Source organism: Lygodium microphyllum, chromosome 2 (assembly GCF_053477565.2).
Source record: "Lygodium microphyllum isolate KBCC chromosome 2, Lygodium_microphyllum_v1.1.10, whole genome shotgun sequence".
In the NCBI taxonomy this organism is placed as follows: domain Eukaryota; kingdom Viridiplantae; phylum Streptophyta; class Polypodiopsida; order Schizaeales; family Lygodiaceae; genus Lygodium; species Lygodium microphyllum.
In genome coordinates, this window is record NC_141136.1 from 147,676,469 (window position 1) to 147,820,647 (window position 144,179).

A 144,179-nucleotide genomic window follows, 5' to 3' on the forward strand; every position below is an offset into this window, starting at 1 on the left:
TGCACGTGTTGTGAAAGATTGCAAAAGACTAGCTTGCTATGTTGTATCCTTGTTTGTGATAATGGCAGAGAAGAGTGGAAATCCCATTATTGAGAAGATCGACAAGAAAAACTACCCTTCATGGAAGTTTTGTGTGACGAACTTCCTCATTGGAAAGGGCCTTTATGAGTTTGTTTCAGGTGAAGAAAAGGAGCTAGAGCTAGGTATCCCTCAGATTGCAGATGAATTAAAAGCATGGAAAAAATGGAATGCGAAAGACAAAAAGATGATGTACTGGTTATCTATAGTCATTGATAATACAATGTTGGGACATATTAGGAATTCAGAAACTTCACATGCAGCTTGGACAATTTTTTAGAACATGTTTTTAGTAAATACAAAGGCACAAAAGATTCAACTCAAGCAAGAGTTGAATGCCTTGAAGAAAGGAAAAATGTCTGAATGAGTATGTGTTGAAGGTGAGGAGCATTGCAAATGCTTTAGCAGTGATTGATACAATGCCGGATGATGATGATTTGGTTTCATCCACTTTGAGTGGCCTTAACAATGAGAAGGCATGGAAATCATTTGTTACTTCAGTATATGTACGGAAGCCATTTCCAATTTTTGATGAGTTGATCTCTATCATGATTACTAAAGAGATCAATATGCAAGGTGACTCATCTGAAAAAAATGGTGAATAGGTTCAAGATTTTTACTCAAGTTCAGGAAGGGGACATGGTAGATCCTCTTTAAGAAGCCATGGTATGGGACACGCTGGTGATAACCAGCAAAATAAGTTTAATCAACAATTTGGTGAAATGCAGGTTTCAGGAGGCCGAGGAAACTTTAGAGGCAGGGGAAGCTCTAGAGGAAGAGGTGGATAGCAGAATAGAGGTTCTAGAAATTCTACTATTGTTTGCCATTATTGTGGAAAAACAGGCCATATTGCAGTCCATTGCTATGCAAAGAAGGATGATATTCGCAGTGGTAAATTGCAACAAGGAAACTATGCATCATCTTCATGACAAAATGAAGACAAAAATGAGTGTCTGTTTGTTATGCAGCATATGATAAATGCAGTTACAGGAAAGGGGACACATGATGATGTATGGTATGTTGATTCAAGTGCATCTCATCATATGACCAGTCATGTTGAATGGTTTGGAGAGATGCATGACTTACAAAATCTAGGTTATGTGCAGACGGGTGATGATTCATACCACCCAATCTCACACATTGGAAAGGTTCCCTTATCCTTGTATGATGGCTAGACAAAGAGTCTAACAGATGTATTACATGTGCCATTAATTACAAAGAATCTAGTGTCTGTTGGCCAAATGGTAGAGTAGGGGTTGTAGGTCCAATTCAATGCAAAATGTTGTTTTGTAGAAGACTTTAATGATAGGTGCAGGTTGGTCGCAAAAGGAAGTAGAGTTGGCCAAATGTTCACTTTAGATGCTGGAATTCCTGCAATGGATGCTACTATGTATGCTAAAGGAAAAGGAGTAGTTGCAGATATTGAAATATGGCATAAATGTATTGGACATGCAAATGTGCAAAGGTTGAAATTAATGCAGTCTAGAGGATTGGTTACAGGGTTGCCTTCTTTTAGAGTTGTAGAATTGCATAAAGTCTGTGAAGCATGCTAGTTTGGTAAGCAGGCAAGACAACCCTTCTCGCATGATAGAGAAGCGAGTAGAAATATACTTGATGTAGTACATATAGATGTTTGGGGGCCTACACGGAATATATATCTTGGTGGCAGCAAATACTTTGTCACATTTATTGATGACTGTTCAAGGAAGCTATGGGTATACTTCATGAAGGAAAAGAGTGATGTGTTTGAGCACTTCAAATATTTTAAGGTAGCTGTTGAAAAAGAAACAAGCTTAAAAGTGAAGTTCTTGAGATCATATGGAGGGGAAGAGTACCTCTCTAAAGAGTTCAGTGGATTCTTGAGGACTCATGGGATAAAGAGGCAATTTACTTACAGGTATACCCTACAGCAAAATGGTGTTGCAGAAAGAAAAAATAGGAATATTGCAGAAGTTGCACTGGCATTAATGGCTTAAAAGAATATGCCCAAACATTTTTGGTCTGAGGCTTTCCATACTACTATCTACATTATGAACATAACTCCCACAGCTGTAGTTCATGGGATGACTCCTGAAGAATGCTTTACTAGCAAGAAGCTCGATGTATCGCACTTGAAGGTATTTGGCTGTGTTGCATGTGTTCATGTGCTAGATGAGCTACGGAAGAAGCTTGATCCAAAAAATGTATTTTTATTGGGTACTCTTTAGAGCAGAAAGGGTATCGCTGTTATAACCCTGTCACAGGTGAGTTCAAAGTGAGTAAGAATGTTATCTTTGATGAGATGGGCAACTGATATACACTTGATGGTGATGTATTAGATGATAATAATGATTAGGACAGCTATGTACAGAAAGAAAAATAATAATCACGAAGTCTTAGTGGACCAGAAATATCATCTGATACTATACCTATAGTGAGCCCTTGGTCTGGGAGACTAAGGAGTAGCCCCACATCTTCAGGTGGATCTATAAGTGTTGCAGGGAAGGATAAAGGAAAGAAGAAAGTGTTGGATGGTAATGATGCATCTACTAGTAATTTGGGATTTGGATTTGATGGAGATTCTAGTGGTTCAAAGAGTTTGGATGATAAGCTTGGTATTCCTTTAGTCAAGACACCAAGTGTATAGAGAGCTTAAAGTAATATAAAAGCTCCATTGAGTGATCTAGTGGTACGTAGATCTAGCAAGGTCAGATACCATGTTAAAAGATTTGGATTTGAAGGTTATGTAGCTCACCATTATGCTTATATGGTGAAACTAGTTGAGGATGTTGAGCCCACTTATTTTGAGGATGTTGTTGGTCATGCTCATTGGGATGCAGCAATGAATGAGGAGATGGCTGCATTAGAAGCCAATAAGACTTGGGATTTGGTACCCTTACCTAAGGGTAAGAAAGCTATTGGTTGTAAGTGGGTTTACAAAGTCAAGCATAATGCAGATGGTTCAGTTAGCACGTATAAGGCTAGGCTTGTTGCAAAAGGCTATGCTCAAATATATGGCATAGCTTATGAAGAGACATTCAGTCCAATTGCTAGGATGGCAACTGTTAGGTGTGTGATTTCCTTGGCAGCAGCCAAAGGTTGGAGTTTGCAACAAATGGATGTTAAGAATGCCTTCTTGCATGGTGAATTACAAGAAGAAGTGTATATGGAGCAGCCAACTGGTTATGAGGATTTAGAGCATCCCACATATGTGTACAAGTTAAAGAAGGCACTCTATGGGCTGAAGCAAACACCTAGAACATGGTCTGACAAGATTAGAGAGTATCTTGTCAATATTGGATTTTGTATTTCTGATGCTAATCACTCACTTTATGTGAGAAAGGGAGATGCACGTTTGGTCATCATAGTCATCTATGTGGATGACTTGATTATTACAGGTGACAGTGGCAATGGGATTGCTAAAGTTAAGGACTTCTTGAGGAAGAAGTTTGAGATGAAAGATTTGGGTGAGCTGAGATACTTTCTTGGTATTGAGGTGATTAGATGTGATGATGGTATATGGCTATCTCAAAGGCAGTATGGCTTGGATATGTTATCCAAGTATGGTATGACACCATGTAAGCCTCTTTTAGTACCATTGGAGCAAAATGTGAAGTTGAGTGCCAACATTGGGGATGAGATAGAAGACCCTACTATGTTCAGGAGGATAGTAGGGAGTTTGATTTACATGACTATCACAAGGCCAGACTTGAGCTATGTTGTTGGCCTTGTTAGTCAGTTTATGCAGATGCCTAGAAAGCCTCATTTGGATGTAGTTAGAAATATTTTGAGGTATGTGAAGTCCACTTTACATTATGGACTTTTTTATCAGGTAAGTAAGGACGTACAGGTCTTTGGATACACAGATGAAGATTGGGCTAGTAGCATGTCAGATAGAAGATCTACTAGTGGATTCATGTTTTGTCTTGGTAGTGTAGGAATTACATGGAGCAGCAAAAAGCAACCTACAGTTGCTCTATTGAGTACAGAGGCTGAGTATAGAGGTGCTGCTATGGCAGCATGTGAGGTGGTATGACTGCAAAAGCTATTAGGTGATTTTGACATGCAGGGAGATGGTCCAGTTGTCATTCATTGTGACAACATAAGAAACATACAGCTAGCTAGGAATCCAGTGTTCCATGCTAGAACAAAACACAAATTGAGGTACACTACCACTTTGTGAGAGAGAAGGTACTAACACGAGAGATTGACTTGGTATATGTCAGCACATAGGATCAGATAGCTGACATTTTCACAAAGGCATTGGGCGCAGAGAAGCTTCGAAAGTTTCAAAGCTTACTTGGAGTTGCAGAGATAGAGTTGAGCTTGAGGGGGAGTGTTGAGATGGCAAGCTCAACACATGTGGACATTGATGATGGACCGCATGGCTAGATGAGTCTACACGTCTACACTTAGCACGTTGGTGGTCATTATGATACTCACATGGCCACTAACTTATCACTTATTATATTTAGGTTATTACACCCACCTACAACTGGCAAAGATATAACACCACTCGATTAGTGTAGTCGGTTATGCACTGTTTGACTTAGAAGGCCACTTTCCTTTACGTTGTATCTTATCTATACTTTGTGTGTATTGTATAGTGTGTGGAAGAAGAAGAAAAATCAACAAGAAAACGTTTTGGCCTTCATCTCTCTTCTTGTGTTCTTGAGTGAGCTTCCTCTTGTGTATACAGTGTGTGTTTGGCGCAACAACTCAAGCAAAATCCCCCACAACGTGATTCTTGACAGTACGGACAATACCTATATCGCTAGTGGGGATTCGGCTAATGTAGTGCCCTATCAAGGTATCCTTACCAAACATCCCTAGCCCTTCTAGCGACTTATAAAATCATCGATGTTGACCATGACCTACATTGACATAAAGATAGCTCGAAATAGTATACATGGTAACTCAAAGTGTCTAGAAAGACTATTCATATACTTACTTCTTGCTCAACATTAGCACCAATCTTCAAGGGTTTGGTCAAGTCCATACTTGATCGTTGATTGGAGGCCTTGCTACTCTCCCAAGGGCACTTATAGTGCTAGCAAGTTGTCCTACACTATCTCAAACTCTTGAGTGCCAACCATGGTGTGTTCTATGAAGTCTGGGACATCTCCAAGAGCTATGAGTACACCCTCTACATCTATGAGCTTTGAGTTGTTGTACTCTATAGGTAGATCATTAGACACAAGGGGAAAGTTGTTGGTGATTACTAGTGTTAATAATGCCTCATGCTCCTCCACTTGAAAAATTTTCTCCACATCATGGAGAAAATACAAATTCTTTATCATTGATGAAGACTTGGCTCATGCTATCTATGCAAATAGTTTACATTGATGGTAGAGAGTGGATCCTCTTGCTCACCTGAGCCACCGCCTAAGGTGCTATCCATAATAACTATAGCGCTATTGACTATAAGGTCTAGAGCTTTTGCCTCTTTTGCAACCTTTGCTTCCTCTCTGGCATTTTCCACTCCTGAAGGCTAAATTGGGTCAAGGACATTTTTCATCAACCCTCCCATATGCTCTTTAGCATCAATTGTGACTATAGGAGAGTCCTCACCTTCATTGAGTAAAAAAATGAAGATGACTCGAGTCTAGAAGAGATGGTTAGGATCAATGCCATATTCCCTAGCATGTTGAGGAGTGAGGTGCTTGACGTAGCCAGGGAGTGAGATTTGCACAGAAACAACCTAGTCATTTACAAAATACCTTTGTGCAATTGATGTACTTTAAGAGAGATTGTAGGGTACCCATTCCTCGACAGAATCCTTAAGGCCAACGTTATACTCTTAAAGGCATGTATTCATATACTCAATAAGGTATTGTAGGCTTGGACCACACAACAATATTATATTGTAATACTCAATAAGGTATTATAGGCTTGGACCACACAACAATATTATATTGTAATACTTGATATTGGGACAAAAGATCTAGTAGATATTTGATCACTTAGCAAATTCCATGCCCTAAAGAAATTTTATGAAGTTGGTAAAAGTATGATCCATTGTTAGAGGAGGGGTGTAAGAGGCAAGTGCAAGGTTACTTGGGAGAGAAGAAGTGGTTGCAGACTTAGAAAATGAAAATGAGGCTAAGTGAATGGTTTTCACAGGTCATGGACTTAAATTTTTAGTTTTAAAAATCCATTAAATTTGTTTAAATAGAGCTTTAAAAATATTAAGAAAATTATACATCATTTTTCACACAAAATTTGACATGTTGCAAAACACTCGATAGCATATAATTCTTCTCAATTATTTTTCCCATTTGAGAGGCAAAAAAATCAGTTGAGATTTGATATATTGTGTCCCAACCAAATCAAAAAATTTCTAGTATTAAACAAGCTTACCTTTCTACCATCGATACAAAAGTGAAAGTTCTCTATACGAATAGTTCCCATCAAGATAAGATACTCCTACAAATTTAGGAGACTTCAACAATCACTCACTTTACTAACTCAATCATTCCACCTAGTGTATGAATTTAAATATCAAAATCTTGTCCCATGTCTTCAATGTACTACAAAGCAATCCATTGGCTTGCTTTCCTCACCCAACATTGATAATAGAAGCACAATGTTTACAATGATGAACGTGCAATCAAGTAATGGAAGGTAACATTGGAGACCACCACTATACATGAAAAGATGTCACCTTTGTGTAGCCCACCTACTTCATTTCATCCTTCTTAAAAATTGCAATTAAAAAATGTCCTCACTTATATCCTTACAAATGAATATGGAATTACATTGATGCGTATTAGTGGTTTTGAGTATATAGAAAAAAACATGAATTGGTAAACCATGAAAGACCCACTCATCTTGAAGCCCTTTCAAATGTGTACAAGCTATAAATATCATGTATGATCTTTAATTTTAATTTATGAAGCATTCACTCATTCAAAATGGTCCATTCTAAAGAACTGAGAGATAGACTAGGAAGTAATTCAAGAGAACCATACAAATCAATTGTGATGTACACACTATATACATGAACTTATAGAAGAAAATATTGTGATGTATAATATATTGTGATGACTTTCCAATTATCATTGTCTCACCCACATCCACATTAGATCTTTATATGTCCCAAAAAAGCTTCTCAAATGTTGATCTCAACAAGTTTTGAAGAAAAAACTTCATTTCTATTAATAAGAGAGAAGAAATAAGAACCTCAAAAACATATAAAAAGTTAATAACATAAAAGCATTGACTTACAATTCGAGGAAAAGAATTGTTGAGTAGTCCCATGAGGTAGCTTCAAGTCCTTCACACCGTACACATGTTCAACTAATGCAACAAGACCACCATCTTGAGCCTCTTGAAACCCAAGCACTTTTTCCCTTCTAATGTTTTTGTAGTACACCATGACAATGAACTCAATGAGGCCCTATGTTGAAGGCTACATATAGACCCATGAATCCTTCTTTAACAATGCTCCTTTCGATTTGTAATACTCATCCCTTGTATTGTGTATGCATATAAGTAATGAGGGCTATGTGGCTATGGCTATGTGAGCATTGAAAGATGTGAAGTTTTCTGGAATGGAAATAAGAGAAAAAACGTTGTCAAGTGTTTTTTCAAAAACTGAAAAACCGTAGTCAATAGGTTTGATTTTTGCTAGCCTAGTTATTTGTGTGACAGTTTGTTTTGTTATTTTGTAATTGGATTTATTGTGTTTGACTAGCATAGGATTTGTTTATGTCATTTTGTTTGATTTGTTGAGTATGAAACTTGATAGCCTTGGTCGAGCTTGGTATTTTTTTGAATAGGATGAAGCTTGTGTTTGTCAATAGCTACTGAACATTGAGGAGCTACGTATGTTTTCTTGTCGAGACTCTTGCACATCACGGGGATAATGGATTCACGAGCACTTCACGTTGCACTTATTGATGCACTGCACTGGGGGGTCGTCTCCTGTTCTTATCAAATATTTCCATGCCATGGGTTGGGATTATACATGTTTTGCACCATCATTGAGCACTAGTACGGCATGAGGTCCGCTGCAACCATATGCAGTAAATCTTAGATGCACGCGCACATGAGAGAGCACCTGTCATTGAGCACGCACATTTCTTGCACGCACCATTTGGGATGTTCATCACAAAGTTAGGAACCTCTAGTTGAGTGTGTAAGGAGGTTGGGTGAGTTCGAGGGTCGTGAAGGACGCCATCAATCGTGAGAAGGGTTGTTCATATTTGGTCAACATCTTGAGGACCATCATTTTCTTGAGAGATTGTGAGATTATGGATGGGTAGAGCGGAATATATCATATCTTCTTATGAGAGTTGAGAGGTGAGGATAAGAATTTTAAATTAACAAGGAATTTTGTTTGCATTTTGCATGACGCACTAGCACATTTAGATAGGCTAGGTACAATTCTTCTAGTGCATCCATATTTTTTGTGCGACCATTGTTTGAATGGTAGCATGTCATGGATTTGATCAATTGCATATTATTCTAAATTATGAATGATTGGGCACGGAGTTTATTTCAAAAAATCATATTCCTACTAGGGCCCATTGCATAAAAAACAAGTTCATATCCAAGGAATATTCATTTTGAAGACTCAAGGATCAAAGGAAAAAGGCCGTGTGTTTTACATCGTTAGCGAGTATTTCTTGAAGAAAAAGAGAACATGTGTACTGAAAGTGTATGCAATCACAATAACAATAGGCCAAGGAAGGGAATAAGTCATCCAAGATAAAAGATGGAGGAAAAATGATGCAATTTACGAATATTGGTATTTTTGCCCATTTTTGATAGATTTTTGTAATTCTGCCCGCGCTCGCTTCTCGACCAGATGCATTCCGATCGTTTTGAGTATCCGAATGACTATATTCCGAGTTCAAATGACGAAGTTATGATCCAAACAATTTGCAAACAGACATAAAGCAGAAAAAACAAAAATAGTGAAAAGCAGTAGAAAAGAAAAAGCCAAAAGCTGAAAGGAAAAAGCCTAATGTGTGTGAGTGTGGATAGAAAACTATATAAGGAGATGAGAATTGAGAGTTAAGGGCCTTCCCCCTTGATTACAATTGTATTATGTGAGAGAGGAGAGCGGAAGGTCGCATGCTAGAGTGAGCTCTTGTCATGCTAATTTGAAAGTTGGTGCTTTTGGATGTCGAAGCGCCAAGTGTTGGCTTAAGGTTGTTAAGGTACGAGAATATATTCCTCTTGGTTTGTTTTCAAATTATTGGTATTTCGATTGTGTGGTTGTGTGATGCTCTATCCACATACGAGTTTTAAATTTTTGAGCTATAAGAGGCTTTGTTTTGTTTTTGTGTGGCTTGTGGTATATGATCGAATAATTGAATTTTTTTAAGTTATGTTGTGCATTCAACAAAGTCAATTACCCCAACCGGCACTCCTTAACGTCTCGTTATCGGGTTGTGAGTGAGGCTTGCTCTCGATCACTGCTCGCATAACACCTCTTTTTTGGTGCCCCCACTGAGGAGTGCCGAAATTGACATTGTTGTTATTTTAAATGTGAGTTTGTTTTGATTTCTTGTGATTGTTGAAAATGGCTAATGATTTTCCTGAGTTCCATGGTAATCATACTGAAGATCCCGAAAGATTTTTAGAAAAAATAGAGCTGTGTTGTTTGTTAGAGAGAGTGACTGACTCTAAGGATAAACTCTAGATTCTTAGGTATCAATTGCAGGGAGAAGTACGAAATTGGTTGCTTGACTTTGAGAGAAGCTTGAAATTTAGGAGACAGAAATTAGACTATGAGACTATTAAAAATACTTTTTTATCTAGGTTTAAAAAAAGAGAAAGTCAATGTGAGATATGGGCAAAAATAGAAACTTGTGTTCAAAAAGATGATCAGTGTGTTAAGGACTTTGCTAGGGAGTTTGAAAGATTGTGGAACCGATGGAGTTTAACATTATTAGAAGGTGAGATAGCCCCAGTTATGTTGAAGATAATGTGTTTTGTAAATGGGTTAAAATTAGAAGATTGGAGAGTGAAATTAGAGGTCAAAAACCCTAAGACTTTTGAGGAAGCGGTGAAGATAGCTGAATATCAAGAGAGGAAGACCAAAAGAAAAAAAGAGTTAGGGTTTGATGAACCAAGGAGTTCAAGGCGAGTTGAGAGAAAAGTTTTGAGGAGCAGAGAGTTAGTTATGTCTATCCTGAGAGAGGTATACTATATTCTTTGTTTAGGAGAGATGAGTTGACTTGTGAGAAATCAATTGAAGTCAGTGAGGAGAAACTCCCTAGGGTGATTGAGGAGAAAAATACTTGTTTGACTGATTGGAGTGAAGAGTCTAGGAGTGTGAATTCATACCCATTGACCACGGATACTTCTAATTCAGTGATTAGTGATTTAACTAAAGAAGAGGGATCGATTGATGATACTTTGGAGCATAAGGACTTTAGAGATGAGCTAGAGATGGATCTAAGTTGTAAAGAAGAAAATGAGAGACCATGTTGTTTTAAGGACCAAGAGTTCTCATGTTCCTTGGGAGAGGATGAGAGTCAAGAAAGTTTTGATATTTCTGATGAGGGAAGGCATGATGAAAATTCTAATAGTCATGGCAGTGTTGAAGAGAGTAAAGACAATTTAGAGAGTGAGCATGTTTTCCTTGGTGATAGTATAGATGGATCTAATTGCTTGAAAGATGAAGAGAGAATAGAGGATGATTTTTTGAGTCTTTTGGAAAACTATGAGGGGGAGAGCTTAAAAACTAAAAGGTTTCAAGATGAAGTTGAGAATTTGAATTTATTGCCTAATGAGTTTGTTGAGATTTTTTGTGAGTTTGATGATCAAGGGAGTATAGACGTTTTAGGTTCTGACTCATGTTGTGATTTTGGTGTTGGTATTGTTGACTCAATTGAGTCTTGTGAGTTATTTGGTGATGGTTTGAGTAGCCCTAGAGAGGCTTTTGTTTGTGGTGTTGATGATGTGGTTTTGAGTAGACCTAATCTCTTACTCCTTGATAGTTGTGTGGATGATTGTTTGATTGGTTTAGGCAACAACGTCGAAGAGAAAACTTTATCTGATAGTCTTTCAGTTTCTTTGAGTTCTCCTAGGATTTGTGATGATTCTGATTGGGGTTTAAGGATCCTGAGAGTGACATTGAAGAGGATGTGAGAGAAAATTTGAATAAGGCTTTGGATTGAAAATTTAAGGGAAGAGAGATTTAAAACCAAGAAAATAGAGTTGAAAGGTATTTGTGAGGAGGTAGTTAAGGATTTGGTAGTTAAGGAGTCTTTGGTTGAGGTTATTGATCCGAAGTTGTTGCATTGTGAAGATGTTGTTTGTGATGATTCTGATTGGGGTTTTAAGGATCCTGAGAGTGACATTAAAGAGGATGTGAGAGAGAATGCTTGAAAAAGGATTGAGAGTTTGAGGGAAGAGCGGTTTAAAATCAAAAAAATAGAATTGGAAGATGTTTCTGAGGAGATAGTTAAGGATTTGGTAGTTGAGGAGTCTTTAGTTGATGTTTTAGACCCAAAATTGTTGTATTGTGATGATGTAGAGGTGAAAGTTTCTTCAGTTTATTGTGAGGTTTCTTGTAAGGATACTATGGAAGGTGTTTACCACTCTTTGTGTGTGAAAGACTCGATGGAGTCTTGTATTGTTTGATGAGCTGAGTGATGTGGCTGGGTGTCCTAGAGTGACCCCATTTGTAGATGTTGTTGATTCTTGTGGCGTTATGAGTTCGGAGTTGACTCCTTTTGATGTTGTGTTTGATTTGGATATTGAGTTGGGAGATCCTTACATAGTATCTTTAGGAGAAGTTGTAGATGAATCAGTGGATGAATTTGATATTGGCAACAAAGAAAGGGTCAAAATTTTATTTAGAGACTCTAGAAGTCACATGGTTTTTCCTAGGGAGGATGCGTGGGATATGAAGAATTTGGATTATGGTTGGGATTTGAAGAATTTAGAGGATGATGTATTTTCCTTAGATGGAGAGGATTGTCTCAAGGATTTTGATGAGAATTTCATGGATGAGTTTTGTCTACATGTAAAGGAGTTGTTTGAGAGAAATATGCCATTTGTGTTTGTTGAGAAGATTGTGGATAGATCGTTGGATTTATTTTTTGATTGGCTCATAAATGTTGCATCGTTTTATGAAAGCAACTGCTGCACATGAATGTTTCCAGATTAGAGAGAGGGCTAAACATGTCAAGCGTTTTTTTAAAAACTGAAAAACCCTAGTCAAACTGTAGTTAGGTTTGATTTTTGCTAGCTTAGTTATTTGCATGACAGTTTATTTTGTTATTTTGTAATTGGATTTATTGTGTTTGACTCGCATAGGATTTGTTTATGTCATTTTGTTTGATTTGTTGAGTATGAAACTTGATAGCCTTGGTCGAGCTTGGTATTTTTTTGAACAGGATGAAGCTTGTCTTTGTCAATAGCTACTGAACATTGAGGAGCTAGGTATGTTTTCTTGTCGAGACTCTTGCACATCACGTGGATAATGGATTCACAAGCACTTCACGTTGCACTTATTGATGCACTGCACTGGGGGGTCGTCTCCTGTTCTTATCAAATATTTCCATGCCATGGGTTGGGATTATACACGTTTTGCACCATCATTGAGCACTAGCACGGCATGAGGTCCGCTGCAACTATATGCAGTAAATCTTAGATGCACGCGCACATGAGAGAGCACCTATCATTGAGCATGCACATTTCTTGCACGCACCATTTGGGATGTTCATCACAAAGTTAGGAACCTCTGGTTGAGTGTGTAAGGAGGTTGGGTGAGTTCGAGGGTCGTGAAGGACGCCATCAATCATGACAAGGGTTGTTCATATTTGGTCAACATCTTGAGGACCATCATTTTCTTGAGAGATTGTGAGATTATGGATGGGTAGAGCGGAGTATATCATATCTTCTTATGAGAGTTGAGAGGTGAGGATAAGGAATTTTAAATTAACAAGGAATTTTGTTTGCATTTTGTATGATACACTAGCACATTTAGATAGGCTAGGCACAATTCTTGCAGTGCATCCATATTTTTTGTGTGACCATTGTTTGAATGGTAGCATGTCATGGATTCGATCAATTGCATATTATTCTAAATCATGAATGATTGGGCACGAAGCTTATTTCAAAAAATCGTATTCCTACTAGGGCACATTGCATAAAAAACAGGTTCATATCCAAAGAATATTCATTTTGAAGACTCAAGGATCAAAGGAAAAAGGTCGTATGTTTTACATCGTCAGTGAGTATTTCTTGAAGAAAAAGAGGACATGTGTGCTGAAAGTGTATGCAATCACAATAAAAATAGACCAAGGAAGGGAATAAGTCATCCAAGATAAAAGTTGGAGGAAAAATGATGTAATTTATTAATATCGGTATTTTTATCCATTTTTGATAGATTTTTGTAATTTTGCCCATGCTAGCTTGTCGACCAGCTGCATTCCGATCATTTTGAGTACCCGAACGACTATATTCGGAGTTCAAATGACGAAGTTATGATCCAAACAATTTGCAAACATACATAAAGCAGAAAAAACAAAAATAGTGAAAAACAATAGAAAAGAAAAAGCCAAAAGCTGAAAGGAAAAAGCCTAATGTGTGTGAGTGTGGATAGAAAACTATATAAGGAGATGATAATTGAGAGTTAAGGGCCTTCCCCCTTGATTACAATTGTATTATGTGAGAGAGGAGAGTGGAGGGTCACATGCTAGAGTGAGCTCTTGTCATGCTAATTTGAAAGTTGGAGCTTTTGGATGTTGAAGCGCCAAGTGTCGGCTTAAGGTTGTTAAGGTACGAGAATATATTCCTCTTGGTTTGTTTTCAAATTATTGGTATTTCGATTGTGTGGTTGTGTGATGCTCTACCCACATGCGAGTTTTAAATTTTTGAGCTTTAAGAGGCTTTGTTTTGTTTTTGTGTGGCTTGTGGTATATGATCGAATAATTGAATTTTTAAAGTTATGTTGTGCATTCGACAAAGTCAATTACCCCAACCAGCACTCCTTAACGTCTCGTTATCGAGTTGTGAGTGAGGCTTGCTCTCGATCACCGCTCGCATAACAATGTGGAAGAAAGAGAAAAGTTGGATGCTATGTGGCTATGGTTGGGAGAAGCTAGGGGCTTTGTGACTATGTGTTGGGACCAAAAAAGGGCCCGCCAATTAGCTCTAGGACTCTAATCGATGGGCCTCCTAAACTCGCCTAAACAACCCCATGGCATCGTGACCATGAGTGTATAGACATTATGAACTAATTTATCAAAAGAACATGTTTTTAGATATAATCTCTAGATTATAGTCCAATGTGATGCCCTTTCTAACTCCAAGCAAAAGGAGTATCCAAACATATCAGTGCCTAGCACCTCATAACACAAACAAAGGGAGCACCCCTCGGCTTTATCACGGGGGGTCCACTACGGCTCTCCTAGAACCCAGGGAATTCGCCCCATGATTCATCATTTCAACATATAGCACATACACAACATAGTCTTCTCTTTTGATAAAACGTTCTAGGAGATAATATAATCCATAGAACATTAGTCCCCAAAGGAAACAATAACACCAGATCTACAACTCAAGGTGTTCTCACACTCAATGTGGGTCAATTGTTCAAAATCAAGTGCTATGTATCTAGGAGATAGTTCTATTATACTATGTATGAAAATAGGGATGCAAAGTGAATGATGTATAGTGCACAAATAGGTAAACTTATAAATCAATTAATGTGGATATGCACAAATAGCCCTTTCATGATTCCACTCTAGCGTATTGCTTTGTTGCTAAGGCCACACAGAACAACTTGTACTATTTCCCTTCTCAAGACTTAAATCAAATGAACCCTATATGCTATAATATGCATAAAATCAAAATTCATATGATACTTAACTCCTACAATTCTCTTCCCCCTACCGTTTAAGATTTGCATTTGATAGATAGGTTAAAAGGGTATCTCATGTAAATTTTCTTTATGTAGAAAGTGATAAACACACACTAAAATATACAAATAGGGGTAAACTAATACTAAACTTCAAGCTTTACCTCTATCATACTTTGAAGGGAGGTGAGCCCTGAAGTGGAAGCACGAGCAAGAGCAAGAGCTATGGTGGAAGGAGCAGGAACAAGAGAGAGAGAGAGAGAGAGAGAGAGAGAGAGAGAGAGAGAGAAACTCCAAATGTGGGAACTCCAACAGTCACAATGTGTGACCAGCCTTCCCTTTATTCAAATGTCACTAAAAGAATAAAGAATGAAGTCACAATGATGGGCGCCCACCACCACATGTAGTGTGCAAGTGCAATGCCAATAGAACTATCAATGTAATAATACATGGGGCGCTAGGTAGAGACCCCTTTACCCCCCAACAACCTCCTACTTAAAGGCAAAAAAAGAAAAAAGTACAAGTGTATATAGGTACAACAGGATGAAAAAGAAAGACATCATCTAATCATATGCCCATCATCTTCCTAAGGAAGGCAAAACACTCACTAAGGACCTTTCGTGAGCAAGTCTTCAGGATTCTAGTCCAGTCAAGATCTTGACAAGATCAACAATCTTGTCCTCAACAACCTCATGAATGAAGTGATACCTCACGTCAATGTGTTTTTTTCTTTGCATGGAAGACAAGATTCTTGGCTAACTGTGGATAGCACTCAAAGAATCCGAATGTAGTATAGGGATAGCATTTGTCATACCAATGTCAATCAACCAAACAACCTAACCAAATGGCCTCCTTGCAAGCCTCAGTGGTGGCTGCAACATACTCACATTTTTGCACCCTAGACATCCATGAAACAACACCTCCAGCAAAAGTGATCACATAGCTAGAAGTGGACTTCCTACTATGTGCGTGTCTTGTATGGTCAGAGCTAGTGTATCCCACGACTCCTCTATCTTGGCTACCATAACAAATGCACATATTAGAAGTGCCCTTCACCTATCTCATGATACCTTTCACGGAATCCCAATGCAACTTTCCAGGCGTAGCCATATAACGTGCCACAACACCAACTACAAAAGCAATATCTAGGCAGGTGGCTACTATCATGGTATACATAAGAGTGCCCGTTGTGGATGCATAGGGAATTGTGGCCATCTCGACCTTTCGCTCATGTTTTTGTAGACAATCGGCCTGTGATACCTTCACATGAGAAGGCAATGGACAGCCAATAGGCTTCACATCATCCTGCATATGGAAGCGCTCAAGGACTTTATGGATATGCTCCTGTGTGTGATAGATAGAGTAGTCCCTAAGACTTGTCACGTGTAATGCGCATACCAAGTATATTAGAGGCATGTCCCAAATCTTTCATCTCAAAGCTCTTGTTGAGCTGAGCCTTAAGAGCATCTAGCTCATCATGAGTTTTCTCTGCCAAAAGCATGTCATCCACATAGAGTACCAAAATCAATAATGAACCATCATGGGCCTTCTTTGTGTACAAGTACAAATACCATGTGGCTGCATAAAAGCATCAAACTTATGGTACCATTCCCTAGATTCCAAGCAAAGCCTTGTAAAGAAAAACCTCATGTACTCTCTAATATAATACAATTGTAATTTTCTTGCAATATATCTCTCAAATATTTTTTTAAAAATGTTTAACTATCATAAGATTGAAATCTTTTAAGAACCAATGTTACAGGTGTCAATATTTTGAAAAGATGAAAGATAACAATTAGTGGTGTAAATTTTGTTATTTAATAATCCATATAGCTTAGTTTTACCTCAAAATACCAAAATTTGGCAAAAATTAGTTAAATGGGTTGAGCAACAAAACCTAGATATTGTGGCATGTGGAGAATGGGTACAATAACAGGGCTTGTTGCTAAACTCATTTGAAATTTTTTTGCCTTGTTTTGGCATTTTGAGAAAAAACTAAGCTGTATGGTTAATCCAACCACATTTCTTTTAATTATAGATTTTTAAAATTTTCATTATAGTTTATTTCTTGTATAACATATACTAACTTGTCCTTCAACAAGCAAAGGCTAACTCACAACTAACTCGTCAAGGCTATCTCGATATAACCAACTGCTCATTCTACTTAATCATTAATTATTTATTTGATGTTACAAATTTTATTTATTACACCATCATACACAAATATGGTATGAGACATTCAAGGCATAATAAAAAGTAAAGTTTTTTTATTACATATCAAAGTTTACAAAGTACATTATTGCATTGCATTTTGTATTACAAAAACTTTAGGCCCTTGGTATTTCTAATTCCCCCTCTTATCCATCTAGCTAATTGTATATCTCTCTACATATGATGGTCACCCACTTGGTGTGAATTGCACAAAAATATGCTCCTTAAAAAGAGAGACTATGTATGCTTCTACACCTTCTTGGATAGCCTCCACTGCAATCCCTTGCATGTAGAATTGATATCCCTAAGAGTGAAGGATTTTCTTCACTAAGTGCGCAAAGGCCACTTTCCTGATTAGTAAGTCTGTGCATTTTTGGCCCTTACGGATCTCCTTGACAATTGCCAAATAATAGTTATTCATCCACTTTAGCCTTTGCCTTATGAATAGACCTCACATATGCTTCTTGGGTGTAATAAACCCCCCCGCCCTTTTTATCATGTCCCATAGGACCCCCCCTAAAATAACTAAAATCATTTATTTATTTTTTAACTTCCCCCCTATCGATGCCACCAATCAGTGGGAGGGAGGGGAAGTAGAAGTGGAAGACGATGATGTTGATGATGAGAAGGAGGGGCACACGTGTGCCACCTCCCTCCCCCCCCCCCCCCCCCCCCCCCCGCCCGCCCAACTATCTCTCCCCTCCAATTCGTAACAACTTGCAGCAGGCCGTTCTGGTCTACCCATGTGGCAGGTAGGGAGAAGGTCACCACCAGCCCTAGGCCACTCCTCCTCCTCCCTATAAAGAACCCCCCCTGGGATGAAACGATACAAAACCCCCTTGCTAAGATACGCAGAGAGAGAGAGAGAGAGAGAGAGAGAGAGAGAGAGAGAGAGAGAGAGAGAGAGAGAGAGAGAGAGAGAGAGAGAGAGAGAGAGAGAGAGAGAGAGAGAGAGAGAGAGAGAAAGAGAGAGAGAGGGAGAGGAAACTTTTAGAAGTTTCCAACCCCCCCTTTGAGAGGGGTTCCCATGCCCTGTCTCTTGTAGGGAGCAAGCTTCTCTAATAGTCCATGCGCACATCCGTCTGATAAAGGCCGAGCTAAAAAATGGCTCCAAAGTGAGGGAAGGTCCAAGCAAACACTAATCTCGCGTCAAATGATGGAGCTATGGTTCAAGGAACCAAACACTTCATAACTAGGTGCATTCAATAAATTTTACTCAAGTAAAAATCATCTAAAAAGAGCAATAAACACAGATCGATCACATTAAGTAGAAAAAAAAATTCATGCTAAAATTCATGATAGAAAGTCACCAATTATGTTGCATTGAAAATCATGTTGGAGATTGTATTTATATTCACCTTAGCAAAAAATTATGGATTTTATTGCACTAAAGGCATGTTATAGAATGTAAGAATTTGCATAATATACTTTGCATTGGTACACACAAAAATTAGGGGATTTTGTATTGGTTTCTATTCATGGAGCATTAAATTTTATGCACTAGCATTGGCATGCATGAGAGATAAAAGGAATTGATAGATGTTTGCACTTGAGTGCGTAGAAAAATGATACGGATTGTCAAGGATTGACATTTTACATCAAAAATATAATGTAGGAGACTTGCATCTAGAATGTTGCATCTTATGATTACAAGGCAGGATCCTAAGCATCTTAGTTAATAAATAAATATTTGCATCTATTTTTGCAAGAAATAAATGTATCCATGAAAAGCGGTACATTCTTGCTTCATTGCATGTGCAAAGAGTTAACTTCTTCTTCGCCTGCATAAGTAGTGTATTCAATTTCTGCTTCACTTGCAAATGGAAAGGAATTGAAGGAGATAAAAGGGTACTTTTTTTTCTTCACAAAATTGGATTTTACACCCCACGATTGCAATGTGCATGAATTAGGTTACTTATGTTCACTGAAGCATTAAAAAATGTATCTACAATAATGAATACTCGAAAGGCATACAAGCTCCGAATTGCTTGAGATAATGACGTGGATAATTAGACTATTTAAAATTTTCCAAGTAAGAAGGTCAACTCACTTAGGTTATCTCCAAGGATTCCTGATCAACAGGTAAACCTTAGAGCAATATTTACGACCCAACTATCAAGACGCGATGGAAACACTGTCTAAGGACTAGACCCATAAGACTACTGATTTCTCTTCCCACACTTATTGGTGAGAGCATAATTTTCCACAAACATGCAACTATTCATAGCAAACTAGGGTTTGCTATCGTGGAAAAATAAAGCCCCATGATAGTGGTGGTCATCCAAACTGCGGTAGAGGTATTCTTATCACACACAAGGTAGTTGATAGCAATTTCTACAAAAAAGTCAAAGAAGTTGGATAATGATAATAGGAGGGACTCTAAATAGATCCTAGAGTGACCTAGCGTGACTTAATTCAACTTACGTGAAAACTCTATTCCTAGAGGATTGGATAAGGTTTCGTGGGGATAAAATGGGGATGGTAGCACCTATGCCTCTGTCAAATGAGAGATACGGATGATAACATCGAGGATTTGATGCAAACACATCATGACTAATCTCACCAAGGCAAGAAAAATCCAATGATTGAATGCTAAATGTTCAAAAAGAAACTCCACCTTAAGAGGTGTTTTGAGCACTAGCCCACATTATTGTTTGTACTTGTAAATTTCAAGAGCACTATTTGTGAAAGGATTGTTAGACCAAAGCTCTCATAAGAATCTTGCATAAAGAATCAGGTTAAATTCTTGGAGGGCATGCCAAGCCACCCCCAGTTGACCGCCAACCCTGGTTTTGAATATCCTTGATGGGAATATGGACCGAACCTACCACAAGAGGTCTCTCTGTGGATTAGTTTGATCGTAGGAGGATGTTTAGATGCCAGGGGATTTTGGCTGTAAATTCCCTGCCTTCGGGTCCTATTCAAATGGTCTACATGAGTCAAGATGGATTCTCAAGGCTCTGTTACTAATGCAAGGGTGAAAACTTGTTGGATAATATGACACATCCTTACGGATTGTGGGAATCGTCCTATGGATAGGATTTGTATCTCATTTGAAGTTTTAATATAAAGATTACTTTTCAAGAATTTTTTCTCAGCTGTTTTCATGTCAATGCATAAAATTATGTAAAGGCACATCTAACTAATGGGTTAATTAATGAAGCTGCTTGAATGTGTTGCCACTAATGTGCCCATAGGTAAGTAGAAAACTAAAGCTATCAAGGGAAGCATGTGGACAAAACCCCTGACGGGTACTGTCCTATGATAGGGTGGTCCCAGAAAACTAGGATGCTTCTCAACATTCAAATTGCGATGATGTATTGACCTTAGATAATGTAAGGTAGAATCCTAGCTCATATCGTTTTAGGGAACCGGAATGGGACTTTACCCTACAGGTAGAGAGATTGAGTGATACATCCCTCTCATTTCCCATTCTCTTTGAACCAAGTGCAATATGATTCCACCTCAGTTTAGATGTTGTACGCAAAGTAGATCACTAGAATGCTATAGTATGACTTGACCATTAGAAACCTAGAAAGATTTAGGTCGATCCTAACGGGGTGGGCCGATACGCTTCATTGTAGAGTAGACTTGGGATTCACTATCTGACAAACCTTGTGACATTCTATGGGAGTGCTAGGTAGTGTCTTTTAGATCAGACTCCCGATGGACTACTAAAACGTGTCAAGGACCGAACACATTACAGTTGGTATCAGAGCAAACCAACGAATAAAACAATTAAGATAAGAATAAATCACGAAGAGTGAAGTGATGTTTTCACTAGAAAACATTTTTTTCTTTTACTCACTTTTGGATTGTTGCTGCTTCCAGACCTACAAGGCATGGAGCAAGTTCCTTATATTTCATATCATGTTTAGGACTGTTATAAACTCTTCAAGTTATCGCAGAAGAACCGATATGATGGGGATCCTGGATCGGCTCTACAACCCTTCATTGTTGTATGCGAGAAAGGCATTGGACTTGGAGTGCAGATTACTGCTACATAGATGCCAACCGGCTTGCCTATCTTCAAAACAATATAAAGAGGCTAAAATGGTTGGAGGACTTGAAGGTTATTAAGTTATTCATCTTCTATGAGACACATGTAAACTCATTCCTATACATCGAGTGTCGACAGGTAGAACAAACTCGTTACATCTATGAGGAGGTGGTCAAAGTCTTGACAGTAGATAGAATTGAAGTAATGGGGTGAAATCAACATCATGGCTATCAGAAAATGGGATTTCTTGAACTTCCCATGACTTACCGCTTCCTGAGAATTCATTTCCCAAACCCATATTACTATTATGTCCCTGTAGCTAAATCTAATAAGGAATTATTAACGTGGCGCTGATATATCTCTTGAAAGAAAAATCATCCCAGTCTATCTCTATCTATCCCCGAATAATTGTACTTAACGCTTATGCCACCTTATGGATAAATGAGAATTTTATGATTATCTGTCTTGTTGCACGGTATTGATAAAAAAATAATATGCGCATTGAGATAAGTTGTGAAGAGATATGTGAATGCAATCTTAACATGAAAGTTTAAATGGAAACCAAATACAACCCCAAACTTAGAATCAAAATCTTGTTCCCACACTAAGCCCGACGACAGAGGCACAAGAGAAGAAGTTTCTTCTAGAATAAATCAATTATAACATTCCTACTACCTATCGGCTATCTAGGCACGTCTATAGCGGTCCATCGAGAGACAAATCTAAGCGTTGCCGCCTGGCACTCCCATGGAATGTTGCAGGGTTTGTCATCTAGGGTTTCTCGAGTCTATCGCCTTGCAATGGAATGTTTGTGGCCGAACCCACTAGGATCAACCTGAAACTTGGGTCCCTAGTAGTCAAGGTTTCCTAATAGCATTCTAGCATTGGGTCTTGGATATCCTATTTTATGTAGAGATACCCAAGCCATGCCGCAGTTGGTTCAAAGAGAATGGGAAATAAGAGGGATGTGCTGCTCAACCTCTCTACCTGTAGGGTAGAGTCCCATTGTGGTCCCCTAAAAAGGCATGAATCAAGGCTCTAACCTAACAATTCCTAAGGATCAGACATTGGTAAAACCTTGGGAGAAGCCTCCCAATTCTCTGGGACCACCCTGCCCCCATAGGACAGACCCATCAAGGAATCCACCCACCCGCTTCCCTCAATAGGCATTTTTTAGTTATCTAATTAGGTCCTATCACATTGATGTGTGGCATTTAAAGTTAGTTTACTTTATTAATCCTTTTAGGAAACATGGTTTAATTACACAATTTATAGCATTGACACAAATACAATACAAACAGTCCTTTTGACAAACAAGTTCCTAACTTATCTTCAAGTTAATCTTTGTATGCCCATATAGGAGAAATTATATATTCCTTCTTCTCAGTAGAAGTAACTAGTCCAAATCACATGGCACCACAATTTCCATCCTTTATCTAGAATAGGATCTACCAATGCCACAAACGTTGGGGCCAGGGTAGTCTTCAACTCTATTCCAGGTGGGCAAGCAGTGTCCAGTGCTCCATCTGACCCACAAGTTGCCTAGGAGTAAAACACCATTTCCATGGTTGGCCTTTTCACCACTCCATCTTCGGCCCATGAATTGAGCAGTGCCCTTCTCGGGTTGATCCGTGGTGTGATCTTGGAGGTGATCCACCTGGGAAAATAACATTTTCTTAATTAATTCCTTTAACAATCAAGCACAACCAAGGCACTTAGCCCTAATATTCTCTTCCAAGAAAACATTCCTTGATTCTCATGGTAATTTGTCATCACTGACCCCTGCCATGAATTTACCATCAATCACAAGCACTTGGAATAATCATCCAAATGACAATCCAACAATCCATTGAATGTAAAAGCATTTAGGATGTTGTTTGATCAAGAAAAAAAACCAATTGTATTTCCAAACAATGCAAGAATAGTCATGATAACATTTCCATCTACATATTGTTGCTCCCCCTTAGGATCTAAGAGTGACACTTTGCAACTTTTACTTAACACTCCCTTCGGCTAAGGCATATATTAGAGTCTTATACAACTATGCAAGATGTAAGGTCTATTGATCTCTTACATTGATCGACAACCCTACCTTCTTTCCAAACATGTAAAAAAGTATCGATCTTTCCTTTGGCTTAGGGTTTCTTGATCGTTGAGCTCTCCACTTTCCTTTGAGGTCTAGAGTTTTTGTTTGCATCTAGCCTAACCCCGAATAGGATTGATAAACATAGTAGCTATCGGATGGTCGGATCTCAAGGTGTCTTAGTTTTAATCCTTATGATCATTGTTTGTACTAACTATGCATAACATCAAGATTCCAATCTATCAAACATGAGCTATCAGTTCATGTTGTTAGCAAGAGCTTGGGCAAAGCCTAGAGTTTCTAGGATGAATTTCCTTTAGGCTAGATTGCTTACCATGACATCCATCAAGCGTGCAAGCTACAACATATCTTAAGTGTGGTGAAAAACATATCCATTATTTACAAGAAAAAGGGGAGTCCACAATACCTTGGATTTACTTCTCTTGATACATGCGCTTTGCAAACTCCATCTTTCGAAAATGTGAGATGAAACATATTCCTTTCGATGACATATTCTCGTGCTGCATAGTATAGGGCCTAACGTATCTCATGCAAGAGTCAAAGAAAACATCCATTAATTTGGAAATACATTACTTAGGACAAGTATCATAGTTGGATTGGCAGTGATGCCCTCGCTCGAGGTTTCGTTGCGGGTTGTGGGATTGCCTTCCACACGACATTCTCCATTTGGGGGCCATTCTCGATCTTCCTCTCTTCTAGGAACAATCCCCTGCTAGAATTTCAGTAACATCTTGCTCGAGTGGATGGGGGAAAAGCTCATATGATAGGGTATAGGTTTGTGAGAAAATGAAAAAGAAAGAACACGTGTGGACACCCTCTACGGAGGGGAAGAGGAGAAGAATCTTCTTAGAAGGTTCTCTCTCTCTCTCTCTCTCTCTCTCTCTCTCTCTCTCTCTCTCTCTCTCTCTCTCTCTCTCTCTCTCTCTCTCTCCCTCTTAGTGTGCCATTTAGGCCTTCGATCTCTTTGCCATTGAGGGGGGGAGGGGGGGGGGGGGGGGGAGACTTATAGTGGGGAGGGAAGGTGGGAAAGTGGAGTGGTGGTGGTGGTGTCCACCACCACTTGTGGTGTGCATGGGGGCAGATGGTGGACTAGCCAAGGGCCTAAGGAGGGGTCGTAGGACCGTGGCCTCCCCCTCATTGACATCATCATTATCTACCTCTTCCTTACATCATCTGCTCCCTCTCCCTCATTGGTGTTATCCTCTTCCTCTTCTATGTCATCATCTTCCTTGCCCACGTTGTCTTCTCCCTCCTTCCCCCATGTTTGGTGATGGTAGGGGGGAGGATTAAAAAATTTTTGAACTACTTTTAAGGGGGAGGGGGTTCCAATGTGGGTGCATGTATATTACATCCTCTCCCCCTTAGAGAACTCAAGATGTCCTCATCTCGGAAGAACTGGGGAAGACAAGCATTAAAGGGGTCTAAGGCTTGTGGGTTAGGACCCACCATGCATCCATTGTGCTACTCTTAATGATTCAAGTAGTGCAACTCATATTATTGCAATTAACCATAGGTACAAGAATATGATTTATTCCCAATATAAGTTGTATTACATGTCAATAAAATTTCTAATATTTCTAATCATCTTAAAGAGGTGTAGTGGGTTCTAAGTCTTCATCTTCATCTGATCTCTCTATATATCCAAGGACTGCACTTGTGTAGCTTTGTTTCCTTGGAGACTCACTATCTTCTAGACTTAAGTTAGGGAAATATGCTCAAACGTGTCCTAGCTCATTATAGTGGAAGCATCAATGGTTGGGACATCTTCTATAGATGTGCCCTATCACACATGTGGCATCTTTTGTCACAATTTCTTGATCTGAGTTCTTGGATGATTGGTTTTGCTCAAAGTAATGCATCTTGCAAGTTTGTTGGATGCATTGCTTCAAGAGGGTGGTTCAGAGGAGTGTTCAAGCCATGGAAAAACTTGGATACTTGCTGTGCAATATCCATAGGTGGCGCATATTTTAGTAGGGTTACAAACTTTGAGTAGTAAACTTCCAAGGTTAATTCCAGTTGTTTTAGCTTGAAGAATTCATTCATCCTCAAAGTTTGGTAGATTGGCAGAAGGTATTATCCATGTAAAAAATCTTTCAGCTAAGTCCAAGTGATGCCAGCTTCAGAAATACCTTGATCTTTGCACCATTGCTTCCACCATATCCGAGCTTGACCAAGTAACTTTAGTTTGGCTATCATTGCTTGATTTTTGGAGGCAGTTCCTGCGGCAAAGAAATAATCATTCATCGACTCAATCCTTATCTCTGCCTTTGTTGCAACATCTATTCCTTTTCCACCAAACTCAAGTGCCTTAATTTGCTTAAGAAGTAATTTCTTCTCTTGCATGTCAGTATTCTTGGATGCAAAATGTCAAGAATCACGTGATGGGGGGATGTGCTTGAGCTGCTGTGCCAAACACACACTGTATACACAAGAGGAAGCTCACTCAACGACACAAGAAGAGAGATGGAGGCCAAAACGTTTTCTTGCTAGTTTCTTCTTCTTCTTCCACACACTATACAATGTACACAAAGTATAGATAAGATACAACATAAAAGAAAGTGGCCTTCTAAGTCAAATAGTGCATAGCTGATTACACTAATCGACTGGCATTATATCTTTGCCAATTGTAGGTAGGTGTAACAAACTAAATATAATAAGTGATAAGTCAGTGGCCATGTGAGTATCATAATGACCACCAACATGTTAAGTGTAGACATGCGAACTCATCTAGCCAGGTGGTCCATCATCAATGTCTGCACGTGTTGAGCTTGCCATCTCAACACTCCCCCTCAAGCTCAATTCTATCTCTGTGAAAATGTCAGCTATCTAATCCTGCATGTTGACATATACCAAGTCAATCTCTCCTGTATGTACCTTCTCTCTCACAAAGTGGTAGTGCATCTCAATGTGTTTTGTCCTACCATGGAACACTGGATTCCTAGCTAGTTGTATGCTGCTCATGTTGTCACAATGAATGACAACTGGACCATCTCCCTACACGTACAAATCACCTAATAACTTTTGCAGTCATACCACCTCACATGATGCCATAACAGCACCTCTATACTCAACCTCTGTACTCGATAAAGAAACTGTAGGTTGCTTTTTGTTGCTCCATGTAACTGCTTCACTACCAAGGAAAAACATGAATCCACTTGTAGATCTTCTGTCTGACATGCTACCAACCCAATCTGCATCTATGTATCCAAACACCTATATGTCCTTACCTGCCTCATAAAAAAGTCCATAATGTAAAGTGGACTTCACATACCTCAATATACATCTAGCTGCATCCAAATGAGGCTTTCTAGGCATCTGCATAAACTGACTAACAAAGCCAATAACATAGCTCAAGTATGGCCTTGTGATAGTCATGTAAATCAAACTCCCTACTATCCTCCTGAACATAGTAGGGTCTTCTATCTCGTCCCCAACATAAGCACTCAACTTCACATTTTGCTCCAATGGTACTGAAAGAGGCTTACATGCTGTCATGCTATACGTGGATAACATATCCAAGCCATACTGCCTTTGGAACAACCATATACCATCATCACATCTAATCACCTCAATACCAAGAAAGTATCTCAACTCACCCAAATCTTTCATCTTAAACTTCTTCTTCAAGAGGTTCTTAACTTCAGCAATCCTATTGTCATTGTCACCTGTAATAATCAAGTCATCCACATAGACGACTATGATGACAAACCTACATCTCCCTTTCTCACATAAAGTGAGTGATCAACATCAAAAATACAAAATCCAATATTGACAAGATACTCTTCAACCTTGTCAAACCATGCTCTAAGTGCTTGCTTCAGCCCATAGAGTGCCTTCTTTAACCTGCACACATATGTGGGATGCTCTAAATCCTCATAACCTGCTGGCTGCTCCATATACACTTCTTCTTGCAATTCACCGTGCAAGAAGGCATTCTTAACATCCATTTTCTACAAAATCCAACCTTTGGCTAGTACCAAGGCAATCACACACCTAATAGCTGCCATCCTTGCAACTAGACTGAATGTCTCTTCATAATCTATGCCATATGTTTGAGCATAGCCTTTTGCAACTAGCCTAGCCTTATACCTGCTAACTGAACCATCTGCATTATGCTTAACTTTGTAAACCCGCTTACAGCCAATAGCTTTCTTACCCTTAGGTAAGGGTACCAAATCCCAATTCTTATTGGCTTCTACTGCAGTCATCTCCTCATCATCCATTGTTGCATCCTAATGAGCATGACCAACAGCATCCGCAAAACAAGTGGGTTCAACATCCTCAACTAGTTTCACTATATAAGCATAATGGTGAGTTGCTTAACCTTCAAAACCAAATATTTTAATAGCATATCTGACCCTGCTAGATCTGCGTATCACCGGATCACTCAATGGAGCCTTTACATTACTATGAGCTCTCTGTACACCTGGTGTTGTGATTGAAGGAATGCCAAGCTCATCATCCAAACTCTCTGAACCACTAGAATCTCCATCAAATCCCAAATGACTGGTAGATACATCATTACCATCCAGCACTTTCTTCTTTCCTTTGTCCTTCCCTACAACACTTATAGATCCACCTAAAGATGTGGGGTTACTCCTTAGTCTCCCAGACCAAGGGCTCATTGTAGGTGTAGTACCAGATGATGTTTCTGGTCCACTAAGACTCCGTGATTCTTATTTATCTTTTTGCACATAAGTGTCTTGATCATTATCATCATCCAAAACATCACCAGGTGTATACCAACTTCCCATCTCATCAAAGATAACATCCCTGCTCCCTCTGAACTCACATGTGATAGGGTTATAACAGCGATACCCTTTCTGCTCTAAAGAGTATCCAATAAAAACACATTTTTTTGCCTTTTGATCAAGCTTCTTCCTTAGCTCATCTAGCACATGAACGCATGCAACACAGACAAATGCCTTCAAGTGCGATACATCGGGCTTCTTACTAGTAAAGCATTCTTCAGGAGTCATCCATGAACTGCAGAGCTGTGGGAGTTATGTTCATAATGTAGACAGTAGTATGGACAGCCTCAGACCAAAAATGTTTGGGCATATTCTTTTGAGCCATTAATGCCCGTGCAACTTCTACAATATTCCTATTTTTTCTTTCTATAACACCATTTTGCTGTGAGGTATACCTGCAAGTAAATTGCCTCTTTATCCTATGAGTCCTCAAGAAGCCACTGAACTCATTAGAGAGGTACTCTCCCCCTCCATCTGATCTCAAGCACTTCACTTTTAAGCTTGTTTCTTTTTCAACAGCTGCCTTAAAAGATTTGAAGTGCTCAAACACATCACTCTTTTCCTTCATGAAGTATACCCATAGCTTCCTTGAACAGTCATCAATAAATGTGACAAAGTATTTGCTGCCACCAAGAGATATATTCCGTGTAGGCTCCCAAACCTTTGTATGTACTATATCAAGTTATTTATGCTCACTTCTCTATCATGCGAGAAGGGTTGTCTTGCCTGCTTACCAAACTAGCATGCTTCACAAACTTTATGCAATTCTACAACTCTAAAAGAAGGCAACCCTGTAACCAATTCTCTAGACTGCATTAATTTCAACCTTTACACATTTGCATGTCTAATACATTTATGCCATATTTCAATATCTGTAACTACTCCTTTTCCTTTAGCATACATAGCAACATCCATTGCAGGAATTCTAGCATCTAAAGTGAACATTTGACCAACTCTACTTCCTTTTGCAACCAACCTGCACTTATCATTAAAGTCTTCTACAAAAAAACCTTTTGCATTGAATCGGACCTGCAACCCTTGCTCTACCATTTGGCCAACAGACACTAGATTCTTTGTAATTGATGGCACATGTAATACATCTGTCAAACTCTTTGTCTGGACATCATACAAGGACAAGGAAACCTTTCCAATGTGTGAAATTAGGTGGTATGAATCATCACCCGTTTGCACATAACCTAGGTTTTGTAAGTCTTACATCTCTCCAAACCATTCAACATGACTAGTCATATGATTAGATGCACCTGAAACAACATACCATACATCATCATGTGTCCCCTTTCCTATAACTGCATTAATCATATGCTACATAACAAACATACGCCCATTTTTGTCTTCATTCTATCGTGAAGATTATGCATAGTTTCCTTGCTGCAATTTACCACTACGAATATTATTCTTCTTAGCGTAACAATTGGCTGCAATGTGTCTTATTTTGCCACAATAATGGCAAACAATAGTAGAATTTCTAGAGCCTCTATTCTTCCATCCATCTCTTTCACTAGAGCTCCCCCTGCCTCTAAAGTTTCCTCTGCCTCAAGAAACCTGCATTTCACCAAACTGTTGATTGAACCTGTTTTGCTGGTTATCGCCAGCACATCCCATACCATGGCCTCTCGAAGAGGATCTACCATGTCCCCTTCTTCCTAAACTTGAGTAAAATGTTTGGACTTGTTCACCATTTCTTTCAGACGAATCACCCTGCATATTGATCTCTTCAGTAGAGAAGACATATACTGAAGTAACAAATGATTTCCATGTCTTCTCATTGTTAAGGCCACTCAAAGTTGATGAAACCAAATCATCATCATCCGGCATTGCATCAATTGCTACTAAAGCATCTACAATGCTCCTCACCTTCAACACATACTCATGGATAGACATTTTTCCTTTCTTCAAGGCATTCAACTCTTGCTTGAGTTGAATCTTTCGTGCCTTTGTATTTACTAAAAATATGCTCTCAAAAATTGTCCAAGATGCATGTGAAGTTTGTGTATTCGTGATATGTCCCAGCATAGTATTATCAATGACTGCAAATAGCCAGTACATCACCTTTTTGTCTTTTGCATTCAAAGGGATACCCAGCTCTAGCTCCTTTTCTTCACCCGAAACAAACTCATAATGGCCCTTTCCAATGAGAAAGTTTATCACACGAAACTTCCATGAAGGGTAGTTGTTCTTGTCGAGCTTCTCAACAATGGGATTTCCACTATTCTCTGCCATTATCACAAACAAGGATGCAACATAGCAAGCTAGTCTTCTGCAATCTTTCACAACACGTGCACAACAATACACCAAGCAACTGTTTTTACTGATTGCTGATTGCTCAATAGTACATGTAATGTGCAACCTATTTGCAGATAAACCTTATGTTTGCCTCTTGCAAACACCTCAAAAATTATAGATTTGTGATCTGTAACCTGTGCACCTACTTTTGGTTAATACAACCGAAATCACAATGTACCCTGAAACTGATGTCCGCAACCTTGTGGCTCTAAAGCTGGGCTTGAAATGGCCTCAGACGCCCAAAATAACTATGAGAATGACCTAAAGGATTCATTTGTAGAATATACATTGATTTTCTTGCACACCAAATCTCACAGCAATCTGAGATTTTTGCTCGATCTTGCTTTCGGTGCCTCCACATGCACTATCCAAGAGAGAGAGTGGAAGAATGGGAGAGCTTCTTACCCGTTGCTTGCTTGCTCAAACCTTGCTTATTCTCCTTCACTTCAGCCTTCAAAATCAGCATCTCTCAGTGGCGTGGCTCTAATACCATGTCAAGAATCACGTGATGGGGGGATGTGCTTGAGTTGCTGCGCCAAACACACACTCTGTACACAAGAGGAAGCTCACTCAACAACACAAGAAGAGAGATGGAGGCCAAAACGTTTTCTTGCTGGTTTCTTCTTCTTCTTCCACACACTATACAATGTACACAAAGTATAGATAAGATACAACATAAAGAAAAGTGGCCTTCCAAGTCAAACAATGCATAACCTACTACACTAATCGATTGGCGTTATATCTTTGCCAGTTGTAGGTAGGTGTAACAAACTAAATATAATAAGTGATAAGTCAGTGGCCATGTGAGTATCATAATGACCACCAACATGCTAAGTGTAGATTGCGAACTCATCTAGCCAGGCAGTCCATCATCAATATCCACACGTGTTGAGCTTGCCATCTCAATACAAAAGGTGCTTGACAATCAAGCCATACCACTTAGATTATTTTGTTTAGGACATGTCTACGAGCCATACATTAATCAATCATGTATCATTACAAAGTTTTTCTTTGATACCAACTATAATGTGCCCTGCCTATCAGCATGTTTTTAGCGGTCCAAATCTAAGCGTTGTCGCACAGTACTCCCATGGAATGTTACGGGGTTTGTCGCCTAGGGTTTCTTGAGTCCGCCTTGTAATAAAATGTTCGCGACCAAACCCACTACGATCAACCTAAAACTTAGGTTCCTAGTGGTCAATGTCTCCTGACAACATTCTAACATTCAGTATTGGATATCCTACTTTACGCAGAGATACCCAAGCCAAAGCAAACCCATGCTGTACTTGGTTCAAAGAGAATGGGAAACAAGAGGGATAAGCCACTTAACCTCTCTACTGGTAGGGCAGAGTCCCATTCCGATCCCCTAAAACAACATGAATCAGGGTTCTAACCAAACAATCTTTAAGGAACAAACATCGATAAAACCTTGGGAAAATCCTCCTAGTTCTCTAGGACCACCCTGTCATACCCGTCAGGGGTCTGTCCACCCGCTTCCCTCAAAAGGAATTCTTTAGTTATCTAATTAGGTCTTATCACATTTATATGTGACGCTTAAAATTAACTCCCTTAATTAATCCTTTTAGGGAACATGATTCATTTACACAATTTATAGCATTGACACAAATATAGCGCAAACAATCGTTTTGATAAACAAGTTCCTTAACTTATCTTCAAGTTAATATTTGCCTGCCCATACAGGAGAAATTATATATCCCTTCTTCCCTGCAGAAGTAATTGGTCCAAATCACATGGCACAACAATTTCCATCATTTATCTTGAATAGGATCTTCCAATGCCACATGCGTTGGGGCCATGGTAGTCTTCGACTCTATTCTAGACATGCAAGGGGTGTCCAATGCTCCACCTGACCCACAAGTTGCCTAGGAGTGAAACAACATTTTTGTGATTGGCCTTTTCACCACTCTACCTTCGGCCCGTAAATTGAGCAGTGCCCTTCTCGGGTTGATCCGTGGTGTGATCTTGGAGGTAATCCACCCGGGAAAATAACATTCTCTTAATTAATTTCTTCAACAATCAAGCACAACCAAGGCACTCAGCCCTAATATCCTCTTCCAAGAAAACATTCCTTTATTCCCATGGCAATTTTTCATCACTGACCCCTGCCATGAATTTACCATCAATCGCAAGCACTTGGAATAATCATCCAAATGACAATCCAACAATCCATTGAATGTAAAAGCATTTAGGATGTTGTTTGATCAACAAAAAAAAACCAATTGTATTTCCAAACAATGCAAGAATAGTAGCGATAACATTTCCATCTGCATATTTGCTCTCCCTCTTGGGATCTAAGAGCGATACTATGCAACTTTTACTTAACACTCCCTTCGGCTAAGGCATATATTAGGGTCTCATACAACTATGCAAGATGTAAGGTCTATTGATCTCTTACATTGATCGACAACCCTACCTTCTTCCCAAACATGTGAACAAGTATCGATCTTTCCCTTGGCTTAGGGTTTCTTGATCCTTGAGCTCTCCACTTGCCTTTGAGGTCTAGAGTTGTTGTTTGCATCTAGCCTAACCCCAAATAGGTTTGATAAACATAGTAGCTATCGGATGGTCGGATCTCAAGGCATCCTAGTTTTAATCCTTATGATCGTTGTTTGTACTTACTATGCATAACATCAAGATTCCAATCTATCAAACATGAGCTATTAGTTTGTGTTGTTAGCAAGAGCTTGGACAAAGCCTAGAGTTTCTAAGATGAATTTCCTTTAGGCTAGATCTCTTACCATGCTATCCGTCAAGCGTGCCAGCTACAACATACGTTCAGTGTGGTGAAATATGTATCTATTGTTTACAAGAAAAAGGGGAGTCCACAATACCTTGGAATCTTATATGTTGTTTATGTTATGTAGAATTTGTCACATAGCAACTAAATGCAATTTACTTCTCTTGATACTTGTGCTTTGCAAAATCCATTTTTTTAAATATGTGAGATGAAATCTATCCCTTTTGATGACCTATTCTCATGCGGCATAGTACGCGGCCTAATGTATCTCATGGGGGAATCAAAGTAAATATTTATTAATTTGGAAATATATTACTTACGATCGGTACCATAGTTGGATTGGCAGTGATCCCTCGCACCCGAGGCTTTGATGCCGGTTGTAGGATTGCCATCCGCGCCTAACATTCTTTGCTTGGGGGCCATTCTCAATCTTCCTCTCTTCTAGGCACAATCCACTGCTAGAATTTTAGTAACCTCTTGCTCGATTTGATGGGGAAAAAGCTCATAGGATAGGGTATAGGTTTGTGGAAAAATGGGAAAGAAAGAAAGTGTGTGGACACCCTCTAAGTAGGGGAAGAGAAGAAGAATCTTCTTAGAACTCTCTCTCTCTCTCTCTCTCTCTCTCTCTCTCTCTCTCTCTCTCTCTCTCTTTGTGTGCCATTTAGGCCTTCGTTCTCTTTGCCACTGCGGAGGGGGGGGGGGGGGGGGGGGGGGGGGGGGGGTTGTTAATAGTGGGGAGGGAAGGTGGGCAAATGGAGTGGTGGTGGTTGTGTCCACCATCTCTTATGGTGTGCATGGCAGTAGGCGGATTGGTCGAGGGCCTAGGAAGGGGTGGTAGGTCGGTGGCCTCCACCTCATCGACATCATCATTATCTACCTCTTCATCGTGTCATCCACTCCCTCGGCCTCATTGGTGTCGTCCTCTTCTTCTTCCATGTCATCATCTTCCTTGCCCACATCGTCTTCTCCCTCCTTCCCCCACCACATGTTCGATGACAGGCAGGGGGAGGATTTAAAAAAAATTGAACTAATTTTACAAGGGAGGGGGTTCCTATACGAGAGCGGGTACATTACATCAAACAATCAGAATTCGATGGGAAAGGAAATACTGTTGAAGTCTATTTCAAAGTATGGATTGAATCCATGGAGGATTACTTCAGTGTAGTGGGAATAGCACTACAAACCAGGCTATGATTTCCAAGCTCAAACTCACCGACAAAGCTAGACTTTGGTGGAAGCAGTGGTATAAAGATCAAGCAGGTCACGAAAAGCACGATAACTTAGGTTAAGCTAAAAGAAGCATTACAGGAAAGGTACATGCCACTTGCATATAGAACTCAAAAGACGAATGAGTTCTTTAAGTTGAAATAGTTGGGCCTGTCTTTGGAGGAGTACTACTCAAAACTTTTCTCCTTGTTAAAATACGCCCCAACAAGTCTTTAAGTTCTGTGATGGGTTGAGTCCACCAATGAACACTCGATTGGAATCAATGTGTCCTTCTGATTTACAAGATGCATTGATAAGAGTGGGACCCATTGCCCAAGAAGTCCACAACCAAAATCCAAGAATAATAGACCCTAATCTCACAAAGACCAGAATCTAGGGATGTTGAAGGCTCAATTTAAAAGGGCGCAAGGACATAGTCAAGGCCAATGGAAGAAGCCAAAGGAAAATGCAGTTAGTGACTTTGTCCCCACTCAAAGAAACAACCAAAAAACTACGATTTTTTTACTGCAAGGAACCTGGGCACTTCAAAAGAGAATGTCCCAAACTTGGCAAAGATCGTTGTCAAGGAAAATTCAGTGGGCAAGCCAGGGCTACTCGTGGCCAGGGTTGTGTGGCCAAGGTCATGCAACAATGCAAAGGGAAAAAACTTCCAATATCACCATTAAGGAAATCGATGAAGAAGAAGACCCGTCTATGGAAGTTGAGATTGAGAGGGCATCAATTCATGCTAGTCTCCATAAAAAGGGACTGAATTGCCAATTTTCGGTGATCCAAACTCCATTACCAAGGTAAGAAATTTAAAACCTTGATTGACTGTGATGCTCATTCTTTCATTTCACCAACTTATGCAAGAAGGTTAGGGATATCCACTGTAGTTGCACCTACTTTACTTGTCTAATTAGCAAATGGGTGAGAAATTACTTGCACTAGACAAATTGCTAAGGTGGAATTTCTACTCCAAGAAGAGCCCACATCTATTAAGTTTGGGATAATGAATCTAGGGGTCCATGAGTGCCTACTCGGGATGGACTAGCTAGTCCCAAATGATGCTCACATCCATTATGGGAAGGGCCAAGTCTCCTTCATAAATCCTAAAGGTGAGTTAGTTACAACTCAAGGAGAAGTTGGTAAACCAAAGATCCAACTAGCCAAGGCAACGAGAATAGCTCAAGGGATAAGGAAAGGATTACCCGTCTATTAGATCAAGCTAAAAAAGCCAAAATAGGTAGAGGACTCCAATGAAGAACCGTCATGGTTGAAAGAGTATGCAGATGTATTCTTGAAAAATTTGACAGAATTAACACCACTTAGGAAAGAGGATCATGAGATTAAGCTGATGCCAGGTGTTGCACCAGTTGCAAAAGGCCCTATAAGATGTCCATTCATGAAGCTATTGAGTTAAAAGAACAACTCAAATAGCTATTGGACCAAGGGTACATACGCCCCAACAATTCTCCTTGGGCAGCCCCAGTATTATTCCAAAAGAAGAAGGATGGTACACTTCACCTTTCCATTGATTATAGAGGCCTGAACCAAGTAACAATCAAGAATAAATATCCTATCCCAAGGATAGACAAATTACTTGATGGATTATTGCAGGAAGCAAAAATCTTCTCCAAATTTGACTTAAGGTCAAGATATTACCAGATCCGTGTCAAGAATGAGGATATTCCTAAGACAACATTCAATACCAGATATGGTCATTTTGAATTCGCAGTAATGTTGACTAATGCCCTTGCCACATTTAATAGGCTAATGCAATACATTTTTAGACCATATCTTGATGATTTTGTACTTGTCTTCTTTGACGGCACCTTGGTTTATTCCAAGGAAGACGAGGATCATGAACCCCAAGTTCGCATCGTCCTTGAGACCATGAGGACACACAAGCTCTATGCTAAGAAGAAAAAGTGTGTCTTCCTCAAGAAACAAATCGAATATCTTGGATTTATTGTGTTAGAAGAAGGAATCTCTATAGACCCTAAAAAGGTTAAGGATGTCCAAGAGTGGCCTCCACCAACCACTATCAAAGAAGTGCATAGTTTTCTTAGTCTAACAAGTTGGTATAGGATCTTCATTAAGGACTATGCCTTAATTCTAGCACCCCTCACAAATCTACTAAAAAAGGAGGTCGCCATAGTGTGGATGTCCACCAAACAATCAAGTTTTGATCAACTCAACCATAGCTTAGTGACAACACCAATTCTAAAACTCCCCCACTTGAGCAAGAAATTCGAAGTTTTCATGGATGCTAGCTCACTTGCACTAGGTTGTGTACCAATGCAAGAAGGTCATCCTATAACATATTCTTCAAGGAAGCTAAAAACCCATGAAAATAATTATGCTACTCATGACCTAGAGTTATTAGCAATTATTCATGATCTCAAACTTTAGCAACACTATTTTCTTGGCAACAAGTTCTCTTTGGTCATACTCCACAAGAGCCTCAAATGGATCTTCACCCAGGTTGACCTCAATATGAGGCAATGTCATTGGATTGAGGTCAACCTTAACATGGTCAGAAGGAGCTATCACTGGGAAAGACTGAATGAAGATGTACTCAAATATGTCACAGAATGTTTGTCTTGCCAACGCGTGAAGGCAGAGCATGTCAAGATGCCTAGGAAGCTACAACCTCTTGGCATTCCTCAAATGAAGTGGGAATTTATCAGCATGGACTTTGTTGTTGGGTTACCTTTAATTCAAGGAGGATACAATTCAATTATGGTTATAGTAGATATGCTCACCATGGTTACTCATCTCATTCTAGTCAAGACAAACTATAAAGCTTCAAATGCTATCAAATTATTCATTAAGAAGATATTCAGACTCCATGGGTTGCCCAGAAGGATCATTAGTGACCGCGACTCTCTCTTCACATCTCACTTCTAGAGAGGGATATTTGAGGCCATTGGGACTCAACTTTGTTTCAGTACATCCTATCACCCTCAAATTGATGGCCAAGCGGAGAGAGTTAATCAAGTCAATAAAGATATTCTTAGAGCATATTGTTGTAGCAAACCCAAGAAATGGATCCAATATCTACCAATGGTAGAGTTCACCTATAAAGCTCCTTACTAGAGCAAAGAATTCAAATGACACCTTTTCGAGCATTATATAGGCATGACTACCGTACTCCATTTAATTTTTCAAATCCTACCTTAAGGGTAGAAGCTTCCAAGAAAATGCTAAAGGAAATGGATGAGTAGGTCAAGGCCATCAAACAAGACATTAGAGCTGCCAAGGATAGGCAGAAAGCCTATGCAAATCTAAATAGACAAGAGTGGCTCTTCAAAGAAGGAGATATGGTTTTTATTCATGTACGACCCAAGAAGAGTTCCTTATCATTGGGAGAGTTTAAAAAGCTAAGTCCAAGGTATTGCGGGCCCTACAAGATCCTCAGGTGCCTAGGGCCTAATGCCTACAAACTCCAACTCTTTGAGAATGTAAAGGTTCACAATGTATTGCATATTAGCTTGCTAAAGAAGTACGTATTCAATCCTAGCCATGTACTCAATGATCAACAAGTTGTAATGACAAGCCAAGGAGTCCTTGAGCTCTGGCTAGATAGAATCTTGGACATTTAAGAGAAGTGATTGAGGAGTAGAACTCTCAGAGAGTAACCTCATCCAGTGGAAGGACAATCTAGAAGAAGATGCCACATGGATTGATGAGAGTACTCTCAACCAACAATACCCCCAATTCCTTTCGAGATGAGGACATCTCAATCCCTTAAGGGAGGAAGGATGTAATAAACCCCTCCTTTTTATCATGTCCCATAGGACCCCCCCTAAAGTAATTAAAATCATTTTAAAAAATTTTACTTCCCCCCCTATCAACGTCACAATTGGTAGGAGGGAGGGGAAATAGAAGTGGAAGACAACGATGTTGACAATGAGGAGGAGGCGCACATGTGTGCCACCTCCCTCCCCCTCCCCCACTATCTCTCCCTTCCAATTTGTAATGGGAGCTTCCATGGTGGTAGGCTATTCTGGTCCGCCACCCAGGCGGTGGGAGGTAGGGAGAAGGCCAACACCACCCCTAGGACACTCCTCCTCCTCCCTATAAAGACCCCCTAACCCCCGGATGAAACGATACAAATCCCCTACCAAGCTACGCTGAAAAAGAGAAAGAGAGAGAGAGTCTTTGAGAGAGAGAGAGAGAGAGAGAGAGAGAGAGAGAGAGAGAGAGAGAGAGAGAGAGAGGAAACTTCTAGAAGTTTCCAATCCCCCCTTTGAGAGGGGTTCCCATGAATTGTCTCAGGGAGCAATCTTTCGTAATAGTCCATGCGTAGATCTATTGAAGAAGGCTCGAGCTAAACAATGGCTCCAAAGTAAGGGAAGGTCCAAGAAAATGCTAATCATGCATCAAATGATAGAGCTACGGGTCAAGGTACCGCAACACTTAGTAACCAGGTGCATTCAATAAATTTTACTCAATTAGAAATCATTTAAAAGAAGTAATAAATGAAAATTGATCACATTAAGTAGAAGAAAATTGTTATGCTAAAATTCATGATAGCAAGTCACCAATTATGTTGCATTGAAAAGCATGTTGGAGATTGTATTTATATTCACCTTAGCAAAAAATTATGGATTTTATTACATTAAAGGCATGTTATAGAATGTAACAATTTGCATAATATACTTTGCAATGGTGCACTCAAAAATTAGGGGATTTTGTATTGGTTTCAATTCATGGAGTATTCAATTTTATGCATAGCATTAGCATGCATGAGAGATAAAAGGAATTGATAGATGTTTGCACTCGAGTGCATAGAAAAATGATACGGACTGTCAAGGATTGATGTTTTACATAAAAAATATAATGAAGGAGACTTGCATCTAGAATGTTGCATCTTATGATCGCAAGGTAGGATCCTAAGCATATTAGTTAATAAAGATATATTTGTATCTATTTTTGCAAGAAATAAATGCATCCATGAAAAGTGGTAAATTATTGCTTCACTACATGTGCAAAGAGTTAAGTTCTTCTTCACCTGCATAAGTAGTGTATTCAATTTCCGCTTCACTTGCAGAGAGGAAGAAATTGAAAGATATAAAAGTGTTCTTCTTTTTCTTCACAAAATTGTGTTTACACCCCACGATTGCAATGTGCATGAATTAGGTTACTTGCCTTCACTGAAGCATTTAAAAATGTATCTATAATAATGAATACTCGAAAGACATACAAGCTTCAAACTGCTTGAGATAATGGCGTGGATAATTAGACCATTTAAAATTGTCCAAGTAAGAAGATCAACTCAATTAGGTTATCCCCAAGAATTCCCAATCAATAGGTAAACCTTAGAGCGATATTTGTGAACCAACTATCAAGATGATGGAAACAATATCTAAGGACTACTGACCCATAAGACTACTGATTTCTCTTTCCACACTTGTTGGCAAGAGTATAATTACCCACAAACATGTGACTATTCATAGCAAACTAGGGTTTTCTATCGTGGAAAAATAAAACCCCATGATAGTGGTGGTCATCCAAACTGCAATAGAGTTATTCTTATCACACACGAGGTAGTTGATAGAAATTTCTGCAAAGAAATCAAAGGAGTGGGATAATGAGAATAGAAGGGGGCTTAAATAGAGCCTAGAGTGACCTAGGGTAACTTAATTCAACTGAAGCAAAAACTCTATTCCTAGAGGATTGGGTAGGTTTTTGTGGGGATAATAATGGGGATGGTAGCCCCTTCTAAAGGAAAATTGCAATTCCTATTGCAAGGATAATCAAGGGATGAAGCATAGATTGCTCATCTAGGAGTAAGAAGACTTGTACCTAAAATACCTCTGTCACACGAGAGATATGGATGATAACATCTAGGATTTGATGTAAACACATCATGGCTAATCTCACCAAGGCAAGAAAAATCTGATGATTGAATGCTAAATGTTCAAAAAGAAACTCCACCTTAGTAGGTGTTTTGAGCACCAACCTACATTATTGTTTGTGCTTGTAAATTTTAAGAGCACTATTTGTGAAAGGATTGTTAGACCAAAGCTCTCATAAGAATCTTGTATAATGAATCAGGTTAAATTCCCAGAGGGCGTGCCGAGCCACCCCTGGTTGACCACCAACCCTATCCAAGGGGGTTCTCAATAATCATGACAGGAATATGGACCAAACTTGCAATGAGAGGTCTCTCCATGGATTAGTTTGATCATATGAGGATTCTTGGATGCTAGGGGGGCTCTGGCTATAAATTCCCTGCCTCCAAGTCCTACTCAAATGGTTTACATGACTTTGAGATGGATTCTTGAGGCCCTGTTACCAGTGGAAGGGCAGAAAATTAGGGAATAATACAATGCATCCTTACAAATTGCGAGAATCGTCCTATGGATGAGATTTCTATCTCAGTTGAAGTTTTAATATAAAGATTAATTTTCAAGAAATTTATCTGAGTTGTTTTTGTCTCAGTGCATAAAATTACGTAAAGGGACATGTGACTAACAGGCTGATTAAGGAAGCTTCTTGAATGTGTTGCCACTAATGTGTCCATAAATAAGTAGAAAAGTAAATCTATCAAGGAAAGCACATGGGCAAAAACCCCGACAGGTCCGCCATCCTACGGTAGGGTAGTCCGAGAAAATTTGGAGGCTTCTCAAAATCATGAAGAGGGTTCCTTTCTGATCAGCAAGGTCTTTAGGAAGTAGCTAGCGACGAGCTCCAGATGAACACTTTGCATAGGAACAATAGAGTTAAAGCGGATTCATGCTACACTTGGTTCATGGAGAATGGGAAATGAGAGGGATGCAAATCTCAACCTCTCTACCATAAGGCATAGTCCCATTCATTTCCCCTAAAACAACATAAATTGGGATTCTAAATCTACTGATGCTAGGTCTTCATAGTCTCGTTATCTCGTCTTTTGAGAAAAGTTCCCAGCTAATCGGGACCACCCTTCCGTAGGACGGACCCAAGTCACATCCACCGCACTTTCCTTAGTTTGCTTAGTTATCTAGTTACCTACCACATTACTTTTGACATGCAAAAGCAGCTTCCTTAATTAAACAATTTAATCACTGGTTCCTTCACGTAACTTAGGGACTGACACAAAAACAATGTCAAGCAAGTTCTTTTTTTTTCAAATATCTGATCTTTATTTATCATAATCCTAGAGTACATCAAGTATCATGTCGAAGGCTATCCTAGCAATCTACAGGATTGTTGCTCCAAGTTCCACCCGTAGACTAGTACACGGGCCTTGAGATCCCATCTCGAGTCATGTCAGCCTCTTGTGCAGGATCCGGAGGCAAGGAATTTATAGCCACTGGCACCCAAGCATCCTCCCACTCCAAGCAGCACCCACAGAGAGACCTCTCGCAGCGGGTTAGGTCCATATACCCAGTGCGGCTAACAACCCCCTTGAATAGGGCTAGACAGACAATCGGAGGTAACTGTTCCTACCTCTCCCTCCATGATTTTAACTTGAAGCATTAAGTTTTTTTCCTTGAATTAGTTCCTTGAGAAAAGGAGTTCAAACAATGTACCTAAGTGTACAATCACGATCATTTTGGAGGCCGTTTGTACGACCAACTGCTAAGGTGTGATTCATTTCTCCTGGATGCTCCCAGCATCCGATCCTAGATTGTTCGCGACTTGGCGAGATCCCAATAATCTCAAATAAGATCATGCAAGAAAATATTCTTGGTAACTTAACTTATTTTGACTTGCTCTTCCCCTTGGGTTTTACCTTATGGTATCTTAACCCTAACTCAAAGCATTAACTAGTCAACCAAGGCAATGGACATGCCTTATTCGCAACCCAACCAAGGGTCTTTTATTCTTCCAATTCTTTACTCATCTCCCTCCAACCAAGTTCATTTAACACACTTGGCAACGCAAGACTCTTCATCTAGGCCTTGAGGATACAGTCTAGATGCAAGTGTCCATTCCATCCCTCTTATTGTGGTACTATGCAAAATTTTCCAATAAAACTTACCCATCATGCATATGGTGCATTTAATATATTAGTACATCCTAAATGACCTTTAACTCTCTTCATACTTATTCCTAATGCACCGGATATCATGTGACTTGCGTATATGAAAGTCTAGGTTTCTATCCATCGGTGCAATTGCATCCTATGAACGGAAACTAACATTTCATGTGTTTTTTTTAATCAAAAGATCCATTTAAGACTCTTGTGATCTGTCACTAAGGAAAATTTGTTACCTAGGAAGTAATGCCTCCAAAGTTTGAGGGCATGGATGACAACCAATAGCTCAAGATCGTGGGTAGCATGATTCCTTTCATGGCTCTTCAATTTTCTTGAAGAATATGCTACAGGATGACCTTCTTGCATAAGTACACATCCTAAAGTAAGTGTGCTAGCATCAGTTACCACTTCAAACTCCTTACTAAGATCAGGAAGTTTCAGGATGGGTGTTGATACTAAGCTTTGCTTTAGTTTGTCAAAGCTGGTCTATTTGGCAAGTAACCATACAATTGCTACTTGCTTCTTTAGTAAATCAGTCAAAGGTGCTGCAATCAAAGCATAATCTTTGATGAAAATCCTGTACCATCCTGTCAACCCAAGAAAACAACGTATTTCTTTGACATCAGTTGGTGTTCGCCATTCCAAAATGTCTCTGACCTTAGCTGGATCCATTGAAATTCCTTCTATTGATACAATGAATCCCAGATATTCAATCTGTCGCTTGAAAAATTTGCACTTCTTCTTCTTGGCATAAAGCTTGTGTGCTCTCATTGTTTCAAGAACAATGCAAAGCTGGGGTTCATGATATTTTTCTTGTTTAGAGTAGACTAGGGTATCATCAAAAAATATGAGTACGAAGTCATCAAGATAGGGCCTAAAGATATCCTGCATTAACCTGTTGAAGGTAGCAGGAGCATTCGTTAGCCTGAATGACATCACTAGGAATTTGAAGTGTCCATACCTTGTAACGAATGCAGTCTTCAAGATATCTTCTTCCTTGATCCTTATCTGATAATATCCAGATCTGAGATCTATCTTAGAGAAAATATTTGCTCCCTGAAGGTGGTTAAGTAATTCATCTATTCTTGGAATGGGGTATTTATTTTTTATGGTTGATTGATTCAACCCTCTGTAGTCAATGCATAGACGAAGTGTTCCATCTTTCTTCTTTTGGAACAACACTGGAGCTCCCCATGGTGAATTGCTAGGACGGATGTAGCCTTGGTCTAAGAGTTTCTTGAGTTTCTCTTTCAGTTTGATAGCTTCCGTAATGGACATCTTATATGGCCTCTTTGCAATTGATATAGCTCCTAGCACAAGTTTGATTTCGTGGTCGACTTCCCTTTGAGAAGGAAGTTTTGTCAAATCTTCAGGAAATACGTCTGCGTATTCCTTTAACCATGAAGGTTCTTCCCCAAATTCCTCATTCTGATCTAGCTTATTCAGTTTAATCAGGTAGACATGTAGAACCTTTTGAACACCTTTTATTATCTATGTTGCTTTTGCCAACTGTATTTTTGGCTTACCAGTCTCTCCTTGAGTTGTGACTAGTTCCCCTTCAAAAGTTTGGAAGGAGACTTGGCCCTTCCCACAGTGGACATGGGCATCATTGGGTATTAGCCAATCCATTCCGAGTAAACATTCGTGGACACCTAGGTTCATTACCCTGAATCTCACAGAAGTTGGCTTTCCACCCAGTAGGAATTTCACCTTAGCAGTTTGCCTAGTACAAGTGACCTCACGACCATTTGCTAATTCCACAAGTAAAGTAGGTGCATCTATTGTGGCTATCCCTAATCATTTTGCACAGATTGGTGAAATGAAGGAATGTGTGCTATCACAGTCAATCAGGGTTTTGAAGCTTTTACCTTGATAATCTGATGGAGTTTGAATCACCGAGAATTGGCGATTCGAACCCTTCCTTCTTGTGAAGAGCAGCGTGAACCATTGGCCTCTCAATGTTAGCATCCATGGATGGATCTTCTTCATCGTTCAGCTCCTTGTTGGAAACATTGGAGGTTCTCCCTCTAGCCATAACAGTTGTTCCTTGGCCATTAGTGGCTCTATTTTGACCTTGGAATTGCCCTTGGCGATGTCCTCTGCTAAGCTTGGGGGGTGCAATGGAAGCAACGTGGGTTGCAATCATTACTTTGTGTAGGAACAAAGTTATTGACAGCATTAGCCCTAGCTTTCTTTCTTTAGCCCTAATTCTGACTTTGCACTCTCTTGCTCTAAGCCTTAAACATACCCTTATTCTAATCTCTATAAGGCCAAATCCTATTGTTCCTTGGTTTGGTCTGCACCTGATGTATTATTAGAGCAGCTCGAATGAGTGCATCTTGTAGGTCTATTGGGCGCATTGATTCCAATCAAGTGTTTATGGGTGGATTCAACCCAACACAGAATTTTGACACATGTTGTGTCATATCCATTGGGGGTGCATACTTTAGGAGTGAAACGAACTTTGAATAATATGCTTCTAGGGATAATCCTAGCTGCTTCAAGTCATAGAATTCATTCATCTTTTGTGTGTGGTAGGCAAGTGGTAGATACCTCCCTCGCACAGCTTCCTTAAGCTTATCCCAAGTGATTGTTATTGAGATAAGTGCAATCACACCTACTTTAGTCCCTTTGTGAGAAGCAGTGAGGGCTCAGGACTAGAATCCCATATGTACAGTAGGGGAAAGTACCACCACTCAATTCCTATAAAGCATTGTACTTGCACTCTTTTTCTAATGCAATGATAGTACTCTTTTCTTTCCAGTAAAGTGTCATGTCACTATCAATAAACAAGATTGTGTTTATGAGTCCAAGTCTCAACCTTGGAACCTAATTCACTTGTGTAACAATTTGTCCTAGTCAAGGTCAATGTCTTCATGAGTTTCTTTTTTCTCTTTCAACCTCCATAGCTTCCGCATCTGCCATGCTCTAGATCCCGCATATTTCACATGGTATCAGAGCTTAGTTGAGCATGGCCCAACTCTCCTTTTACTCCTCTTAGCTCCTTTCCATCTCTTCTTAGCTCAGTTTGAGTACTGGACCCTATCTCCAACTTCATTTGCATTCCTACTTTCAATGAAGCTTCCATGGCAGCCATAGACAGCAACACCCTGTCAATTTGAAGCTGTCATATCTTTCTCCACAGGCCAAATCTCTCTAAACTTCCTTCTAGAGAAGTGTTTCTCTACTTCCAAAGTAACTTCTTGGCACAAAAATCAAGGAGATTGATGCACACCATGCCCGGCATTTATATTTTCCCAAATCTAGGCACAGTTTTGACAGTGACCACTTTGAAGGCTTAGATCTCTCAACTCGAGCATAATGAGTACAAACCCTCTTAGGGGGGGGTTAGATCCATTAGTGAGGGTTCTCCATCTCAAAGGGTTTGAGTAGATTCAACCTGTGGAGCATGTGGGAGCTCATTTACCAGTTTGCTGGCAACCATAGCCACTTACCTTTAAGCTCATTTTTCCTTCATTTTCTCTCTCATGCCACTTAAACCAAGCCAAGGCCACTCTAATATGAAGTTTTAAGCAAGTATTAAACCATCAAATCAGCAAGGAGGGAAAGCTATGAATATTTTTTGAAGATCATCAATTCAAACTCAACTAACAAACATCAAATTTCAAACTAGTATCTTTTGATACTTCACTGCCATTGCTTGTGTCTTTTGACACATACAAAGATCAACTCATTCCTGGTTATTCTCAGTCATTTGAAGCTAATTTTTTGTTGGTCTCTCAAGTTGAACATAGGCAAAGATTCTCCGACTGCCCGTTCCAAAGGAGTCGGGTTTTATACCTGGCAGACCCGCATCAAATTGATCCTAATGAAGAAGGGCCTCTAGGCCATTGCCACTAGAAAAGAAAAGAAGCCTTGTGATGCGGATCTTGCTGTCACTTGGCAAAGGAATGATGATAAGGCTCAGGCCATTATCAAACTAGAGCTAGATGGCAGCTATATCCACCATATGGATAACTGTGAGACCTCATAGGATACATGGAAGAGACTTGACACCTTGTTCAATGCACAGTCTAAATCATCAAAGTATGGTCTCCTAGTTGAGTTTTTCAGGATTGAAATGAAGTCGTGCACATCACTTGCCACACATCTAAATTACATGGAAGGACTTCTACCCCAACTTGCAAGAATCAACATTAAAATGGAAGAAGATGTTTGCATTGGTGTTCTACTTAAGAGTTTCCTTCTGAATATAATAATGTATCAACAACTTTAATCAACATGCCAAATCCTGAACTTGTTGATATCTAGGCATCACTGTTAGAGGAGGAAAAGAAGCTAAAAACTAAGGAAGAATCAAGTACCTCTAGAGATGAGCATGCATTATATGTTGGCAACAGAGGTACAAAGGCAAGAAGGATCAGCTCTTTTGTGACTTCTGCAAAAGGACGGGACACACCGAGAAGTTCTACCACGCCAGAAAGAGGTCCCAAAAGGCCTATCTAGTTGCAGTCAAAGAAGAAGAAGAAAATGGAGCAAAGGAAGAAGAAGAAGACCACCAGGAGAAGGACAAACCTCATCAGTCCTTCTAATCAAATAGACTTTTTTAGTTTTGTATTTCCTAGCCCTAATGCCTCAAACATAAACTTGTAAACTCCTCAGTTATCCTTATACTACACCCTCTGTACACTTTGTGAGGTCCCTGCTACAGCCTCTAGATATCCATCATGTTTGTGGTACCCACACTTAGCCTTTTCTGTGACAGCCTCTGGTGTTTTTGCCATATCTATGGTGTGCCCCCATTATTGCATGTGTTGCTTTCACTAAACCCTCTATACACTTTGTACTTTTGGTTGTGATTGAGGAGGGGTGTTGAGATATTTGCAATCACACCTACTTTAGTCCCTTTGTGAGAAGCAGTGAGGGCTTAGGACCAAAATCCCATATGCACAGTAGGAGAAAGTACCACCACTCAATTCCTATAAAGCATTGTACTTGCACTCTTTTTCTAATGCAATGATAGTACTCTTTTCTTTCCAGTAAAGTGTCATGTCACTGTCAATACACAAGATTATGTTTATGAGTCCAAGTCTCAATCTTGGAACCTAATTCACTTATGTAACAATTTGTCCTAGTCAGAGCCAATGTCTTCATGAGTTTCTTTTTCCTCTTTCAAGCTCCATAGCTTCCGCATCTACCATGCTCTAGATCCTGCATATTTCGCAATTGTCCCTTCCGAGATCGCTTGGTCTCTACACCACTGTTTCCACCAAAGTCTTACTTGGCCTGTAAACTTAATTTTGGTGAGCATGGCTTGGTTAGCAGGTGTAGTTCCTGCTGCCTCAAAATAGTCCTCCATGGACTTAGTCCAGATCTCAACTTCGACTTTAACAGTCCTTCCCTTGCCATCAAAATCGAGTGGCTTAATTTGTTTGAGAAGGAACTTCTTCTCTTGAACCACAACTACACTTAGTGCAGGAGTCGGACTTGGAACCTGCGCTTGGGGTTGCGTCTGGACAATAAAATTCTTTATGTTAACATCTTATCAAACGTTCCCCATATTACGTTAATACAACTAGCACAGCCTTTAGCCAAGTGATTTAATCACTTAACACCACAGTTAACATTTATGATCAAGATAGACAATAGTAAAAAGTCTTATTTATTCATGAGGGCATAACCCCTTGAGTACACTTATTTTGGATAAGTAGGACAAGCTGATTGATACATCACTTTGGAAAAAATAGGATTATGTTACATGTAATGTGTCCCCTTGTCTGCTTGTGGGACACATCTTAGCAGCCTATCGGGAAGAGAGTCTAGAAAGCGCCGCTCAGTACTCCCAAGGAATTTCACGAGGTTTGCGATCTAGGTCTTCCCAAGTCTGCCATGAAGCAAAAGCATTCCGACCATTCCCACTTAGGACCGACCTGAATCAGGGTTTTCCTAGTGGTCAAGTTCCTAGAAGGTAGCTAGGGCCAACTACCTTATGCAGAAACATCAGGGTCGAAGTGGATTTATACTGTACTTGGTTCAAGGAGAATGGGAAATGAGAGAGATGCGAAGCTTGACCTCTCTACCTGTAAGGCATAGTCCTTTTTCTGTTCCCCTAAAATAGCATAAATTGGGACTCTAGCTCTAAGAATTCTAGGTCATTGTTACCTCGTTGTCAATCTCCTTTGAGAAAAGTTCCCGGCCAATCGGGACCACCCTTCCATCGGACGGACCCACGGTCACATCCACTGCACTTTCTTTAGGTTGCTTTAGTTATCTAATTACCTACCACATTTAGTTTGACAAGTAAAAATAGCTTCCTTAATTAACCAATTAATCACTTGTTCCTTCACATAACTTAGGCACTGACATAGAAAAACAATGTCAAGCAAGTTCCTTTTCAACATTTGAACTTTATTTATCAGTCTTTGGAATACATCATATAGTCTAGCCCAAAGGCTATTTCGACCGAAGGCTATTCCAGCAATCCTTAGGGATCGCTATTCCAAGTTCCGCCCGTTGACTAGTATGCAGGCCTCGAGATCCCATCTCGAGTCACATCGGCCTCTTGTGCAGGATGCGGAGGCAAGGGATTTACGGCCAGAGCCCCCTTGGCATCCAAGCATCCTCCTGCTATAAGTAGCACCCACAGAGAGACCGCTTGTGGCGGGTTTAGTCCATGTACCCAGTGTGGCTAACAACCCCCTTGGATAGGGTTAGACAGACAATCAGGGGTAACTGATACTACCTCTCCCTCGAGACTTTCAACCTGAAGTATTAGTTATATTTTTGGTATTAGTTCCTTGAGCAAAGAAGTACAAACAGTGCTCCTAAGTGTACAAACACGAGCATTCTAGTGTTCGTTTGTATGGCCAATTGCTAAGGTGTGAATCCTTCTCTCCAAATACATCCAGCATTCTATCTGGAATCAATCATGACTTGGAAAGATCCCAAGGGTTTCATAAGATAAGTTGCTTGTTTAACCTCTTTCCCTTGGGTTAGGGTTTATACCCTGTTGATCCAAATTGTTTCCACCTTAGGTTTCCTTAAATTATAGACAATAAATCCTGGGCAACCTCGTCGCCCTAACTTGGTTCTTGGCAAAATTGTAACTTCCCTAACTTGGCAAATCAATCCCAAGGAAGGGTGATGTAGCAAGATGACTACTCATCCTCTAGAAAATTAGACTTGTACTTAGAACTCGCCACCCTTGTTCTAAGGAGTGGCATTACTATTTTGTGATTTAGACACAAAACTATGCGACGTTGCAACTTGTTGCACGAGATAGGTGTCAACACCTAACTTGTGGGATTATTTCTCCCATCACACGGTATTCCTTGGTCAAGAATACTTTTGGTCAAGAAGTAGGGTTTGGAAACCCTCTTCACCCAATTCAACCCTAACCCTACTAGGCCGATAACGTCTTGGCCCTAGGGTTCCTAATTTCCTTGGGGAAGTCTAGCATTTGGTCATCCGATCACTACGGTGAGAACCCTAGATCATTCTTGCATGGCCGATATGACAACCCTAACATTTTTGAGAATGTGGGTAGGATCTTTGGGATCAGAAATATTAGGTCAGCAACCCGAGTGTGATACTAGGCAGAATTTTATCATAGCTTAACCCTACCTAGCACATTGAGGTGATCGTCATACACTAACTAATCATACCTTTATGATTCTCATGTAAGCTACTCAACTATATGCGGATTACTTAGTTGATCCAACCAACCCGCGATTTAAGATGATCTTTACTTTTAAAGATGCAAATACTTCATTCCAAACTTGCAAGTATTTTTCCCTAAAAGATGTAGGTAACTAGGTGAGGTGCATCATTCCATGCAAGTATGCAACTTCAACCCATAGACCTTCTACTTTTATGCAACTTAGAGAGCATTCTTTTCCTTGCCCTATGAGAATTAAACATGCCTAGTGCATCCTTTTCATGAGAAAATATTATCGAAACCTGGGCATTAAGAATCGGGGTGTTGTCCACTCACGTACTCGGGGTGGAAGCTCCCACATGTGCTCCTCTCGCCTTTTACTCCGGAGTCATTTATGCAGTGAATTTCGTCGCAGCAACTCCCCCTTGGTTTACTCACATGTTTCAAAGTCTCTCAGTCCGAGATCTCCTCTTCCGCGCAAGACACAGGCCTTGGAGTCACAGTTTTTTTAAAAACTCGGGAAGGCACGGGAGAACAAGGCTTATGGAGGCTTTAATAGAAGCTTCTAATTAGAATCTTCCAAGCTTCTATCACAGGGAAGTGACGTGGAGAGAGAAAATGATTGGGAAGATAATGAGGATGACGATGAAGGAGATAAAGAGGATGATGACGATGTTGTTGATAATTATGATGATGGTGATGGTGATGAGGACGGCAGCGCAGCCTGGTGGCAATAGCCTCCTGCGCGAGCAGACGAACGATGGCGGCAGGTCCTCAGGTGGCAGCAACATGGCACACGATTAGTCCTTCCTCTCCCTCCCCCAAGCTTGGTGAGGGGGTGTTCTTATAGGTAGAAGGGGGGAGGTGTAGCCACACACGTGGCGGCAGCATGTTCCCTTCCCCATGCTCCTCCTCCACTTAACTCCTTCTCATGCTCATACTCCCTCTCCTTGCCATGAAATGGCTGAAGGGGAGGGGAGTTTTTTTTTTAAATTTCCAAAAATGTATCCATTATCCTTTGGGGTGTTCCTGCGTGGAACTACGGCTTTTGAGCCACGGCTTTCTATGCGTGACACGGAGCTGGAGTTTGTTATTGCACAAGGGTGGAGCACTTAGCCCGGGGTCTTTTTGTTGCGGGAAGTTGCTTTGAATCGCTTTTGCGTGAGATTTAGAATCTTCAATATTTCATTGCAAAAATATTGCATCACAATTGGCTATAGGAACGGAATAATAATATGGAGTGAGGTCATGAATTTTCAGGAAATGGTAAGTCATAGGAAGCTTGGGGTATCCCTTCCTTTGATACCCGTTCTTCTCATAGCACCCTAACACTTTGATCCTGTCACAGCAGAAATCACAGGGGACACTTCTTCATAGACATACTTATTCTACTTGACTTGCCGATGGCTAACGTGCAAAGTTGCGTTTACGTGAGGTTCAACAAAGATGAACAGCTTCACGATCTTTAAATCCTCCATCCACTTGATTCTCTTCAAGTTGGTCTGAAGGTACGCAAGTGAGTGGGCTGCTATGTAGTATATTCCTGAGTCTCCCGTCCAACTCTGCTCCACATACAAGGGCGAAGGATTATAGATGTGGTGCAAAATATCCATCATGCCAAGCCTCTTGCGATAATTTGAAGCATGCATTGCAGTCATGTACATGACCTAGAACACCAAGAACTTCCTCCATGCTTCATGATTCTGCAACCCAACATCCATAAGTGAGTAAAGAAATGTTTTCAATAAAAAATACTGCTCTATTCTACTCACCTTCCCCTATTTATCCCCTTACTCCCTTTATTTTCCTCTATTAAGTTCCCTTGTAATCCTTAGATCCCGTTGGTTTGCTCTAATACCAACTGTAACGTGTCTGCTCGTCCGCTTGTGGGACACGTCTTAGCAGCCCACCAGGAAGAGGTTCTGGAAAGCTCCGCCTGGCACTGGCAAGGAATGTCATAGGGTTTGCGATCTAGGTCTTCCCAAGTCTGCCCCAAGCGGAAGTGTCCGACCGTTCCCACTTAGGATCGACCTGAAATCATGGTTCCTTTCCTATCAGCAAGGTCTCTAGGAAGTAGCTAGCGACGAGCTCCAGATGAACACTTTGCGTAGGAACAATAGAGTCAAAGTGGATTCATGCTACTTGGTTCATGGAGAATGGGAAACGAGAGGGATGCGAAGCTCAACATCTCTGCCATAAGGCATAGTCCCATTCCTTTCCCCTAAAATAGCATAAATTGGGATTCTAACTCTACTGATGCTAGGTCTTCATAGTCTCGTTATCTCGTATTTTGAGAAAAGTTCTCAGCTCTAATCGGGACCACCCTTCAGTACAATGGACCCAAGTCACGTCCATCGCACTTTCCTCAGTTTGCTTAGTTATCTAATTACATACCACATTACATTTGACATGCAAGAGCAGCTTCCTTAATTAAATAATTTAATCACTAGTTCCTTCACGTAACTTATGCACTGACACAAAAACAATGTCAAGCAAGTTCTTTTTTTTTCAAATATCTGATCTTTATTTATCATAATCCTAGAGTACATCAAGTATCATGTCGAAGGCTATCCCAACAATCTACAGGATTGCTGCTCCAAGTTCTGCCCGTAGAATAGTACACCGGCCTCGAGATCCCATCTCGAGTCACGTCGGCCTCTTGTGCAGGATCTAGAGGCAAGGAATTTACAGCCAGAGCCTCCCCTAGCACCCAAACGTCCTCCTGCTCTAAGTAGCACCCACGGAGAGACCTCTCGCGGGCAGGTTAGGTCCATATACTCGGCACAGCTAACAACCCCCTTGGATAGGGCCAGGCAGACAGTCAGAGGTAACTGTTCCTACCTCTCCCTCCAGGCTTTTAACCTAAAGCATTAAGTGTTTTTCCTTGAATTAGTTCCTTGAGCAAAGGAGTTCAAACAATGTACCTAAGTGTACAATCACGATCATTTTGGAGGTTGTTTGTACAACCAACTGCTAAGATGTGATTCCTTTCTCCCGGATGCTCCCAACATTCGTTCGCGACTTGGCAAGATCCCAATAATCTCAAACAAGATCATGCAAGCAAATATTCTTGGTAACTTAACTTATTTTGACTTGCTCTTCCCCTTGGGTTTTACCTTATGGTATCTTAACCCTAACTCAAAGCATTAACTAGTCAACCAAGGCAACGAACATGCCTTATTCGCAACCCAACCAAGGATCTTTTATTCTTCTAGTTCTTTACTCATCTCCCTCCAACCAATTTAGTTAACACACTTGGCAATGGAAAACTCTTCATCTAGGCCTTCAGGATACAGTCTAGATGCAAGTGTCTCTTCTATCCCTCTTAGTGTGGTACTATGCAGAATTTTCCAATCAAACTTACACATCATGCACATGGTGCGTTTAATATATTAGTACATCCTAAATTACCTTTAACTCTCTTCATACCTGGCAACGAATACTTATTCCTAATGCACCGGATCTCATGTGACTTGTGTATATGAAAGTCTAGGTTTCTATCCATCAGTGCAATTGCATCCTATGAATGGAAACTAACATTTCATGTGTTTATTTTAATCATGATTGCAAAGCATGATTTCTAGATGACTATTCATGCACTGAACTGGATTAAAAACTATTATTTTATGTGAAATAATGTGAAAAACTTATCATTCTATGTCTGTAAAAGCTATCGTTCTATACATATAAACTTATGCAAACTCCATGCTCTACCATTTCATGCATGCAACCTATCACTTGAGTAAACAAAAATCCTAAGGCTCCTTCTTGTTCCATGCATGTAACTACCCCTTTATTTCTTCTTCTTAAAATAATACGGAATATGCTTAACCAAAATTAATTATAAAGCCTAGGATATCAAAAGGACCTGGGTTTGATTCATGATTGTAGGGGCATTTGTTGCGTTGGTCGCTCTGCTCGCCTCTCCCGCATTACCGGTACCATTGGTAGCTCTAGCACTTACACTTCCTGCTAATCTCCTTTTGGGAGCCATTTACCATGCGGAGTTTAGATAGTCCTAACCTTAACGAACCTTCAAGATGATAGGCTTGGGAAAGGAAAGGCCCTTCGTCGATGAGGGGGTGGCTTGAAAAGTGGCTTCTCGAACACGGCTCCTCAACACGGCCCTCACACCTTCTCTACTCACCAACTCTCTCTCTCTCTCTCTCTCTCTCTCTCTCTCTCTCTCTCTCTCTCTCTCTCTCTCTCTCTCTCTCTCTCTCTCTCTCTCTCCTTCTCTCTCTGCCCCTCTTCTTCTTCTTTTCTTCTCTTCTTCTCCTTCTCTCTATGTCCCTCTTCTTCTTCTTTTCTTCTCTTCTTCTCCTCCTCTCTCTCCCTCTGCTTCTTCTCCTTCTTTTTCTTCTCTTCTTCTCCTCTCTCTCTTCCTCTTCTTCTTCTTCCCTTCTTCTCCTCTTCTCCTTCTCTCTCTCCCTCTCCTTCCTCTCCTTCTTTTTCTTCTCTTCTTCTCCTCTCTCTCTTCCTCTTCCTCTTCTTCTCTTCTTCTCCTTCTCTCTCTCTCCCTCTTCCTCTTCTTCTCTTCTTCTCCTTCTCTCTCTCCCTCTTCCTCTTCTTCTCTTCTTGTACTCTCTCTCCCTTATTTTTCTTCTCTTCTTCTCCTCTCTCTCTTCCTCTTATTCTCCTTCCCTTCTTGTCCTCTTCTCCTTCTCTCTCTCCCTCTCCTTCCTCTCCTTCTTTGATCATAGTTAGGAGGGAGGGTTTCAGACGATGGCCACAGGGGGGAGGGGAGGCGCTGCTGCTGCCGCAAACAAAGGGGGGGGAGGGTTTTCCACTTGACAACAAGGAGGGGGGGAGGTTTTTGACGAAAGCCCAGGGGGGGCGCTGTTGCTGTGGAAAACGGAGGGGCGCAGATGTAACGATGCATGAGGGGGGGGAGGACCTGCCACTTAATGCCAGGGAAGAGGGGGGAGTCTCCCTTATATGGTGGAGGGGGGGGAGACAGCCGCCACCCCTCCCACCTGGGGGGCTGCATGCCCCCCCTAACACACACTTCACTCCCTCTCTCTCTCTCCCTGACGTATTGTCGGCGGGGAGAGAGAGAGGGAGTTAAAAAAAATTGCATTAAGGTTTTTTTAAAATTAAGGGGGGTATATTACAATCCCTCTTGTTTCCCATTCTCTTTGAACCAAGTGCGATATGAATCCGCCCCGATTTAGATGCTCTACACAAAGTAGATCCGACACTAGAAGGCTATAGTATGACTTAACTGTTAGAAACCCAAAGAGATTCAGGTCGATCCTAACAGGGTGGGCCGATACACTTTGTTACTGAGTAGACTTGGGATTCGCTATCTGACAAACCCTCTGACATTCCATGGGAGTTCCAAGCGAGAGAGGGAGTTTTAAAAAAAATTGCATTAAGGTTTTTTTAAAATTAAGGGGGGTATATTACAATCCCTCTTGTTTCCCATTCTCTTTGAACCAAGTGCGATATGAGTCCGCCTCGATTTAGATGCTCTACACAAAGTAGATCCGACACTAGAAGGCTGTAGTATGACTTAACCGTTAGAAACCCAAAAAGATTTAGGTCGATCCTAACAGGGTGGGCCGATACACTTTGTTACTGAGTAGACTTGGGATTCGCTATCCGACAAACCCTCTGACATTCCATGGGAGTTCCAAGCTATGTCTTTTAGATCAGACTCCCGATGGACTACTAAAATGTGTCAAGGATTGGACATGTTACATTGGGGTTGAGGTTGGGGCTCAAGTGTGGGTTGCTCAATGGGGGTTAATCCTGGAGTAGAGAGAAGAGGTACTAGAGGAGGAGGAGGAGGAGAAAGTGCTTTAGCTCACTTCATTGTTGCTAGCTTGGGGTTTCACATGGGGCCCTTACTACCTCTTGAGCATCCCTTGATTGCATATGCACTAGTCTTGGGACTCAATCCTATCATGGGGCCTATTGATGTCATTGTTGATGTTACCCTTATCATCATTGTTTCCACCTTCTTCATCCGTAGAAGCATTACTCTCATTGTTCTCTGGCTAGTTGTTGTCACCTTCCACATCCTTGCTTGTTTCTTCCTCTTTAGAATAGTCTTCTTGCTCATGAGCTCTTTTCAAAGTCTCTAAGAACAATTTAAGAGGGGTCTTCAAGCCTTTGGATGGATGGGAGGGAAATATTGTGAGATAATGAGGTTAGACTGCTATTGGATTCATCCCACTAATTTAAATTGGGGATCTCTTTGCCTTGCCATAGTGGACAAGTACTTGCCCTTGTTGGCCTTGGCTTGGTAGTGGATATTGTTTTGCAATTTGCTTGGTGAGGGCCATGAGGTGGATTAGCATAGGAGAAGAGAAGATAACAATAGAAGTATGAAATAAGAAATGAACTAAAAAAGCTCCATTTATATGAAACCTAGTATTAGGGTTTAAGGAGGGTTTACAAGTAGTTTTATATATGTGCCCATTTTAACCCTTCCCTTTGCCTTTTCATGCGCCACAAATGTGGTAGCCTTAACATTCTCCAATATGATGGAGTGACCAAATATACATTTATAAAAACAATTGAATATTTTTTAAAGGTAACTTTTCTCGACCACCTCCATGACAAGTGTTTTTGAAATATGCACCACGAGTCGAGTAATTAAACTTTTTTGTACCTTAGGTGCTCCAATTCTAAAGATCGATACTTCTTTTAAAAATATGATCCATGAGTATATAATATATAGTAAAAATATATAAAGCATTGACAAAAAATTTAGAACATCAAATTATACAAATATAAAAGAATATGCAAGTAGTAGAGTTGAAGGCGTACCATGTAGTGGGTGATATTGGTTTCTTCCCATGCATTGATAAATAGCTTTGTAAAATCATTGACCACTATATGAAATTCAACTTGAGTGAAAAAATATGTTGATGGTTTTAGCATGATACACACTAGCATATCAAAACAATATCAAACTTTCACTCCTCCATTCTTAAGACTAGGGTCTCTTTTCAAATCTCTACTACTTTTGCATCAATCTTTATACAACTCCCACTTTATTGACTTTGATAGCTTGCTAGTCATATTGCTTAGGAATCTCTTCACCTGCCACTCATTGATATTTTTTGTGCTATATCATAAGTTAGACCTTATATTTTTCAATCCTTTTGAATCTTAACATTGCATCCATGTACACCTAATGAATTTAATAGCTCTTTGACTTTCTCAATAGCTACTTCACATTTGGAGGGAGGTTTCATTATGTATATATAATTGATATGCAACTTCAAGAACTTGTCAAATATGCATATCAGGTGCAGATTGCAAAAATGGACATTCTCAATGTTAATTGGAAATATGGCTTTCCAATTCTTATCAATACATGACCTATTCAGTGGCACCTTTCTATTGCTGACCAGTGCTCCTCCCTTCCTTGCAATATTATCCACATCTTCAAAAAAATTGTTTGTTTTCATGCAAAACAAACAAGGCAATGATGTTGATGCCTTAGTGTCACAATTGAACATACACTTTAGAGACTTGAGATTTTCACATGTGTCAATTAACATTAAATTATCTGGCTCCTTCCACATAGAGTTTCTTGCCATTTATTTGCCTAAAATTTATTACCCAAATATGGAGTATATTGGAAGATTCGAGAGAGAACATTATGGGTCTCCTTGGGTACTTTTATTGATGCTAGCCACCAAATTTTCTTTTCCAAATGCCCACTAAATAGTCAGACAAGCATGCTATCTTTTGCATAGGCCATGGGTAATTCATCAATGCAAGAGCAACCATATCTAACTCGCACCCCTTTATGATTTTGGCATTTTTCAAAGCTTGATAACAAAGTCCAAGGTTGGCAATATATAGTTGACACAAACTTAGTAGAAACAAGTGTACTATATTAAATCCATAATGTTATATTAGGAAAAGTTAGTACCTTATGAGCATTGCGCCTTGTAAAAATGAGCCATGGCACATTGCAACTTAACCATGTCAACAAAATTATTATTAAAGCTATCATAGTCATAAGAAATCTTTCCAGTGTTAGTTTCCTCCACTTTCATTTTGTTAGTGATTAAAATATATTATGTTATTGAATCAGTAGTTGATATATTTCATGCTCATCTTACAGCTCTAATCCAAAATGAACAAAGCAAAATCATGTCATTTATTTTGCTAGAAGTTAATGCTTTTGCTATCATATTGTATATGGCATCATAGCCTTGTTGACTAAGCCTCACTGTATCACATGCTATTTGAACTTCTTTCACAAATAAACTATTGAGAACATATCTAAGAACCTCATTTAAAGCAGCAAACCAAAGGACTTGACATCGAGGGTCTCTCAATATTCTAACCAAATGCTGACCCTCACCTTGGCCTCCACCATCATTAAAAAAGTTATTGAGAAAAAAAGATATTTTAGAGAATATGGTAGATTTAGATTGTCTTTCAATAGAAAATGACAAACCCTAATACTTGCACATGTCTTTTTCACACTCTGCCATTCAAGGATATTGATAGCATTGGTAGTAATCAGCATTTCCTTTCCTTATAACCCATGGGAGATGCTTGCACCTTTCCAACTTTGCTTTTGTAATGTTCTTATCATTTTCCAATTTCTCCAAAAGTGATTTTAATGAAGCATTCTCCTCCTCCAATAGTAAATTACATTGCATATCCTTTGTCATCTCTTATCCCTTGTATTTACAGTACTTCAATTCTTCTTCACGATTATGCACTTTGATTTGTTGATATTTCAAGGTTTTTTGCAACACATTTAAAAAACCCTAGGATTGTAGCAAAGGTTGATGAGCATTGTATAGCATTGATTGATAATATTGAGAATCTTTTATCTACGCACTTGCAATAACCTAGTAGACCATTTTCACCATCCCCAACAAAAGTAAGCAAACCAAAAAGTAGAATTGAAAGGCGGATTTAGCCTAGTGCTAGGGTCATTAGAATATGAGGAATCATCCACCCAAAGATAAATATTTTTATTTCCCTTAGAATTATATTAAGAGACAATTTTTGTACCTAGTCCACGCTTTCTATAAGGAGACTTTGCATGAAAAAGTGCTTAGATATATATGTATTATGGTTAGTTACCACTAGAGATGGAAAAGACCACTTTTAAGAGGGAAGGGAAAAACTTCTTTTTGGGGTCAAAATTAGTTTGTCTTGCTAATGTGACAATTAGGAGGAGTAGTAGAGCATGAAGTGGGTATGTAACTATCTCTACAAGGTCCTAGATACCACATGTGTGGATATAAAAAAATATAAATTGATTTAAAGGGCCTTTAATGTAAAAATATATATAGAAAATAATTATTTCAACTTGCAATATGATTGGATACCTTTTGATTAAAAAAATCTATCTTTTGTGAAATTTGGAAAAAGTCATCTTTTAGGGAAAAAAATAAATCTGAGTTGTTGATTTGACACTTTTGGAAGAGTGATGTTGCCATCTTGGAGGATGAACTGATTTGGATAGCCTTTAATGCAAAAAAAAATATTTCAACTTGCAATATGATTGGGTACCTTTTAAGAAAAGGAAACCTATTTTTAGAAAAAATATTATGAAAAATTTGAGACAAAAATAAATTGAAGTTATTGATGTGGCACTTTTGGAAGAGTGGTGGTGGCAACTTGGAGGATGAAAAAAGATAATTACCAAGGTGAAAAGAAAGGAAAAACCCTCTCCTTTCTAGTTAGGGTCCACCACAAAATGTGGCTAGAGCTTAAGAATGTAGGAGGACCAAGGAACAAAAAGTCATGCAATGACAACCATTGAAGCGAGACTAATCCAAGATTAAGGATTTCTAATTAATTTCTTATGAGGCTCTTTTTGAATCCATATTCCCCCTAATGAGGTATTCTACTCTAATACAGGTAAAGGGAAAGATTGTGGTGGGGTAGAGGCTACAATGGTGGCCATTATACACAAGTGCAATGAGTGCACAAAGAATACAAGAAGTGTATACATGAATGGGTATAAGGGGCACATAAGATATGTCTGCACACAAGAGGGTTCCATAGTGCTTATGTAGGTGAATCAAAGAGTGATGTGTGCACACAAAAAGGTTTCACATTGCATAGCTAGGTGAACTAAAGAATGGTAAATTAAAGGAGTGCAAGTGGGAAAATCAAAGAGTGGTGAATTAAAGGAGTGCCAGTAGGGAATTAAAGAGTGTAAGAGGTGGATAGGGAATTGAAGCCAAGGAACTAAAGATCGTAAGAGGTAGGTGAGTGGGGAATTGAAGGCAGAACATTCCAACTAACCTTATTTGCATCTCCCACCTGTAGGGTATTCATCATGAGCCTCTCTATCTCTCTTCGTCTACAACCAATCCAATCTTTAGAAGTTACAACCATGAGATACAATGCATAGTGCCCCCGCCCTTACCTATATTTCATGACTCTTATAGCAATTTATCACTCTCACCATCATCTAAATCATCATAGGCTCTCGATCTCACTCTCAACCCTCCTCACCCTTCAAGATTTACAAGGACTTGAGCTTTGACTAGCAGGAAGGAGAAAGATGAGAACTGGCCGGGTGAATTTGAATTATTCTACTTCAGCACTTTGTCATGGACACTTTGGGTGAGCCTATCACAATTTCATGTGACTTCCTATCCTTCAATTACTACACATTTACATGGCCAATACATTTATGCCAAATATCAATATCATTCACAACTCTTGCACCTTGTGCAAACATAGCAACATTTAGCTCCAATACATTTACATCCAAGGCAAACATTCTTCCTACATGCTTATCTTTTGCAAAATGTTTACATCCATTCTTGATATCTTCTGCAAAAAGCAACCATTCTAATTGAACTTTACTTGCAAGCCATACTCAACCATTTTCCCACCAATAGAAACCAAAATCTTTGTAATGTTAGGCACATGCAATACATCAATCGAACACTTGACTTTTCCATCTTACATAGACAATAAGACACCCTAAAATGAGTAATAGTATTTGTTGTATTGTCACCTATTTCCAAAAAATCAAGCATTTCAAGATTTTTCATTTCTCTAAAATTTTTCCCATGAGATATCATATGGTTAGAGGCACCTGATTCTACATACCATATATCATCAATTGCGCTACTGATGCATCTACATTCAATGCATTCATTATGTACTACATAACAAACAACTTCTCATTGTCTATTTGATTTACTAATAGATGCATAGTTGTTATGGTTTCTTCTCTCATATCTATTATTTCTATCTCTTTTCTTTTTTGAAAAATCAAGTGTAGTCTAACCTTTCTATTCACAATTAAGGCATTCTCTGATATTATAACAAGTATTCTATCTACCACATCCTTTCTGGCTCCCACTACCTTGAAACTGGCCTCCACCACTTGTATGTGACTACTCCTATGAGCTCCCTATGAGTCATGAGATTGCCCCCCCACCCCACCGACTAACTTAGTGCTCACCACCTGCACACTAGTGCACATACTGCATTCACCCCCCACACTGTGCACCAGATCCATGCTATTATTCACACTTTACATCTAAGTGCACGTGAACTAACACCACTTGCACACACTCCTTGTACACCATTGTGCACCCATCTAGTCATGTGAACACTTATCCTACACATTAGTGCACTTGCACCTTGCACTCTATGCATGTGCACTTGGAGTTATTAAGACTTGATCTTCGTACACATCCCATGGCACTCCATTGTGTACCTATACAATCGTAGGCGATCACAAGCGGTTCAAGCTCTTGATTGGTTCCCCTTTCCTTTTTGCTATTTATTTAGGCACCCACCCTACTCTCAAAAGGGAGGGGTGACAACTAAAAAAGTAAGGAGCAAGGCACCTTGTAGTGCCCAAAACACCATCCTACTACACATTAGGAAAGTACTAAAGCACCTTGCACCCACCTGCACTTGTGTGCACCCACATGCACTAGTGTGCACTTGTGTTCGCTATTGTGCACTCTAGCACATTAGCACTTGCACGACTTCACCTTGTGTGGAGTTGAGAGTACCCTTGTGTCCTAGGTAACATTTTGCACTGCGTCCATAATCCTAGGAACCTCTTGCACTTGCATTCTCCACACACCCGCACATTCATAGGCATTTTAGCATTTTCCACCATGCATTGCAACTTGCAGTGGCTTATTATCACAGTCACACTTGCACTCTAAGTGCAACCTAGTGTACTTCACATTGAGACACTATGTTCTAGCCAAATTTGGATGCGGCTCTCTCTCTTTCAATGCCAACCCACACCCACCTTGTTCACAAGCAAGGTTTGAAGGGGGACTAGGGGAAGAAAGTGAGGCCTCATACATACAGCTCTCTCTCTAGTGCACTTCACATTGAGACACTATGTTCTAGCCAAATTTGGATGCGGCTCTCTCTCTTTCAATGCCAACCCACACCCACCTTGTTCACAAGCAAGGTTTGAAGGGGGACTAGGGGAAGAAAGTGAGGCCTCATACATGCAGCTCTCTCTCTAGTGCACTTCACATTGAGACACTATGTTCTAGCCAAATTTGGATGCGGCTCTCTCTCTTTCAATGCCAACCCACACCCACCTTGCTCACAAGCAAGGTTTGAAGGGGGACTAGGGGAAGAAAGTGAGGCCTCATACATGCACTAGCCTCATGTAGTAACACAACCTTGTGCACTTCCATATACTTGAGTGCATTTGTATGAGCTTGAGTGCACTTTTATATACTTGAGTGTAATATCATGCACTTGAGTACACACGCATTGGCACGCACACGTGCACTTGTGTGTGCTAGTGTGTACTAAGAAATTGAAATTGTATTAAACCCATCCCTTGACATAATTCACAACACCCATGCACACCATAGTGCACTAGGCCTAATGCACTTGCACTCGCACTTACAATTTCACTTGTACATGAACTTCAAACTCTAGTGTATTTCCATGCATTAGACTTTACCCACTTGCACTAGTACACTACCATAGTATACATAGCTTGTGCACTATCCCACTCTTGCATACAACATTGCACAACCATTTGCACTAAACTCATATTCCTTGTGCACTCACTATCAAATCAATTTTACCCAAGATCCCAAGTGCACAAACATTATATAACACCATGTCACTCCCACATCCACTCGCAAAATTCTCTTTCATCTCAATGCCAACCCACATCCACGTTTGCATGGAAGGTTTGGAGGAAAGGAGGAGGGAGAAGAAGGTGACATCTTGTAGTGTATTAGAGTGCACTAGTATGCACCTATGCACTCACATGCACTAGTATGCATATGTGTGCACTAGCACTGGTACTAATACATGCACATGAACTTGAGTGCACTAGTATCCACACCCTCATCCACTTTAGGTCCATTACTATAAACCTAGCACCTAGTCTCACTTAGCTCACTTGTGTGCATTGTGTGCACTTAGGTGCACTTGCACACTGACACTATCACACACTGGCACTAATGCATGCACACATGTGTACTTGTGATGCACTTGGGATAGCAGCTCTAGGTATCTTAACCTATAGCACTTAGGTGCACTTGTGAACTTGGGGGGGCTTGAGATCATGTGAGTACACTTAGATACACATGCGCTAAGGAGAACTTGCACTTTAACCTACGTGCACCTCCACTCAAAACATAGGTGCACTTGCACTTAAGAACATTTGCACTTAGGCATGCATACACTTGTGTGCACACATGTGCAGTTGATTATCCTCATGCATGCTTGAGAGCACATAGACTTACACTAACACATAGTCTCACCTTAATACACTATTCCTAGGGCTAGCAACACATAACAAACATAACCTTCCATTGTATGTAATATTTCCATGCAATTAAAAGTTAGTTGGTTAGTTCGAAAGTTAGTTAGTCAATTAATAAGTTAGTAAGGTTACTAACTAAAGACTAACTAAGGTAAAAACTAACTAACATTAATATCTAGCAATTTTTATTTAATTAAAATATTTTATTTAAAAAACTAAGAGTCATAAATTTGATATTTTCCTCAGATTAACAAATATCATAGCCACCCTTCACAAAAGTTACAATGTAAATGAGAGTTATGAGCCATATTAATCACTAGTGTTAATATTATAGTATGGATGTCATTGAAAAGAAAAAACAAGTGATGTTTTAGTTGAGATTTTATAAAAAGAAAAAAATAAAGAGAGAGATTAGTGAAATCGTGTGTGCCACAATCATAGTCTATAGGCAGTAGACAACACTTCGAACAGGGATAGAAAGAAGGAGTGATCTAAAAGCTTTATAATCAAGTGTCTTGGTGTTTTACCCCCGTTTTGGAGCCAATGGAACCATTAGATTTATGATTTAAGCATCAGATCACTGAGTTTTCCAAAAGTTCCTCCACCAAGAACTCTTGTTCTTAGCCACATCCCCTCTTCTCTAATTCATTATAAATATGAGGCATGGGGAGGCACAATAAAGCATAAGGAGACCCCAAGAGGCTGCAAGAGAGAGAGATAGAGAAATACCCCTCCAAGAGATTGCAAGAAGGAGCTTGAAAGAGAGAGAAAGAGAGAGAGAGAGAGAGAGAGAGAGAGAGAGAGAGAGAGAGATGAGTTTTTTCGAGAGGCTGCAAGAGAGAGTTAGCTCAATTCTCACCAATCTTGGTCTTCAACTAAGCCATCTTCTCTTATGCTCTCCTATCTCGAATCTATTCCGTCTTCTTAATCTCTCGAGTCTATTTGTGGACGATGGACCCCAATTGAAGAATGCCGCGTGTGGATGGCAATCCTACAACCAGCAACAAAGCTTTGGGCGAAGGCATTACTATCAATTGAATTGTGGTTCTAGTCGTAAATAATATATTTCTAAATTGATAGGTGCTTGCTTTGATTCTTGCACGGGGAAGGGATAGGCCTCTTCTCACATATTCGAAAGATGGAGTTTGCAAAATGCATGTATCAAGGGGAGTTAATTGCACTTAGTTGCGTATGGCTTATTCGTTGATAGAGCAATCGGTCAGGGGTTATGAATAGCATAATCGTAAAAAGAATGACATTAAGAATTATGCATACAAGTATTAAGTAAATTTTGCATAGAATCACTCTTTGATCCCAAGGGGGAGAGGAATATGCGATGGAATTATTATCGCATCTATTCTTGTATTGTTTGGGAAAAATACAATTAGTTTTTTGTTGGGTGATTGAACAACACCCTAAATATATTTTTTTCAATCAACTAATTGTTGCATTGTGATTTGGATAAATATTCCAAGTGCTTGTGTTTAATCGTAAAAGCATGGAAAAGGTCAGTAATGACAAGTAGCCATGGGAAATAGAGGAATGTTTCACTAGTCGACGATATTAGGCTGATTGCCTTGATCGTGCTTGATTTCTAAATGGATTAATTAAGGAAGGATATTTTGCATGGGTAGATCATATCCAAGCTCACACTGCGGATTACCCGAGAGGGCACTGCTCGATTCACAGGCCGAAGGTCAAGTGGTGAAAAGGCCAACCACAGAAGTTGTGTCTCACTCCTAGGTCACTTGGGGTTCGTGGAGCTCTGGACAACCCTTGCCTAGACCGAAACGGAATTGTAGACTGTCGTGAGCCCAACATCTAGGGCATTGGAAGATCCTATTCTAGATAAAGGATGGAAATTTTGGTGCCATATGATTTGGACCATGTACTTTTGTTGGATAGAAGGGATATATAATTCTCCTATATGGGTGAGAGACAAAGATTAACTTGAAGATAGGTTAAGGAACTTGTTTGTAAAAAGGATTACTTCTTTTTTTTTTTGTTAGTGCTGTAAATTACGCAAAAGAATCCTGATCCCTAAAAGGCCTAATTAAGAAAGCTGATTGTGAATGTCATACTGCATAAATGTGAGACCTAATTAGAAAACTAAAGCTATCAAGGGAAGCGGGTGGGCCCAATGGGTCTATCCTATGGCAGGGTGGTCCCAGAGAATTGGGAGGCCTCTCACAAGGATTTATCACCATTAGAATTTAGGTATTGTTAATTTAGAACCTAATTCATGTTGTTTTAGGGGACCGGAATGGGACTATGCCCTATGGACACAGAGGTTGAGCAACGCATCCCTCTCATTTCCCATTCTCCTTGAACCAAGTGTGGCATGGGTTTGCTTCGGATTGGGTATCTCTATGTAAAGTAGCATGTCCAAAACCCAACACTAGATGCTATCCAGGAGACCTTGACAACTAGGAACCCAAATTTCAAGTCGATCCTAGTGGGTTTGGCTGCAAATTTTCCATTGCGAGGTGGACTCGAGAAACCCTACGTGACAAACCCCGAAACACCATGGGTGTGCCGAGTGGCGACACTTAGATTCATTTCTCGACGGACCGCTAAAATGTGCTTGGACAACCAATAGGCAGGCACGTTACATTATAAGTACACCACATGAGTGCACTATCATATCACATCGTGCATCATGCACATGTACAAGTGCATGAACACTAGTGCACTTGACTAGCACCACCCTAGCACACTCATAGCCTTGCACCTGCATACCTACTCTTGTGCACTAGTCTTGTGCATAGTGAACTTGCACTTAGGTGCACACATAGTGCACTCCACATGTGGACTAGTGCATGACACTAGCACACACAAACTCACACACATGTACTTAAACCTTGTATTCCAAACCTTTCTAGTACACCTATAACACAATGCTAAGGCCACATTAGTCCACCTTCTGTTGCACAGCACCCAACTTAATGCACATACATGCACTAGTATGCCATAATGCAATCTCTATGAACACATCATCCTATTGCACATGTGCACTAGTCCACCTATATTCAATCCATTGCACATGCATTACACTCATGTACTATGGTTGGTGCACATGTGTACTCATAAGTACATCCCAACAATTATGGTGCACTTATCCTTATGCACCTCCATACTATACACAATTATGGATCACTAGGCATACCCTCCTGCACTTAGATACAACTACATACTAGGACATGAGATCCTAATCATAGTGCACATATGTGCAGTTGGACACATCTTAGTGCACACATGCACTAACTTGCATCCGTGTGCACTATACATGCCAATGGGCACCTAATTGACACCATCTCTTAGGAAAATTTCATTCACAACACCATCCTACACACTTAGGTATAAGCCTCATCCTTAGGACCTCACGTTTATCCTAATTCATGGCAAACCTTATGCACCAGTCCCATGTTCAAACAGAGGTGAAGAGATAGACAAGAATGGGAGCCATGAACAAAGAGCAATGTACTCTCTCTTCTTCCATTACTCATTCATTGTGTAACACACAAAAGTTTCTAAGTCTAAGACACACATACAATGTATGCAAGTAGGTCACTAACTGACTAGACATCTCTAACCCGACTAACTCATTATTATACCACACATGACTAGTAACAACTAGCTACAACTATACTAAGTAGAGTAGTAATGCTAGGCTAGCTATTGCTACACTAAGTAGAATCGATGTCAATACCATTGATGAGCTTGATTTTCAACACTCCCCCTCAAGCTCAAGTCAACTATTGTACTCCAAGTAGCTCCCTAAAGTAAACAAAAGTATCTCTACCAAGTGATTTGGTAAAGATTTCAACTACTTAATCTTCCATCTTCAAATGAAGCATATCTATCTTTCTTGCAAGTATCATTTCCTTGATGAAGTGATAATGAACTTCTATGTGCTTTGATCTAGCATGATAAACTAGGTTGCTAGCCAATAGCATACTACTCATGCTATCACAATGCATTGTGACCTTCCTATCCATCTATATACCCAAGTGATGTAACAATTTCAAGAGCCAAATTGCTTCACATGTAGCTAAGGTTTCACCTCTATACCATGAAGAATCCTAAAATACTTGGTTTTGTGGAAACAGGTACCATGTATAAACAAATTGTTGCATTAGATGTAAATTAGACTCGGTATTTGGTGCCATTGCATAATGGAAATAAAGCTATAGGAAAAAAAAGGGTTCACAAAGCAAAGCATAATGCAGATGGAAGTGTGAGTAGGCATAAAGAAAGAATGGTTTGCTAGAGATCATGGATAGACTTATGGGATTGATTATGAGACATTTTCTCTTTTGCCAAAGATGAAAATTGTCAGAGATGTCATTGCACTGGCTGTAGCAAAAGGTTGGATCTTGGTTTTCATACTAAAAATGCAAATCACTCACTTGATGGGTGTCACAATGATAGGGCATTGTTGTCATTACCTTGTATACGGATGATTTGATTGTTGGGGGTGGTAATGTACAACAGGTGGTGTCAAGATTGTGGGAGAGAAGGAAGGAGTCTCAGTTGTAGCTTTCTTGCTTGCACAATGGGGGAATACACACAGAGGTGGAGGCTGAAAACAGTTTTCCTCTTCTTAGTTGTGTAAGCCAAAAGAACTCTTGTACATAGAAATAGAAGAACCCTATATATGGGTCTCAAACCAAACTCAACTAACTAAGGTGGCATACTAACTGAGCCACGAACTAGAGTAGATAAGGATAGTTGTCATCTAGCTATTATTCATGGGCGGTGTACCAACCGCATCTATAACTGACACGTCGGTGACATAAATGCACAACGGTCACCCTAGCATATCACGAGTGGAGCTCGATATCTCAACACTCCCCCTCAAGCTCAATCCCAATTCCTGCACACCAAGCAGGTCTCTGAACTTGCGCAGCTTCTCTGCGCCCAATGCCTTTGTGAATATGTCAGCTACCTGATCCTCTGTGCTGACATAAACTAGATCAATAAGACCTAGTAAAACCCTCTCCCACACATAGTGATAATGCACCTCAATGTGCTTTGTTCTAGCATGATAGACTGGGTTATTTGCCAAGTGTATACTGCTCATGTTGTCACAATAAATGACAACTGGCCCATCTGTAGGCTGATGCATATCATAAAGTAGCTTATGCAACCAAGCTGCCTCACATGCAGCCATTGCTGCACCCCTATACTCAGCCTCTGTGCTCGACAAGGCAGCTGTAGGCTGTTTCTTGCTGCTCCAAGTGACTGCAGCACTCCCAAAAGAGAACACATATCCATTGGTAGATCGTCTATCAGAAATGCTACCAGCCCAATCAGCATCAGTGTATCCATGCAACTGTATCTGAACCCCAGTCTCATAAAATAGTCCATACTGCAATGTGGACTTCACATACCTGAGTATGCGTCTAGCCGCATCCAAATGCGGTTTCCTTGGAGCCTGCATAAACTGACTTACCAATCCAACAACATAGCTCAAATCTAGCCTGGTAATAGTCATATAAATCAAGCTTCCCACTATGCGTCTGTACATAGTAGGGTCTTCCAGAAGCTCACCTGCATCTGCGCTCAGCTTCACATTCTACTCCAAAGGAACTGAAATAGGCTTACAGCTTGTCATTCCATATTTGGACAGCATGTCCAATCCATACTACCTCTGCAAGAGCTGTATTCCACTTGGTGATCTAATCACCTCAATGCCCAAGAAATAACGCAGCTCTCCCAAATCCTTCATTTCAAACTTCTGCTTCAATAGCATTTTCACATGAAGGATATCTTCATCACTGTCACCTGTCATAATCAAATCATCAACATAAATGACGAGTAGCATAATACCTTTCTCTGTTTTTCTCACATAAAGTGAGAAATCTGCCTTAGAAATCTGAAAGCCAATAGTGACAAGATACTGTCCTATCTTGTCAGACCATGCTCTAGGTGCTTACTTCAAGCCATACAAGGCTTTCTTCAACCTGCAAACAAACTCAGGATGAGCAGCATGCACATAACCTGGTGGCTACTCCATATAGACCTCTTCTTGCAAATCACCATGCAAGAAGGCATTCTTTACATCCATCTGATGTAAAGACCATCCCTTTGATGCAACCATAGCAATAACTGCTCTTACGGTTTCCATCCTTGCAACCGGACTGAATGTTTCTTCATAGTCAATGCCATATGTTTGTGCATACCCCTTGACTACTAATCTTACCTTGTATCTGTTCACAGAACCATCTGCATTGTGCTTCACCTTATAAACCCACTTACAGCCAATTGCATTCTTACCTTTAGGCAAAGGTACTAACTCCCATGTAGCATTTGCTTCCAAGGCATCCATTTCTTCACCCATGGCTTTCTCCCATTTTTCTTTTCCCATGGCTTGCTCAAAAGAAGTGGGTTCTCGTTCCTATATCACTTTGACCATATATGCATAGTGAATGGCTGTAAATCCATCATATTTCAGCCTATCCACAGGATACCTAGCTCTCGTAGACCTGCGCAAAATAGGTTCACTCCCAGGTGCTCTCAAAACATCCCTGGTCTTCCTTACTCCAGGTGTAGTAATAGAAGGAATACCCAACTCATCATCAATGCTCTGTTCTGAGCCACTGGATTCACCATCCACATAAGAGTGACCTGCATTCACATCAAACATGGGCTGATCAACCTTCTCTTTTCCTTTTCGTGATACCTGCATACCACTATCTGCATTGCTTTGAGAAGATTCTCCTGATCTCAATCTGCCTGTCCATGGCGAAGAATGTGAACCACTGCTAGAGGACGCTCTAGGTCCACTAATATTTTGTGACTGTTATTGTGAATTATGTGCAGCATTACCATTTTGTGCATCTACATCATCAATCACATTTACTGGTTTATACCAACTACTCATCTCATCAAAAACAACATCTCTGCTCACTGTAAACTTACAAGTAGAAGAATTATAGCATCTATAACCTTTTTGCTGCAGAGAGTAACCAATAAAGATGCACTTCTCAGCTTTTGGATCCAACTTGGATCTCAACTCATCTGGCACATGTACATAGGCAATGCAACCAAAAATTTTCAAATGAGAAATATCTGGTTTCCTACCAGTATACCTCTCCTCTTGAGTCATCCCATGTATTGCTGCAGTGGGAGTCCTATTCAATATGTAGACTGCTGTAGCAACTGCTTCAGCCTAGTAAAAATCTGGCAAGTCTTTTTCATTGAGCATGGCACGAGATACCTCTCCAATATGCCTGTTTTTCCTTTCTGCAATTCCATTTTTTTGTGGGGTATGACTGCATGAATATTGCTGCTTTATGCCATGCTCCTGCAGGAACCTTGCAAATTCATTTGAGAGGTACTCTCCCCCTCCATCTGACCTTAGGCATTTTATTTGCAGGCCTGTTTCTTTTTAAACCATAGCTTTAAGAGTTTTGAAATGCCCAAAAACTTCACTTTTCTTTTTCATAAAATACACCCAAACTTTTCTGCTATAGGCATCAATAAAAGTGACAAAATAATGACAGCCTCCAAGAGATGCAGCTTTAGTAGTCCACACATCAGAGTGGATTAATTCCAATGGCTTCTCACTCTCTTGAACATGTCTAGGAAATGGTTTCCTTGCCTGTTTTCCAAATTGGCAGGCTTCACATACCTTATGCATTTCTGCAACCTTGAATTTAGGCAAACCTGCAACAATATTTTGGGCCTGCATTGATTTAAGTCGCTGTACATTAACATGACCAATGCGTTTATGCCAGATATCAATATCTGCAACTACACGGTCCCATGTGCAAACATTGCTGCACTCAATTCAGACATCTCTATATCCAACGTAAACATTCTGCCCTTCTTCTTTCCTTTTGCTATCAAGCGACCTTTATTTTTCATATCCTCAACAAAGCATCCATGAGGATTAAATCTGACCTGCAAGCCTTGCTCAACCATTTGACCAACAGAAACCAGATTCTTGGTGATATTCGGGACATGAAATACATCGGACAGGTATTTCTTTTTCCCATCCTGCATAGACAAATGAATTTTTCCAATCTGCACAATAGGATGTGCAGTATCATCACCAGTCTCCACAAATCCTTGTTTTTCCATTTTCCTTGCATCCTCCATCCATTCTGCACGACCTGTCATGTGATTTGATGCACCTGAGTCAACATACCATACATCATTGCTTTCTTCTGCACTTGTCACAGAATTGTTTATGTGCTGCACCATAAACAAATGCTCATTTCTTTCATCACCCTGTCTACTAGAAGATGCATAATTCCCTTGTTGCAATTTCCCATTCATGATGTCATTCTGCTTTTTATAGCAGTCTTTAGCCATATGACCCATTTTACCACAGTAGTAGCATTCAACATTGCTGTTTCCATTTTGGCCTCTTTGCCATCCACCACAACCTCTTTGGCTCCCCCTGCCTCTAGAGTCACCACATCCTCCTCCATAGGATTGGTCCTCTTGAGTTTGCTGCATATTCCGATTTCTGCCACGGCCTCCAAATCGGCCTCCTCTACCTCTGCCTCTACCTCTTCCAGCATTTGAGTAGAAGACAGTTTCTTTTGAAGTTCCTCCTGAAGAAGATGCACCACCATTTCTCTGCTCCTCAAAAATTAGAAGAGCAATCAACTCCTCAAAATCAGGAAATCTTTCACGAACTGAAATGGATGTCCGAAATTGTGCATAATCCTTTCCTAGACCATTCAAGGTCACAGAAACTAAATCATCATCTTCCACTGGCGACCCAATGGAAGCAAGTGCATCTACAATCTTCTTCACCTTCATGTGGTAGTCATTGATACTCATATTTTCTCTTTGCACATTATGCAACTCTTGCTTGAGCTGCATTTTCCTGGCTTGCATATTTGTACTATACATTTTTGACAAAGTATCCCTTGCCTCCTTTGGCGTACTTGCATCCTGAATATGCACAATCATAGAGTCTGAAATACTGATAGACAGCCAGTACATAACTTTCCTGGCTCTCTCATGCCATGCTTTAAATGCCTGCATTTGCTGTTAATTGGGAACACCAGGAAGAACTGGTTCTTCTTCATTTCCTGCAACAAATTCCCAATATCATTTTCCCATAAGGAAATTCGTCATTCTAAACTTCCATGCTTGGAAGTTGTTCTTGTTAAGCTTTTCAGTGACAATCTGTGAAAGAGAATCAGACGCCATTACAGAACACTGCAAAAAATTCTGTCACTGCAAAGAATACAACTTCAGCCTCACAAGGGCTAATCTGCAAAACTGATGAAAGTGGTATTTGACCACACAGTCACTTCCTAGTGACGATTTTGCATCAACAGGCAACAGGGATGATTCTGTAACTCCCAATGTCTCTGCGCACAAGCATACGATGCAATTTCTACAGTAACTTTTCACCGACCTGTAGAACAGTGGCTGCATAGCATAAAACTGGGCCTTTTCCTGAGTGCGTGCAGAAAACTTCCGCCTCCAAAACAGGCCCCGAAATGGCCTCAAATAAAAAAAACAGGGTCGCCAAGGGCTAAAGCCGTCTCCCGCAGCATATACTGCCCTCTTGCTTCACCGCGAAGGGCGTCTCAACCAGAACGCCGCAAGCTTGGCTTGCTTTCTTGAGCTCCTTACCACGAACAAGGCTCTGATACCATGTCAAGATTGTGGGAGAGAAGGAAGGAGTCTCAGTTGTAGCTTTCTTGCTTGCACAATGGGGGAATACACACAGAGGTGGAGGCTGAAAACAGTTTTCCTCTTCTTAGTTGTGTAAGCCAAAAGAACTCTTGTACATAGAAATAGAAGAACCCTATATATGTGTCTCAAGCCAAACTCAACTAACTAAGGTGGCATACTAACTGAGCCACGAACTAGAGTAGATAAGGATAGCTGTCATCTAGCTATTATTCATGGGCGGTGTACCAACCACATCTATAATTGACACGTCGGTGACATAAATGCACAACGGTCACCCTGGCATATCACGAGTGGAGCTCAATATCTCAAAAGGTGGAGTATCTGAAGAGTCTTATTAGGCAAAAATTTGACATGAAAGACTTAAGAGAGCTGAAGTACTTTCTTGGCATTAATGTGATTAGGACATCTAATGGGATATGGCTCTCACAAAGGTAGTACATCTTGGATATGTTGATGAAGTGCAGTATGGTTGATTGTAAGCCAATCTCAGTGCCATTAGATCAAAATTTGAATCTAAGTGTTGATGTGGGTCACATATTGGAGTGTCTCACAAAGTACACAAAGATGGTGGAAAGTCTAAACTTCTCTACTATCACCAAGTCAGATTGTAGCTACACAATTGTCTTGGAGAATCAATTGATATAGGTGCTTCTCAAGCCTCATTTGGACAGTGTAAAATGTACCTTGTAGCACCTTAAGGCCTCACTCAATTATGGTATATTTTATAATGCTCACTCGATGGTATAGTTATTTGGTTATACTAATGCAGATTGGGTAGGCACTGTGTCTAACATTAGAGAGAAAGTCCACCAATGGCTATGTGTTTTCCTTTGGGAGTGGGGCTATGACTTGGAGTAGTAAGAAACAATCCATTATTAGTATAGGTGTTCTACTATGGGAATATGTGAGTTCGCTTGGATGTCAAAGCTATTTGATGATTTGGTAATCTAGATAGATATGAGAGTTTTCATTTATTGTGACAATATGAGTAGCACACAATTGGAAAGGAACCAAGTGTATCATGCATGCACAAAACACATTGAGGTTCATTCCCATTTCATTGAAGAGCATATCTAGGCATATGACATTAATATATGTGTGAGTATAGAGGAGCAAGTTGTAGATTTTCAAAAAGGCCCTAACAGCAAAAAAGCTTCGATGATTTTGAATATTTCTTAGAGTATAGGTCATGGAGTTGACCTTGAGGGAGAGTGTTAAGATTCCAAGCTCAACAAAGCTTATGCTCACATATCTAGGTGACCATTTTTGCATGCATATTACTAACATGGTTGGTACATGCATTAGCATATAGTGCTACTAATACTCCATAACTAGATATCAAATATTAGTCCACCTACTGAAGTGACAGGATATCTATCTAGTCATCTTTCTAGCTAGCATGTTCACACTATGGAACCTTGGTATATTATGTATGTTGTACTCTCTTTTTATTCTTGGTAGATCATCATAGTGAAGAAGAAGAATAGTTTTTCCAGGTTCCTATCTTGTATGCATTCTCTATGTGTTGTGTTTTTTGTAAGAGCTCAGGATCCGTCTCTCCCCCCTCAAATTGTGGATCAAAACACAAAGCATAAACCAAAATATGAAGAAAACAACCAATTCAATGAGCTAATCCCATCTCAATTCGTCCTTCCTAAACTAGGTACAAAGTACCTCCATGTAGTGGGAGCTCATACTCAATCACCAAGACCCACGAACCGCTTATCATTCAATTGTTTCAAGCAAGCTCTAATGGCTATCTCATACCTAGCCAACACGCCTCCGATCCCACAGGTGTAATGAGCTTACCTTGATGCCCAAATGAGTGGCCTCCTCTCGCAAGCACTTTGATAGCTCCATGATCCTAGTTGCAAGCTCAAGAAACCTTATGCCTCCTCCTTCGAGCTCTATCCTCCATACCCATACTGCACAGGTCAAGAGAAGAGAAGAAGAGAGGAGAAGATGAAGAGCTTCTCCACCACAGTCCCTCACCCTATCACACTCCCTCTCTTAAGCACAAGCACACACAAGCAAGAAGGGAAGAAGAAGAGAGAAAGAAGAAGCTACTTTTGCGACAAACAAAAGAATGAGCTTCTCATTCACTTTTTGAGTTTGTATATAAGCCCTAAATCCCTATGGGCACCCATCCCCCTTTTTTACATGATCAGGCATCTTGCCAAGGTTCTCTTTCCCTATTCCCTTCTAGTTACCTTATCCCTTCACCTATGCCCATCTGGACTTTACAATTTGCACACGAGGGAGCCTAGCACTCTTTTACAAAATTTTAGTAATTCCTTTGTTGAGATATCGAGCTCCACTCGTGATGTGCCAGGGTGACCATTGTGCATTTATGTCACCGACTTGTCAGTTGCGATTGGTACACCGCCCATGAATAATAGCTAGATGACAACTATCCTTATATACTCTAGTTCATGGCTCAGTTAGTATGCCACCTTAGTTAGTTGAGTTTGGTTTGAGACCCATATATAGGGTTCTTCTATTTCTATGTACTGGAGTTCTTTTTGGCTTACACAACTAAGAAGAGAAAAATTGTTTTCAGCCTCCACCCTTGTGTGTATTCCCCCATTGTGCAAGCAAGAAAGCTACAAGTGAGACTCCTTCCTTCTCTCCCACAATCTTGACATGGTATCAGAGCCTTGTTCATGGTAAGGAGCTCAAGAAAGCAAGCCAAGTTCGCGGTGTTCTGGTAAGAGGACCAGTGTTGCTTTCATTTTTCTGTTTTGGGAGCAAGTCTCTGCAGGTAGAACAACCGGAAAGTGCAAGAGTGCATTGTCTCAGATTGAGAGACCCTTTGATTTGAGGCCATTTCGGGGCCTGTTTTCGAGGCGGAAGTTTTCTGCACGCACTCAGGAAAAGGCCCCGTTTTATGCTGTGCGACCACTGTTCTACAGGTTGGTGAAAAGTTACCACAGAAATTGCATCGTATGCTTGTGTGTAGAGACATTGGGAGTTACAGAATCATCCTTGTTTCCTGTTTATGCAAAATTGTCACTAGGAAGTGATTTGTGGTCAAATACCACTTTCGCCAGTTTTGCAGATTTGCCCTTGTGAGGGTGAAGCTATGTTTTTTGCAGTGTGACCGAATTCTTGCAGTGTTCTGTAATGGCTTCTGATTCTCTTTCACAGATTGTCACTGAAAAGCTTGACAAGAACAACTTCCAAGCATGGAAGTTTAGAATGACGAATTTCCTTATGGGAAAAGGATATTGGGAATTTGTTGTAGGAAATGAAGAAGAACCAGTTCTTCCTGATGTTCCCAATCAACAGCAAATATAGGCATTTAAAGCATGGCATGAGAGAGCCAGGAAAGTTATGTACTGGCTGTCCATCAGTATTTCAGACTCTATGATTGTGCATATTCAAGATGCAAGTACACCAAAGGAGGCATGGGATACTTTGTCAAAAATGTATAGCACAAATACGCAAGCCAGGAAAATGTAGCTCAAGCAAGAGTTGCATAATGTGCAAAGAGAAAGTATGAGCATCAATGACTACCACATGAAGGTGAAGAAGATTGCAGATGCACTTGCTTCCATTGTGTCACCAGTGGAAGATGATGATTTAGTTTTTGTGACCTTGAATGGTCTAGGAAAGGATTATGCACAGTTTCAGACATCCATTTCAGTTCGTGAAAGATTTCCTGATTTTGAGGAGTTGATTGCTCTTCTAATTTCTGAGGAGCAGAGAAATGGCGGTGGATCTTCTTCAGGAGGAACTTCAAAAGAAACTGTCTTCTACTCAAATGCTGGAAGAGGTAGAGGCAGAGGTAGAGGAGGCCGATCTGGAGGCTGTGGTAGAAATCAGAATATGCAGTAGACTCAAGAAAACCAGTCCTATGGAGGAGGATGTGGTAACTCTAGAGGTAGGGGGAGCCAAAGAGGTTGTGGTGGATGGCAAAGAGGCCAAAATGCAAACAGCAATGTTGAATGCTACTACTGTGGTAAAATGGGTCATATGGCTAAAGACTGCTATAAAAAGCAGAATGACATCATGAATGGGAAATTGTAACAAGGAAATTATGCATCTTCTAGTAGACAGGGTGATGACAAAAATGAGCATTTGTTTATGATGCAACACATGAACAATTATGTGACAAGTGCAGAAGAAAGCAACGAAGTGTGGTATGTTGACTCAGGTGCGTCAAACCACATGACAGGTCATGCAGAATGGATGCAGGATGCAAGAAAAATGGAAAAACCAGGATTTGTGGAGACTGGTGATGATATTGCACATCCTATTGTGCAGATTGGAAAAATTCCTTTGTCTATGCAAGATGGGAAAAAGAAATACCTGTCCGATGTATTTCATGTCCCGAATATCACCAAGAATCTAGTTTCTGTTGGTCAAATGGTTGAGCAGGGCTTGCAGGTCAGATTTAATCCTCATGGATGCGTTGTTGAGGATATGAAAAATAAAGGTCGCTTGATAGCAAAAGAAAAGAAGAAGGGTAGAATGTTTACATTGGATACAGACATGCCTGAATTGAGTGTAGCAATGTTTGCACATGGGACCGGTGTAGTTGCAGATATTGATATCTGGCATAAACGCATTGGTCATGTTAATGTACAGCGACTTAAATCAATGCAGGCCCAAAATATTGTTGCAGGATTGCCTAAATTCAAGGTTGCAGAAATGCATAAGGTATGTGAAGCCTGTCAGTTTGGAAAATAGGTAAGGAAACCATTTCCTAGATATGTTCAAGAGAGTAAGAAGCCATTGGAATTAATCCACTCTGATGTGTGGACTACTAAAGCTACATCTCTTGGAGGCTGTCATTATTTTGTCACTTTTATTGATGACTATAGCAGAAAAGTTTGGGTGTATTTTATGAAAAAGAAAAGTGAAGTTTTTGCCTATTTCAAAACTCTTAAAGCTATGGTTGAAAAAGAAACAGGCCTGCAAATAAAATGCCTAAGGTCAGATGGAGGGGGAGAGTACCTCTCAAATGAGTTTGCAATGTTCCTGCAAGAGCATGGCATAAAGTAGCAATATTCATGCAATCATACCCCACAACAAAATGGAATTGCAGAAATGAAAAACAGGCATATTGGAGAGGTATCTCGTGCCATGCTCAATGAAAAAGACCTACCAGATTTTTATTGGGCTGAGGCAGTTGCTATAGCAGTCTACATAATGAACAGGACTCGCACTGCAGCAATACATGGGATGACTCTAGAGGAGAGGTATACTGGTAGGAAACCAAATATTTCTCATTTGAAAATTGTTGGTTGCATTGCCTATGTTCATGTGCCAGATGAGTTGAGATCCAAGTTGGATCCAAAAGCTGAGAAGTGCATCTTTATTGGTTACTCTTTGCAGTAGAAAGGGTATAGATGCTATAACCCTTCTACTCGTAAGTTTACAGTGAGCAAAGATATTGTTTTTTATGAGATGAGTAGCTGGTATAAACCAGTAAATGTGATTGATAATGTAGATGCACAAAATGGTAATGTTGCACAGAATTCACAGCAACAGTCACAAGATATTAGTGGACCTGGAGCGTCCTCTAGCAGTGGTTCACATTCTTCGCCATGGACAGGCAGATTGAGATCAGGAGAATCTTCTCAAAGCAATGTAGATAGTGGTATGCATGTATCATGAAAAGAAAAAGAGAAGGTATATCGGCCCATGTTTGATGTGAATGCAGGTTATTCTTATGTGGATGGTGAATCCAGTGGCTCAGAACAGAGCATTGATGATGAGTTGGGTATTCCTTCTATTATTACACCTGGAGTAAGGAAGACCAGGGATGTTTTGAGAGCACCTAGGAGTGAACCTATTTTGCGCAGGTCTACGAGAGCTAGGTATCCTGTGGATAGGCTGAAATATGATGGATTTACAGCCATTCACTGTGCATATATGGTCAAAGTGATACAGGAACGAGAACCCACTTCTTTTGAGCAAGCCATGGGAAAAGAAAAATGGGAGAAAGCCATGGATGAAGAAATGGATACCTTGGAAGCAAATGCTACATGGGAGTTAGTACCTTTGCCTAAAGGTAAGAATGCAATTGGCTGTAAGTGGGTTTATAAGGTGAAGCACAATGCAGATGGTTCTGTGAACAGATACAAGGTAAGATTAGTAGTCAAGGGGTATGCACAAACATATGGCATTGACTATGAAGAAACATTCAGTCCGGTTGCAAGGATGGCAACCGTAAGAGCAGTCATTGCTATGGCTGCATCAAAGGGATGGTCTTTACATCAGATGGATGTAAAGAAGGCCTTTTTGCATGGTGATTTGCAAGAAGAGGTCTATATGGAGTAGCCACCAGGTTATGTGCATGCTGCTCATCCTGAGTTTGTTTGTAGGTTGAAGAAAGCCTTGTATGGCTTGAAGCAAGCACCTAGAGCATGGTCTGACAAGATAGGACAGTATCTTGTCACTATTGGCTTTCAGATTTCCAAGGCAGATTTCTCACTTTATGTGAGAAAAACAGAGAAAGGTATTATGCTGCTTGTCATTTATGTTGATGATTTGATTATCACAGGTGATAGTGATGAAGATATCCTTCATGTGAAAATGCTATTGAAGCAAAAGTTTGAGATGAAGAATTTGGGAGAGCTGCGTTATTTCTTGGGCATTGAGGTGATTAGATCACCAAGTGGGATATGGCTCTTGCAAAGGCAGTATGGATTGGACATGTTGTCCAAATATGGGATGACAGGCTGTAAGCCTATTTCAGTTCCTTTGGAGCAGAATGTGAAGTTGAGCGCAGATGCAGGTGAGCTTCTTGAAGACCCTACTATGTACAGACGCATAGTAGGAAGTTTGATTTATATGACTATTACCATGCCAGATTTGAGCTATGATGTTGGATTGGTAAGTCAGTTTATGCAGGCTCCAAGGAAACCACATTTGGATGCGGCTAGACGCATACTCAGGTATGTGAAGTCCACATTGCAGTATTGACTATTTTATGAGACTGGGGTTCAGATACAGTTGCATGGATACACTAATGTTGATTGGGCTGGTAGTATTTCTGATAGACGATCTACCAGTGGGATATGTGTTCTCTTTTGGGAGTGCTGCAGTCACTTGGAGCAGCAAGAAATAGCCTACAGTTGCCTTGTCTAGCAATGGTTGCATGTGAGGTAGCTTGGTTGCATATGCTACTTTATGATATGCATCAGTCTATAGATGGGCCAGTTGTCATTTATTATGACAACATGAGTAGTATACACTTGGCAAATAACCCAGTCTATCATGCTAGAACAAAGCACATTGAGGTGCATTATCACTATGTGCGGGAGAGGGTTTTACTAGGTCTTATTGATCTAGTTTATGTCAGCACAGAGGATTAGGTAGCTGACATATTCACGAAGGCATTGGGCGCATAGAAGCTGCACAAGTTCAGAGACCTACTTGGTGTGCAAGAATTGGGATTGAGCTCGAGGGGGAGTGTTGAGATATCGAGCTCCACTCGTGATATGCCAAGGTGACCGTTGTGCATTTATGTCACCGAATTGTCAGTTGTAGATGCAATTGGTACACCGCCCATGAATAATAGCTAGATGACAGCTATCCTTATCTACTCTAGTTCGTGGCTCAGTTAGTATGCCACCTTAGTTAGTTGAGTTTGGTTTGAGACCCATATATAGGGTTCTTCTATTTCTATGTACTGGAGTTCTTTTTGGCTTACACAACTAAGAAGAGAAAAACTGTTTTCAGCCTCCACCCTTGTGTGTATTCCCCCATTGTGCAAGCAAGAAAGCTACAAGTGAGACTCCTTCCTTCTCTCCCACAATCTTGACATCCTTTGCATTTTAAAATGTACCTTCACCTTCGCTTGACCTTTTGCACTTTTGGCCTTTTGTCTCTTATTCATTTTCAAGGCTTCCTTTTTCCACATTATTCCTTATTTTGAATTTTTTTCGTCTCACATCGGGGTTAACATTACCCCCTCTAGTCGAGTGTCAGCCCCATGGCACTTATGAGTTCTTTTTTTATGAGGCTCAGTGATTTGAAGGGTGGTAATGTGAGTTGATGATGGGGCCTTGTGGAGGTTGGTCATGGGAGAGAAGTTTGTCAATTGATGGCAATGGTGGAGGTTGAGAGGATGTTGAGTGGATGGTAGGGCCTCCGATGTCGCTAGTGATTATAGGAGCATTCGAAAGTATCTACAAGGAGAAGAAAAGAGCATGGCCTAGGGGGTGTATCATCCTTACCATGCAGTGCATTGTGCTTGTGGTAGTAGAACTGGGAGCTAAGTCGAGAACCACAAGCAAGCCGGGTGTTGTCCCACACTTGAGGACCCAATTTTTGCGGTGGGTGCAACTTAGGGAGATAGGTCTAACCATAGGCAATGTTGACCTCCCTAGATGTGCCCTACCCTTGATGTGCCTTAAGCATGAAGTGGGGGATCAAAATGGACTAGGGGGTTAGGGACAAAGCTGGCTCATCAAAGCCACCGAGCACACCTAACTTGAGAACCCCTAGGTGCAGAGACCGTAACACTCATGATTTTCTTGCTTTTTCTTGTGATTTTCTTTTATGTTGTCTAGTTCTTGTACTTTCCTCCTCTCTCTTGTCTTTATTTTGCCATCTTTCTTCTTCTTTTCTCTCTTTTTTCTTATTTTCCTTTTTAAGATGAGAAGCTAGTCTTTGTCATTGTGGTTGTGAGAGGGAGAAGTGGGGGGTTTAAGGGACCTAATAAGAAAGATTTTCCCTTGCATGTATCCTTTTAGGCTCATTTGAACATTGAGAGGGGTGGTGGGCAAAAAGGGATGGTTGCAACTAGTGAAACAACTATCGCTCCTGTCCTCTAAGAGGTCTATGCAAAAAGATGGCAAGAGGGCAAGGCGCATCATTAGCCTAGCCATTGCACATCTATCTATGCCAGCATTGAGATTAAAAAAGAGTGGTGGGAGGTAGTATTCTTGCAAAGTAGAGTCTTGCCTTAATAATATTCTAAGGAGCCTAAGGTAATTATGAGTTTTCAGGAAGGCGGGGTCCGGGCAAGAGCTGAATTCATTGTCAAGGAAGCGATCAATGGAGGCATACAATTCCTGCTGAAATAAGGTGAGCGATTCCTTGGGGTTAGTGGCATTGACATTGTAAATTTTTGGAAATTCATATCGGCCATGGACATCTGGATTGAAGTCCTTTCCTACCCTTCTAGGATATGGAATGTAGGTGGGGTTGTTCCTCTCGAAGGGTAGGGTGTTGTAGAATGACGTCCACGCGTCCATATTGCAGTCCCAGATGCGCCTTCTCCATCTTGGCTGGCACTCATAGCCCTTCACCATTTTGGGCACTTCCATGACCTTATTCTCCTAGTATTCATGAGCCTCCATTTCCCATAAGGTGGGATTCTTCTCTCTTTCAGCCACTACCTATCTCCTAGCCTTCTCCCCACATTAATCACCTCTTCTACCACCTTGATTGATAACACTCTGCTCAATGTAGTGGGGAATCAAAAATTAAAGTTGAAGGGGGTCGAATGGCCATTCTTTTTCTATTCCCATACTATGAGTTCTATGTTCCAGTCTACTAGTTGGGAAACAATCTTCTCTTGGAGGGATGGGCACTTTTGGGAGCCACTGATGCTCGAGCTTTTAACCTCCTCCGTGCCTAGTCTAGCATGTTTGTTCTCTTCCTTTTGATCTCTGCTTTTCTTTTTGTAGTGGTATCTACCTCCTATTGTACTTCAAGCCATGGAGAGGGGGGGTGTGAAACTAATTCCTCGTGTTGTTGCCCCATTTCAAGGCTTGGTTGTGCTTCTTCAATCAGCCTTTACATCTCCTCTCCCCTGTGCTCTTGTGGCTTTGCTTCCCTAGGCCCTACTACTTGTGCTTGGATGTGCAACCCATATCTCAGAGCCCTACGGGCGATCTCCAACTTTCTCCTTAATGATTCAACGGCCTCCTCCTCTTCTGATTGTGTGGCATCTAAAAGAGCATTGAGGAAGGTGCATTGTTGGGCTTCCAAGCTTATTTGTGTGGCCTATGTCCTACTTTCTAGTAGTATCTTGTCACCTTCTGCAAGGGGTGGTCAGCTCACTAAGGCTCTTGCCCGTCCTTCACTCCTACCCACCCATTCATCTACTCTTCTTTTCATCTCTTCCAAGCTTTCATTATCCCTTTGAGCTAAGGCCCTTATTCTATGTTCTTTTTCCTCAAGTTCTCTTTCTAGTCTCTTCTGCTCTTCTAGCTCCACATCTACCGTCTTCTCAAACTAGCCCATGTTTTCTTGGTACCTTTGGGCCCTCTCTTCTTCTCTGACTCTGAGCTTCTCCATGGCATCCTACACCCTCTTCATCTATCCTTGCAGCTCTTCTTATTGTAGGATCAGGAGCTTGTACTCTCTTTGAATTCCCATTAGCTTCTTATTCTTAACTTCAAGTTTCCTTCACCAGTTGTCCTCTTGCTCCTCCTTAGCCCTGAGCTCCGCCTTCACCAGTTGTCCTCTTGCTCCTCCTTAGCCCTGAGATCCACCTTTAGCTCGCTTATTTCTTGTTGATACCTAGCTACTTGGTGGGTTTTCTCGAGCTAGAAAGACGCTAATGCATCTTTCTCCACTTCTAGCTCAGCCACAACCATCTTCTTTTCTTCCTTTGCTCTCTCTAGTTGGAAAAGGAGTTCCTTAACATAATCTTCATAATTTGTAGATGATGCCAATGTTGTAGGGGTAGTCATTGTGGATGCTTCTACCCTTTTTCTCTTAGGATCTTTTCATGATTCCACATTTGTAGGATAGTCATTGTGGATGCTTCTACCCTTTGTCTCTTAGGATCTTGTCATGATTCCACATCTGCAGCAACACTGCTGGTTTCTTTGGTCTTGTCATCATTGGGGTTCCCCTACTTGCACCTTGAGTTATCTCTTTATTGACCAGAAACTTCACCCATGCCATAAGGTTATTGGCATCTACTGTAGTTGAAGTGCCTTGCATGGGTGCAGAGATTGGGGTGGTAGGCACTAGGACAAGTGGAACGGGGTCAATCAATTCCTTGCCCTTGCCTTCTACTTATTGGGGATGGCATGATGTCCGGTACTTAGGAGCTTGTCACCAAGCATTCTTCTCCATGTGGGCTCATGGCAGCCAGCTCCTCCTCTCTAGAGGGTGGCTCCATTGTTAGGCGGATGGCCTTGGCTATGTCTTCTTCTTCTCTCCTTTTGAGCTTCTCCGCTTCTTCATCTTCTTTTCTCTTTCTTTCTTCCTCCGCCTCCTTGGATTCTCTTTGGGCCTTGAGGTAGTCAGTTCTTTCTTTATTCCTTCTCTCCTCTTCTGCTTTCCTTTGGGGGGGTCTCTTTCTTCGACTTCCTTGCCCTTCCGTGGCTAGACTAGATCTCCTATTGTCCTTCTTTGTCACTCATGGTTCTCTCACTAGACTGTTCCTACTCTTGGTGGACCTCTCTGGTGTTTCATGAAATCCTTCGTCATCTTGTGCTTCCCCCAATGCCTCTCTGATGATAGTATTCAAGACCCCACCAATTCCAATTGTTGAGGCCTTAGACTATGACTTCTTCCTTGCCTTGGAGGCCAGGGACTCTTCACCTGTGCAGGTCTTCCACCTATAGCAAGTGCCTTAGCTGAAGCCTCGATGGTCTTCCACACGAAGCCGTTCAGGATCACTTCATCGAAAGATTTGGCTGCAATGCTTTCCAACATCAATGCATTGATCCTGCTCATCAATGTGTTGTACCTTTGGTTGGAAAACAAGGCATGCACCATTTTGGCTTATAGCTCAACTTCTGGGTCGGGGATGTTAGCTAAGCTGATGCCATCATTGGTGTGTGGACCAACACTTTGTCCATTTCTAGTATGTTGTACATGTCCCTTTACGATCGTCTTTCAACTTTGTTGGCTAGGCCCAACACTCTCTCCACCAACACTAGGGTTAGCTTTAACTTCCACTTGGCAGGTGGCCTATCCTTGTTGCACAGTCACACTGCCAAAGTTCTTATTGAAGTTACGGAGGAACTCCATGTGCTTTTTGTCATCCATGGCCTCACTAACCTTCTCCACATGCTTCTGCAACTTGCATTGATTCACAATTTTTCTTATGACCTGCTCCTCCAAATTCAGGATGTGCCTGAACCTGAATTGATTGTAGGTCCTCATCTCCACTGCGAGGCCATATCTTGCTTACTCTTCCACTAAAAATGGTAACTTGTTTATTTTCTCATGTCCTATCATTGTAGGTGCGTGTCATGAAACCATAACTCGCCATTAGTATTCTTCATGTAATTTTGCATAAAGACACATAGGAAATTGAGAAAATTCTTATGGAAACTGAAATGCTTAAATATAGAATGTGAATTTTCCTTTAAACATTTTATGCATTCCTTAAAAAATTAATGACCCTTTTCCTCAATCATAAGTTGATTTTTATCCATTCTTTTCCACTTTTAGATGTTGATTGAGGTTTAGGGTTTGTTTTTATGTTCCACACCTTTTATGTTCCATACCTTACCCCCTCCCCCTTGGAGATGAGAAGGATCCTTCCTAGGATTAGAGGTTGAAGGGTGAAGGCTATTTGGAGCATGCTCACGGTGTTTCACCTCTACATGCACCAACATAGAAGTTTAGGTTGTACTCCATTTGAGCATAGTGGTCCCTATGTCGGTAGGTCGGATGCTTGCATGGGTGAGGTAAGTGAGGACATCCATTAAAATGTCACCAGAGTTTATTCTACTGGAAATGTGTAGCTTCTCCTCAGTCAACATGCGATCTAAATAAGGGTGGGTCATAATGTGCTCTTCTAGGGGTCAGTTGTGAATGGTGGTCAACACCCTATAGGAGGTTGGAGCTACATAATTTGGATCATACTCTGAGGTTTTGATGGCACATCTCTATTCAGCGTTGATCATTATTTGGTAGCCTTGTAGCTCCCATTGAAGTCAAAGAGCATACCATTTCCATAGGAAATAGGAGTTGTTGTCAGCAAGTTGCTTCAACTCTTCAATTTCCTTGTCTATGTGGTAGGGGTTGTGCTCTTATTATATGAGGTGATGAGCCATCTTTTCTGCACTTGTTCACGGGAAATCTCAGTGGCAATTAGCTCCTCATCTGCTTGGGGAGCCTTAACAAATATGAATTTTGATTCTTCCCAAGAGCAAGACAACGTATGTACCTCCATGACCAAAGTCTCTTCCAAAAGGCCTAGGTCTAGTCGATCATAGCTTTTAGCAAGTGTAGTAAATGTAACATCCAAGCGTCGAAGGAAATTAACCATGTCATCACCCGTATTTTCAACCAAATACAAGGCCATGGTAAGAATTGATTGTCACTCATAAGAGGGTTTTAGGCCAATGGGAGGTCAAGATTTGACTGGGCTAGATAAATTAGCAGCTTGAGGCTATCAATGTTGGCTTCTTTTGAGGAAGTGGTGCAATCACTTGCATACTAGGCTAGGGTTTTGATGTAGATGTTGTGATACTAGATGCTTGGGAGGCCTTGGGGGCACTAGCAGTGCTAGGTTGAGGTGATGTGGAGGCATCAAGTTGTAGTTTTGGTCAGGAGACTTGGTGAGGTTCTGCAAGTATAGTGGGTTTGGGCCCTATGGGCTTGGCAGCTTGAGTTGTTTGGGATTTCAATTTCTGACCTAGGATGTGAGCTTGTGTGGGAAAGCTTGAGGGTTATGCTTGACTTATGTGCTTTGGCAGTCGTGGGTTTGGGTACCCATATCCAAGTGTTGCCCTCATAATAGCCTTGTGCTTGTAATAAAGTCTTAGGGACCGAGCGCGGCTTGACTATTCCCCGATGTCTATAGCTTCTTCTTTGTTTCCTAGGTTTCGAGTATGAGTTCCTAGTCATGGTTTCTTATTGGTGGTGGTCCTTACTGTTTAGGTATTCATTTGAAGTTGGGTTCATGGACTTTGGCCTTCATCTCTCTGGTTTGATGACGTTGAGGCTTGGTGGGTTGTGACAAGTTATGACCCCCCTTTAGACTTGGTGGTGGGTTTCTCTATGGGTGCTGAAAGCTGTCATGATGTGTTCATTGCTGATGGCAAGGTGAATGCACTGTGACTCATAGTCAACATTGCAATGCACCTATTTTTTAAAGGTGTGCCCTAGCAGCGATTCCTTACCAACATCTTTTGTATTTGGAAACACATAAAAGACTATGGGTATGCTTTCAAACTCGATAGAGGCTGCTGCGACTTTGCATTTTTCTAAAAGTGTGTATGATTGGCCCCCAAAAGGGCTGAGTTTAGTGCACATGGGCTGTAGTTGTGGTTGGCTGATTTGAGCCCAATGATCATGAGTTGAGATGTTGAAATCAACTCCCTCCTCAATCAATGCATCGAAAGTATGTGCTCGCTGGGTAGTGAGGACTGTTATGCTGCGGAGGTAAGCGGGTTCTACTACTTCTTCATCCTCATCTTCAAATTTCCTAATTGTGGCAACTTGAACTTTTATAGGGGACTCTAGCATGGGAGGCTCATGTAGTGGATATATGGGAGGGTAGTACTTCTTTATGCAGCTACCATTGAAGAAGCCTATGCCCTCTCCATCTAGGGTCTCGAGCTCTAGGTTGCTAGTTCAACTGATGGTGTGACCTTGGAAAGGCCCCAATCCCCTAAATTTTATCTTTTGCTTATGGCCTTTCACTGAGTATAATAGCATGAGGTCACCCTGATCGAAGTCTCGCTGCTTGACATGCTTGTCAAACCATCTCTTATGTCATGCTTTCTCATAAATTAGTACATGGGTAGCTAGAAGTTTAGTCTCTAATAGGCTTTCTAGCTCAAGTAGGCATTCTGTCCATGCCTCCTTCCCATCCCATTTCTCATGAGTGTCCACTCTCAGGCTAGGGACAAAGAATTCTACTGGTAAAATGGCGTCAATTCTGTATCTCAACCTAAAGGGAATTCGTCCTACATCTATTTTATAGGCTATTTGATAGGCCCACAAGGCTGCCATTAGCTTATTGTCCTAGCCACTACACGAAGCAGAGACTACCTTGGTCACGATGTTCACTAAGATCTTATTTGTAGCTTCTGTTTGGTCATTCACTTGAGGGTAGTAAGGTGAGGATTTTCGATGTACGATAAAAAAGGTAGACATGAGGTGAGCAATCACTTCATTGATGAAATGTGTGCCTTTATCACTAACTAGTTCAATGTTGCAACCGAATCACAAGATCACCTGCTCCCATAGGAACTTAGTTGTGGTTCTAGCATCGTTCTTTCTAGTGGCTTGTGCTTTTGCCCACTTTGTGAGGTAATCGATAGCAATTATGATGTACTTGGCCAACGAATATTGTGCTGTGGGACTAATAGGCCCGATGAAGTCAATTCCCCATTTTTTGAAAGGTTGCCTTGCAATGATTGGGGTTAGCTCCATCTTATCTTTGTGAATAGGTACCTTGATCCATTGGCACTCATCACAATGCTTTAAAAATTGTGTTGCATCTCGAAAAAGTGTAGGCCACCATAGTTGAGGCTACAGTACCTTGCGGGTTGTCATGTCTCCATTGAAGTGTCCTCCAACAATTCCACTATGTGCTTTTGGAAGTATGTCATGCATTTCATACTTGCATATGCATCTTCATAGCAAACCATCCTACCCTAACCTATAGAGATGTCCTGTTATCAACTAATAGAGTTGCATCTTGAGGATGAGTCGCCTAAGTTGAGCCTTTTCGAAGGGTCTTTCAGGTAGTCCATGTTCAAGCACTTGATACACGTCTAGCAAATCGTCAATGATACCATGTCCCAACAGCTTCTCTTGTGGGTATGCGGGACATGTGATCAACCATATAATGTTGTTTTCTCTTGTACACAACTGCAGAGAAGTCGAATTCTAACAATAGAAGTAACCATCAAGCAATGTGTCTTGTAACACAAGGTTTATTAGCAAGATAGAGCATAGCTTGATGGTCAACAAAGAAAGTAAAATGCATAGCCAACAGATAATGCTAAAATTTCTTCATAGCAAACACCATGGCTAAACCTTCTCTCTCCATAGTGGAGTAAATCATTTTGGTGTCTGTGAGTTGTCTACTAGCAAAACTCATGGGAAATTCTAGATTGTGTTTGCCAAGCAGGCACAACACTACTCCCACAACAAACTTCAAGGCGTCAATGTGGACAATGCAGGAAGGTTATGGTCCAATCTGGGGCTTGTAGTATTGGCGCACTTGTCAGACCCCTTTTCAATTCTTTGTATGCACATTGGCATTCCTCGGTCCATTGGAATATTATCAACAATTTATAGAGTGGTTTAGCGATTAACACATAGTTCAATTCAAATTGCCGATAGTATCTTGTATGCCCTAGGAAGCTCTAAACTCCCTTGTAGTTGGTTGGTTGTGGAAGTTCAACAATCACTCTAACTTTTGAGAAGTCGATGGGGCAATGCCGTTCTTGGATACCACATGCCCTAGGATGCATCCATGCTTCACCCAGAATTGACACTTAAGGGGTTTCAACGAGAGACGATATAGTTTGCATCATTCAAAGATTGCGATGAGATTTTTTAGGTGTTCTTTCCAACTCCAATCAACACATAGGTCATCAACAAACACTTCTAACTCCTACCAAAGCATGTCCTTGAAGATGGTACACATGAGCCATTGAAATGTGGGTAGTACGTTAGTCAGCCCAAAGGACATGACTATGTAGGCAAAGACACCCCACTTAGGAGCGAATGTAATCTTATGCCAGTCAGGATGCACTTGCACCTGATTGTAACCTAAGAAGTCATCCATGAAATTGTAGGCTTCCTTGCCATCTACTCTTTTGAGTATATGCTCAATGTATGGTAGTGGATAGTTGTCTCTCTTCATAGCAACATTGACTTTCTTATAGTTAACACACACTTTGATTTTTCCATTCTTTTTTAGGACGACTACAATGGGTGAAACCTGGTCCATGTACTCAATTTCGTAGATGAATCCTACTCTTAAGAGTTTTTCTATCTCCTCCTTAATTGCATGAGCATGCTTGGGATTCAACGGATATGGTCGCTACTTGACTGGCACGTTGCATCAAGTGTCATGGGGATGTTATGAGTCACAATACTTGGATCCACTCCTTTTAGCTTGTCGAGTGACCAAGAAAAGACATCTATGTACTCTCATAAAGGAGAGCAATGAGTTTTGTTTCTTCCTGCTTGCTCAAGTCATCGGCTATAAAGACCAGTCGGGGCATCTCCCCTTTCTCAATCAAATTAACCTCTTTTACTTTGGTAGGTCCTTCTATAGGCTCTCTTGCTTGCCCTTGTCATTTGACCCCTAGCAAGATCACTACCCTATTTCCTTTCTTTAATTTTGTGAATCATTTTGGTAGATCTTGCGGTTTTTTTTGCTCTCTAGCTTCCGAGTCCCTAGTCTGTCTCTTCCCTTCCTCCTTCAACTACTGGTGCCTCAGGTGGACCGGTAGGTCTCCCTTGGTGTGTTTTGCACTAGGGGGTCGAGATCATTGTCTAAACTTACTTCTAAATTAGAATCAAACTCTTTGTCTTCACTAAAAGATGGAGTGTCTCCTAGTGGTCATAGCTCTGACGGTGACTCCGTTCTCAATAGGGGCATGGCACGTGGCTGAACTAACCATGTGCTTGCTCATAGTCTATCACCCCTACATGGTCTAGCCAAGTGCGATCACACTTGGTTCTGAAAACTCCTCTTTCCATTCTAGATGCATTGGTGCTCTATGACTTTGAGTCTACTCTGATGTGCTCAATCACTCAACCTTCCATGCCATATTCTATGGTATCAGTCTCCTCTTCACCGTCCTCGTTCTCGTAGAGTGGCAATCTTCATACTCATCATCTGAATTGTCCTCATTCGACTACTTGTTGCCTTGATGCTCCATTTCTTTCTCATTGGTGACTAAGGCCCAATTGTACATCAAGTTCAAATTGTGCATCTTGGTCCATCTCCACTTGGGTTTTTCTAATACATCTTTAAGGGGTTTGAGGTTAGCAACTGGGTTGCTAGCTAGCTCGCCCACCAAGTGCTCTAAGATCTCATGGAGCTCTCACTTGTTGTTCGGGATATGGAATGTGATAGGGGTGGGCCATTCACTAGAGCTTCTAGTGGCCATCATGCATAGTGGTGCTAAGGGTTTGTCCTTGGGCTCACCGATTGCATTAGTAGCTTGTTTGTATTCCTCGTTGTTCAATAATGATAGATCATTAGTGGCTAGCATGTGCATCCAATCACTCTCATCCTCAGGGAAGGGGATATACTTTGTTACTGGCCCGTAAGATTTCCTAACATGAGTGTCACCCTTCAACAAAACTGAGATGGTGTCAAGGTCAATTGGCATAGTCTTCCAGGTGTCCATTTCTACCCTCACTGCTTGCATTCCATCCCCTAAGAAGATTAGACTATTGTCCCAATCTTCTATGACTCATGCATCTTGTATCTAGGGTCAGCCTAGCAGGATATCGTAGTCGACTCCCTTCATGATGATGAAGTCTACTAAGAACTAGACTCCTGCAATCTTCAATGGCCAATTTTTTAGCACTCTGAATAGTTTGACCTTCATCCCAATAGGCTAGCATGACATTAAACCTAGTGTTCTCAATAGGTAGGTCACCTTAGGCCTGGAGCACCGCATGGCTAAGCACATTGACTCCTACCCCCATGTCTACAATTCCTTTCCTTCTTGTGTCTCTCCTAGTGCTAGGACCAATAAGACTACATGCATCTCCATGCTTTCCCAAAAATTATTAACATGTAAGGACTTGTGCACTGAGTGTAGCATCAAGCTCGGCATTTGTGTCATTGCATCATGGTCATGCAAGTCAACTGCTTCTTGCTGAAGCAGCCCTTCCACCCACTTTTTCAACTCTTGCCATAGTGTCAGATGCTACCTAAGTAGGACTCCTAAGCTCAAAGTCATTGGGGTGCTTACTAACTCCGGGAAGTTACGATATCTATATCCTCTACATCATATGCGTTCAAGTCCTATTTATAAATATCCTTATCTGTGAATTTTTCTTGAATAAAACATAACCCTTTTCTATTCAATCTATAAATAATCCCTTTATATTACACCATTTTGTATGTAAAAATTTGTATAAAAATAGTATTTTAAAAATACCTTATTTTCAACCCACATGATGCACACATATACTCATGAGTAACTTACCCAAGGTTACTAGCATCGTAAAAAGATTACTAGTTGCTTACTTATCTCCTGATTCCACGCTCCTTGGCCAATGGCCCTCGCTAGCTTGCTGACCCGTGGCATTTAAGCTCCATCTATTCAACACTGCTAGCTTGAGATGCAATGATGTCTCTCAACTTCAGTTGCGTAGGTTAAACTCGTGTGGTCACACTATAGAGATCATTGATTTTATCCTCCAAGATGGGCTTAGCATCCTTTAAGTGTTCTTGGGCTTCTCTCAACCACTCCTTGACTTAATCTATGGCTTCAAGTTGGTGCTTCAAATTGGGGTACTCCCCAACCTTAGCACTTCCTTTTTCAGTAGTCTTTAGAGCAGATGTTTCTACCTGTGTGTCCGTGGCTTTCTTCCCTGTGGGTAGTGTTGTGGCACTCTCAGTTTTAAGTGTGACCTTTGCTTTGCTTTTCTTCTTCCTTTGCCTATGGCTCGTCTTTCCTATTGAGGTTGCATCTAGATTGCTAGGCCCTAGTAGTGACATGCCGCCTTGTCTGCGCTCGGGTCATAACATGCAATGGGATGGGCATAGCCTCTCCATCGAATGTTTCAACTCTGAATAGACCCAATGGTATTGATGGCACGATCGTTGAACTAGTGGATGGTTTTCATCTGGGGAAATTGGTAAATAGCTGTGTGATTCCACACTCTATGCACCTAAGGTCAGCAACCTTTTCTTGGTTAGCTTGCTCCCTCTTGGGGCAGCATGAAAAAATGTGTCCTAGGTGGTGTTGGGTCTACCCTCCTAGGCCTCTACCTCTACCTCTACCTCTAACTCTACCCCTACCCCTACCTCTACCTCTACCTCTACCTCTACCTCTACCTCTACCTCTACCTCTACCTCTACCTCTACCTCTACCTCTACCTCTACCTCTACCTCTACCTCTACCTCTACCTCTACCTCTACCTCTACCTCTACCTCTACCTCTACCTCTACCTCTACCTCTACCTCTACCTCTACCTCTACCTCTACCTCTACCTCTACCTCTACCTCTACCTCTACCTCTACCTCTACCTCTACCTCTACCTCTACCTCTACCTAACACCATCACCGGCACTGGTCGATAGTCCATATAAGGATCAGATTTCCCTCTTCATCATATGAGACGTAAGGGCTCACATATGCCTCCTTTTCATTCGGCTTCTCCATGTAGTGGATTGGAGCATCAATTGGTGGGTGGGTTACAAAAGGTCTGAGCAGCCTAGTTATGCATGTGGGGTTAATTTCCATCTTGGGGACAGTTGGTTTTGCATCATTAGGTGCTAGAAGAGTCAATAGGGCCCCCCTCCCAAAGAAGTTCAGTGATGGACTCCCTAGGTATAGCTGGTTGTAAGGCTGCAAGTATGGAAGTCCTCTTGAAAGTCTGCAATGCATGGCATCATCACCGAACCTACTACAATTGGCACACGGCCAAGGCCGAGGGTCTTGACACTCTCTTGGGAGGTGGTTCCGCTACAATTCACACATTGGACATGTGGGCATGTAGGTCTCCTAACCATCTATTGAAGTCTAGCTAGCTCCATCTTCATTTTTGCTAGCTCTTGACTCTTGTCGAGGCATTTCCCTTTATCTTGGGCACTTGGGGCTAACTGTTTGCTAAATGTTGTGACCCTTTTTGAGGATCTAGAATTAGCTTCGTCTCAATTAGAGCTCCAAGAAATTCTCTCCTTGAGTTAGTGGTCCACTTGTATGGCCTCTTCAAAGACCATAGCTAGTGCACCTCTCTATGGGATCGAATTACCTACCAAGCCCTTGTAGAGTTGCTCACTGCATATTCCGCTGATAAATATTGTGGAGACTGCTCTCTTGATGGGTTGTTCGTTAGTTGGGATTATCTTATAGAGACTTCGCATGAGGGTAATGTAGTCCCTAATGTCCTCTTTGTCCTTCTACTTGATCAGCTGAACTATGAGATTGTCAAAGTACCCAGCCTTAGAGAATCTCTTAATGAAGAGATTACCATGTTCTACCCTTATCGTGTAGGCATAGGCCAAAATCTTGCAAGCGCTGAGCAAGACCGATGAGGCTGCTTAGTCTCACTGACCTACTCAAATTTCTCTACAAAATTATATGGGTCATTGCTTAGTTGATATTTGTCTAGCTACTTTGTGACTAGGGGGATCTTTGATTGGCTCTTGGATCCCTAGGTGACTCCTAATCCTGCAAGCAATGAGGTTGCTAGGGTTGTTGCACTCTACTCTGCTCCCATATTATCAATGAGCCGCTTTGTTAAGAAGCTCATTCGGCATTAAGTCTACCTCTAGCACTCTCTCTCTCTTCGTGTTAGGTCTTGTTTAATTCCTATTCGCTAGAGCTAACACGTACTACTTCTTGCATCTCTATGTCCTGCCAAAATCTCCTAGCTTTCTACTCCTGGTTATAGACTGTGATGCTCTACAGCACCTTCCGTGCTAATCTCCTCTCCTTCTCGAGATCTACAATGATGTCCTTTGATGGTCTGCCATGATGGTCCATCCAGGGTTGGAGATCATATTTACTCACCATTTGTGATGGATTTCAACTGGGAAATCTTCCAAGTCAAGCTCGTTACTTTTGTGAGTTGCACTGGTTCCTATCATATATGTGGCCTCTTGCTCCACCAAATTGTTGTTGTAGTTGGCCAAGTTAGGCAGTGTTGTGCCTCCAATGGTGTCGATCCTTTTATGCATCTAGCTCTCTGTGTTGGTCTCTCTCTCTGCTCTTCCTTGGGTCTTAAACCCTTGTTCTAATGCTCAATCATTGCCCACTAGTGTTCATGCCTTGTCAATGGATTTCGATCCCATTTTTCCTCTATTTTGCCCTGTTTTGGGCCTATTTACAACAGCAACCCTAAAGCAATTTGCTTTGATCTCTCAATCTTTTCATACTCTAAATTCAATAAAAATCACAACTTAAGTACTGAAATGATTTATCCTCAAAATACTTACTTGCATTGAATATTAAACTCTAAAAAATCCTACCTACACCAAGCACTAGTTCGGGGATGAAACTCTACTTGGATGCTTGATTTGAAGCATGCAAGTGCTCAAGCTTGAATCCGTTGGTCTCGACAAAACAGAACCAAAATGTAGTGGGAGTTTATGCTCAACTACCAAGACCCACAAACCACTTATTATTCAAGTGTTTCAAGCTAACTATAATGGCTATCTCTCACCTAGCTGACACGCCTCCGATCCCACAGGAGTAATGAGCTTACCTTGATGCCCGAATGAGTGGCCTCCTCTCACAAGCACTCCAATAGCTCCAAGATTCTAGTTGCAAGCTCAAGCAACCTCATGCCTCCTCCTTCGAGCTCCATCCTCCATAGCCATGCACGAGTCAAGAGAAGAGAAGAGAAAAGAAGAAGAGAGGAGAAGATGAAGAGTTTCTCCACCACAATCCCTCACCCTCACATACTCACTCTCTCACACTCCCTCTCTCAAGCACAAGCACACACAAGCAAGAAGGGAGAAAGAATAAGCCACTTTTGCCACATACCAAAGAATGAGCTTTTCATTCACTTTTTGAGTTTATATACAAGCCGTAAATCCCTTGAGCACCCATCCCCCTTTTTAATATGACTGGGCATCTTACCAAAGGTCCTCTTTCCCTATTCCCTTCTATTTACCTTATCCCTTCACCTATGCCCATCTGGACTTTAGAATTTGCATTGGAGGGAGCATGGTGCTCTTTTACAAAATGTTGGTGACGCCTTTGCATTTTAAAATGCACCTTCATCTTCAACTTGACCTTTTGTGCTTTTGGACTTTCCTCTCTTATTCGTTTGGCAGGCTGCCTTTTTTCTCATTATTCCTTATTTTGAATTTTCTTTTTTTTCGTCTTGCATTTGGGTTAACACTCCATCATTGAAAAGTCTCCCATCCTATCACATAGCAAGAGTGCAAGTGCCTCAATGATCAGTTCCATCTTTGTCTCAAAAATGAAACCAAGATTTTGGGCTTTTCACTCAATAGGGTACTTAATAGAACTCTTATGATTTCAAGATCTTTGGCCCTATTGGCTATAAAATCTCTCACCAAGCTACAAAGTCTCTTCCTCTATCTAATCAAGCACTCATTGATTCACCAAGAAGACAGATGCATGACTAGATTTGAGTTATAGAGAGCTCACCTACTACTAACTTATCCCCTATTGTAGTCCTCATCATTCAATGGGCTTGTAAGTGGCTCTATGATGTCTGATGCCTTCTAATCCATTAGTCCATATCTTCAACTCAATTCATGCATCCTCAAAGTGATTGTATATGAAGATAAGAAAAATGGTGGTACAAGAGGTTGAGAAGAATTTCTCCATTGTCCTCACAATCACACACACTCTCACTCTCACAAGATGCTCTAATGGATAAGATAGAAGAAAGTAGAGGAGCTCTCAAAATTTGCACACAAGAATAGCCTTTTCATTCAATTTTCAACCTTTTTTAAGGGTTTCTCGCCACAAGTTGGCCACCCTATCCCTTTCTTGGATCTTGACCAATCCTTGTATTGCATGCATACATTTTGGGGCTTAATCTTGGAATCTCTCCTAAAGTAAGAAGTGATATAGCTTGCATGGTCCTAGCTCTTCCATAATAAAACTTAAATATAATATCCTTTTGAAGTTTACAAATATTCCACATTCAACAAATCTTGCACTTCTTTTCTTCTTTAGATTTGCTCTCCAAAAAGAAGGTTAACATTCACACTCTTCATTATTGTCTATGATGTATGTGCTCCCTATTACCTCTTCATTTCCCCTCCCCCCAGCCTCCTCTATCATATATATACACACCCCCATAAGGTTCATTCAAGGGGTCATAATTGACCCTTTAGTTGATTTTACAAAATCATTCTATCATAGATTCACTCCTTCTCGTACCCTACTAACTGAGAATGGGAGGCATCCTCATCAAGATTTTCCACCTTTAAAATAAGACATCTCTCACCTTCAAGTTATCCTTCAAGCTGCACATGGGAGGGAACTAAATTGTGGGAGGTCCCTTCATGCGATGCCTATCCACTTCTTAAACATGCTAGTCATGTGAGTTAGGATGGGTAATTTTTTTCTTTGTCTCTCTAATCTCTTGACATTTTCTTTATATTTTAAAACGGCATGAATCGAGTTCTAACCTAACAATACCTAAAGGTCGTACGATTGTAGAACCTTGTGAGAAGCCTCCCAGTCCTCTAGGACCACCCTTCCATAGGATGGATCCCTCGAGGGTTCCGTCCACCTGCTTCCCTCAATAGGTGTTCTTTAGTTATCTAATTAGGTCCTATCACATTTATGTGTGACATTTAAAATTAGCTTTCTTAATTAAACATTTTAGGGAACAGGATTCGTTCGCGTAACTTATGGCACAGACACGAAAATAGTTGAGACATGTTCCTTGGAAGTAAACTTTATATTAGCATTTTAGCTTAGATACAAGTCTTGTCCAAAAAGGACAATTCCCACAATCTGTGAGGATGTGTCTTATTTCCTCCAAGTTTCCACCCTTGCACTAGTAGTAGGGCCTCGATTGTCCATCTCAAGTCACGTAGATCGTTTGAGTAAGACCAAGAGGCAGGGAGTTTACAACCAAAGTCCCCCTGGCATCCAAGCATCCTCCTACATTCAAACTAATTCCATGGAGAGACCTCTCATGGTGGGTTCCGTCCATATTCCTGTCATGATTATTTAGAACCCCTTTGGATAGGGTTGGCAGTAAGCTGGGGGTGGTTTGGCACGCCCTCCATGAATTCAACCTGATTCATTATTCCAATTTCTTTTTGAGTTTGGGGTCATACAATCCTTTCACAGACGGTGTTCCTAAATTTACAAGCACAAACAATAATAAAGGTGAGTGCTCGGGACATCTGCTAAGGTGGAGTTTCTATTTTTGAATGCTTAGCATTCACCCCTTTTTTGGGTTTTTTCCTGCCTTGATATCAACTCCCATAACCTTCTTGTGAGAAAGTAGAGTTGCAACATTGGAATGTGTGCACAAGAGGAAGGAGAGAGCTCAAACTACAAGAACGATGTCTTTTTTACTAAGTTACTTATAAGTACAACTTGGGTACACTCTCCCACACATGATAGTGACCCAAAGGCTCTCTATATAGCCTCTTCCAAGCTAGGGTTAGGGTTTCCCCTGTCCCTAAGGCTATTCACACCCATCTTCCCTCATACACCCTTGCTTACAGTGGGTTCCTATGCCTATCTTCTAACACCCCCCCCTCAATGCCAGGGTGACAAATGATTTTTTATGCCGAGAAGTGCTTAAAAATAGCTAAAAATTATGAATATCAAGGAAAAAATAGACTTCGTCGAAGGCAGCTGTGGCAATTAGTATGATTTTAAGCGGCAAGTCCCTAAAGTGCTAGTGCTAATTTTCATGGAAATCTAACGGTGGTGGATGACTGAGCTGGAGTTTTCTTAGATGCAAAATGACATCAGGAATCCAACGCAAGTCTCGAATCTCAATTCCGAGGTCGTTTGATCCCCCATTTAATCCCCGCAAGGTTTGGGCTTGTGAAGCAGCTACTGGATCTAGAAGCCAAGAAGAGTGTGACGGAACCCAGCTTTGTAGATTTCGATGCCACAGAGCCATCCATCCAATCGGATTGCGAATCAAAGTCCGTTTTCACCCCAAAACATGTTGAAAATCCTTCCATAGTAGTGTGAAAGTGTTTTTTTAAAAAGTGGATATTTTATAAATGAAATGAAATGAAACTCTAAATGAAGAAAACATGCAAAAACATGTCGTGATGCGGGGAGGGGTGTTTTTTTATTGATGTCCCATTTTTTGGGGATGTATGTGCCTCTTGGATACTCAATCATGTAGAGGGAGAAGGGAAGATCCTTGATCCATGGAAAGTGGGCAAGATTTTGATGGTAACCACATGCAATATGATGAAGGGAATGAATTTTTAGTTTTCAAACTTTCTCTCTCCTCCCTCTCTCTCCTACATAGAGACAATTCATGTGCAAGGAATCAAAAAGAAGAGGGGCTGAAGAATGCTTGTCCGGCTGTGATCGAATTGCTTCAAGATGAAGAGAAGGCTGAGGAAAGAGGTTCAACACTAAAGAATGGTTGTTGGTCGGTCTGTGGGCTGCTCAGAATAATGATTAAAAAAACCTGCAACATGCAAGACACGTGGTATGCTCTAATTTTACAAAGAAATTTGCTTGTTTTTATTGTTTCATGGTCCAAATGTTGTTCATATGCGATGAAATTTTGTTTAAACCTTGTTTGAATCATGGTTGAGGGCTAGAAGTATAGAAATATAGAACCCATGATGATTTAGAGTCATTATTAATTCTTTAAAACCCGTAAAATGTCATTTTTAGTGGAAATTAGTGGTTTTTTTCGATTTTGAGTTGGAGAAAAGGGATGAAAGTGGGATAAAATCAAAGATTCCTGGAATGCATTACACTTGTTTGATAAACTTTGACCAATGCTGAGAGGAAAGGAAACCTAAGCTATAGGTTAGACGGGTGTTTCCGTTGGGGAAAGCTTTGTGAGGTAAATAAAAATCTCCTAGAACGTTGAGTTATGAAAGAGTGGAGTGTGTACGAATGTTTTATGTGTTAGCGATGCATCTTGGGGCTAATCCCTGAGGTGTAGGAGAGTCGCAATGGAGCTGCGGCAATCAGCTGAGAGGATCTTCCCTATGTGTGTATTATGAGGCATTATGCCTATATGTTATAGGATCTCCCTCTAAGGAGAAGGAAAGGTGAATGTTGAACTACATATTGGATACAAACGCAAAATTGTCATAAGCATTTAGTGTAAAGTGAGTTTTAGACACTCCTAGCCCGCGAGGCCATGTGGTGGGGTTGTCTATCATATGCATGAGGTCCGACTAGTGCCATAGCTAGTACAGGCCCATTTTAGGTCCCATCACAGGGTGGCATTGGATTACAAGGCATGTAAGATGTCCCCCCCCCCCCCCTTTAAACAACCGGGACGCCTTTATAAATCAGGCTACAAGAGTGATTTTAGGTAGATGGTTTAAAGACTCCAAAAAGTTGATCTTCAGATGAATTGGAGGCATAATTGGCCACCAGTTCTTTGGGTACATCAAGAGTGTTGGGGCATTTACTAGTGATATGCCCTCTCTTCTTGTATTTGTTACATTTCATTTTCTCGGGATACTTCTTCCAACAATTGTTTACAAGATGTCCTTTTTTCTTACAGAAAGAACATCTAGTGAGAACTGTATGTACCAATACTTGATCACGGGAAGTTGAAGATGCCTAACTATTGCTGCCTTCTTTGTGGTTCCTCTTTTCTTCATCAAAATAGGATTGGATGGTACTTGCCAATGTAGGATCTAGAATGTTGGTAAGAGTGGTTATTTACAAGAGTAGGAAACACCTGTTTTATAGCTTTTAAGAGAATAGCAATAGCATATTCTTCATGTATTGGAGCTTGTACTGAGGCAAGCTGTGCCATAAGTCCCTTCATGTAAGAGATGAATTTTCCCAAGTCTTCTGTTGATCTATATTCCAAGCTAAAGAATTCAAATTTAAGGAAGATTTTAGTATTTTTACCAGTGGCTCCATAGAGCTTTTCAAGCTCATCCCATTTTTCTTTAGCAGTATTTAGTTTATCAACATGATGAATCAATTATTCATCTAAGTGTAACATGATGATTGCCTGGGCACGTTGGTCATCCTCAATATCAACTAGATTTGTAGAGTTTACAGCTCTATTGTTGTTTGAAAGGGGGGGTTTCACGACGACATGTTACAACCCGATCATGTAAAAAGGGGATGGGTGCCCAAAAGTTTTAGGGCTTGTATATAAACCCAAAAAGTGAAGGAGAAGCTCATTCTTTTGTGTTTGTCGAAAGTGAACTCATCTTCTTCTCTTTCTCTCTTCTCTTTGCTTACTTGTGTGTACTTGAGAGAGGAAGTGTGAGGGAGTGAGTGTGTGAGGGTGAGGGATCTCGGAGGTGAAGCTCTCCATCTTCTCCTATCTTCTTCTTTTCTTTTATTCTCTTCTCTTCTCTTCTCTCATGATGTCGTGCCACTATGCGGACATAGTGTGAAAAACTCTAGAGTGCATCGTCATTTAGATTTCTTATTGATCTAGAGAGCCAATGCCATATTCATCATTGTTTAGTGTCAGTGTCTGTAGTATGGTTGGTTCAAAAATACTAGATTTTTGGACAAATTTAGCCTATTTTTTATATTTTAGATATTATTTCTCATAAATATCCAAAATCTATAGACAACTTTTAGAATAGGATGAAATGTAAAAAAAGCAAGTGGATTCTAGTCATTTTTGGAGGATTTTATACAAAAAGAAGAATTGGCAAAATCGCGCAATGCGCGATCGCAGTTTACAAGCAGCAAACAACACTCCAAACTAGGAGAAGGAGTGATTTGTGAGAATTCTGCCGCCCAGGTGTGCTAGGATTTTACCCCCCTTTTGGAGCCAATGAAAGCATCATATTGGTGGTCTAAGTAGCAAAGAGGAACCTATTATTTTATGCACATTTTTTATCTATAAGAGATTTATCTTCCCAGGATATGAGTATTCTTCTACATCTTCTATTTCTTTAAACCCCTTCTCTTTTCTACTCCTCTGAATCTCCCTTCACCCTACTATCTCTTAACCCCATGGTAGACTTTCGACCCCAAATGCTTCAATAGTGATAAACCCAACATGAAAGCCAGCATCATGTGTGTAAAGATGGGGGATTCTGCAACAACAGGTTCAAGTGGTGGTGATGCTTTACAACATATGATTGCTTTGTTGCAACAACCACAACATTACCAATTGTTGTTGCAATAGCAAATGCAAACTTAGCAGGAAGCAGAAAGAATTGATACCTTAATTGTGAATGCATTGCAAGCAATGGGACATGAATTGAAGCAGTTTAAGGGTCAAAATGTTTCAACCTTCATCCAGTTGTATAAAGAAAAGATGTTTCATGGGGTACTATAATATGCATGGAGTTAGTATTTCTCATGTTTGGCAATGCATGCATTGCATGATCGGATTGATGAGTTACATAGAAGAGATGTTGATTGGGCAACTGTTAAGAAAGCTTTGAGACAAGAGTTTTTATTGGAAGATGTAGGATTGGTAACTAAAATACATTTACAGATTGGATTGAAAAGCCCAATAAAGGGTTTGGCTACTACAGTTTGGCTCTATGAATTTGAAAGTTGATATGCGTAGTTGGATGCCGATGATGAGCAGCAATCACTCGAGAGTCAAAAATTTGATTTGTTTTTTAAGGCTACAAATCTTGTCTTATAGGAGAAGCTAACTAATTGTTTAAAAGATGCCTCTTTTGAAACAAGGCTGAAATCAAATTGGGCTAATATGGCAGTGCATATGTTGGTAAAGAGAGAGCGGATGAAATTAAGATGGGGTACAGGCACCACACTTGTGCCAGTGCTCAGAAGGGGACTGAAATTGCAACCAAGGCACCTATGGCTATGGCAAAACAACTAGCTATACTTGTTGGTCCAGCTCTTAAAGGTGATGTTGTGGATGAATTAATTGAAGGCATGCGTGATTTGAGATTGAATTTGACAGAAATCTGTGCAAAGGTCAAAAATTTGAATGTTAAGGTAGAAGAAAAGGCTCGGGCAACAGCCCAAAGACAGTACAAAGAAGGATGTAAGAGGAGATGCATTTGGTGTGATAGTTCACAGCATGAAAAGCGAGACTACTGTACAGCCTACCGTGAAGCGGAAGCAAAAAGGTTAGTCTTTTGGAAAGATGGAAAAATACATGTAACAAAAATTGGTCTTCCAATAGAGCCTAGTTTTGGAAATGGTGACATGTAGAAGAGGTTGGAAGATATGGCTACAAGGACAGCATTTGTTGCCATAGATGCAGCCACATATGGGTTGAGAACTGAAAGGGATGATGAAGCTCATAAAGGAGGCATGGCTAAAGCAAAATCTTGCATTTGGATGCAAGCATTAGATTGCATGGAAAAGGGCAAAACAACAAAGTCTGAATTAGCTGATGCGAGTTAGAGTATACGAGGAGAATAGGATGGAGTGCACCAGTGGATTCATTTTCAGCCTATGCTTATTTGGCTAAGGTTCATAATCAAGAAGCTCTTATGGAAGAAAAGTGAAAAAGAGATGAGGACACTGTTGGCCCTTTCTCTTCAAGCCCATTTAAATACATAACACGAAGTAAAATGGAGCTACAAAAAGAGGTTGAAAAATCCATACTTGAGCATGTTATGGAGGATGCATCTCAAGAGAAGAAACAAGGGAAGAAAAGGGGCAAGCAGCCCAGTTAGAGGTTACAATCAGATCTTGAGACTACCACAAACCTTAAAAAGGTCCTGGAAGATTGCATACTTGGCAGTAGAGTGGAATTCACACTTTGTGAAGTTCTTGGAATCGCAAAGGATAAATTTAATGATGCAATCATTGATATGTCGAAATGAAAAAGATAGTTTGATGGTGAAGTTTTGCAAGCATTGATGCAGGTTGACAAAGACATAAAGAAACAAGTTCAGAGGGAATATGATGATGCATGTAATGTTGATTTGGAGCAGGATAATGTTGAAAATGGGTTAAATGGGAGTGTAGATAGTAAGCTTGTGAACTGGAATCAATCTTATGGGTAGCAGTAAGCTTAAAAGAGAAGGCTATGTATAATGGGGATGTCCATCAACAAGTACATGAAGAAGAAGATGCTCATTTTATTCCAAGAAATCATTATTCACGAGCGCATTGGACTCGTGCTACACCAGATACAACTGTTGAAGTGGGAGAAAGAGAGACACCTTGCATAGCTCTCTTGGATCAAGGTTCCAAAATCAATGTTATGGCACGTAGCTTGCATGAGAATGGAGGTTGGCTGATGGATGGCGCATGCGGGCATCAAACAATTTATCATGGGATCTTTATGGGGCTTATCTGAATGTAACATGACTATTGGAGATGTTAGGGATGAATATCTTTTTTTTTGTGTAGGATTCATGTAGTTATCCGGTGATTTTGGGGCAGCCCTATATTTCAAAATCAAGGCTGGAAACAAAAGCCTTGGATGATGGTTCTTCATATGCATCGGGTTCGGAGTAAAGACAATACAAAGGCGGTACAGTTTCTCATTGTTTATGTGAATCATCCCCACAATCAAGATAGGCTGCAAGATAATCCATGCCACCTAATGCACAAGAATTTAAGGGTTTTTAGACTGCACTACTATAAGTGCAGGCTATGGCAATGCCTCTAGGAAGATAATTATGCCTCCAAGAAAGGGGAAAAATGTATTTTGTCTAGATTGCAGGAATGGACAGCACATAGTCTTGGCAGTTTTAAGAATATTTTAGTCATATGCAGGGCTGAAAAGAAAATATGTAGGATGGGCTAAAAAAGAGCTAAATATATATGGTTTGATGGCTACAAATGAAGGTATTTTAGGGCTTTTTGATGTTGATACAATGGCTGAAATTTTTGTAGCAATTAATGCTAAAAATAGGGCAAAAAAAGAGGTTATTTATGTTGATGTTTTAGAGATGTGTGAAGTCATTGAATGTTATGGGCTGCAAAACAAGGCTGAAGCAAGGGTGGATACAAAGTACAAAATAGTTGCAAAGAAGTTTAAGCATATGGCTTTTGCCTTTACCACCTGAAAGTGATGGGTTGGCTGAAAAAGTGACTCAACAGCCTAGTTTAAGGGATCCACATAGAGTAGGACATAAATTTATAGCTGAAACTTTACAAAAGCTGAAAATTGGTGATACAAGCTTTCTTTTGCTTGCAGAAATAGCTCATTTCTTTCAGATGTTAGCAAGGCATAAAGTTTTGAGGGAGTATATCCCTTAGTTGACTTTACCCTTTTTTGTTGATGTGCCAATAAAAGGGCGTAATATCCATGAGAAGAATGAAGAGCTAAATGAGCAAGGATGTAGAAAACTTTTGGCTGATCATATTGTTGATTGTGATGGGATTTTGAGCCATCTTGAAGAAGTGTATTTGACTCTGTCAGGAGAAAAGTTGATTTTTGTAGTGGAGGAAGTATTGGTTGTTGGGCACATGTGTGGACCATATGGGAGAAAACCCTCACCAATGAAGATTGATGCCATAAGCGGGATGCGGGAGACATGTTTGAATGTACCCGAGGTGAGAAGATTTTTGGGTACATGTTTCTTTTATTTGATATGGATTCCACATTTTGCTCATGTGGCTGAAAGTTTATATCAACTCTTAAGAAAATGGCAAAATTTTTGATGGGGTAAACAGCATCATACGAAGGCAATTTAGATGTTAAAGAGGTTATTGATTTCAACCCCAACACTAAAGGGAGAAAATCATAAGAATGGGTAGCCTGTTATTCTCACCTTGGATACAAGCCCAATCGGCATTGGTTGGGTAGTGGATCGAGACGATGATGATGGGAATAGGTATGCCATTTGGTTTGGAGTAAAGGTCCTCAATGAACGGCAATGGCGGTATTCTCAAGTCAAAAGAGAGCTTTGGGGTGTAGTGACATCCCTTAAGTGTGATAAGGAGTATTTTATGGGAGCTCATGTAGTGGTAGAGACTAATTGTCTACCTCTATTGGGCATGATAGTAAATTGCTCGACACTTGATATTGCCATGTTACAGTGGATTGCATATATAAAGTCATTTAACCCTGATTTTCAACATATTAGGTGTTCAAAGAGTAGAGAGAGAGAAAGGGAAAGACTCCATATCCATGAACCTTCAAGCTCTCAAGCTCATTCCTTCATTTCCACACACTCTACTGAAAAGCACACTCACTCTACAAGATAAAGTGACCTAGTGTAAACGTAGACTAGACTGACTAACTCTAGTCAGGTCACTGATTGACTACTAACCCGACTTATTTAATGTAGTCACATGTAGAAAGCTGTACACACTAGCTGTCATAGATGTCGGTCATAGATGAAGACACACTGACGGTGAGCTTGATTTCTAACATTGCCCCTCAAGCTCAAAAACAAAACTCAAATCATCTGCATCACTCCAAGTAGCTATCTAAAGTGAATGAACTTATCTTTACCAAGTGATTTGGTAAAGATGTCTGCTACCTGGTCTTCAGTCTTCACATGCTCCAAGTCAATCTGATCTGCTAAAACCATTTCCCTGATGAAATGGTAGTGAACCTCAATGTGTTTTGATCTTGCATGATAAACAGGATTACTTGCTAACATAACACTACTCAAATTGTCACAGTACAGCTTGACTTTGCTGTCCAAGTGTACTTCCAAGTCATTCAGTAACTTCTATAACCACTTAGCTTCACAGGCCGCTAAGGCTGCACCACGATACTCTGCTTCCGTACTGGACAATGCAACTGTAGGCTGTTTCTTACTCTGCCAATTGATCATGCTACTACCCAATCCAAATGCATAGTCACTGCTTGACCTCCTATCATATGTGCAACCAGCCCAGTCAGCATCAGTGTACCCCATCAAGTCAAGGGTTTTCCCATATGCATAAAACAGCCCATGATTTGTGGTACCCTTTACATATCTCAGAATTCTTCTGACTGCATCCAAGTGTGGTTTGCGAGGCTTCTGCATGAACTAACTGATCAGCCCTACAGCATAACTCAAGTTAGGTCTAGTGATCGTGAGATAGATCAAGCTGCCTACCATCTGTCTGTACATAGTAACATTCTCAATCTCTGTCCCAACATCAATCTACAGCTTGACATTCTGCTCCAAAGGTGTATCCATAGGCTTGCAATCAGCCATACCATATTTTTGTAACATGTCATGAGCATACTGCTTCTGTAGCAGCCATATGCCTTGAGGTGTAGAGACAACCTCAATCCCCAAAAAGTATTTCAACTCTCCAAGGTCCTTGACCTTAAACTCAGCTTGTAAACATGTCTTTATTTCTGCAATCCCATTTTCATTATCTCCTGTAATGATTAAGTCATCAACATAGACAACTAGGAAAACATAGCCATTATCTATCTTTTTCACAAACAAACTATGGTCAGCATCTCCCAATCGGAAACCATGTTGATGTAAATAACTGCTAATGCGAGCATTCCATGCTCTGGGTGCCTGTTTCGACCCATATAATGCCTTTTTCAGCCGACATACATGTGCTGGAAATTCTGGATGTACATAGCCTTCAGGCTGTTCCATGTAAACCTCTTCCTGTAATTCTCCATTGAGAAATGCATTCTTTACATCCATCTGCCATAGTTTCCAGCCTCTAGCTGCTGCCAAAGCAATCACAGTTCTAATTGTAGCCATCTTTGCTACAGGGCTAAAAGTCTCCTCATAATCAAGACCATACTGCTGCGCATACCCTTTTGCAACCAGCCTGGCCTTATATCTTTCCAATGATCCATCTGATTTACATTTTACCTTATACACCCACTTGCATCCAATAGGTGTTTTTCCCTCAGGCAACTGTACCAAATCCCATGTACAATTTTCAGCCAAAGCTGAATATTCCTCATCCATAGCAGCACGCCAACTCTCATCTGAAACTGCCTCATCAAACTTATTTGGTTCTCTAAAACCTGTTACTTTTGTCATATGCGCATAATGATGGGCTGAATATCCAGTGTAAGTATACATGTCAACAGGTCGTCTGACCCTCTCTGATCTCCTGAGCTATGGCTCACTGTGAGCTTGCCTCTCATGAGGCGGCACATAACGGCTCTGTCTAGCACCTGGCGTCATAACAGACGGAATCCCGAATTCACTATCTAAGCTGTCACTGCTAGATGAATCATAACCTGCAGTGAGTGGACCTGTTACATCTTCAAAAACCTTTTCTTTTCCCTTATCTGTTCTCCCCCTCACTGACATATCAGTGTCAGTGGATGCAGTAGTGCAACTTCGTAATCGTTCTGTCCAAGGACTCACTGTAGATGATACATCACCTGTCTGACCAGTCATGGAAGTACTCTCTACAGGAGTATTTTCAGCATGACTCATACTGGGTGAGCCATCAGTAGGCACTGCAACAGGATTCCCATACCAAGATGCTAACTCATCAAATACCACATCTCTGCTTATGAGTGTCGCATGCGTAGAAGGTACATAACACTTATAAGCTTTCCGTTCCTATGCATATCCAATAAACACACTTTTCACTGCCTTAGGATCCAATTTCTTCCTCTTCTCATCCGGTATATGCACATACGCAATGCTGCCAAATACCTTCAAGTGTGAAATATCAGGTTTATGACCATATAGCCGTTCATACGGAGTGACATCATGAATCCCTGCTGTAGGATTCGATTTAGCACATATACAGCAGTCACCACTGCTTCAGCCCAATAACCATTTGGCAGACATTTTTCATTTAGCATAGCTCTAGCTGACTCCATCAAAACCCTGTTTTTCCTCTCTGCAACACCGTTTTGCTACAGTGTATAACTGCATGTGAGCTGTCTTATGATCCCATGTTTAGCAAGATACCTGTCAAAGTAGTTTGAGACATATTCACCTCCTCCATCTGATCTCAAACATGATATGTAACAGCCCAATTCATTTTCAGCATGTTTCTTGAAATCTTTGAACGCATCAAACACATCATCCTTATGTTTCAAGATATAAAGCCAAGTGTACCTGCTGAAATCATCAATAAATGAGACATAATATCATGCACCGCCAAAAGAAGCATTATGTGAAGGACCCCAGACATCAGAGTGTACCAACTATAAAGGCCTACTGCTGTTTTTTACATGTCTCATGAAAGGAAACAGTGCCTACTTCCCAAACTAACATGCAAGGCATACATGACCAAAATCATTATACTTGAATTTAGGTAATCCAAGTACTACTTCTTTCTGCTGCATAGATTTCAGCTTTTGTACATTGACATGCCCGATTCTCTTGTGCCAGATCTCTACATCTCTGATGGCACTCTCATCATGAGCAAACATAGCTGCTTTAAGTTCAGGAATGGTCGCTTCCAAAGTAAACATCCTGCCATCCCTTCTGCCCTTGGCAATTAGCTTGCAGCCATTTCCATACTCCTCAATGAAACATCCATCCTTGTCAAACCTAACTTGCAGATTCTGTTCTGCCATTTGACCCACAGATAACAGATTCTTTGTTATGGTTGGTACATGTAATACATCATGCAGGCCTTTCTTCTTTCCATCAGGCATCATAAGAGGAACAATCCCTTTATGCTTTATGTCATGTTGGGTGTCATCCCCAGTACATACATGACCATGTGTACCTGCAACCATCTCATCAAACCACTCTCCATGCAGGGTCATGTGGTTTGACGCTCCAGAGTCAATGTACCATCTGTCATCTCTGTTCTGTCTTGACATAGTCTTGGATACATGCTGCATGGCAAAGAGTCTATCAACTGACTCATCATGAGCACCACTGGAAGATGCATAGTGCCCATGCCGTTTGCCCTTTGCCTTCATATCTCCTTGCTTCTTGTAACAATCCTTTGCAATATGCCCATACCGGCCACAATAATGATAGTCCTTGTCCTTGTTGGACTGATCAGATGACTGCCATGAACCAGAACCACCACCTCTACCTCGGGGTGATCTCCCCCTACCTCTAAAACCACCAGATCCTCGCTGGCCCTGTGTATTGGCACCATGCCAATTACTCTGCTGCTGCTGTTGTCCATAAGTATTACGAGTGTCACCACGACCTCGATATGAACCACGACCTCTAGATCCTCTGCCACGCTGGCTAGAGTACAACACAGTGTCTCTACTCTGAGATGCACTAGAACCTGTATTCAAACCAAGTTTGACTTCCTCATGCAGCAACAAAGCAACTAGCTCTTCCCAGCTAGGGGGCTCTTCTCTAACAGAAATGGAAGTGTCAAAAGCTTTGTGCTCTTTGCCTAAGCCATTCAAAGTAATAGCAATCATATCATCTTCTGATACACTTGAGCCAATAGTAGCAAGTTGATCAGCTATGGTCTTAATATTCGTGGTATACGTCTGGATGCTCTTGCCATTCCTAGACATGTTGTTGAAGTGCTGTTTCAACTGGATCTTTCTTGCATGTGTCATGGTTCCATAATTTTTCATCAGTATGTCCCAAGCATCCTTGGGAGTCTCATATCCAGTGATTTGAATTACCATAGCATCAGATATACATAAGGAAAACCAATGCAGCACCTTGCATGCCCTTTCATTCCATAGCCTGTAGGCTCTTTTCTGTTCATTTGTTGGATTGTGTGCAGGCAACTCAAGAGCAACTTCATCTCCTATACATAAATCCCAATAACCTCTGCCAACCAGAAAGTTTTTCATTCTGAATTTCCATAATGTAAAGTTCTTATTATCCAACTTCTCTCCAACTATCTGAGTGATATTGTCAGTCCCATGTGCATTAGCCATGATGCAATAGACTGTCTATCAAGTGCCTGACTCCCTGCAATCCAATAAGTATGACTGACTAAGTTCAGTCCGTAACAGTTTATGACAGTTTTCTGCACTAAATTGCAGAAAAAAAACCAAGGTATTTCAGCCCACTGGCACCCCAAAACAACCCACAAACAAGTGGTCTCAACTGTAGATATAATTGTCAATACATAAGCTATGTGTTTGCTTCAGCTTAAGCTTATGTAACCTCACTGCCAAGGTACATACATGCAATCTGAAAACTATAAATTGTGAGTAACCAGCAACAATTTCAAGTCCAAAACTGAGTGCATCAACAAATTCAGTTTCAGGTTGCAGTCAACCAGAATTCAGCATACCAAGCTCCAAGCAGCTCCAAAATGTCTTTTGACCATGTCATACATTTACTTTGTAGTGGCAAGTTCAATACATGAGCATCTGAGTAGGCATAGACAACCTGTCTTCATTGACCAATGGCATAAACCTCATGAGCTGTTTGTAATTAACCAGGATAGTGTAACTGCATTTATTTCAGCTTCAAAATTCATTTTTCAATGATGCTCATTTCTTTCTTCAATTCTCCATGCATTCAGCATGCATAGGCCAGTTCATGTAGATGATGGAACCCCCAAGATGACCCGTATTGCTTCAGTAATGCACAGTACTTGTCATTGACTGTATATGACAGTTTTTAGCCTGTCATTGATTTTCAGATCTGAGTATTCAGTCATTGACTGTGTATGACAGTTTTCAGCCTGTCATTGATTTTCAGATCTGAGTATTCTGACATTAACTGTGTATGACAGTTTCTAGCCTATCATTGATTTTCAGATCTGAGTATTTTGAGCAAGAGATCTCAGCTCCAAGACATTTGATCCAATGTATACATGCTTTGACACATTCTTGTGCTCCAAAGATGCCTTTTGAGTGTAGTACAAGGCTCCTGTGTGTCAGTAATGACTGAATGCATGCTGTCCATTCATGTTTACAGCAATTCGGAAATGATTACAGGTCTGTGTTTGTCACTCCAGCTCATAACAGAGCTCCCACACAAGCATTTACTCCTTGCACATTTCAAATACCTTCAATAGTGAGCATACATGCTCTATGAATCTTGTCTAGGTGCCCCACTGAAGATTGACAGGTTGCTGTCCACTCAAATCAGCAGGTGCAGATTTTCAGATACAGGTTGCTGTCCATTCATATCAGCAGGCGTAGATTTTCAGATACAGGTTGATGTCCATTCAGATCAGCAGACGCAGATTTTTAGATACATGTTGCTGATTTTCAAGAGGCAGTCCACGATTTTCAGAAGGCAATCCACGCTGATTCCTTCCTTTGACTATGGCTTCATTTGCAAGTTGTCATGCCCATTCTCCCACAGCCTCATGGATGAAGCTCTGATACCCTTTCTCTCTCTCTACTCTTTGAACATGGTATCTGGATGAAGCTCTGATACCATGTTCAAAGAGTAGAGAGAGAGAAAGGCTCACTAACTGACTACTAACCCGACTTATTTAATGTAGTCACATGTAGACTGCTGTACACACTAGCTGTCATAGATGTCGGTCATAGATGAAGACACATTGACGGTGAGCTTGATTTCTAACATTAGGTATAGAAAACCCCATGGTGGTTGATATGCTTTCATGAGCAAGGTTTGAATATGAAGAGGAGTTGATGGAAGATGAAGAGGACGATGTGATAGGTGCTGAAAACGATTTTATGACAACATGGAATGAGTATGCAGCTACCATTTTACTATAGGTACAACTGTTGTAATAGGGATTTCAGTAGTAAGAAAAGATCTTACAGCCATGGAGAAGAGATGGGTAGTAGAGAGAAAGCAACATCAGTGTTATGCTTTAGTAAGAACAAATTTTTGGAAGAGTTGTATAAGGATGATTGGCTAAAAATAGGCCAATATCTCAGTCTCATGACAAAGAAGGCTGAATGATCTGAAGGTGAATTCAAAGGATTAAAAGAAAAGCTTATGGATTTTTCTTGAAAGACAGATATTTATGGAAGCATGCAAAGAAAAAGAGAGGAGCTCCAATACGTGTATTGGGAGATAGGGCTTGTCAATAGCAGGTGATACAGGAGTTTCATGAAAGTTTATGGGGTGGACATAGAGGAGTTTGGGGCACATTTGCCAAGATCAAAGAGAAGTATTGGTGGTAGAATATGTATAAAGATGTGGAGCATTATGTGGAATCATGTAGTGACTGTCAGATGTATTCCATGATAAAGCATAGAGATGGGTGTTGCAACCAACCTATCCATTGTCTATGCATTACAAATTTTGATTACCATGCCTAAAGGTTTATGGAATATGAGATATCTTGTGCTTGCACAAGAAGACTTGACAAAATCAAGTGGAAGGTCGAGCTCTTACTACAAAGACTACTCAAGCAGTTTGCAGGTTCTTATTGGAAGAAGTCTTTTGCAAGTATGGTTGTGTTGGTAAAGTGGTTGCAGATAGAGGAGAATAAGATGCAGATGAGGCTCGTGACTTCTTTTCACGATTGGATATCAAGCTGGCTTTAACTACAGCCTACAATCCTAAAGAAAATGGAAAAAGTAAAAGAGGTCATCAGCCTATCATTAAGGCTCTAGCAAAGTCATGCAACGACAGGATGAAAGAGTAGCCAAGAATGTTAGCCTTTGCTTTATGGGCTGATAGGACCACTCATAGTGCAATTATAGGGTATATGCTTGTTAAATTAATGTATAGACAGTAGACAATCATGCCTATTGAGGAGTCTATTGCTACTTTGTTGAGATGACAAGCCCAACACATGCGGACATTGATGATGGACCACCTGGTTAGATGGGTCCACACGTCTACACTTAGCACGTTGGTGGTCATTATGATTCTCACATGGCCACTGACTCATTACTTATTATATTCAGGTTGTTACACCTATTTATAGCTGGCATAGTTATAGCACCAGTCGACTAGTGTACTCGGTTATGCATTGTTTGACTTAGTAGGCCACTTTCCTTTATGTTGTATCTTATCTATACTTTGTGTACATTGTAAAGAGTATGAAAGAAGAAGAAGAAACTAGCAAGAAAACGTTTTGGTCTCCATCTCTCTTCTTGTCTCTTGAGTGAGCTTCTCCTTGTGCATTCTGTGTGTGTTTGGTACAGCATCTTGAGGAAGTCCCCCCAACACGCGATTCTTGACATGGTATCAGAGCTGCGCCACTGAGAGAGGCTGATTTCAAAGGTTGAAGAGAAGGAGAAGAAGCAAGGTTCAAGCAAGAAAGCCACGAGTAAGAGGCTCTCCCATTCTTCCACTCTCTCTCTTGGATAGTGCCTGTGGAGGCACTGGAAGCAGGGTCGAGCAAAAATCTCAGATTGCAGTGAGATTTGGTGTGCGCGAAGAGCGATGTGTATTCTGCAGACATGCCCTTAAGGGCTCTTCCGCAATTATTTTGGGCATCTGAGGCCATTTCAGGCCCCGTTTTAGAGCCGCAAGGTTGCGGACATCAGTTTCAGGGTACACTGTGACTTCGACTCTATTGACCGAAAGTGGGTGCACAGGTTACAGATTTCAGATCTGTAAGTTCGAAGGTGTTTATCAATGAGTAAACATAAGGTTTATCTATAAACTGGTTGCAGATTGCATGTATTGTTGAGCAGACAGTGAAAAAGACTATATGATGTATTGCTGTGCACTACAGGTCGAGGGTTGCAGAAAATTTTCTTGTTGTTGGTATTAATTTTGTGATAATGGTAGAGAACAGTGGAAGCCCCATCATTGAGAAGCTCGACAAGAACAACTACCCTTCATGGAAGTTCCGTGTCACGAACTTCCTTATTGGAAAAGGCCTCTACGAGTTTGTTTCAGGTGAAGAAAAGGAGCCGAAGGTGAGTGATCCTCCAACTGCAGAAGAGACAAAGGCATGGAAGGAATGGAATGCAAAAGATAAAAAGGTCATGTATTGGTTGTCTGAGAACAGTGGAAGCCCCATCATTAAGAAGCTCGACAAGAATAACTACCCTTCATGGAAGTCCCATGTCACGAACTTCCTTATTGAAAAATGTCTCTACGAGTTTGTTTCAGGTGAAGAAAAGGAGCCGAAGGTGAGTGATCCTCCAACTGGAGAAGAGACAAAGGCATGGAAGGAATGGAATGCAAAAGATAAAAAGGTCATGTATTGATTGTCTACAGTAATTGACAATAATATACTGGGACATATTAGAAATGCAGAGAATTCATATGTAGCTTGGACCATACTTGAAAGTATGTTTTCTGTAAATACAAAGCACGAAAGATTCAACTCAAGCAAGAGTTGAATACATTAAGGAAAGGGAAGATGTCTATATCAATGAGTATGCACTGAAGGTAAGGAGCATTGCAGATGCATTGGCAGCGATTGATGCAATGCTGATGATGATGATTTGGTGTCGTCTACCTTGGGTGGACTTAACAATGAAAAGGCTTGGAAGTCTTTTGTAACTTCCGTATATGTCAGAAAGCCATTTCTAGATTTCTATGAGTTGGTCTCCCTTATGATCACTGAAGAGATCAACATGCAGAGTGAGACATCTAAAAGAAGTGGGAATAGGTCCAGGCTTCTACTCCAGTTCAGGAAGGGGACGTGGCAGGTTCTCCTCAAGAGGTCGTGGTACAGGACATGGTAGTGACAACCAGCAAAACAGATTGAATCAAAAATTTGGAGTTATGCAGGTTTCAGGAGGTCGTGGTAACTTTAGAGGCAGGGGGAGCTTTAGAGAAAGAGGTGGATGGCAGAACAGAGGTTCTAACAACTCTGGTATTGTGTGTCACTACTACGGCAAAACAGGTCATATTGCAGCCCAATGTTATGCTAAGAAAAATGATATCCACAGTGGTAAGTTGCAGCAAGGAAACTATGCATCGTCTTCACGACAGAATGAAGACAAAAATGAATGTCTGTTTGTTATGCAGCATATGCTGAATGTTGTTACAGGAAAGGGAACACATGATGATGTTTGGTATGTTGATTCAAGTGCATCCAATCATATGACCAACCATACAGAATGGTTTGGAGAGATGCAGGATTTGCAAAATGTAGGTTATGTGCAGATGGGTGATGATTCATGCCACCCAATTTTACACGTTGGAAAAGTTTCCTTGTCCTTGCATGATGGTAAGACAAAGAGTCTTTCCGATGTATTACATGTGCCATCTATTACAAAGAACTTGGTGTCAGTCAGTCAAATGGTAGAGCAAGGGCTGCAAGTCAGATTTAATGCAAAGGGCTGCTTTGTAGAAGACTTCAATGACAAGTGCAGGTTAGTTGCAAAGGGAAGTAGAGTTGGATGTATGTTTACTCTAGATGCTGGAATTCCTACTATGAATGCTGCTATATATACTAAAGGAAAAGGTGTTGTTGCAGACATTGAAATTTGGCACAAACGCATTGGATATGCAAATGTACAAAAGTTGAAATTAATGCAGTCCAAAGGGTTGGTTACAGTTTTGCCTACATTTAGAGTTGCAGAATTTCATAAGGTATGCAAAGCATGTCAGTTTGGTAAGCAGGCAAGACAACCCTTTTCACATGACAGAGATGTAAGCAGAAATATCCTTGATGTTGTGCATACAGACATTTGGGGGCCTACACAAAATGTATCTTGGAGGCAGTTCATACTTTGTTACATTCATTGATGATTATTCTAGAAAGCTGTGGGTATATTTTATGAAGGAAAAGAGTGAAGTGTTTGAGCACTTTAGAACTTTCAAGGCTGTAGTTGAAAGAGAAACAGTCTTGAAAGTAAAGTGCTTGAGGTCAGATGGAGGGGGAGAGTACCTCTCGAATGAGTTCAGTGATTTTCTGAGGTCTCATGGAATAAAGAGACAGTTCACATGCAGGTATACCCCACAGCAAAATGGGGTTGCAGAAAGGAAAAACAGGCATATTGCAGAAGTTGCACGCGCCTTGATGGCTGAAAAGAATATGCTTAAGCATTTTTGGTCTGAGGCTATTCATACTGTTGTTTATATTATGAATAGAACCCCCACAGCTGCAGTTCATGGTATGACCCCCGAAGAATGTTTTACAGGTAAGAAGCCTGATGTCTCACACTTTAAAGTGTTTGGCTACATTGCGTATGTTCATGTGCCAGATGAGTTGTGGAAGAAACTGGATCCAAAGGTTGAAAAGTGTGTCTTTATTGGATATTCTTTAGAGCAGAAAGGGTATCGTTGTTATAACCCTGTCACATGTAAGTTCAGAGTGAGCAGGGATGTCATCTTTGATGAAATGAACAGTTGGTATGCATCTAGTGGTGATACATTGGATGATGATGATGATCATGACACTCATGTGCAGGCTGAAAAGCAAGAATCACGGACTCTTAGTGGACTAGAGACATCATCTAGTAGTCCTTGGTCTGGGAGACTAAGGAGTACCTCTACATCTTCAGGTGCATCTAGTAGCACTACAAGTAAAGACAAAGGAAAGAATAAAGTGTTAGATGGCATTGATGCAGTTCTTGATGGAGACTCCAATGGCTCAGAGAGCTTGGATGATGAGCTTGGCATTCCTTCAGTGAGGACTTCAGGTGTGCAGAGAGCACGCGTCAATACAAAGACTCCATTGAGTGATCCAGTGGTACGCAGGTCTAGCAGGGTGAGATACCCTGTTAAAAGATTTGGTTTTGAAGGTCATGCAGCTCACCATTATGCTTATATGGTGAAACTAGTTGAGGATGTTGAGACCACTTGTTTTGAGGATGCTGTTGGTCATACTAATTGGGATGCAGCAATGGATGAGGAGATGGTTGCATTAGAGGCCAATAAGACTTGGGATCTAGTATCATTGCCAAAGGGTAAGAAAGCTATTGGATGTAAGTGGGTTTATAAGATTAAGCACAATGCTGATGGTTCTATTAGTAGGTACAAAGCTAGGCTGGTTGCAAAAGGCTATGCCCAGACATATGGCATAGATTATGATGAAACCTTCAGTCCAGTTGCTAGGATGGCAACTGTCAGATGTGTGATTTCTTTGGCAGCAGCCAAAGGTTGGAGGTTGCAGCAAATGGATGTGAAGAATGCCTTCTTGCATGGTGATTTGCAGGAAGAAGTGTATATGGATCAGCTAGCAGGTTATGAAGATTTAGAGCATCCCACGTATGTGTGCAGGTTGAAGAAGGCGCTCTATGGGCTCAAGCAAGCACCTAGAGCATGGTCTGACAAGATCAGAGAGTATCTTGTCAATATTGGCTTTTATGTTTCTGATGCTGATCACTCACTTTATGTGAGAAAGGGAGATGCAGGTTCGGTCATCATAGTCATCTATGTGGATGACTTGATTATTACAGGTGATAGTGATAGTGGGATTGCTGAAGTCAAGGACTTCTTGAAGAAGAAGTTTGAGATCAAGGATTTAGGTGAGCTAAGGTACTTCCTTGGCATTGAGGTGATCAGATATGATGATGGTATATGGCTGTCCCAAAGACAGTATGGCTTGGATATGTTGTCCAAGTATGGTATGACTGCATGCAAACCACTTTCAGTCCCGTTGGAGCAGAATGTAAAGTTGAGTGCTGATGTTGGGGATGAGATAGAAGACCCTACTATGTTCAGGAGGATAGTGGGGAGTTTGATCTACATGACCATTACAAGGCCAGATTGAGCTACGCTATTGGTCTTGTAAGTCAGTTTATGCAAGTACCTAGAAAGCCACATTTGGATGCAGTCAGACGCATATTGAGATATGTGAAGTCCACATTACATTATGGAATTTTCTATGAGGTAGGTACAAATGTACAGGTGTTTGGATACACAAATACAGATTGGGCTGGTAGTATGTCTGATAGAAGATCTACCAGTGGATACATGTTCTCTCTTGGTAGTGCAGCAATTGCTTGGAGCAGCAAAAAGCAATCTACAGTTGCTTTGTCGAGTATAGAGGCTGAGTATAGAGGTGCTGCTATTGCAGCATGTGAGATAGTATGGCTACAAAAGTTAATGGTTGATTTGGATGTGCAGGTGGAAGGTCCAGTTATCATTTATTGTGACAAGATGAGCAGTATACAGTTGGCTAAGAACCCTGTGTTCCATGCCAGGACAAAACATATTGAGGTACACTACCACTTTGTGAGAGAGAAGGTACTAGCAGGTGAGATTGACTTGGTGTATGTTAGCACACAGGATCAGATAGCTGACATCTTCATGAAGGCATTGGGTACAGAGAAGCTTCAAAAGTTTCGAAGCTTACTTGGATTTGCAAAGATGCAGTTGAGCTTGAGGGGGAGTGTTGAGATGACAAGCTCAACACATGCGGACATTGATGATGGACCACCTACTTAGATGGGTCCACATGTCTACACTTAGCATGTTGGTGGTCATTATGACTCTCACATGGCCACTGACTCATTACTTATTATATTCAAGTTGTTACACCTATTTACAGCTGGCATAGTTATAGCACTAGTCGACTAGTGTAGTCGGTTATGCATTGTTTGACTTAGTAGGCCACTTTCCTTTATGTTGTATCTTATCTATACTTTGTGTACATTGTAAAGAGTGTGGAAGAAGAAGAAGAAACCAGCAAGAAAACGTTTTGGTCTCCATCTCTCTTCTTGTCTCTTGAGTGAGCTTCTCCTTGTGCATTCTATGTGTGTTCGGTGCAGCATCTTGAGCAAGTCCCCCCACCACGCGATTCTTGACATACTTGCAGCATTCTACCATGGGAAGAGGGTTTGAATAGAGAAGAATTGTTGGTCCTATGCATGAGATAGTTAGAAATAAGGCCTAAAGATATTGAGACAGCCATGAAAAAGTTAAAGACTGCAAGGACCAAGAGTAAGAAGAGGTTTGACAAGCGACATAGACTTCGACCATGAGCTATACAAGAAGGGGAGTGGGTGCTGGTTTATGACAATAGCTTGAAAAAGTAGCATAGTGCCAGTCGAAAGATGGCAAAGCGGTGGTTTAGTTCATAAGTGGTAAGGTTTGTTTTTTACAATGCTATCTATGCATTAAACGAGATGGATGGGATAGCTCTAAGGATTCCAGTGGCTGGAAAACGTATCAAGATCTTTAAACGTAGGGAGTCTTCAGCATATAAGTTGAAGGAGTTGGATATTGAGCATGAACATGAGAATATGGAAGAAGAAGAGGTAGAAGATGAAGACATTAACATGGCAAAAGATACTTCTTCTGACACTTAGATCCATAAGATTTTGGCACGTGTTAGAGCATGTGCAGGTTAAGAGGGGGTGGATGCCATGTCACTACACGGACACAGTGTGAAAAACTCTAGAGTGCATCATCATTCGACTTTCTTATTGATCTAGAGAGCCAATGCCATATTAGTCATTAGTGTTAGTGTCTATAGTGTGGATGATTCAAAAATACTAGATTTTTGGACAAGTTTACCCTATTTTTTATATTTTTATATTATTTCTTGTAAATATCCAAAAGTTGTAAACAACTTCCTAAATAGGATAAAATGTAAAAAAAGAAAATGCCTTTCAGTCATTTTTGGGGGATTTTATGCAAAAAGAAGAATTAGTGAAATCGTATGATGCATGATCACAGTTTACAGGCAACAGACAACACTCTAAACTAGGAGAAGAAGAAGTGATTTGGGAGAATTCTGGCCAAGTGTGTTGGTATTTTACCCCCCTTTCAGAGCCAATGGAAGCATCAAATTGGCAGTTTGAGTGGTAGAGAGGAATCTATTATTTTATGCACATTTTTGGTCTACAAGAGATTTATTTTCTCAGGATGCAGAAATAAATTGATAGGCTTCACCTCTATGAGTATTCTTCTACATCTTCTATTTCTTTAAGCCCCTTCTCTTCTATCTACTCCTCTCCCGGAATCTCCCTTCACCCTACTGTCTCTTACCCATGTGGTAGACTTTCGACCCCAAACGCTCTGACAGCACGCAGCTATGGAGGATGGAGCTTGGAGGTGGAGGCTTAAGGATGCTTGAGCTTCCATCATGAATCATGGAGCTATCGGTGTGCTTGAAGGAGGAGTCAACTCATTTGGGCATCGAGATAAGCTCACTACACCCTGATAGGATCAAAGGCATGTCTACTAGGTGAGAGATGGCCATAGGTTCTCACTTGAAATGCTTGAAGGGCTTGGCAATTGAGTAGTGAGTTTCCTCTACATTTTGGTTCCGTTGTTGGGACCAACAAATTCAAGCTTAAGCACTTGCACACCTCAACTCAAGCACCGAAGTAAGGGTTTATCCTCGAACCGGAGCTTGAGATAGATAGGAGGTTTTGGGTTTTTAATCCTTGCAACAAGTAAGTATTTTTTGTTTTTGATGACTAGGCAAGTAGGAGAAATAATTTTAGTACTTTACTTTTTATTTTTGTTGCATTTAGAGTAGGCAGGATCAAGAAATCAAAGTGGAAAGCTTTAGGGTTATTGCTATAAAATAGGCCCAAACAAGGCACAGATCAATAAAAAAGGAAAAAAAGAGTTCTTGAATGGATTTATGTCACTAAGAGAGCGATTGGAGAGGTAAAGCCTCGAGGAAGGGTGTATAACCCAAGAGGCCAAGGGAAAGCTCGTTCGCAACAATGGCATTGTGAGAGAGAGAGAGAGAAAGAGAGAGAGAGAGAGAGAGAGAGAGAGAGAGAGAGAGAGAGAGAGAGAGAGAGAGAGAGAGACCCATTGCCCACATTGGATTGATCACTTCACCTAGGAGTTTTTTGCACATTTCAAGTATATACAACTCTTTCCCTCTATCTATAGCTTTGATCTGGAGGTGCGTGCTATATGTCATGACCTAAATCGTGCGATTTGATCGATTCGTCGTCGTATCTGCCAAAACAATGCTGTGTTTGGCCCATCCACGGTGATTTTGGGTGAAATCGATTGTTGGCCCTCGGCCCTCTTGTGTTCGACAATTCAGCCCCACTGACCATTCAAATGCTTAGGACTCGGCCCGCCAAATCAACCATTCAGCCCATCTTACCCGGACACTTAAAAATTCCACCTTCATCCATGTTGACTCCCCACTCAGACAAGCTAATATTCGACATGGCTGAATTCACCATTTGGACTAACTTTGCATTTGGCCCTTTCTCATTTGACCCTCATCCATTCAAACGAGTTGAGTCAGACATTTGGCCCCTTGCAATTTGGATTTGTTGGGCCAAATTTGGATTTTTTCAAATTTTTAACCTATAGACCCTAACTGACCCAAACCACTACCGTGGGAACCCCGAAGGCCATACAAATGCTCAAAACACCTTTTGGTGCAAGAAAATATGAAAATCAACGAAACACAGACTTAGAAGCGACTCTAGTTGACCAGCTAGCAATCCAGTGACCTAACAGTCCAAGCCGCTAGTAGCACCAGACTGAGTCATAGATCCCCAAACAGATCTCGATTGAGTTGAATGATGCAGCACAGACCCTAGGACAGTAATGTAACGTGTCCGCTCGTCCACTTGAGGGACACATCTTAGCAGCCTTGGGAAGAGAGTCTAGGAAATGCCGCCTAGCACTTGCAAGGAATGTCTCTGGGTTTGCAATCTAGGTCTTCCTGAGTCTACCCCGAGCGGAAGTGTCTGGCCATTCCCACTTAGGACCCCGACCTGAAATCAGGGTTTCCTTCCTATCAACAGAGTTTCTAGGGAGTAGCTAGCATTGAGCTCCAGATGAACCACTTTGCGTAGGAACAACAGAGTCGAAGCAGATTTATGCTGCAAGTTCATGGAGAATGGGAAACGAGAGGGATGCAAAGCTCAACCTCTCTGCCCATAAGGCATAATCCCATTCCGTTCCCCTAAAACAGCATAAATCGAGATTCTAACTCTATTGATGCTAGGTCTTCATAGTCTCGTTATCACGTCTTTTGAGAAAAGTTCCTAGCTAACCAGGATCACCCTTTCGTAGGACGGACCCAAGTTACGTCCATCACACTTTCCTCGGTTTGCTTAGTTATCTAATTACCTACCACATTATGTTTGACATGCAAAAGCAGCTTCATTAATTAACCCATTAATCACAAATTCCTTTACGTAATTTAGGGCACAGACACAAAGACAAGATAAAATAGTTCCTTAACTTATCTTCATGTTAATGTTTGTCTCCCGCCCCCATACAGGAGAATTAAGTGTCCCTTTCTACCTCCGCAGAAATAATCCTTTCGTATCCCGAAAATAAAAACCCGAAGGTTTATCCTACCAAGATTCTGCCCTGTAACTAGTACCCAAAGCCTCAAGATCCCATCCTGAGTCACGCAGGGGGTTAGGCAGTGAAAGGGATTTAGAGCCTATGTCCCCTCGGGCACCCTTAGCACTGTGTCTCCTAAACGTAAACCCTGTGGAGAGACCTCTCGTAGTAGGAGTCAGTCCAAGCTCCCGGTACAGAAAATAAAATTACCCCCTTGGTATAGGGCATCACTGCTAGCCGGGGGAGTCGGACTAAAGAAATCCTTCCTTAATTAATCCTTTTAAGAATCAAGCACAATCAAGGCAACTAGCCCAATGTCATCTTCTAAGAAAACATCCTTTGTCCCCATGGCAGTCAATCATCACAGACCCGGCCATGAAATCATCAACCACACCCCACTTGGGTTAACATCCAAAACCGCATTAACCAACAATTTGAATGCACAACCACTCGCTTCAAGGAATTGCAATCCCATTGCATGCACAACCAGAATTTAACTTGGATGTATCAAAACACTTGCTCAAGGAATTTACACACAACCTTTTCTAAGGTAGAAATCCTTCTAAGATAACAATCACCTAATCAGCTTAGGTGGTTCTTCCCCTTAGGGTTTATACGTGATGAAGCCTAAAGATGCTGGAAATCTACCCCCCTAATACATCTACATCAACCATATCATATATTAATGTATTCTTATTATGTCTTATCAAAGGTTGTATTCATAAAGAAGGCCATAACTTTGAAGGCCCTAAAGAAATAGTGGTAAAGGGCAATGTAAACCAAAAAAATACATGTTAGTTTAATAAATTGTCATACAAAAGGGTGCATGTGGGTGATGATTGGGTGTGTTTCTTTCCATACACACCCCTTCTCTCTCTCGCATGCAAATTGGAATGATTCGTGCATTAAAGAAGAAGTCTCTTTTCTCTCTCCTTGGTGTGGTTTGTGTTTTTTTGTTTAATGGAGAGCATTGAGGATGGAGAGGAAGACGCTTTAGATTCAAATTTTTGGTTGTTTTCTACTCCATTCCATGAGTGGGAGATCATTCTCAACATATATTTTGTTCTGATTCTGTTCCTGGGAATATGGTTTTCATGGGTCTCCAATACGGCTAGACTCCAAGCCTTCTTTGCTAGTCATTAAGTTCCATCATAACTTAGGCCCTATTTCAAAGGGTGTGTTTTAGGTCCAAATGTCTACTACACAATAGCTCTCTAACCTTTCATCCCCGAGTACAATACTATATAGAATTTTGCTTACCACTCCATTCTTTTTTCCTAGGGTGCATTCCACCTTAAACTTAACATCAACCAGATCCTAACTTATTAGGCCATTGGTTATCACAATCTATCATTTCATGCAACTATTTCAAGGTGTCGATGTAACAACTATGATTTTATGTGAAAGATTCACTAATCTAGCCTAGGCAATATCACATATGGAATTTCATACGATCATCTACATCTATGAATAACTAGGAATGAAAGAATACATAACCAACATATAGCTTTTATGAGTATCCTTTTCCTTCAATGGATATTAAAATGAAGACTATGACCTATGAGCATGTAGAACCATAGAAGTTCTTTCATTTCAGCTAATAGAACAATAAGCATAGATAGAAAAAGGGTTCGAAGACAACGAAGTTCTTCAAGCGCCATCTCCCAATTGAAACCTTGGTCTTTCTTTAACTTATTGATACTTTCATAACCTCCAACTCCAAATCTACCCTTGACGCAAGAAGCCCATTGCTCCAAGAGTGCTTTCCTCTTCTCCTTTTAGCATCGGCTTGCCTCTATCTCTCTCTCTCTCTTCTTCTTCTTCTCTTCTTCTCCTTCTCTCTCCCTCTTCCTCTTCTTCTTCTTCTTCTTCTCTTCTTCTCCTTCTCTATCTCTCCTCTTCTTCTTCTTCTTCTCCTTTTTCTTCTCTCTTCTTCTTCTCTTCTTCTTCTTCTTCTTCTTCTTCTTCTTCTTCTTCTTCTTCTCTCTCTCTTCTTCTTCTCTTCCTCTCCTTCTCTCTCTCCCTCTTCTTCTTCTTCTTCTTCTTCTCCTTCTCTCTCTCCCTCTTCTTCTTCTTCTTCTTCTTCTTCTTCTTCTCCTTCTCTCTCTCTCCCTTCTTCTTCTTCTTCTTCTTCTTCTCTTCTTCTCCTTCTCTCTCTCTCTCTCTCTCTCTCTCTCTCTCTCTCTCTCTCTCTCTCTCTCTCTCTCTCTCTCTCTCTCTCTCCCCCCCCAATGACCAGGGGGCACGCTTACTGGAGACCACGAGTGGGGGGGGGGGGGGGTTGCTTGCTAACACAGAGGGGGGGGGCACGTTGCAACTGAAGCCGAGGAGGAGGAGGCCACCATTCGGACCACCAAGGGGGGAGGGTGCTCTTATAAGGTGGGGGGAGAGGTGGTAAAGGGGGGAGATGGTGCCACCCTCCATCTTGGGGGGCTGCATGCCCCCCCTTCTCTACCTCTTACACACACACTCTCTCTCTCTCTCCCTGCCATGCAGTCCGCAGGGGAAGAGAGAGTGAGAGTAAAAAAATTTGTCTATTTTTTTTAAAAAAAATTTAAGGGGGGGTTCTTATGTAGGAAGGCACGAGGGAGCACGAGGGGGAACATTACAAGTGAGAATGGTCACTTATAGCCTATCAAGCCAAATTCGTAAACGAGTGCAAGAGCCACACAGTCACTTTACCTTCATACTCGTACTATTTTTCAGCACACTTGAAGTACCCCTCAGAAAAGCTGAAAGCCTAAGTCACAGAATGCACAGAAGAGAGTACACACACACACACACCGAGTGACTGTAAATTAAGGATTTTTTGTCATTATAACAAGGAATGCACTCAAATGTAACCATAGAACAAACCTATCAATAGGAGAAGACCCTAAAATATAGTTGGGTGATGATCAAAACCCCAAGCGTAGGACCAAGCGGAAGATGCAACAGAGAAGCCAGACATAGCAAGGACAGGAACCATTGGAGGAGTGGATCTACCCGATCTAATCAATCTCATCAAGAGAGAGACCGCTGACACGATAGGGACAAAGAGCTCAACCTAGGCATTTTCCTAACAGAAATCCAATGGCTAGTTGCAAATTACAATCTACAAACCTGGATAGACCACCATGGTAGGACGCTTGAGGATATCATAGCAAATCTCAAAGAGGAGAGGAGACTAGCACATGAAGCTTTGCAGGGTGTAGTGAACTACAATTAGGAACAACAAGCTAGGAACTTGTGGCAGAGCATAGAAATGTGTGAGATTCAATGAGTGCTAGCCCTAGCAAGCAGAAATAGGACATGTCTTGATGCAGAGAGTCAAAGAGCATTGGAAGGAGATCTTATCTAAGTGAGCTTCTCATCAAGTGATTGCTAGATAACACTTCCGCTAAGCGACGTGCCGCTGCAATGGCAACCTTGTTGCTTACAGGAGTAGGAGTTACCCAGGGCTCTAAGAGCCAATCTAAAATCCCTATAGTAGCAAAGCAACCAGATAAATATCAGCCAAAAAACGATCCCTATAGCTTTGTAGATCAATTTGAGCAGGTCTGTGAAGCCAACGGCCTCCCCAATCTCACTCAGCAATCACAAGTTTTCGGCCTATGCTCAGGTGATAAGGGAAGGACTTGGTACACTAGCCTAGATGTCACAGAGTGCAATGAATTCAATAACCTCAAGAATCTATTCATTAAGAGATTCTCAGAAGGCTGGGTACTCAGACAACCTGATCGTATGACTCATGAATGTGAAACAGAGAGATAAGAAAGACATTAGGGATTATGTGACCCATGTGAGGAGTCTCTTTAAGAGAATCCCAATGAATGAAAAACCCACAGAGAGAGTGGTGTCCATAGTCTTCATCAATGGGATACAAAGTGAAGAACTCTACAAGGCCTTAGCAGGCAACTCAAGCTTGCGGCGAGACGCACTAACTAGGGTCTTTGAAGAGGCCATCGAAGTGGATGACCAACTCAAGGAGAGAAGCTCTAGGAGATTAAACTGAGAAGAGACTAACCCTAGAAACTTTGAGAGAGCTTCAACGTCTCATGCCCAAGTACTTAGGACAAAGGAAAGGGCATTGATCTAAGTCAAGAGCTAGTAGAGATGAAGATGCAGCCATCCAAACTATAAGAGATGATGAGACGACCAGCACACCCTCACGTTCAATGTGTGTATTCTGGCGAAAACCACCTGCTAGCTGAGTCTCAACACCCTAGGTCTCGACCTTGTGCAAATTGCGATAGGATCGGCCACGATGCCATGCATTGCAGACTACCAAGAAGATTTCTGTACTCACAACCTTACAATTAGCCTTACCTAGCGAATAGGCTGCCAAACTTCTTCCAAATGGGAGTCCCGTTGGATCTCCTAGAACCCATTAACACTAAAACAACCATTTCTAGGATAGAGATAAACCCCACAAGAATACCTAGACCACTTGGACCCTACATAACCCATCCACGGAGTGATGCTCCAGTCCACTATGTGAAGGAGCCAAATGACAAAGAACCTTATGTGAACCCTTACATCTCGTATGAAAAAGAGGGTAATCTGATCCTTATGGATTACAGACCAATATCAATAATGGCGTTAGGTAGATGTAGAGGTAGAGGCATAGGAGGGCAGACCCAAGAGCCGATCTGGACTTGCGGTCACCCAAGACATATCTCCTCTCCCGCTGCTCTAAGAGGGAGCAAGCCAATCGCGACAAGGCAGATTTTAGATGTGTTGAGTGTGGAATCACTCATCTCTTTGCCAATTGACCTAGATAGAAACCATCCTCTAGTTCGGTAATCGTACCATCAGCCCCATTGGGGTTGTTTGGTGTCGAGACACTCGACGGGGAGGCCAAACCCATCCTGCATGTCATGACCTGTGTGCAGACGAAGCAGGTCGACATATCATTGCCAGGGCTTAGCAACTTAGACGCAACCTCAATCGAAAAAAAGAATCGTAGGCAAAGGAAAAAGAAACCACATGCAAAGGTCACACTAAAAATGGAGAGTGCCACAATGCTACCTGCTGAAAAAAAAGGTGACAGATGCAAAGGCAAAAACGTCGACTCCAAAGACGACTGAGAAGGGAAGTGTGAAGGTCAAGGAGTACCCCAACCCAATGTGCCAACCCGAAGCTCGAAAAAGTGAAGGAGTGGGTGAAAGAGGCCCAAGAACACTTAAAAGATGTTGAGCCCATATTGGAAGATGAGATCGATGATCTCTCAAGCATAAGCATGCTAAACTCACCACCACAACCAAAATCGAGAGACACAACTACACCACAAGCAGTGTCACTTAGATAAAGCTTGAACACTATGGGCCAATGAGTCAGTCAAGGCCATTGGCCTGGAAATGCAAGATTTGGAGAAAAATAAGCAATTAGCAACCTCCTCACCACACTAGTGACCACCCCTATGACGCTAAGCCTAGGAGACCTGCTTAGGCAACATCCGACACTGTGGCAAGAGCCGAAACAGTGGGTTGAAGGTTCAACAGACCAAACTACCACTAACTTGCACGAACATGATGTAGAGATGCAAATACCAAGTGTGATGCTGCACTCAATGCCCAAATCCTTGTACGTCAATGCTTTCTAGGAAGGCATGAAAATACATGCTATCTTACCGATCTTAGCTCTCAAAGATACAACAAGAAAGGAAATTGTAGACATGGGGGTAGGAGTTAGTGTGCTTAGCCACGCAGTACTCCAGGCTTGGGATAACCGACTTTTTTGAGAATGCTAGGTTTAATGTCACGCTAGCTAATAGAATAAAGGTAAGGCCATTCGGAGTGCTAAAGAACTAGCCCTTGAAGATCGTGGGAGTCCAATTCTCCATTAGCTTTATAGTCATGAAGGGGATGGACTATGATATCCTGCTAGGCCCAGCCTAGATGCACAATGCACAAGTCATGGAGGACTAGGGTAATGGTCTAATCTTCTTAGGCAATAGAATAGAAGCATTGAGAGTAGAGATGGACACTAGGAAGACAACACCAGTTGACCTAGATGCCATCTCAGCCATGCTAAAGGGTGACGCCAAAATTAGAAAATCTTACGGCCCGTTGACTAAGTATATCCCTTGTCCAGAAGATGAGTGAGATTGGATGCATGTGCTAGCCACTATTGATTTGCCATTATTGGACCATGAGGTGTACGAGTAGGTTGCTAAGGCAGTCGGTAAGCCCAAAGACGAACCTTCAGTGCCAATTTGCATGATGGCTAAAAGCTCAAACGAACCACCAAACCCTATCAAATTTCATATCCCTAGCAACAAGCGAGAACTCCTTGAGATCCTAGAGCATCTGACAAACAAGCTAGCAAGCAACCGAGTCGCTAACCTTAAACCTCTCCAAGATCTCTTGGGCAAACCTAAGTGGCAATGGACCAAAGTGCACGACTTAAACTTGATGTACAATTGGGCCTTAGTCACACTGATGAAAAGAAGGAGCTGTTTCAAGACTTAGGAGATGACGAGCAGTCGGATGAAGATAGCTCTAATGATGAATATGATGACTGTTGTTCCTCTAGTGAGACCAAAGCAAAGGAGAGATGGATACCATAGAATATGACACTAAGGGACGAGTGATAGAATAGATACGAGCATAATCAAAACCAAGCAAGAGGAATGTTTTTAGGATCAAGAAAGGAGTCATGCACATGGACTACAACCACACATGGGTGGAGCACATAGGAGTGATAGATTACGAGCAAGCATGCCTAGTCCAACCAAGTGCCGCACCATTATTCAGGACGGATTCACCCTCCAAGCTATGACCTCCAGGAGAGGCTCCTTCTTTTAGTGAAGACGGAGAGTTTGATTCTGAGTCAAAAGACCTACCAAAGTGATGAGCAAGGAAAGTCGGAAGACCTACCAAAGTGATTCACAAAGTTCAAAAAAGGCAATAGGGTGGTGACCTTGTTGGGAGCCAAATGTCAAGGGCAAGTTAACAAACCAATAGAAGGACTCACCAAGGTTAAGGAGGTCAATTTAGCCAAGGAAGGGGAGACACTGCGACCTGCCTTTATAGCCGAGGACTTGATTGAGGAAGAGGAAGCAAGTCTCATTGCTCTCTTGTGAGAATATATAGATATGCTTGCTTGGTCCCTCGATGAGTTACAAGGGGTAGATCCGAGTGTATTGACTCACAATATACCCATGACACCCGATGCAACACCGGTCAAGCAGTGACAGTATCCAATGAATCCCAAGTATGCTCATGCAGTGAAAGAGAAAATTGATAAGCTATTGAGAGAAAGATTCATTTACAATATTGAGCACATGGACTGGGTCTCACCCATAGTGATCGTGTTGAAAAAGAATGGAAAGAAAAGAGTGTGTGTCGACTACAAGAAGGTAAATGCTGCTACAAAGAGAGACCATTACTCATTGCCATACACTGAGCACATGCTCGAGAGAGTGGCTGGTAAAGAAGTCTACAGTTTCCTAGACGGCTTCTCAAGATACAATCAGGTGTAAGTGCATCTTGACAATAGGCATAAGACTGCATTTTCCATTAAGTGGGGTGTCTTCGTCTACATAGTCATGCCCTTTCAATTGACTAATGCACCAGCTACCTTCCAGAGGCTCATGTGTGCCATCTTCAAAGACATGCTTAGGAAGGAGTTAGAGGTTTTTGTAGATGATTTGTGTGTTCACTCTACATGGAAGGAACACTTAGATAAGCTCCAAGAAATCTTTGAATGATGTTGGTTATATCGTCTCTCGCTAAACCCCTTGAAGTGCCAGTTCTGGGTAAAGCACAGATGCATCCTAGGGCAGGTGGTGTCAAAGAACGGAATTTCCACAGACTTCTCGAAAGTCAGGGTTATTCTCGATCTTCCACCACCATCTGATTACAAGGGAGTTCAATGCTTCCTAGGCCACATGAGATACTATCGGCCCTTTGTGTTGAACTATGCATTGATTGCTAGACCTCTATACAAGTTGCTGATTATATTCAAGTGGATAGAGGAATGCCAACGTGTATATGAGGAATTGAAAAAGTCTCTAACCACTGCACCAATTCTATGAGCCCCAGACTGGACAATCACCTTCCATGTTCACATCGATGCTTCAAAATTCACTTTGGGAGCTGTGTTGTGCCAACCTAGTGAACACAACCTAGACTATCTAGTGAGCTTTTCTAGCAAACAACTCATGGATACAAAAATGAATTACTTAACAATGGAGAGAGAGGGCTTAGCCATGGTACTCGTTGTAAAGAAATTTTGGCATTATCTTTTGACCATGCCTTTTACCTTCTTTGTTGACCATTAGATATTACTTTATCTTGTTAATAAACATTGCACTACGAGATGCATTGCTGGATGGTTACTTCTACTTTTAGAATTTGACTTCTCTATGGTGGTATAGAGGGGAAGTAGCATTACATGGTTGACCATATGTCTCGCATACCCAGAGGAGAAGCCACTGGTGGTGGATAGGGCATCCCAGACGAATTGCCAGATACACATATGTTTCACCTATCTAGCATGATAGATTTATTTAGAGTTGATTTGATGCCATACTGGGCAAATGACATAGTCCAAGTGCTTGAGCATGGACTCCCTAATTAACCTATTGAGTAGGCTCGACTTAGGCAACTCATCCTCAAAATCCAACCCTATCAATTGATAGCATGACAACTTTTGCAGCATGATTCGTAAAACACTGCGACTAGTGCCAACGGACCAAGGTCCCAATTGCAAGGATCGAATGGAGCTAACCCCTATCATTGCTTGCATGACAACCTTTCAAGAAGTGGGAAATCGACTTCATTGGTCCAATTAGTCTTGTGGCATAGTATTCGCAAGCCAAATACATCAGCATTGCCATGGTGATTATCTCACGAAGTGGGTTGAAGCACAAGTAACTCAAAAGAATGACGCTAGGACCACTGCCAAGTTCTTATGGGAGTAGGTGATCTCACGATTTGCCAGCCCCATCGAATTGGTTAGTGACCAAGGCACGCACTTCATTAATGAAGTGATTGCTCACCTCATGTCTACCTTTCTAATCATCCATCGGAAGTCTTCGCCTTACTATCCTCAAGTGAATGGCCAGGTTGAGTCTACTAATAAAATTCTTAGTGAACGTCCTAACCAAAGTAGCCTCTGTTTCGTGCAATGACTGGGATAAAAAATTGATGGCAGTCTTGTGAGCCTACCACATAGCCTATAAAACAACTATAGAACAAACTCCCTTTAGGTTGACCTATGGGACTGAAGCAATTATACCCATATAATTCTTCATTCCTAGCTTGAGAATCTCTCTTCAAGAGAGATGGGATGGAAAGGAAGCATGGACAGAGCACCTAATTGAGCTAGAATGCCTATCAGAAACTCGACTTCTAGCCACCCATGCATTGACATGTGAGAAGGAAAGATGCAAAAGCTAGCTTGATAAGCACATCAAGCAGCAAGATTTTGAATAGGGAGACTTAGTACTCTTGTACTCAGTCAAGGGTCATAAACAGAAGATGAAGTTTAGAGGGCTAGGGCCTTTCAGAGTCTACGCCATCAGTAGAACCGGTAATATGGAACTCAAATCCCTAGAGGGAGAGGGAATAGGTTTCTTCAATGGAAGTTCTATCAAGAAGTACTACCCTCCCATGCACCCATTACATGAGCCTCCAATGCTAGAGTCTGCGCCATCAGTAGAACCGGTAATATGGAACTCGAATCCCTAGAGGGAGAGGGAATAGGTTTCTTCAATGGAATTTGTATCAAGAAGTACTACCTCCCATGCACCCATTACATGAGCCTCCAATGCTAGAGTCTGCGCCATCAGTAGAACCGGTAATATGGAACTTGAATCCCTAGAGGCAGAGGGAATAGGGCCTTTCAGATTTTGCGCTATCAGTAGAACTAGTAATATGGAACTCGAATCCCTAGAGGGAGAGGGAATAAGTTTCTTCAATGGAAGTTGTATCAAGAAGTACTACCCTCCCACACACCCATTACATGAGCCTCCAATGCTAGAGTCCTCTATCAATGTACGAGTGGCCATAATTATGGAGATTGAAAATGAGGACGAGAAAGCAATAGAACCAGCTTACCTAAGGATAAGAGTCACTGTCAACCCTCAATGCACTAATTGATACAACTTCCATTGAAGAAACCATGATCATTGGACCCAAATTGGCAAACCACAGTTACTGCCCACTAACACCAAACTTAGCCCATTTGGAGGCCGATCATATGCACTTTTGGGAAAGTGCAAAGTAGTAATCTATATCGAGTCTGAGAGCATACCAATGATCTTCTAGGTGTTTCCAAACACTGAAGATGTAGGTATGAAATCACTGTTAGGACACACATTTAAAAAGCAAGCTCATTGCAATGTCGACTATGAGTCCTAGCATATTCACCTCATTATAGGCAACATACATATAGTCACCGCTTTCAGCAAGGGTTAGCAACTCCTTCAAAGTGTTAAAATGCATGGATCTAGATCATTGCTATGGCAGCTTGTAGGCATAAAGTGAACTCATGATGATAGAGACAAAGATACTGTTTGTAACACAAGTGAATTAGGTTCCAAGATTGAGACTTGGACTCATAAACACAATCTTGTGTATGACTAACAATGACAAGACACTTAACTAAAGGTACAAAGCATCATGACATTGTATTCATTCTATGTGAAAAGTGATAGTCAAGTACAATGCTTTATAGTTGTTGGATGGGTAGCAATCTTCCCTCTCTGTGCATATGGGATTACTGCAGCCTGCATGTCCTAAGCCCAAACTACCTCATACAAAGAGGCTATACTAGGTGTGATTGCAAATATCTCAACACCCCTCCTCAATCACAACCAGAAAGTACAAAGTGTGTAGAGGCTTTAGTGAAAGTAACACCTGCTAAGTGTGGGCACACCATAAACATGGCAAAACACCAGAGGCTGTCCAGAAAAGGCTAAGTGTGGGTACCGCACACATGATGGTCATCCAGAGGCTATAACAGGGGCCTTACAAAGACTGTAGTACAAGGCTACATGAGGAGTTTTACAAGCTTATGATAAAGACATTTGGGCTAGGCAATACAAGGGTAAAAAAGTCACTAAAAAATAGGATCAAGGATCGGCAGGCCCTTGTAGTTTTCAGCATTACTTTTGGCATAGATCTTCAATTCATTGTAGGTCTTCTTGTCTAGATTCCTGTACTTGTACTTCACTTTGTTTGCCACTTCAAGGTCTTCATGATTTTTCTGCTTCTTCTTCTTATTCTTGTTCTTTTGGTCTTGTTGATCTGCTTCTTCATTGAATTTGCTTGCAATAGTTGCATCAATCTTTATGTCCATGCCCGCCTTAAGCAAAGGTATCATTGTCTTTGAGGCAGCAGAAATGACTTCAAAATCTTGCACTATCTTCAAGGTAGGAGGCATTTCTACAAATAATGATAGCACTTGAATGCTCTCAACTCCATCATTCTCTACAAGTAAGACAAACAAGTCTTCCAGTGTTGATAAGCAATATGAGTCACGCTACTCTTTATGAAGTGTATCTTCATGAAAAAATTCATGTTTGTTATTGAAAAAACAGCTCCAAATCTCTGATTTTTTGACCAACAAAAGAGTTGAAACTTAATGTGTCAAAAGACACAAGAGATATCAGTGCAAAAAAACACTATATAAGTATCAAGAGATACTAGCAAGTTTAAAATTTTGATGTTTGATGTTGATGTTAACTATTTTCTTGTCTCAAGCAACTTGATTTCTTTCTTATCTTACTGATTTGAATGGGGCAGTGAAATAGATCAGAGTGACAAAAGCTTCCAATGGAGTGAGAAGAGTGAGATGGAAGAGGACCTTGATGATGATATTTGATTGAATATTCAAAGTCTTCCAAAAAACTCCATAAATGTCTTCACCTTGATGTTTATCATCACTGATTAAGTCAGTGAATCAGAGTGGCAATGTCTTAGTCCAAGTGAAAGGAGAGAGAAAATGAAGAAAATGATGAGTTTTTTAAGAGCTTGAGTTAAAAAGCTATGGAGGACTGTTAGGGTTTGAGATGCAGGCGACTGATTTTTCTAATAATTCAATAGCTACAGTGGATCATTCCGTCGCATATTTGATGGAGATGAAGCTTAGGAGTCTTTCTTCAAATGCCCTATGCCCAGAGGCGGAATCGCAGCGTCCAAACAGAGATCAAGCTGTACGAATTGATACAGGCACAGAATTTCCAGCGAGCACGAAAATCCGCAATGCTTGGCAGAGGAAGTAGCAATGTCGTGCTACGATGTGATAGAGAGTTGCGCAGGGAGTCAAGAGGGATAAATCCAGAAGGATGATCGGAGAGATAAGGCTTGCAGAGAGAGATCTAGAAGCTCCAAGGAGGTAGGGTGCAGGCTAGCTATGGCTGCCCCAAGGTGGAAAATGAAAATGAGGTTGAATATAAAGTCATGAGCTACCACTGAGCTACTTGAGTTGAGCAATGATGAAGAGGAACTAGAAGAGCAGGGAAGGGAGCTGAGAAATGCTCACCATGGCTCTGATACCATGTTAAAATGCATGGATCTAGAGCATTGGTATGGCGGCTTGTAGGCATAGAGTGAACTCATGATGATAGAGACAAAGACAATGTTTGTAACACAAGTGAATTAGGTTCCAAGATTGAGACTTGGACTCATAAACAAAATCTTGTGTATGACTGACAATGACAAGACACTTAACTGAAGGTACAAAGCATCATGACATTGTATTCATTCTATGTGAAAAGTGGTAGTCAAGTACAATGCTTTATAGTTGTTGGATGGGTAGCAATATTCCCTCTCTATGCATATGGGATTACTGCAGCCTGCATGTCCTAAGCCCAGACTACCTCGTACAAAGAGGCTATACTAGGTGTGATTGCAAATATCTCAACATAAAGTCCGCAAAGCCACCAGTAGAGAAACCCACTATCAAGTCTAATGAGGGGGGTCATGACCCATCACAGCCCACCAAACCTCAAGATAGGAAAATCACTGAAGCCAAAGCTGAGGCCTATGAACCAAAGCTTCAGTGGATACCTAAACATCAAGTTCCGCCACCTAGGAGTAGACTCCCATGGCCTCCAAGGCTAAGAACATGCACTCAAAACCTAGAAGGCCGAGATGAAACTACCGTCATCGACGAATGGTCAAGTCACAATGGGTCTCCAAGACCTTATTGCAAGCTCAAGGCTATTACGAGGATATTACATGGATATGGATACCTAAAGCCAAGATGGCCAAGGGCACTACTCAAGCATCGCCCTCAAGCTTGACCATCCAAAGCATCAAGGTGAATCAAGCACACATGCCACAAGAGACTAAGGCTCCGAAACCCATAGATAAGTAGAGCCTAAACCGAGCTATCAAAAAAAAATTGTAGCCTGCTACTCACAACCTGCCTCAATCTAATCCCACTTGTGTCTTTAAGGCCTCAAAAGAATCTAGTAGCACAACACCCACAACTCCAACCAAGCCTGTAGGCCAAGCCACAACCTCAGGAGCAACCCAAGCTGCAGCAATCACATGTTGTGAACTATCTAGTTCGATCAAACCCCAACCACCAATCGGCCTTAAATGCTCTCATGAGAAGAGATCAATCCTAATCTTGGTTGCAAACTTAGTGAATAATACAAGAGATGACTTGGTTGCTTGCCTTAGACACTTGGATGCTACCTTTATGACACTTGCTAAAAGCTATGACATGCTGGATTTAGGTCTTTTGGACGAGCCTATAGCCTGCATACACTCCCTTATTCTTGGGAAAAATTAGAATTTGTATTCATTAAGGCTTCCAAAGCAACTGAGGAGCTAATTGCCACTGAGATCTCCAGAGAACATGCACGAAAGCAACGCCTCATTACATCCTATCACAAGAGCATTGTCCTTGCCACATAGACCAAGAAATCGAGGAGTTAAAATAGCTCATTGAAGACAACTCCTCTTTCTTGAGGAAATGGTATGTTCTCCGACTTCAATGGGAGCTAGAGGGCTACCAAATCATGACTAATGTTGAGCAATGACATGCCATCAAAACCTTGGAATATGACCCCACTATGTAGCTCCAACCTTCTATAGGGTGTTGACCACCATTCGTAACCGACCCCTAGAAGAGCACCTCCTAATGTACCCATATTTAGATCAAATCCTAACTAAGGAAAAGTTACACATTTCCATTCGAGTAGACTCTGAATACTTCCTCATGGATATTCTCACCTATATCACTCAAGTAGACATCCGTCATTTCGACCTGGACCACTATGCTGATCTAGAATACAATCTAAATTTCTATGCTTGTCTCATGCAAAGTAAAGCACCAAGAACACATGATGAATGCCCCTGACCTCTCAACCTCTAATCCTAGGAAGGATCTTCTCATTCCCAAGGGGGAAGGGGGTAATGTGAAGTAAGGTGAAATCAAACATGTAAGGGGAAGGAAGCATGCAAGGAAAATTTTCAAGTCTCAATCAACGTCCAAAATAGATGAATATTAACTTGTGATTGAGGAAAAGTGTCATAAAATTTTGGAAATGAATAGAACTGCTCAAAGAAAAATTCTCTTTTTGTGCTTAAGCATGTTCTTCTTTCCATAAAAGCATGATAAACTCCTGCTTATCTTCTAGCAAGAAAGTGTCTTAAGAATGCTAATGGTGAACCATGGTCTCATGACAAGAGCTAAAGATGGCAACACAATAGGATTGTGCCCACCATCTTTCCTTCACAAATGAGGAAAGAGCGAAGTATGGTCTTTTCCTCGAAAATTGTGCCTATAATCAGCTCAAATTCCAACGTATCTACAATATTGAAGAGGTGGTGGCTAAGGAGGAGGCTGCCAAAAGAGTTGTGGAGCAATGCAACCTAGCTAAGTACCTCGAGAAATTTGGATAGGAGCCCAATCACACCAAACGTGTGGAATTTTTGAGGACCTACAACCCTGACAATGAATGTGGGATGGTGACTATGGGGAGGGGAAAAGAAGCTAAGCAAGTGTAAATTTAGCTCAGTAAGGCCTTGGTGGCGAAGGCGCTGGGTCTAGAATAATCCAAGGTGGAAAGGAGACAAAAGGGGGACGTTAATGCCATGATGAACATGAAGAAGGAGAAAGTCTTGATAAATGATGGCGTACGCATTCAAGACATTCCCGACCCAAAAATCAAAATGTAGGAAAAAATCATCCATTCCCTCTTCTCCAGCCAAAGATACAACTCCATCATGCACAGAATCAGTGTGCCTATGCTAGAGAGATTGGCAACTCACTCATTGGATGAAATAGACTGGAATGGCTACGTGTGTAAAACCATCGATCAATCCACTAAGGCACTAGCCCTGGGAAGCAAGCCGGCTAATGGAGAATCCCCAGCATCAAAGGGAGCTGAGAGGAAGAAACCATCGTCCAAAGCCTCATTCATCGGGTATGGGGAATTTTTTATTGCTCTCATCCAAGAAGCAGTACAGGAGGTGCAGGATGGAGAGGAAGGAGCTGATGAAACACCTAGAAGGTCACCTCCCCATCATGAATGAGAGCAGTCAAGCAAGAGAACAATTAGTGAGGAGGAGGGAGAACCATAAGCCCAATCCAGCAAAAGAAAACCAAAAAAGCCCAAGAAAAAGACAGCACATGAGAAGCAGGAAGAGAGAATGACAAAGAAGGAGAAGGAAGAGCTACTGAAAGTGCAAAGAGAGTCCAAGAAAACCGAAGAAGAGAGAAGAAACAAAGAGAAGGCTGAACTATAGAGAATAATAGAAGAATCAAAAAGGGCAAAGGAGAAAAGGAGAAGGAAGGCAAAAGAAGAAGAAGAAGAGTTAAGGAGAAAGGAAGAAGAGGACTTGGCACAAGCTGTGCACATGTCCATTGAGTAGCAATGCAAACACAAGGAATTGGCAGTAATGAGTCCACCAAAGCAAGACAGGATTGAGACCAATGGTCAAGTGCTAGAAAACTTGCCTTTTCCCCTTCCAGAAGGAAAAGGCAAGGCTGCACTCCACACAATCCCACCCACCATACTGCCAGTCACCCCAACCATTGCAATAACACAAGGCACCCCAACCGCAATTGATGCCAACAACCTCATCACATGGGTGCAATCCTTAGTAGACAAAGCACATAGCTTAACACTCAACTCTAGTGTAGGGACCCCAATGACAGGAATGAAGAGACCCGTAGCTACGGATGCCGAATCCTAGTAGGGGAACAAGTGACAAAGAGTCGAGGTTACCACCACTGCAAGATCACAACCCACTGATCATGATGAGAATGTCAAGAAGCTTTATGCTCAATTGGAAAGAGCAAAGGAGGAGAAGAAAGTTGTGGTGGCAAAGCTAGAATCTAAAAGAAAAATATCGACTGCTTTTCAACTAGAAAAGGCACGCAAGTGGCCATGCAACAAAAAGAGATCAAGGAGCTAGGAGCAGAGCTCAAGGCTAAGGAAGATAAGGAGGAATACTAGCAAAAAAGACTAGAAGAAGAGAACCAAGAGCTGGTTTGAATGCAAAGGGAGCTTGGTCCTTTAGTAGGCAGAGCTTGAAACATAGATGAGACGGCTCCACAATGACATGGAAAAGCTCATTGCACTAGAGGTAGAGAGAGCACAAGAAAAAGAGGAATGTCAAAGAGAGAGGGAAGAAGTGGAGTATAGAGTGCAAAGGGAGATAGAAGAACAAAGGAGATTGGAAAGAGAGATCGAGTGCCTAACAAAGGAGAAAGAAGCACATAAATGGAAGGGGTAGGAGCTAACGATAGTGGCCCCTATCACAAAGGCAAAGTGAAGGCTTAAAGGAAATGAAAAAGAAGGCAAATGAATGGGAGGCCAAGAGTGAGAAGAAAGTGAAAGACCTGGTGAGCCATTTGGCCCTCGCGGAAGGAAGCAAAATAATGGCATAAAGTAGGGTAGATGCTACTAAGGCATGTCTAGAGGCCCAGCAACGTGTCTTCCTCAACACAATCTTGGACATCACACTCTCTAAAGAGGAGGAGGCATTTGATGCGCTTAAAAGAAAGTTAAAAATAGCTCACAAGGCAATAAAACAAGGGTCCCAAATCTAGGACACAAGACTCAATCTAACTTCGCAAGATCAACGAGAAAATCTACGGGCTTGATGCTGCAGGAGGTTAATGCATTAGGACTCCAAGAGGAACAACCACAGGAAGCAGAAGAAGGATCCAATAGCCATGATGGGGCGCAACGAGATGAGGATTGGGTTCCACCACCTCCCTTGCCATAGCCAAAACCCCCTCAAGAGCAAGAAACCACAATAGAAAGGAAAGGCGAGGCTAAAAAGAAAAGAGCTAGAATGCTTGAATAGGCATGCAAATGAGTAAAAGCACAATCACCTGCAGTCCTAGAGCCTCCTATCCCACCGAAGAAAGGCTGCTTACCCATAAACTGGAACACATACCTATCAGTGTGGGAGTAGTGAAAAAACTGTTGCCAACCCTTTGATTTCAATTTCTGATACCCAACGGCCCTAAGCAGAGTGCCATCAATAGAAGTGGTAGAGGAAGTGATTGCCATGGGAAGAAGTCTTGGCGACCGATGGCTCTCCGAAAGAGAGAAGAATCCAATCACACGGGGGATGGAATCTCCAGACTACTGGGTACATAAGGTTGAGGAGGTACCCCATATGGTGAAAGGCTATGAATCCCAACCTAAATGGAGGATAAGATTTGTGGGAGCTCTCACTCAACCGCCACGGAGACCCACGGACCACTTATTTCTTCAAGCATTCCAATCCGAGCACTAATGGCTACCTCTCACATAGCCGACGCGCCATCCATATCTATGGGTGTAGTGAGCTTACCTCCATGCCGATCAAGTTATCTCCTCTCCTGCGCACTCCAGTAGCTCCACGATCCAAGTTCAAGCTTCAATCAAGCTCCATCCTTAAGCTCCACACTCCAAGCTCCATTGCCGCGAGCAAGAGAAGAGAAGAGAAGAGAAGAGGAGAAGAGAGGAGAAGATGGAGAGCTTCTCCTCCCCGGTCCCTCACCCTCACACACTCACTCCCTCACACTCTCACACTCCCTCTCTCAACCACAAGCTCAAGCAAGCAAGAAGAAGAAGAAGAAGATAGCTCCTTTTGGCCACACACAAGAATGAGCTTCTTATTCATTTTCAACTTTTGGCCACACACAAGAAGAAGAGAGCTCCTTTTGGCCACACACAAGAATGAATGAGCTTCTCATTCGTTTTCAACTTTATATACAAAACCCTAAATCCCTTTTGGGCGGTCATCCACCTTATCCCCTTTTTTACATGGCTAATCGTGGCCTAGGCCCTTTTTCCCATTGTCCTCTTATTTTCCTAGATTCCTTCCTACTGCCCAACTACCTTTACAAATTGTACGAGTGAGAACCCGCGAGTGAGAACCCGACGCTCTTAAAATCATGGTGCGCCTTGTGCTTTTTTACAAAAGTATAGACTCGCACTTTTTCTTGTGCACCTTTTTTCTTGATTTAGGACTTTTTTGCACTTCTTGTGTTTCCAGATTCTTCTTGGCGTGCCTTCACCTTTCGTTTCGCTTTTGCCTTTGCCTTGTCTTTTGCTTTAGATTTTCCAGATTTTCCACCTTTTTTTGTTTGAGGGTTAACATTACCCCCCTCCTAGACAAATGCCAGTCCCATGGCACTCCCCGTCGTAGGTAGCAGGCTTTGGCATGCACCAAAGATGTGGGTGGAAGGGACATCTGTGGTTCGCCGTGGAGGATTTTTGGTGGTGGTGCGGATGAAGGTCGTTGGGGGCACGTTGTTAGTGATAGGGTGATCACAGAAGAATTAAAGGCATGGAAAGAATGGAATGCAAAAGACAAAAAGGTGATGTATTGGCCATCTACAGTCATCAACACTATGTTGGGGCATGTCAGAAATACAGAAACTTCACTTGCAGCTTAGACAATCTTTGAGAATATATTTTCAGTAAATGCAAAGCGCGAAAGATTCAACTCAAGCAAGAGTTGAATACTTTGAAGAAAGAAAATATGCATGTAATTGAGTATGTTTTGAGAGTGAAAAACATTGCAGATGCCTTAGTAGATATTGATGTAATGCATGATGATGATGATGATTTGGTTTCATCGACTTTGGGTGGTCTTGATAATAAGAAGGCCTTGAAATCATTTGTCACTTTTGAATATATATGAAAGGCATTTCTAGTTTTTGATGAGTTGGTCTCACTCATGATCACTGTGTGAAGAGATCAATATACAAGGTGAATCATTTGAAAGAAGCATTGAATAGGTCCAATAATTTTACTCAAGTTCAAGAAGGGGACATGGTAGATCCTCTTCAAGAGGTTGTGGTATGGGACATGTTGGTAATAACCAATAAAGTAAGTTAAATCAATAGTTTAGTGAATATTGCTATATATTGCTAAAGGAAGTAGAGTTGGCCCCAAAAGGAAGTACAGGTTGGTTCCAAAAGGAAGTAGAGTTGGCCGCATGTTCACTTTAGATGTGGGAATTCTTGCTATGAATATTGCTATATATGCTAAAGGAAAGGAAGTGGGTGCAAACATCGAAATATGGCACAAACATATTGGATATACAAATGTACAAAGGCCAAAATTAATGTAGTTTAAAGGGTTGGTTTTAAGGTTGCTTGTTTTTTGAGTCGTATAATTTCATAAAGTATGTGAAGTATGTCAGCTTTGGTAAGCAAGTAAAACAACCTTTTTCACATGATAGAGATATGACTAGGAATATACTTGATCATACAGATATTTGGGGGCCTACACAAAACATATCTCTTAGTGGTAACCAATATTTTATCATGTTTATTGATGATTGTTCAAGAAAGATATGGAAATATTTCATGAAGGAAAAGAGTGATGTATTTGAGCACTTCAAAACTTTCAAGGCTATTGTTGAAACAGAAATAGGTTTGAAAGCTAAGTGCTTGAGATAAGATGGAGGGGGAGACTACCTCTCTAATGAGTTCAATGACTTTTTGAGATCTAATGGGACAACGAGACCATTTACTTGTAGATATATCCCATACTAAAACAAGGTTGCAAAAAAAAAAGGTAGATTGTAGAAGTTACATGGGCATTGATGGCTGAAAAGAATTTGACAAAATATGTTTGGTCTAAAGTTGTTCATACTATTGTCTTTATTATAAATAGAACTCCACAGTTGCAATTCATGGAATGATCCTCAAAGAATGCTTTGCAGGAAAGAAGCTAGATTTTTCACACTCAAAAGTGTTTGGTTATATTGTATATATTCATGTGCTAGCTAAAAAAGAAGCTTGATCCAAAGACTGAAAAATGTATTTTCATTGGATGCTCTTTAGAGTAAAAAGGGTATTGCTGTTATAACCCTATTGATGTTATTTTTTATGAGATGAGTAGTTGATATACATCTGGTGGTGATGCATTGGATGATGATGATGATCATAATAGGTATGTATAGAAAGAAAAGTAAGAATCATGAAGCCTTATTGGACTAGAAACATCATCTAGCACTACATATGTAATTGGGAGACTAAGGAATAGTCCCACATCTTGACGTGCATCTACAAGAGCTATATATAAAGACAAAGAAAAGAAGAAACTGTCGGATAGTAATGATGCATCTACTAGTCGTTTGGGATTTGATGGAGATTCTAGTGGTTCAAAGAGTTTGGATGATGAGCTTGGTATTCCTTTATTCAAGACAACAGGTGTATAGAGAACACATGGTAATGTAAAGGCTCCATTTACTGATCCAATGGTATGCAGGTCTAATATGGTAAAATACCCTATTAAAAGATTTGGTCTTGAAGGTTATGCAACTCACCATTATGCTTATATGGTAAAGATTGTTGAGGATGTTGAACCCATTTGCCTTAGTAAGGATGTTATTGGTCATGCTCACTGGGATGTAGCAATGGATGAGGAGATGGCTACATTAGAAGCCAATAAGACTTGAAATTTGGTGTCATTGCCTAAGGACAAGAAAGCTATTGGGTGTAAGTGGATTTACAAAATCAAGCATAGTGTAAATGATTCTGTTAGTAGGTATAAGGCTAGGCTAATTGTGCAAAAATCTATATTCAAACATATGGCATAGATTATGAAGAGACATTTAGTCCAGTTGCTAGGATGGAAACTATTAGATGTGTGATTGTTTTGGCAGCATCCAAAGGTTGGAGTTTGTAGCAAATGGATGTCAAGAATTCCTTCTTGCATGGATGAATTGCAAGAAGAGGTGTATATGGAACAATCAGTAGGTTATGAGAATTTAGAGCATCCCACATATGTGTGCTGGTTAAAGAAAGTGCTCTATATGTACTGAAGCAAGCACCTAGAGCATGGTCTCATAAGATTAGAGAGTATCTTGTTAACATTGGATTTTATGTTTTCAATATTGATCACTCACTTTATGTGAGAAAGGGAGATGTAGGTTTGGTTATCATAGCCATCTATGTGGACGACTTGATCATTACAGGTGACAGTGATAGTGGGATTGAAGAAGTTAAGAACCATTTGAAGAAGAAGTTTGAGATGAAGGATTTGG